Raw genomic sequence first — 144,179 nt, 5'->3', positions numbered from 1 at the left:
GTACCTGAATCCACTCATTTTGCTGCTACTGGCCTTATGACATTGATTTCATGGCTGAGGGATATTCCATCATACGTAAATACCACAATTTCTTGAACCATTTTAGTCTTTCCTGGGATATTTCAGGTGTACCCAAGTTGAGCTTCTTGTAAGCAGTGCAGCCCTAAATATTGAGGTGGCTCTGTCTTATTGATTTTCAGTTTTCCCAAGGTATATTCCCTACACTGCAAGTGCCCTTGTCTCTGTAGCTCTGTTGTTTACTTGTTTTAGGGAACACAATGCAGTCTTCCAGAGAGGCAGTTGGCAATTTACATTCCGCCCATCAGCATAACTAGGCTCCTTCTCCAGGGCCTGTCTTGTCTTTCTGGTTTTTACATATTTTGCGGATGTCCCTTTTGTCTGTTGGGAAGAGATACTGCTTTTTCGTGCAGATTTGCATTGCCCGCTTGTTTTCTTGGCCAAAAAGGGCTTATGCGTTTTCTCCTGAATATATTCAGGAGAAAACGCATATGCCCTGTATGGCCAAGTGCATCATTGTCGAAGTTGTGCCCCTCTTCCTGTGCTTTAAAGGCGATTCCAATGTACCTCTTGAAATTTGTTTCCTGCTATTCTGGCTCGCTTTCAAGTCTGCCTCGTTGCCTTCCCTCAACAGATTTTTGGATGATAGTTTTCCTTTATTACTCTGCCCATTTGTGAATTGCTGTGCCCCTGAGCTCCATTTCTCAACTCGTTTTTTGTGAGCTGACCGCAAGTCCAAAATTTTGGTTCAGGACCTATACTGGTTCCCGGCGGGTGGCTGAGACTTTGATTAATTCTTCTTCCTGCCGGGAAATTAGAGTGACATGTGCCCGTCCAAATGTCTCTCAGCTACTCTCTCATTGGTTCTCCATCATACCTTTCATCCTCTGCCAATTGGCAACATGTGAGAACCAGGAGGTTAAAGGGGCTGTCTCTCCAAGTTGGGAGATTGATAGTAAAGCAGTTGGAAATTCAAACTGGAGCACCAGGAGAGGGACTAATAGTTGAGTTTTAAAAACCTTTTGTATTCACAGTGTGTCCATTCTCTAGGTTTCCCATACATGTTATAGCTGTAGTAGTATTCCCTTAAACCTGGAGAGTTGGCATCATTGAAATGTGTGCCACACATTATTGCTTTAAATGGTCTGCATTTGCTCACCGAATCTCACCAATCCTCTCAGTCACAAGTGTCCTGACTTATGCCACATCCAGCTGTCATTGTAGATAGGGTCATTATAGATTTCATCAGAGCCCCTGAAGGAATTGTATAGAATTTCCCTATTTTTTTGTTTTGTTTTTGAAATTCCTTTTTATAGTCGGTTTGAGCTGATTCTCACTGCCATGTTTCTGCCAGTCTAGACACACTTGATTCCCTGATGGAGACATATCAATACATAGGTTTTAAGATTCTTACTAGTCAGATATATTCCTCTGCGGGAAATATGGGGTTTTGCGTACTTTTCACTGAGGAAGGTGTATGGATTGACTCTTCTGTAGTTGGTTTTTGGAACGGTACCTGTACTAATATCAAACTCTGGTTTTATGCATCACGCCACCTCTCCTTCCCTCTTAAGCAGGCATAAGTGTGTTTTCTAAATGTGAGACTCTGTTGTCTTTCCTAACTCAGTTCATGTGTAGCCATGTTTACAGGACCTTCATAAGTGATATCTTATGATAAGTTTCTTTTTCTCAGTGACTCATTTCACTTAGAATCATCGTACCTGAATCCACTCATTTTGCTGCTACTGGCCTTATGACTTTGATTTCATGGCTGAGGGACATTCCATCGTACGTAAGTACCACAATTTCTTGAACCATTTTTGTCTTTCCTGGGATATTTCAGGTGTACCCAAGTTGAGGTTCTTGTAAGCAGTGCAGCCCTAAATTTTGAGGTGGCTCTGTCTTATTGATTTTCAGTTTTCCCAAGGTATATTCCCTAGACTGGAAGTGCCCGTGTCTCTATAGCTCTGTTGTTTACTTGTTTTAGGGAACACAATGCAGTCCTCCAGAGAGGCAGTTGGCAATTTACATTCCGCCCATCATCATAACTAGGCTCCCTCTTCTCCAGGGCCTGTCTTGCCTTTCTGGTTTTTACATATTTTGCGCATGTCCCTTTTGTCTGGTGGGAAGTGATACTGCTTTGTAGTGCAGATTTGCATTGCCCGCTTGCTTGCTTGGCCAAAAAGGGCTTATGCGTCTTCTCCTGAATATATTCAGGAGAAAACGCGTAGGCCCTGTTTGGCCAAGTGCATCATTGTCGAAGTTGTGCCCCTCTTCCTGTGCTTTAAAGGTGATTCCAATGTACCTCTTGTAATGTGTTTCTTGCTACTCTGACTCGCTTTCAAGTCTGCCTCATTGCCTTCCCTCAACCGAATTTTGCACGAAGGTTTTCCTTTATTACTCTGCCCGTTTGTGAATTGCTGTGCCCCTGAGCTCCATTTTTCAACTCGTTTTTTGTGAGCTGACCGCAAGTCCAAAATTTTGGTTCAGGACCTATACTGGTTCCCGGTGGGTGGCTGAGACTTGGGTTAATTCTTCTTCCTGCCGGGAAATTAGAGTGACATGTGCCCATCCAAATGCCTAACAGCTACTCTCTCATTGATTCTCCCTCTTCCCTTTCATCCTCTGCCAAATTGGCAACCTGTGCGAACCAGGAGGTTAAAGGGGCTGTCTCTCCATGTTGGGAGATTGATAGTAAAGCAGTTGGAAAGTCAAACCGGAGCACCAGGAGAGGGACTATTATTTGAGTTTTAGAAACCTTTCGTATCACAGTGTGTCCTTTCTCTATGTTTTCCGTACATGTTATAGCTGTAGTAATATTCCCTTCAACCTGCAGAGTTGGGACTCTTGGAATGTGTGCCACGCATTATTGCTTTAAATGGTCTGCATTTGCTCACCGAATCTCACCAATCCTCTCAGTCCCAAGTGTCCAGCCTTATGCCACATCCAGCTGTCATTGTAGATAAGGTCATTCCGGGTTTCATCAGAGACCCTGAAGGAATTGTAAAGGATTTCCCTGATTTTTTGTTTTGTTTGTGAAATTCCTTTTTAGAATGGGTTTGAGCTGATTCTCACTGCCATGTTTATGCGAGTCTAGACACACTTGATTCCCTTACTTAGACATATCAATACATAGGTTTTAAGATTTTTACTTGTCAGATATTTTCCTCTGCGGGAAGTATGGGGTTTTGAGTCCCTATCCCTTAGGAAGTTGTAGGTCTTTTCTACTCTGTAGTTGGTTTTTGGAACGGTACATGTACTAATATCAAACTCTGGTTTTATGCATCACCCCACCACTCCTTCCCCCTTAAGCAGGAATAAGAGATTTTTCTCAATGTGAGACTCTGTTGTCTTTCCTAACTCAGTTCATGTGTAGCCATGTTTACAGGACCATCATAAGTGATATCTTATGATAAGTTTCTTTTTCTCTGTGTCTTATTTCACTTAGAATCATCGTACCTGAATCCACTCATTTTGCTGCTACTGGCCTTATGACATTGATTTCATGGCTGAGGGATATTCCATCATACGTAAATACCACAATTTCTTGAACCATTTTAGTCTTTCCTGGGATATTTCAGGTGTACCCAAGTTGAGGTTCTTGTAAGCAGTGCAGCCCTAAATTTTGTGTTGGCTCTGTCTTATTGACTTTCAGTTTTCCCAAGGTATATTCCCTAGACTGGAAGTGCCCTTGGCTCTGTATCTCTGTTGTTTACTTGTTTCAGGGAACACAATGCACTACTCCTGAGAGGCAGTTGGCAATTTACATTCTACCCATTAGCATAACTAGGCTCCCTCTTCTCCAGGGCCTGTCTTGCCTTTCTGGTTTTTACATATTTTGCAGATGTCCCTTTTGTCTGGTGGGAAGTGATACTGCTTTGTAGTGCAGATTTGCATTGCCCGCTTGCTTGCTTGGCCAAAAAGGGCTTATGCTTTTTCTCTTGAATATATTCAGGAGAATACACATATGCCCTGTTTGGCCAAGTGCATCATTGTCGAAGTTGTGCCCCTCTTCCTGTGCTTTAAAGGCGATTCCAATGTACCTCTTGAAATCTGTTCCCTGCTATTCTGGCTCGCTTTCAAGTCTGCCTCGTTGCCTTCTCTCAACAGGTTTTTGGACGAAGGTTTTCCTTTATTACTCTGCCCGTTTGTGAATTGCTGTGCCCCTGAGCTCCATTTCTCAACTCGTTTTTTGTGAGCTGACCGCAAGTCCAAAATTTTGGTTCAGGACCTATACTGGTTCCCGGCGGGTGGCTGAGACTTTGATTAATTCTTCTTCCTGCCGGGAAATTTGAGTGACATGTGCCCGTCCAAATGTCTAACAGCTACTCTCTCATTGGTTCTCCATCTTACCTTTCATCCTCTGCCAATTGGCAACATGTGAGAACCAGGAGGTTAAAGGGGCTGTCTCTCCAAGTTGGGAGATTGATAGTAAAGCAGTTGGAAATTCAAACCGGAGCACCAGGAGAGGGACAATTAGTTGAGTTTTAAAAACCTTTTGTATTCACAGTGTGTCCATTCTCTAGGTTTCCCATACATGTTATAGCTGTAGTAGTATCCCCTTCAACCTGGAGAGTTGGCACTTTTGGAATGTGTGCCACGCATTATTGCTTTAAAAGGTCTGCATTTGCTCACCGAATCTCACCAATCCTCTCAGTCACAAGTGTCCTGACTTATGCCACATCCAGCTGTCATTGTAGATAGGGTCATTATAGATTTCATCAGAGCCCCTGAAGGAATTGTATAGAATTTCCCTATTTTTTTGATTTGTTTTTGAAATTCCTTTTTATAGTGGGTTTGAGCTGATTCTCACTGCCATGTTTCTGCCAGTCTAGACACACTTGATTCCCTGATGGAGACATATCAATACATAGGTTTTAAGATTCTTACTAGTCAGACATATTCCTCTGCGGGAAATATGGGGTTTTGCGTACTTTTCACTGAGGAAGTTGTATGGATTGACTCTTCCGTAGTTGGTTTTTGGAACGGTACCTGTACTAATATCAAACTCTGGTTTTGTGCATCACGCCACCTCTCCTTCCCCCTTAAGCAGGCATAAGTGTGTTTACTAAATGTGAGACTCTGTTGTCTTTCCTAACTCAGTTCATGTGTAGCCATGTTTACAGGACCTTCATAAGTGATATCTTATGATAAGTTTCTTTTTCTCAGTGACTCATTTCACTTAGAATCATCGTACCTGAATCCACTCATTTTGCTGCTACTGGCCTTATGACTTTGATTTCATGGCTGAGGGACATTCCATCGTATGTAAGTACCACAATTTCTTGAACCATTTTTGTCTTTCCTGAGATATTTCAGGTGTACCCAAGTTGAGGTTCTTGTAAGCAGTGCAGCCCTAAATTTTGAGGTGGCTCTGTCTTATTGATTTTCAGTTTTCCCAAGGTATATTCCCTAGACTGGAAGTGCCCGTGTCTCTATAGCTCTGTTGTTTACTTGTTTTAGGGAACACAATGCAGTCCTCCAGAGAGGCAGTTGGCAATTTACATTCCGCCCATCATCATAACTAGGCTCCCTCTTCTCCAGGGCCTGTCTTGCCTTTCTGGTTTTTACATATTTTGCGCATGTCCCTTTTGTCTGGTGGGAAGTGATACTGCTTTGTAGTGCAGATTTGCATTGCCCGCTTGCTTGCTTGGCCAAAAAGGGCTTATGCGTCTTCTCCTGAATATATTCAGGAGAAAATGCGTAGGCCCTGTTTGGCCAAGTGCATCATTGTTGAAGTTGTGCCCCTCTTCCTGTGCTTTAAAGGTGATTCCAATATACCTCTTGTAATGTGTTTCCTGCTATTCTGGCTCGCTTTCAAGTCTGCCTCATTGCCTTCCCTCAACCGAATTTTGCACGATAGTTTTCCTTTATTACTCTGCCCGTTTGTGAATTGCTGTGCCCCTGAGCTCCATTTTTCAACTCGTTTTTTGTGAGCTGACCGCAAGTCCAAAATTTTGGTTCAGGACCTATACTGGTTCCCGGCGGGTGGCTGAGACTTGGGTTAATTCTTCTTCCTGCCGGGAAATTTGAGTGACATGTGCCCATCCAAATGCCTAACAGCTACTCTCTCATTGATTCTCCCTCTTCCCTTTCATCCTCTGCCAAATTGGCAACCTGTGCGAACCAGGAGGTTAAAGGGGCTGTCTCTCCATGTTGGGAGATTGATAGTAAAGCAGTTGGAAAGTCAAACCGGAGCACCAGGAGAGGGACTATTATTTGAGTTTTAGAAACCTTTCGTATCACAGTGTGTCCTTTCTCTATGTTTTCCGTACATGTTATAGCTGTAGTAATATTCCCTTCAACCTGCAGAGTTGGGACTCTTGGAATGTGTGCCACGCATTATTGCTTTAAATGGTCTGCATTTGCTCACCGAATCTCACCAATCCTCTCAGTCCCAAGTGTCCAGCCTTATGCCACATCCAGTTGTCATTGTAGATAAGGTCATTCCGGGTTTCATCAGAGACCCTGAAGGAATTGTAAAGGATTTCCCTGATTTTTTGTTTTGTTTGTGAAATTCCTTTTTAGAATGGGTTTGAGCTGATTCTCACTGCCATGTTTATGCGAGTCTAGACACACTTGATTCCCTTACTTAGACATATCAATACATAGGTTTTAAGATTTTTACTTGTCAGATATTTTCCTCTGCGGGAAGTATGGGGTTTTGAGTCCCTATCCCTTAGGAAGTTGTAGGTCTTTTCTACTCTGTAGTTGGTTTTTGGAACGGTACATGTACTAATATCAAACTCTGGTTTTATGCATCACCCCACCACTCCTTCCCCCTTAAGCAGGAATAAGAGATTTTTCTCAATGTGAGACTCTGTTGTCTTTCCTAACTCAGTTCATGTGTAGCCATGTTTACAGGACCATCATAAGTGATATCTTATGATAAGTTTCTTTTTCTCTGTGTCTTATTTCACTTAGAATCATCGTACCTGAATCCACTCATTTTGCTGCTACTGGCCTTATGACATTGATTTCATGGCTGAGGGATATTCCATCATACGTAAATACCACAATTTCTTGAACCATTTTAGTCTTTCCTGGGATATTTCAGGTGTACCCAAGTTGAGCTTCTTGTAAGCAGTGCAGCCCTAAATATTGAGGTGGCTCTGTCTTATTGATTTTCAGTTTTCCCAAGGTATATTCCCTACACTGCAAGTGCCCTTGTCTCTGTAGCTCTGTTGTTTACTTGTTTTAGGGAACACAATGCAGTCTTCCAGAGAGGCAGTTGGCAATTTACATTCCGCCCATCAGCATAACTAGGCTCCCTCTTCTCCAGGGCCTGTCTTGCCTTTCTGGTTTTTACATATTTTGCAGATGTCCCTTTTGTCTGGTGGGAAGTGATACTGCTTTGTAGTGCAGATTTGCATTGCCCGCTTGCTTGCTTGGCCAAAAAGGGCTTATGCTTTTTCTCTTGAATATATTCAGGAGAATACACATATGCCCTGTTTGGCCAAGTGCATCATTGTCGAAGTTGTGCCCCTCTTCCTGTGCTTTAAAGGCGATTCCCATGTACCTCTTGAAATCTGTTCCCTGCTATTCTGGCTCGCTTTCAAGTCTGCCTCGTTGCCTTCCCTCAACAGGTTTTTGGACGAAGGTTTTCCTTTATTACTCTGCCCGTTTGTGAATTGCTGTGCCCCTGAGCTCCATTTCTCAACTCGTTTTTTGTGAGCTGACCGCAAGTCCAAAATTTTGGTTCAGGACCTATACTGGTTCCCGGCGGGTGGCTGAGACTTTGATTAATTCTTCTTCCTGCCGGGAAATTTGAGTGACATGTGCCCGTCCAAATGTCTAACAGCTACTCTCTCATTGGTTCTCCATCTTACCTTTCATCCTCTGCCAATTGGCAACATGTGAGAACCAGGAGGTTAAAGGGGCTGTCTCTCCAAGTTGGGAGATTGATAGTAAAGCAGTTGGAAATTCAAACCGGAGCACCAGGAGAGGGACAATTAGTTGAGTTTTAAAAACCTTTTGTATTCACAGTGTGTCCATTCTCTAGGTTTCCCATACATGTTATAGCTGTAGTAGTATCCCCTTCAACCTGGAGAGTTGGCACTTTTGGAATGTGTGCCACGCATTATTGCTTTAAAAGGTCTGCATTTGCTCACCGAATCTCACCAATCCTCTCAGTCACAAGTGTCCTGACTTATGCCACATCCAGCTGTCATTGTAGATAGGGTCATTATAGATTTCATCAGAGCCCCTGAAGGAATTGTATAGAATTTCCCTATTTTTTTGATTTGTTTTTGAAATTCCTTTTTATAGTGGGTTTGAGCTGATTCTCACTGCCATGTTTCTGCCAGTCTAGACACACTTGATTCCCTGATGGAGACATATCAATACATAGGTTTTAAGATTCTTACTAGTCAGACATATTCCTCTGCGGGAAATATGGGGTTTTGCGTACTTTTCACTGAGGAAGTTGTATGGATTGACTCTTCCGTAGTTGGTTTTTGGAACGGTACCTGTACTAATATCAAACTCTGGTTTTGTGCATCACGCCACCTCTCCTTCCCCCTTAAGCAGGCATAAGTGTTTTTTCTAAATGTGAGACTCTGTTGTCTTTCCTAACTCAGTTCATGTGTAGCCATGTTTACAGGACCTTCATAAGTGATATCTTATGATAAGTTTCTTTTTCTCAGTGACTCATTTCACTTAGAATCATCGTACCTGAATCCACTCATTTTGCTGCTACTGGCCTTATGACTTTGATTTCATGGCTGAGGGACATTCCATCGTACGTAAGTACCACAATTTCTTGAACCATTTTTGTCTTTCCTGGGATATTTCAGGTGTACCCAAGTTGAGGTTCTTGTAAGCAGTGCAGCCCTAAATTTTGAGGTGGCTCTGTCTTATTGATTTTCAGTTTTCCCAAGGTATATTCCCTAGACTGGAAGTGCCCGTGTCTCTATAGCTCTGTTGTTTACTTGTTTTAGGGAACACAATGCAGTCCTCCAGAGAGGCAGTTGGCAATTTACATTCCGCCCATCATCATAACTAGGCTCCCTCTTCTCCAGGGCCTGTCTTGCCTTTCTGGTTTTTACATATTTTGCGCATGTCCCTTTTGTCTGGTGGGAAGTGATACTGCTTTGTAGTGCAGATTTGCATTGCCCGCTTGCTTGCTTGGCCAAAAAGGGCTTATGCGTCTTCTCCTGAATATATTCAGGAGAAAACGCGTAGGCCCTGTTTGGCCAAGTGCATCATTGTCGAAGTTGTGCCCCTCTTCCTGTGCTTTAAAGGTGATTCCAATGTACCTCTTGTAATGTGTTTCCTGCTATTCTGGCTCGCTTTCAAGTCTGCCTCATTGCCTTCCCTCAACCGAATTTTGCACGATAGTTTTCCTTTATTACTCTGCCCGTTTGTGAATTGCTGTGCCCCTGAGCTCCATTTTTCAACTCGTTTTTTGTGAGCTGACCGCAAGTCCAAAATTTTGGTTCAGGACCTATACTGGTTCCCGGTGGGTGGCTGAGACTTGGGTTAATTCTTCTTCCTGCCGGGAAATTAGAGTGACATGTGCCCATCCAAATGCCTAACAGCTACTCTCTCATTGATTCTCCCTCTTCCCTTTCATCCTCTGCCAAATTGGCAACCTGTGCGAACCAGGAGGTTAAAGGGGCTGTCTCTCCATGTTGGGAGATTGATAGTAAAGCGGTTGGAAAGTCAAACCGGAGCACCAGGAGAGGGACTATTATTTGAGTTTTAGAAACCTTTCGTATCACAGTGTGTCCTTTCTCTATGTTTTCCGTACATGTTATAGCTGTAGTAATATTCCCTTCAACCTGCAGGGTTGGGACTCTTGGAATGTGTGCCACGCATTATTGCTTTAAATGGTCTGCATTTGCTCACCGAATCTCACCAATCCTCTCAGTCCCAAGTGTCCAGCCTTATGCCACATCCAGCTGTCATTGTAGATAAGGTCATTCCGGGTTTCATCAGAGACCCTGAAGGAATTGTAAAGGATTTCCCTGATTTTTTGTTTTGTTTGTGAAATTCCTTTTTAGAATGGGTTTGAGCTGATTCTCACTGCCATGTTTATGCGAGTCTAGACACACTTGATTCCCTTACTTAGACATATCAATACATAGGTTTTAAGATTTTTACTTGTCAGATATTTTCCTCTGCGGGAAGTATGGGGTTTTGAGTCCCTATCCCTTAGGAAGTTGTAGGTCTTTTCTACTCTGTAGTTGGTTTTTGGAACGGTACATGTACTAATATCAAACTCTGGTTTTATGCATCACCCCACCACTCCTTCTCCCTTAAGCAGGAATAAGAGATTTTTCTCAATGTGAGACTCTGTTGTCTTTCCTAACTCAGTTCATGTGTAGCCATGTTTACAGGACCATCATAAGTGATATCTTATGATAAGTTTCTTTTTCTCTGTGTCTTATTTCACTTAGAATCATCGTACCTGAATCCACTCATTTTGCTGCTACTGGCCTTATGACATTGATTTCATGGCTGAGGGATATTCCATCATACGTAAATACCACAATTTCTTGAACCATTTTAGTCTTTCCTGGGATATTTCAGGTGTACCCAAGTTGAGCTTCTTGTAAGCAGTGCAGCCCTAAATATTGAGGTGGCTCTGTCTTATTGATTTTCAGTTTTCCCAAGGTATATTCCCTACACTGCAACTGCCCTTGTCTCTGTAGCTCTGTTGTTTACTTGTTTTAGGGAACACAATGCAGTCTTCCAGAGAGGCAGTTGGCAATTTACATTCCGCCCATCAGCATAACTAGGCTCCTTCTCCAGGGCCTGTCTTGTCTTTCTGGTTTTTACATATTTTGCGGATGTCCCTTTTGTCTGTTGGGAAGAGATACTGCTTTTTCGTGCAGATTTGCATTGCCCGCTTGTTTTCTTGGCCAAAAAGGGCTTATGCGTTTTCTCCTGAATATATTCAGGAGAAAACGCATATGCCCTGTATGGCCAAGTGCATCATTGTCGAAGTTGTGCCCCTCTTCCTGTGCTTTAAAGGCGATTCCAATGTACCTCTTGAAATTTGTTTCCTGCTATTCTGGCTCGCTTTCAAGTCTGCCTCGTTGCCTTCCCTCAACAGATTTTTGGACGATAGTTTTCCTTTATTACTCTGCCCGTTTGTGAATTGCTGTGCCCCTGAGCTCCATTTCTCAACTCGTTTTTTGTGAGCTGACCGCAAGTCCAAAATTTTGGTTCAGGACCTATACTGGTTCCCGGCGGGTGGCTGAGACTTTGATTAATTCTTCTTCCTGCCGGGAAATTAGAGTGACATGTGCCCGTCCAAATGTCTCTCAGCTACTCTCTCATTGGTTCTCCATCATACCTTTCATCCTCTGCCAATTGGCAACATGGGAGAACCAGGAGGTTAAAGGGGCTGTCTCTCCAAGTTGGGAGATTGATAGTAAAGCAGTTGGAAATTCAAACTGGAGCACCAGGAGAGGGACTATTAGTTGAGTTTTAAAAACCTTTTGTATTCACAGTGTGTCCATTCTCTAGGTTTCCCATACATGTTATAGCTGTAGTAGTATTCCCTTAAACCTGGAGAGTTGGCATCATTGAAATGTGTGCCAGGCATTATTGCTTTAAAGGGTCTTCATTTGCTCACCGAATCTCACCAATCCTCTCAATCCCAAGTGTCCAACATTATGCCACATCCAGCTGTCGTTGTAGAATGGGTCCTTCTAGGTTTCATTAGAGCCCCTGAAGGAATTGTAAAGAATTTCCCTGTTTTTTTGTTTTGTTTTTGAAATTCCTTTTTATAGTGGGTTTGAACTGATTCTCACTGCCATGTTTATGCCAGTCTAGACAAACTTGATTCCCTTACGGAGACATATCAATACATAGGTTTTAAGATTCTTATCAGTCAGATATATTCCTCTGCGGGAAATATGGGGTTTTGAGTCCCTTTCACTGAGGAAAGTGTAGGTCTTCTTTATTCCGTATTTGGTTTTTGGAACGGTACCTGTACTAATATCAAACTCTGGTTTTATGCATCACCCCACCTCTCCTCCCCACTTTATCAGGCATAAGAGTGTTTTCTAAATGTGAGACTCTGCTCTCTTTCCTATCTCAGTTCATGTGTATGCATGTTTACAGGACCTTCATAAGTGATATCTTATGATAAGTTTCTTTTTCTCTGTGACTTATTTCTCTTAGAATCATCTTACTTGAATCTTCTCATTTTGCTGCTTCTGGCCTTATGACGTTGATTTCATGGCTGAGGGATATTCCATCTTATGTAAGTACCACAATATCTTGAAACAATTTTGTCTTTCCTGGGATAATTAAGGTGTACCCAAATTGAGGTTCTTGTAAGCAGTGCAGCCCTAAATTTTGGGGTGGCACTGTCTTACTGATTTTCCGTTTTCCCAAGGTATATTCCCTAGGCTGGAAGTGCCCTTGGTTCTGTAGATCTGTTGTTTAATTGTTTTAGGGAACACAATGCACTCCTCCAGAGAGGCAGTTGGCAATTTACATCCTGCCCATCAGCATAACTAGGCTCCCTGTTCTCCAAGGCCTCTCTTGCCTTTCTGGTTTTTACACATTTTGCAGATGTCACTTTTGACCGCTGGGAACTGATACTTTTTGTACTGCAGAATTGCATTGCCCGCTTCCTTGCTTGGCCAAAAAGTGCATATGTATTTCCTCCTGAATATATTCCGGAGGAAACACATACACCCCTTTTGGGCAAGTTCTTCATTGTCGAAATTGTGCCCCTCTTCCTGTGCTTTAAAGGCGATTTCAATGTACTTCTTGAAATCTGTTTCCTGCTATTCTGGCTCGCTTTCAAGTCCGCCTCGTTGCCTTCCCTCAACAGATTTTTGGACGATTGTTGTCCTTTATTTCTCTGACAGTTTGTGCATTGTTGTGTCCTTAAGCTCCATTTCTCAACTCGTTTTTTTGTGAGCTGACCGCAAGTCCAAAATTTTGGTTCAGGACCTATACTGGTTCCCGAAGTGTGGCTGAGACTTTGGTTAATTCTTCTTCCTTCCGGGAAATTAGAGTGACATGTGACCGTCCAAATGCCTAACAGCTACTCTCTCATTGGTTCTCCCTCTTCCCTTTCATCCTCTGCCAAATTGGCAACCTGTGCCAACCAGGACGTTAAAGGGGCTGTCTTTCCAAGTTGGGAGATTGATAGTAAAGCAGTTGGAAAGTGAAACCGGAGCACCAGGAGAGGGAATATTAGTTGAGTTTTAGAAACCTTTCATATTCACAGTATGTCCATTCTCTAGGTTTCCCGTACGTGTTATAGCTGTAGTAATATTCCCTTCAACCTGGAGATTTGGGATCCTTGGAATGTGTGCCATGCATTATTGCTTTAAAGTGTCTGCATTTGCTCACGAAATCTCACCAATCCTCTCAGTCCCAAGTGTCCAGGCTTATGCCACATCCAGCTGTCCTTGTACAGAGGGCCATTCCAGGTTTCATCAGAGAACCTGTAGCAATTGTAAAGAATTTCCCTGTTTTTTTGTTTTGTTTTTGAAATTCCTTTTTATAGTGGGTTTGAGCTGATTCTCACTGCCATGTTTATGCCAGTCTAGTCCCACTTGATTCCCTTATGGAGACATATCAATACATAGGTTTTAAGATTCTTGCTAGTCAGATATATTCCTCTGCGTGAAATATGGGGTTTTGAGTCCCTTTCCCTGAGGAAGGTGTAGGTCTTGTCTATTCCATATTTGGTTTTTGGAAAGGTAGATGTACGAATATCAAACTCTGGTTTTATGCATCACCCCTCCTCTCCTTTCCCCTTAAGCAGGCATAAGATTGTTTTCTAAATGTGAGACTCTGTTCTCTTTCCTAACTCAGTTCATGTGTAGCCATGTTTACAGGACCTTCATAAGTGATATCTTATGATAAGTTTATTTTTCTCTGTGACTTATTTCACTTAGAATCATCATACCTGAATCCACTCATTTTGCTGCTTCTGGCCTTATGACGTTGAATTCATGGCTGAGGGATATTCCATCTTATGTAAGTACCACAATATCTTGAACCAATTTTGTCTTTCCTGGGATAATTAAGGTGTACCCAAGTTGAGGTTCTTGTAAGCAGTGCAGCCCTAAATTTTGGGGTGGCTCTGTCTTATTGATTTTCAGGTTTCCCAAGGTATATTCCCTATACAAGAAGTGCCCTTGGCTATGTAACTCTGTTGCTTAATTGTTTTAGGGTACACATTGCACTCCTCCAGAGAGGCGGTTGGCAATTTACATCCTGCCCAGCAGCATAACTAGGCTCCCTGTTCTCCAGGGCCTGTCTTGCCTTTCTGGGTTTTACACATTTTGCGGATGTCCCTTTTGACCGGTGGGAAGTGATACTTATTCGTAGTGCAGATTTGCATTGCCTACTTGCTTGCTGGGCAATAAAGGTTGTTTGCGTTTTCTCCTGAATATATATTGAAGAGAAAACGCATACGCCCTTTTTGGCCAACTGCATCATTGTCGCAGTTGTGCCCCTCTTCCTGTGTTTTAAAAGTGATTCCAATGTACCTCTTGAAATCTGTTTCCTGCTATTCTGGCTCGCTTTCAAGTCCACCTCGTTGCCTTCCCTCAACAGATTTTCGGACGATAGTTGTCCTTTATTACTCTGCCTGTTTGTGAATCGCTGTGCCCCTGAGATTCATTTTTCAACTCGTTTTTTGTGAGCTGACCGCAAGTCGAAAATTTTGGTTCAGGAACTATACTGGTTCCCGGCGTGAGGCTGAGACTTTCGTTAATTCTTCTTCCTGTCGGGAAACCAGAGTGACATGTGCCCGTCGAAATGCCTAACAGCTACTCTCTCATTGGTTCTCCCTTTTCCCTTTCATCCTCTTCCAAATTGGCAACCTCTGCGAACCAGGAGGTTAAAGGGGCTGTCTCTGCAAGTTGGGAGATTGATAATAAAGCAGTTGGAAATTCAAACCAGAGATCCAGGAGAGGGACTATTAGTAGAGTTTTAGAAACCTTTCGTATTCACAGTGTGTCCATTCTCTATGTTTCCCGTACATGTTATAGCTGTAGTAATATTCCCTTCAAACTGGAGAGTTGGGACCCTTGGAATGTTTGTCACGCATTATTGCTTTAAATGGTCTGCATTTGCTCACTGAATTTCACAAATCCTCTCAGGCCCAAGTGTCCAGCCTTATGCCACATCCAGCTGTCGTTGTAGATCGGGTCATTCTAGGTTTCTTCAGAGCCCCTGAAGGAATTGTAAAGAATTTCCGGGTTTTTTTTTGTTGTTTGTTTTTAAAATTCCTTTTTATATTGGTTTTGAGCTGATTCTCACTGCCATGTTACTGGCAGTCTAGACACACTTGATTCCCTTATGGAGACATATCAATATATAGGTTTTAAGATTATTACTAGTCAGATATATTCCTCTGCGGGAAATATGGGGTTTTGAGTCCCTTTCACTGAGGAAGGTGTAGGTCTTGTCTATTCCATATTTGGTTTTTGGAATGGTACCTGTACGAATATCAAACTCTAGTTTTATGCATCACCCCTCCTCTCCTTTCCCCTTAAGCAGGCATAAGAGTGTTTTCTAAATTAGAGGCACTTTTCTCTTTCCTAACTCTGTTCATGTGTAGCCATGTTTACAGGACCTTCATAAGTGATATCTTATGATAAGTTTCTTTTTCTCTGTGACTTATTTCACTTAGAATCATCGTACCTGAATCCACTCATTTTGCTGCTACTGGCCTTATGACATTGATTTCATGGCTGGGGGATAATCCATCGTATGTAAGTACCAAAATTTCTTGAACCAATTTTGTCTTTCCTGGCATATTTAAGGTGTACCCAAGTTGAGGTTCTTGAAAACAGTGCAGCCCTAAATTTTGGGTGGCTCTGTCTTATTGATTTTCAGTTTTCCCAAGGTATATTCCCTAGACTGGAAGTGCCCTTGGCTCTGTAGCTGTGTTTGTTACTTGTTTTAGGGAACACAGTGCATTCCTCCAGAGAGGCAGTTGGCAATTTACATCCTGCCCATCAGCATAACTAGGCTCCCTATTCTCCATTGCCTTTCTTGCCTTTCTGGCTTTTACACATTTTGCGGATGTCCCTTTTGACCGGTGGGAAATGATACTTGCTTGTAGTGCAGATTTGAATTGCCCCCTTGCTTGCTTGGCCAAACAGGGCCTATGCATTTTCTCCTGAATATATTCACGAGAAAACACATACACCCTTTTCGGCCAAGTGCATCATTGTCCAAGTTGTGCCCCTCTTCCTGTGCTTTAAAGGCGATTCCAATGTACCTCTTGAAATCTGTTTCCTGCTATACTGGCTCGCTTTCAAGTCCGCCTTGTTGCCTTCCGTCAACAGATATTTGTCGATTGTTGTCCTTTATTTCTCTGCCAGTTTGTGAATTGCTGTGGCCCTGAGCTCCATTTTTCAACTCGTTTTTTGTGACCGGACCGCATGTCCAAAATTTTGGTTCAGGACCTATACTGGTTCCCGGCGGGTGGCTGAGACTTTGGTTAATTCTCCTTCCTTCCGGGAAATTAGAGTGAAATGTGCCCGTCCAAATGCCTAACAGATACTCTCTCATTGGTTCTCCTTCTTCCCTTTCATCCTCTGCCAAATTGGCAACCTGTGCGAACCAGGAGGTTAAAGGGGCTGTCTTTCCAAGTTGGGAGATTGATATTAAAGCAGTTGGAAAGTCAAACCGGAACACCGGGAGAGGGATTATTAGTTGAGTTTTAGAAACCTTTCATATTCACATTGTGTCCATTCTCTAGGTTTCCAGTACATGTTATAGCTGTAGTAATATTCCCTTCAACCTGGAGAGTTGGGACCCTTGGAATGTGTGCCACATATTATTGCTTTAAATGGTCTGCATTTGCTCACCGAATCTCACCAATCATCTCAGTCCCAAGTGTCCAGGCTTATGCCACATACAGCTGTGGTTGTAGATAGGGTCATTCCAGGTTTCATCAGAGCCCCTGAAGGAATTGTAAAGAATTTCCCTGTTTTTTTGTTTTGTTTTTGAACTTCCTTTTTATAGGGGGTTTGAGCTGATTCTCACTGCCATGTTTATGGCAGTCAAGACACACTTCATTCCCTTATGGAGACATATCAATACATAGGTTTTAAGTTTCTTACTAGTCAGATATATACCTCTGCGGGAAATATGGGGTTTTGAGTCCATTTCACTGAGGAAAGTGTAGGTCTTGTCTATTCCGTAGCTGGTTTTTGGAACGGTACCTGTACTAATATCAAACTCTGGTTTATGCATCACCCCACCTCTCCTTCCCCCTTAAGCAGGCATAAGAGTGTTTTCTAAATGTGAGACTCTGTTCTCTTTCCTAACTCAGTTCATGTGTAGCCATGTTTACAGGACCTTCATAAGTGATATCTTATGATAAGTTTCTTTTTCTCTGTGACTTATTTCACTTAGAATCATCGTACCTGAATCCACTCAGTTTGAAGCTACTGGCCTTATGGCATTGATTTCATGGCTGAGGGTTATTACTTTGTATGTAAATAGCACAATTTTTTGAAACATTTTTGTCTTTCCTGGGATATTTAAGGTGTACCCAAGTTGAGGTTCTTGTAAACAGTGCCGCCCTAAATTTTGGGTGGCTCTGTCTTATTGATTTTCAGTTTTCCCAAGGCATATTCCCTAGACTGGAAGTGCCCTTGGCTCTGTAGCTCAGTTGTTTACTTGTTTTAGGGAACACAGTGCATTCCTCCAGAGAGGCAGTTGGCAATTTACATCCTGCCCATCAGCATAACTAGGCTCCCTATTCTCCATTGCCTTTCTTGCCTTTCTGGCTTTTACACATTTTGAGGATGTCCCTTTTGACCGGTGGGAAATGATACTTGTTTGTAGTGCAGATTTGAATTGCTCGCTTGCTTGCTTGGCCAAAAAGGGTGTATGCATTTTCTCCTGAGTATATTCACGAGAAAACGCATACACCCTTTTTGGCCAATTGCATCATTGTCGAAGTTGTGCCCCTCTTCCTGTGCTTTAAAGGCAATTCCAATGTACCTCTTGAAATCTGTTTCCTGCTATTCTGGATCGCTTTCAAGTCCGCCTCGTTGCCTTCCGTCAACAGATTATCGGACGAATGTTGTCCTTTATTACTCTGCAAGTTTTTGCATTGCTGTGCCCCTGAGCTCCATATTTCAACTCGTTTTTTGTGAGCTGACCGCAAGTCCAAAATTTTGGTTCAGAACCTATACTGGTTCCCGGCGGGTGTCTGAGACTTTGGTTAATTCTTCTTCCTGCCAGGAAATTAGAATGACATGTGCCCATCCAAATGCCTAACAGCTATTCTCTCATTGGTTCTCCCTCTTCCGTTTCATCCTCTCCCAAATTGGCCACCTGTGAGAACCAGGTGCTTAAAAGGGCTGTCTCTCCAAGTTGGGAGATTGATAGTAAAGCAGTTGGAAAGTCAAACCGGAGCAACAGGAGAGGGATTATTAGTTGAGTTTTAGAAACCTTTCGTATTCACAGTGTGTACATTCTCTAGGTTTCCCGTACATGTTATAGCTGTAGTAATATTCCCTTCATCCTGGAGAGTTGGGACCCTTCGAATGTGTGTCACGCATTATTGCTTTAAAGGGTCTGGATTGCTCACTGAATCTCACCAATCCTCTCAGTCCCAATTGTCCAACCTTATGCCACTTCCAGCTGTCGTTGTGGATAGGGTCATTCCAGGTTTCATCAGAGCCCCTGAAGGAATTGTAAAGAATTTCCCTGATTTTTGTTTTGTTTTTCAAATTCCTTTTTGTAGTTGGTTTGAACTGATTCTCACTGCCATGTTTATGCCAGTCTAGACAAACTTGATTCCCTTACGGAGACATATCAATACATAGATTTTAACATTCTTACCAGTCAGATAAATTCCTCTGCGGGAAATATGGCGTTTTGAGTCCCTTTCACTGAGGAAACAGTAGGTCTTGTCTACTCAGTATTTGGTTTTTGGAACGGTATCTGTACCAATATCTAACTCTGGTTTTATGCATCTCTCCACCTCTCCTTCCCCCTTAAGCAGGCACAAGAGTGTTTACTAAATGTGAGGCTCTGTTCTCTTTCCTAACTCAGTTCATGTGTAGCCATGTTTACAGGACCTTAATAAGTGATATCTTATGATAAGTTTTTTTTTGTCTGTGACTTACTTCACTTAGAATCATCGTACCTGAATCCACTCAGTTTGAAGCTACTGGCCTTATGACATTGATTTCATGGCTGAGGGTTATTACTTTGTATGTAAATAGCACAATTTTTTGAAACATTTTTGTCTTTCCTGGGATATTTAAGGTGTACCCAAGTTGAGGTTCTTGTAAGCAGTGCAGCCCTAAATTTTGGGGTGGCTCTATCTTATTGATTTTCAATTTTCCCAATGTATATTCCCTAGACTGGAAGTGCCCTTGGCTCTGTGGCTCTGTTGTTTACTTGTTTTAGGGAACACAGTGCATTCCTCCAGAGAGGCAGTTGGCAATTTACATCCTGCCCATCAGCGTAACTAGGCTCCCTATTCTCCATTGCCTTTCTTGCCTTTCTGGCTTTTACACATTTTGCGGATGTCCCTTTTGACCGGTGGGAAATGATACTTGTTTGTAGTGCAGATTTGAATTGCCCGCTTGCCTGCTTGGCCAAAAAGGGTGTATGCGTTTTCTCCTGAATATATTCACGAGAAAACGCATACACCCTTTTTGGCCAAGTGCATCATTGTCGAAGTTGTGCCCCTCTTCCTCTGCTTTAAAGGCGATTCCAATGTACCTCTTGAAATCTGTTTCCTGCTATTCTGGATCGCTTTCAAGTCCGCCTCGTTGCCTTCCGTCAACAGATTTTCGGACGATTGTTGTCCTTTATTACTCTGCAAGTTTTTGCATTGCTGTGCCCCTGAGCTCCATTTTTCAACTCGTTTTTTGTGAGCTGACCGCAAGTCCAAAATTTTGGTTCAGGAACTATACTGGTTCCCGGCGCGTGTCTGGACTTTGGTTAATTCTTCTTCCTGCCGGGAAATTAGAATGACATGTGCCCATCCAAGTGCCTAACGGCTATTCTCTCATTTGTTCTCCCTCTTCCGTTTCATCCTCTCCCAAATTGGCCACCTGTGAGAACCAGGTGCTTAAAAGGGCTGTCTCTCAAAGTTGGGAGATTGATAGTAAAGCAGTTGGAAAGTCAAACCTGAGCAAAAGGAGAGGGATTATTAGTTGAGTTTTAGAAACTTTTCGTATTCACAGTGTGTACATTCTCTAGGTTTCCCGTACATGTTATAGCTGTAGTAATATTCCCTTCATCCTGGAGAGTTGGGACACTTCGAATGTGTGCCACGCATTATTGCTTTAAAGGGTCTGGACTGCTCACTGAATCTCACCAATCCTCTCAGTCCCAAGTGTCCAACCTTATGCCACTTCCAGCTGTCGTTGTGGATAGGGTCATTCCAGGTTTCATCAGAGACCCTGAAGGAATTGTAAAGAATTTCCCTGATTTTTGTTTTGTTTTTGAAATTCCTTTTTATAGTGGGTTTGAACTGATTCTCACTGCCATGTTTATGCCAGTCTAGACAAACTTGATTCCCTTACGGAGACATATCAATACATAGATTTTAACATTCTTACCAGTCAGATATATTCCTCTGCGGGAAATATGGCGTTTTGAGTCCCTTTCACTGAGGAAAGTGTAGGTCTTGTCTATTCCGTATTTGGTTTTTGGAACGGTATCTGTACTAATATCTAACTCTGGTTTTATGCATCTCTCCACCTCTCCTTCCTCCTTAAGCAGGAACAAGAGTGTTTTCTAAATGTGAGGCTCTGTTCTCTTTCCTAACTCGGTTCACGTGTAGCCATGTTTATAGGACCTTCATAAGTGATATCTTATGATAAATTTCTTTTCCTCTGTGACTTATTTCACTTAGAATCATCGTACCTGAATCCACTCATTTTGCTGCTACAGGCCTCATGACATTGATTTCATGGCTGAGGGTTATTACATTATATGTAAATACCACAATTTTTTGAAACATTTTTGTCTTTCCTGGGATATTTAAGGTGTACTCAAGTTGAGGTTCTTGTAAGCAGTGCAGCCCTAAATATTGGGGTGGCTCTATCTTATTGATTTTCAGTTTTCCCAATGTATATTCCCTAGACTGGAAGTGCCCTTGGCTCTGTGGCTCTGTTGTTTACTTGTTTTAGGGAACACAGTGCATTCCTCCAGAGAGGCAGTTGGCAATTTACATCCTGCCCATCAGCATAACTAGGCTCCCTATTCTCCATTGCCTGTCTTGCCTTTCTGGCTTTTACACATTTTGCGGATGTCCCTTTTGACTGGTGGGAAATGATACTGGTTTGTAGTGCAGATTTGAATTGCCCGCTTGCTTGCATGGCCAAAAAGGGCCTATGCACTTTCTCCTGAATATATTCACGAGAAAACGCATACGCCCTTTTTAGCCAAGTGCATCATTGTCGAAGTTGTGCCCCTCTTCCTGTGCTTTAAAGGCGATTCCTATGTACCTCTTGAAATCTGTTTCCTGCTATTCTGGCTCGCTTTCAAGTCCGCCTCGTTGCCTTCCGTCAACAGATATTTGGACGATTGTTGTCCTTTATTTCTCTGCCAGTTTGTGAATTGCTGTGGCCCTGAGCTCCATTTTTCAACTCGTTTTTTTGTGAGCTGACCCCAAGTCCAAAATTTTGGTTCAGGACCAATACTGGTTCCCGGCGGGTGTCTGAGACTTTAGTTAATTCTTCTTACTTCCTGGAAGTTAGAATGACATGCGGCCGTCCAAATGCCTAACAGCTACTCTCTCATTGGTTCTCCCTCTTCCCTTTCATCCTCTCCCAAATTGGCCACCTGTGAGAACCAGGAGGTTAATGGGGCTGTCTTTCCAAGTTGGGTGATTGATAGTAAAGCAGTTGGAAAGTCAAACCGGAGCACCAGGAGAGGGATTATTAGTTGAGTTTTAGAAACCTTTCATATTCACATTGTGTCCATTCTCTAGGTTTCCAGTACATGTTATAGCTGTAGTAATATTCCCTTCAACCTGGAGAGTTGGGACCCTTGGAATGTGTGCCACATATTATTGCTTTAAATGGTCTGCATTTGCTCACTGAATCTCACCAATCATCTCAGTCCCAAGTGTCCAGTCTTATGCCACATCCAGCTGTGGTTGTAGATAGGGTCATTCCAGGTTTCATCAGAGCCCCTGAAGGAATTGTAAAGCATTTCCCTGTTTTTTTGTTTTGTTTTTGAACTTCCTTTTTATAGGGGGTTTGAGCTGATTCTCACTGCCATGTTTATGGCAGTCAAGACACACTTCATTCCCTTACGGAGACATATCAATACATAGGTTTTAAGTTTCTTACTAGTCAGATATATACCTCTGTGGGAAATATGGGGTTTTGAGTCCATTTCACTGAGGAAAGTGTAGGTCTTGTCTATTCCGTAGCTGGTTTTTGGAACGGTACCTGTACTAATATCAAACTCTGGTTTTATGCATCACCCCACCTCTCCTTCCCCCTTAAGCAGGCATAAGAGTGTTTTCTAAATGTGAGACTCTGTTCTCTTTCCTAACTCAGTTCATGTGTAGCCATGTTTACAGGACCTTCATAAGTGATATCTTATGATAAGTTTCTTTTTCTCTGTGACTTATTTCACTTAGAATCATCGTACCTGAATCCACTCAGTTTGAAGCTACTGGCCTTATGACATTGATTTCATGGCTGAGGGTTATTACTTTGTATGTAAATAGCAGAATTTTTTGAAACATTTTTGTCTTTCCTGGTATATTTAAGGTGTACCCAAGTTGAGGTTCTTGTAAACAGTGCCGCCCTAAATTTTGGGTGGCTCTGTCTTATTGATTTTCCGTTTTCCCAAGGTATATTCCCTAGACTGGAAGTGCCCTTGGCTCTGTAGCTCTGTTGTTTACTTGTTTTAGGGAACACAGTGCATTCCTCCAGAGAGGCAGTTGGCAATTTACATCCTGCCCATCAGCATAACTAGGCTCCCTATTCTCCATTGCCTTTCTTGCCTTTCTGGCTTTTTCACATTTTGAGGATGTCCCTTTTGACCGGTGGGAAATGATACTTGTTTGTAGTGCAGATTTGAATTGCCCGCTTGCTTGCTTGGCCAAAAAGGGAGTATGCATTTTCTCCTGAATATATTCACGAGAAAACGCATACACCCTTTTTGGCCAAGTGCATCATTGTCGAAGTTGTGCCCCTCTTCCTGTGCTTTAAAGGCAATTCCAATGTACCTCTTGAAATCTGTTTCCTGCTATTCTGGATCGCTTTCAAGTCCGCCTCGTTGCCTTCCGTCAACAGATTTTCAGACGAATGTTGTCCTTTATTACTCTGCAAGTTTTTGCATTGCTGTGCCCCTGAGCTCCATTTTTCAACTCGTTTTTTGTGAGCTGACCGCAAGTCCAAAATTTTGCTTCAGAACCTATACTGGTTCCCGGCGGGTGTCTGAGACTTTGGTTAATTCTTCTTCCTGCCGGGAAATTAGAATGACATGTGCCCGTCCAAATGCCTAACAGCTATTATCTCATTGGTTCTCCCTCTTCCCTTTCATCCTCTCCCAAATTGGCCACCTGTGAGAACCAGGTGCTTAAAAGGGCTGTCTCTCCAAGTTGGGAGATTGATAGTAAAGCAGTTGGAAAGTCAAACCGGAGCACCAGGAGAGGGCTTATTAGTTGAGTTTTAGAAACCTTTCGTATTCACAGTGTGTCCATTCTCTACGTCTCCCGTACCTGTTATTGCTGTAGTAATATTCCCTTCATCCTGGAGAGTTGGGACCCTTCGAATGTGTGCCACGCATTATTGCTTTAAAGGGTCTGGATTGCTCACTGAATCTCACCAATCATCTCAGTCCCAAGTGTCCAGGCTTATGCCACATCCAGCTGTGGTTGTAGATAGGGTCATTCCAGGTTTCATCAGAGCCCCTGAAGGAATTGTAAAGAATTTCCCTGTTTTTTTGTTTTGTTTTTGAACTTCCTTTTTATAGGGGGTTTGAGCTGATTCTCACTGCCATGTTTATGGCAGTCAAGACACACTTCATTCCCTTATGGAGATATATCAATACATAGGTTTTAAGTTTCTTACTAGTCAGATATATACCTCTGCGGGAAATATGGGGTTTTGAGTCCATTTCACTGAGGAAAGTGTAGGTCTTGTCTATTCCGTAGTTGGTTTTTGGAACGGTACCTGTACTAATATCAAACTCTGGTTTTATGCATCACCCCACCTCTCCTTCCCCCTTAAGCAGGCATAAGAGTGTTTTCTAAATGTGAGACTCTGTTCTCTTTCCTAACTCAGTTCATGTGTAGCCATGTTTACAGGACCTTAATAAGTGATATCTTATGATAAGTTTTTTTTTGTCTGTGACTTACTTCACTTAGAATCATCGTACCTGAATCCACTCAGTTTGAAGCTACTGGCCTTATGACATTGATTTCATGGCTGAGGGTTATTACTTTGTATGTAAATAGCACAATTTTTTGAAACATTTTTGTCTTTCCTGGGATATTTAAGGTGTACCCAAGTTGAGGTTCTTGTAAGCAGTGCAGCCCTAAATTTTGGGGTGGCTCTATCTTATTGATTTTCAATTTTCCCAATGTATATTCCCTAGACTGGAAGTGCCCTTGGCTCTGTGGCTCTGTTGTTTACTTGTTTTAGGGAACACAGTGCATTCCTCCAGAGAGGCAGTTGGCAATTTATATCCTGCCCATCAGCGTAACTAGGCTCCCTATTCTCCATTGCCTTTCTTGCCTTTCTGGCTTTTACACATTTTGCGGATGTCCCTTTTGACCGTTGGGAAATGATACTTGTTTGTAGTGCAGATTTGAATTGCCCGCTTGCTTGCTTGGCCAAAAAGGGCCTATGCATTTTCTCCTGAATATATTCACGAGAAAACGCATAGACCCTTTTTGGCCAAGTGCATCATTGACGAAGTTGTGCCCCTCTTCCTGTGCTTTAAAGGCCATTCCAATGTACCTCTTGAAATCTGTTTCCTGCTATTCTGGCTCGCTTTCAAGGCCGCCTCGTTGCCTTCCGTCAACAGATATTTGGACGATTGTTGTCCTTTATTTCTCTGCAAGTTTGTGAATTGCTGTGGCCCTGAGCTCCGTTTTTCAACTCGTTTTTTGTGAGCTGACCGCAAGTCCAAACTTTTTGTTCAGGACCTATACTGGTTCCTGGCGGGTGACTGAGACATTGGTTAATTCCCCTTCCTTCCGGGAAATTAGAGTGACATGTGCCCGTCCAAATGCCTAACAGCTACTCTCTCATTGGTTCTCCTTCTTCCCTTTCATCCTCTGCCAAATTGGCAACCTGTGCGAACCAAGAGGTTAAAGGGGCTGTCTTTCCAAGTTGGGAGATTGATAGTAAAGCAGTTGGAAAGTCAAACCGGAGCACCAGGAGAGGGATTATTAGTTGAGTTTTAGAAACCTTTCATATTCACATTGTGTCCATTCTCTAGGTTTCCCATACATGTTATAGCTGTAGTAATATTCCCTTCAACCTGGAGAGTTGGGACCCTTGGAATGTGTGCCACATATTATTTCTTCAAATGGGCTGCATTTGCTCACCGAATCTCACCAATCATCTCAGTCCCAAGTGTCCAGGCTTATGCCACATCCAGCTGTGGTTGTAGATAGGGTCATTCCAGGTTTCATCAGAGCCCCTGAAGGAATTGTAAAGCATTTCCCTGTTTTTTTGTTTTGTTTTTGAACTTCCTTTTTATAGGGGGTTTGAGCTGATTCTCACTGCCATGTTTATGGCAGTCAAGACACACTTCATTCCCTTACGGAGACATATCAATACATAGGTTTTAAGTTTCTTACTAGTCAGATATATACCTCTGCGGGAAATATGGGGTTTTGAGTCCATTTCACTGAGGAAAGTGTAGGTCTTGTCTATTCCGTAGCTGGTTTTTGGAACGGTACCTGTACTAATATCAAACTCTGGTTTTATGCATCACCCCACCTCTCCTTCCCCCTTAAGCAGGCATAAGAGTGTTTTCTAAATGTGAGACTCTGTTCTCTTTCCTAACTCAGTTCATGTGTAGCCATGTTTACAGGACCTTCATAAGTGATATCTTATGATAAGTTTCTTTTTCTCTGTGACTTATTTCACTTAGAATCATCGTACCTGAATCCACTCAGTTTGAAGCTACTGGCCTTATGACATTGATTTCATGGCTGAGGGTTATTACTTTGTATGTAAATAGCAGAATTTTTTGAAACATTTTTGTCTTTCCTGGTATATTTAAGGTGTACCCAAGTTGAGGTTCTTGTAAACAGTGCCGCCCTAAATTTTGGGTGGCTCTGTCTTATTGATTTTCCGTTTTCCCAAGGTATATTCCCTAGACTGGAAGTGCCCTTGGCTCTGTAGCTCTGTTGTTTACTTGTTTTAGGGAACACAGTGCATTCCTCCAGAGAGGCAGTTGGCAATTTACATCCTGCCCATCAGCATAACTAGGCTCCCTATTCTCCATTGCCTTTCTTGCCTTTCTGGCTTTTTCACATTTTGAGGATGTCCCTTTTGACCGGTGGGAAATGATACTTGTTTGTAGTGCAGATTTGAATTGCCCGCTTGCTTGCTTGGCCAAAAAGGGCGTATGCATTTTCTCCTGAATATATTCACGAGAAAACGCATACACCCTTTTTGGCCAAGTGCATCATTGTCGAAGTTGTGCCCCTCTTCCTGTGCTTTAAAGGCAATTCCAATGTACCTCTTGAAATCTGTTTCCTGCTATTCTGGATCGCTTTCAAGTCTGCCTCGTTGCCTTCCGTCAACAGATTTTCAGACGAATGTTGTCCTTTATTACTCTGCAAGTTTTTGCATTGCTGTGCCCCTGAGCTCCATTTTTCAACTCGTTTTTTGTGAGCTGACCGCAAGTCCAAAATTTTGCTTCAGAACCTATACTGGTTCCCGGCGGGTGTCTGAGACTTTGGTTAATTCTTCTTCCTGCCGGGAAATTAGAATGACATGTGCCCGTCCAAATGCCTAACAGCTATTATCTCATTGGTTCTCCCTCTTCCCTTTCATCCTCTCCCAAATTGGCCACCTGTGAGAACCAGGTGCTTAAAAGGGCTGTCTCTCCAAGTTGGGAGATTGATAGTAAAGCAGTTGGAAAGTCAAACCGGAGCACCAGGAGAGGGCTTATTAGTTGAGTTTTAGAAACCTTTCGTATTCACAGTGTGTCCATTCTCTACGTCTCCCGTACCTGTTATTGCTGTAGTAATATTCCCTTCATCCTGGAGAGTTGGGACCCTTCGAATGTGTGCCACGCATTATTGCTTTAAAGGGTCTGGATTGCTCACCGAATCTCACCAATCATCTCAGTCCCAAGTGTCCAGGCTTATGCCACATCCAGCTGTGGTTGTAGATAGGGTCATTCCAGGTTTCATCAGAGCCCCTGAAGGAATTGTAAAGCATTTCCCTGTTTTTTTGTTTTGTTTTTGAACTTCCTTTTTATAGGGGGTTTGAGCTGATTCTCACTGCCATGTTTATGGCAGTCAAGACACACTTCATTCCCTTACGGAGACATATCAATACATAGGTTTTAAGTTTCTTACTAGTCAGATATATACCTCTGCGGGAAATATGGGGTTTTGAGTCCATTTCACTGAGGAAAGTGTAGGTCTTGTCTATTCCGTAGCTGTTTTTTGGAACGGTACCTGTACTAATATCAAACTCTGGTTTTATGCATCACCCCACCTCTCCTTCCCCCTTAAGCAGGCATAAGAGTGTTTTCTAAATGTGAGACTCTGTTCTCTTTCCTAACTCAGTTCATGTGTAGCCATGTTTACAGGACCTTCATAAGTGATATCTTATGATAAGTTTCTTTTTCTCTGTGACTTATTTCACTTAGAATCATCGTACCTGAATCCACTCAGTTTGAAGCTACTGGCCTTATGACATTGATTTCATGGCTGAGGGTTATTACTTTGTATGTAAATAGCAGAATTTTTTGAAACATTTTTGTCTTTCCTGGTATATTTAAGGTGTACCCAAGTTGAGGTTCTTGTAAACAGTGCCGCCCTAAATTTTGGGTGGCTCTGTCTTATTGATTTTCCGTTTTCCCAAGGTATATTCCCTAGACTGGAAGTGCCCTTGGCTCTGTAGCTCTGTTGTTTACTTGTTTTAGGGAACACAGTGCATTCCTCCAGAGAGGCAGTTGGCAATTTACATCCTGCCCATCAGCATAACTAGGCTCCCTATTCTCCATTGCCTTTCTTGCCTTTCTGGCTTTTTCACATTTTGAGGATGTCCCTTTTGACCGGTGGGAAATGATACTTGTTTGTAGTGCAGATTTGAATTGCCCGCTTGCTTGCTTGGCCAAAAAGGGCGTATGCATTTTCTCCTGAATATATTCACGAGAAAACGCATACACCCTTTTTGGCCAAGTGCATCATTGTCGAAGTTGTGCCCCTCTTCCTGTGCTTTAAAGGCAATTCCAATGTACCTCTTGAAATCTGTTTCCTGCTATTCTGGATCGCTTTCAAGTCTGCCTCGTTGCCTTCCGTCAACAGATTTTCAGACGAATGTTGTCCTTTATTACTCTGCAAGTTTTTGCATTGCTGTGCCCCTGAGCTCCATTTTTCAACTCGTTTTTTGTGAGCTGACCGCAAGTCCAAAATTTTGGTTCAGAACCTATACTGGTTCCCGGCGGGTGTCTGAGACTTTGGTTAATTCTTCTTCCTGCCGGGAAATTAGAATGACATGTGCCCGTCCAAATGCCTAACAGCTATTATCTCATTGGTTCTCCCTCTTCCCTTTCATCCTCTCCCAAATTGGCCACCTGTGAGAACCAGGTGCTTAAAAGGGCTGTCTCTCCAAGTTGGGAGATTGATAGTAAAGCAGTTGGAAAGTCAAACCGGAGCACCAGGAGAGGGCTTATTAGTTGAGTTTTAGAAACCTTTCGTATTCACAGTGTGTCCATTCTCTACGTCTCCCGTACCTGTTATTGCTGTAGTAATATTCCCTTCATCCTGGAGAGTTGGGACCCTTCGAATGTGTGCCACGCATTATTGCTTTAAAGGGTCTGGATTGCTCACTGAATCTCACCAATCATCTCAGTCCCAAGTGTCCAGGCTTATGCCACATCCAGCTGTGGTTGTAGATAGGGTCATTCCAGGTTTCATCAGAGCCCCTGAAGGAATTGTAAAGAATTTCCCTGTTTTTTTGTTTTGTTTTTGAACTTCCTTTTTATAGGGGGTTTGAGCTGATTCTCACTGCCATGTTTATGGCAGTCAAGACACACTTCATTCCCTTATGGAGATATATCAATACATAGGTTTTAAGTTTCTTACTAGTCAGATATATACCTCTGCGGGAAATATGGGGTTTTGAGTCCATTTCACTGAGGAAAGTGTAGGTCTTGTCTATTCCGTAGTTGGTTTTTGGAACGGTACCTGTACTAATATCAAACTCTGGTTTTATGCATCACCCCACCTCTCCTTCCCCCTTAAGCAGGCATAAGAGTGTTTTCTAAATGTGAGACTCTGTTCTCTTTCCTAACTCAGTTCATGTGTAGCCATGTTTACAGGACCTTAATAAGTGATATCTTATGATAAGTTTTTTTTTGTCTGTGACTTACTTCACTTAGAATCATCGTACCTGAATCCACTCAGTTTGAAGCTACTGGCCTTATGACATTGATTTCATGGCTGAGGGTTATTACTTTGTATGTAAATAGCACAATTTTTTGAAACATTTTTGTCTTTCCTGGGATATTTAAGGTGTACCCAAGTTGAGGTTCTTGTAAGCAGTGCAGCCCTAAATTTTGGGGTGGCTCTATCTTATTGATTTTCAATTTTCCCAATGTATATTCCCTAGACTGGAAGTGCCCTTGGCTCTGTGGCTCTGTTGTTTACTTGTTTTAGGGAACACAGTGCATTCCTCCAGAGAGGCAGTTGGCAATTTATATCCTGCCCATCAGCGTAACTAGGCTCCCTATTCTCCATTGCCTTTCTTGCCTTTCTGGCTTTTACACATTTTGCGGATGTCCCTTTTGACCGTTGGGAAATGATACTTGTTTGTAGTGCAGATTTGAATTGCCCGCTTGCTTGCTTGGCCAAAAAGGGCCTATGCATTTTCTCCTGAATATATTCACGAGAAAACGCATAGACCCTTTTTGGCCAAGTGCATCATTGACGAAGTTGTGCCCCTCTTCCTGTGCTTTAAAGGCCATTCCAATGTACCTCTTGAAATCTGTTTCCTGCTATTCTGGCTCGCTTTCAAGGCCGCCTCGTTGCCTTCCGTCAACAGATATTTGGACGATTGTTGTCCTTTATTTCTCTGCAAGTTTGTGAATTGCTGTGGCCCTGAGCTCCGTTTTTCAACTCGTTTTTTGTGAGCTGACCGCAAGTCCAAACTTTTTGTTCAGGACCTATACTGGTTCCTGGCGGGTGACTGAGACATTGGTTAATTCCCCTTCCTTCCGGGAAATTAGAGTGACATGTGCCCGTCCAAATGCCTAACAGCTACTCTCTCATTGGTTCTCCTTCTTCCCTTTCATCCTCTGCCAAATTGGCAACCTGTGCGAACCAAGAGGTTAAAGGGGCTGTCTTTCCAAGTTGGGAGATTGATAGTAAAGCAGTTGGAAAGTCAAACCGGAGCACCAGGAGAGGGATTATTAGTTGAGTTTTAGAAACCTTTCATATTCACATTGTGTCCATTCTCTAGGTTTCCCATACATGTTATAGCTGTAGTAATATTCCCTTCAACCTGGAGAGTTGGGACCCTTGGAATGTGTGCCACATATTATTTCTTCAAATGGGCTGCATTTGCTCACCGAATCTCACCAATCATCTCAGTCCCAAGTGTCCAGGCTTATGCCACATCCAGCTGTGGTTGTAGATAGGGTCATTCCAGGTTTCATCAGAGCCCCTGAAGGAATTGTAAAGCATTTCCCTGTTTTTTTGTTTTGTTTTTGAACTTCCTTTTTATAGGGGGTTTGAGCTGATTCTCACTGCCATGTTTATGGCAGTCAAGACACACTTCATTCCCTTACGGAGACATATCAATACATAGGTTTTAAGTTTCTTACTAGTCAGATATATACCTCTGCGGGAAATATGGGGTTTTGAGTCCATTTCACTGAGGAAAGTGTAGGTCTTGTCTATTCCGTAGCTGGTTTTTGGAACGGTACCTGTACTAATATCAAACTCTGGTTTTATGCATCACCCCACCTCTCCTTCCCCCTTAAGCAGGCATAAGAGTGTTTTCTAAATGTGAGACTCTGTTCTCTTTCCTAACTCAGTTCATGTGTAGCCATGTTTACAGGACCTTCATAAGTGATATCTTATGATAAGTTTCTTTTTCTCTGTGACTTATTTCACTTAGAATCATCGTACCTGAATCCACTCAGTTTGAAGCTACTGGCCTTATGACATTGATTTCATGGCTGAGGGTTATTACTTTGTATGTAAATAGCAGAATTTTTTGAAACATTTTTGTCTTTCCTGGTATATTTAAGGTGTACCCAAGTTGAGGTTCTTGTAAACAGTGCCGCCCTAAATTTTGGGTGGCTCTGTCTTATTGATTTTCCGTTTTCCCAAGGTATATTCCCTAGACTGGAAGTGCCCTTGGCTCTGTAGCTCTGTTGTTTACTTGTTTTAGGGAACACAGTGCATTCCTCCAGAGAGGCAGTTGGCAATTTACATCCTGCCCATCAGCATAACTAGGCTCCCTATTCTCCATTGCCTTTCTTGCCTTTCTGGCTTTTTCACATTTTGAGGATGTCCCTTTTGACCGGTGGGAAATGATACTTGTTTGTAGTGCAGATTTGAATTGCCCGCTTGCTTGCTTGGCCAAAAAGGGCGTATGCATTTTCTCCTGAATATATTCACGAGAAAACGCATACACCCTTTTTGGCCAAGTGCATCATTGTCGAAGTTGTGCCCCTCTTCCTGTGCTTTAAAGGCAATTCCAATGTACCTCTTGAAATCTGTTTCCTGCTATTCTGGATCGCTTTCAAGTCTGCCTCGTTGCCTTCCGTCAACAGATTTTCAGACGAATGTTGTCCTTTATTACTCTGCAAGTTTTTGCATTGCTGTGCCCCTGAGCTCCATTTTTCAACTCGTTTTTTGTGAGCTGACCGCAAGTCCAAAATTTTGGTTCAGAACCTATACTGGTTCCCGGCGGGTGTCTGAGACTTTGGTTAATTCTTCTTCCTGCCGGGAAATTAGAATGACATGTGCCCGTCCAAATGCCTAACAGCTATTATCTCATTGGTTCTCCCTCTTCCCTTTCATCCTCTCCCAAATTGGCCACCTGTGAGAACCAGGTGCTTAAAAGGGCTGTCTCTCCAAGTTGGGAGATTGATAGTAAAGCAGTTGGAAAGTCAAACCGGAGCACCAGGAGAGGGCTTATTAGTTGAGTTTTAGAAACCTTTCGTATTCACAGTGTGTCCATTCTCTACGTCTCCCGTACCTGTTATTGCTGTAGTAATATTCCCTTCATCCTGGAGAGTTGGGACCCTTCGAATGTGTGCCACGCATTATTGCTTTAAAGGGTCTGGATTGCTCACTGAATCTCACCAATCATCTCAGTCCCAAGTGTCCAGGCTTATGCCACATCCAGCTGTGGTTGTAGATAGGGTCATTCCAGGTTTCATCAGAGCCCCTGAAGGAATTGTAAAGAATTTCCCTGTTTTTTTGTTTTGTTTTTGAACTTCCTTTTTATAGGGGGTTTGAGCTGATTCTCACTGCCATGTTTATGGCAGTCAAGACACACTTCATTCCCTTATGGAGATATATCAATACATAGGTTTTAAGTTTCTTACTAGTCAGATATATACCTCTGCGGGAAATATGGGGTTTTGAGTCCATTTCACTGAGGAAAGTGTAGGTCTTGTCTATTCCGTAGTTGGTTTTTGGAACGGTACCTGTACTAATATCAAACTCTGGTTTTATGCATCACCCCACCTCTCCTTCCCCCTTAAGCAGGCATAAGAGTGTTTTCTAAATGTGAGACTCTGTTCTCTTTCCTAACTCAGTTCATGTGTAGCCATGTTTACAGGACCTTAATAAGTGATATCTTATGATAAGTTTTTTTTTGTCTGTGACTTACTTCACTTAGAATCATCGTACCTGAATCCACTCAGTTTGAAGCTACTGGCCTTATGACATTGATTTCATGGCTGAGGGTTATTACTTTGTATGTAAATAGCACAATTTTTTGAAACATTTTTGTCTTTCCTGGGATATTTAAGGTGTACCCAAGTTGAGGTTCTTGTAAGCAGTGCAGCCCTAAATTTTGGGGTGGCTCTATCTTATTGATTTTCAATTTTCCCAATGTATATTCCCTAGACTGGAAGTGCCCTTGGCTCTGTGGCTCTGTTGTTTACTTGTTTTAGGGAACACAGTGCATTCCTCCAGAGAGGCAGTTGGCAATTTATATCCTGCCCATCAGCGTAACTAGGCTCCCTATTCTCCATTGCCTTTCTTGCCTTTCTGGCTTTTACACATTTTGCGGATGTCCCTTTTGACCGTTGGGAAATGATACTTGTTTGTAGTGCAGATTTGAATTGCCCGCTTGCTTGCTTGGCCAAAAAGGGCCTATGCATTTTCTCCTGAATATATTCACGAGAAAACGCATAGACCCTTTTTGGCCAAGTGCATCATTGACGAAGTTGTGCCCCTCTTCCTGTGCTTTAAAGGCCATTCCAATGTACCTCTTGAAATCTGTTTCCTGCTATTCTGGCTCGCTTTCAAGGCCGCCTCGTTGCCTTCCGTCAACAGATATTTGGACGATTGTTGTCCTTTATTTCTCTGCAAGTTTGTGAATTGCTGTGGCCCTGAGCTCCGTTTTTCAACTCGTTTTTTGTGAGCTGACCGCAAGTCCAAACTTTTTGTTCAGGACCTATACTGGTTCCTGGCGGGTGACTGAGACATTGGTTAATTCCCCTTCCTTCCGGGAAATTAGAGTGACATGTGCCCGTCCAAATGCCTAACAGCTACTCTCTCATTGGTTCTCCTTCTTCCCTTTCATCCTCTGCCAAATTGGCAACCTGTGCGAACCAAGAGGTTAAAGGGGCTGTCTTTCCAAGTTGGGAGATTGATAGTAAAGCAGTTGGAAAGTCAAACCGGAGCACCAGGAGAGGGATTATTAGTTGAGTTTTAGAAACCTTTCATATTCACATTGTGTCCATTCTCTAGGTTTCCCATACATGTTATAGCTGTAGTAATATTCCCTTCAACCTGGAGAGTTGGGACCCTTGGAATGTGTGCCACATATTATTTCTTCAAATGGGCTGCATTTGCTCACCGAATCTCACCAATCATCTCAGTCCCAAGTGTCCAGGCTTATGCCACATCCAGCTGTGGTTGTAGATAGGGTCATTCCAGGTTTCATCAGAGCCCCTGAAGGAATTGTAAAGCATTTCCCTGTTTTTTTGTTTTGTTTTTGAACTTCCTTTTTATAGGGGGTTTGAGCTGATTCTCACTGCCATGTTTATGGCAGTCAAGACACACTTCATTCCCTTACGGAGACATATCAATACATAGGTTTTAAGTTTCTTACTAGTCAGATATATACCTCTGCGGGAAATATGGGGTTTTGAGTCCATTTCACTGAGGAAAGTGTAGGTCTTGTCTATTCCGTAGCTGGTTTTTGGAACGGTACCTGTACTAATATCAAACTCTGGTTTTATGCATCACCCCACCTCTCCTTCCCCCTTAAGCAGGCATAAGAGTGTTTTCTAAATGTGAGACTCTGTTCTCTTTCCTAACTCAGTTCATGTGTAGCCATGTTTACAGGACCTTCATAAGTGATATCTTATGATAAGTTTCTTTTTCTCTGTGACTTATTTCACTTAGAATCATCGTACCTGAATCCACTCAGTTTGAAGCTACTGGCCTTATGACATTGATTTCATGGCTGAGGGTTATTACTTTGTATGTAAATAGCAGAATTTTTTGAAACATTTTTGTCTTTCCTGGTATATTTAAGGTGTACCCAAGTTGAGGTTCTTGTAAACAGTGCCGCCCTAAATTTTGGGTGGCTCTGTCTTATTGATTTTCCGTTTTCCCAAGGTATATTCCCTAGACTGGAAGTGCCCTTGGCTCTGTAGCTCTGTTGTTTACTTGTTTTAGGGAACACAGTGCATTCCTCCAGAGAGGCAGTTGGCAATTTACATCCTGCCCATCAGCATAACTAGGCTCCCTATTCTCCATTGCCTTTCTTGCCTTTCTGGCTTTTTCACATTTTGAGGATGTCCCTTTTGACCGGTGGGAAATGATACTTGTTTGTAGTGCAGATTTGAATTGCCCGCTTGCTTGCTTGGCCAAAAAGGGCGTATGCATTTTCTCCTGAATATATTCACGAGAAAACGCATACACCCTTTTTGGCCAAGTGCATCATTGTCGAAGTTGTGCCCCTCTTCCTGTGCTTTAAAGGCAATTCCAATGTACCTCTTGAAATCTGTTTCCTGCTATTCTGGTTCGCTTTCAAGTCCGCCTCGTTGCCTTCCGTCAACAGATTTTCAGACGAATGTTGTCCTTTATTACTCTGCAAGTTTTTGCATTGCTGTGCCCCTGAGCTCCATTTTTCAACTCGTTTTTTGTGAGCTGACCGCAAGTCCAAAATTTTGGTTCAGAACCTATACTGGTTCCCGGCGGGTGTCTGAGACTTTGGTTAATTCTTCTTCCTGCCGGGAAATTAGAATGACATGTGCCCGTCCAAATGCCTAACAGCTATTATCTCATTGGTTCTCCCTCTTCCCTTTCATCCTCTCCCAAATTGGCCACCTGTGACAACCAGGTGCTTAAAAGGGCTGTCTCTCCAAGTTGGGAGATTGATAGTAAAGCAGTTGGAAAGTCAAACCGGAGCACCAGGAGAGGGCTTATTAGTTGAGTTTTAGAAACCTTTCGTATTCACAGTGTGTCCATTCTCTACGTCTCCCGTACCTGTTATTGCTGTAGTAATATTCCCTTCATCCTGGAGAGTTGGGACCCTTCGAATGTGTGCCACGCATTATTGCTTTAAAGGGTCTGGATTGCTCACTGAATCTCACCAATCATCTCAGTCCCAAGTGTCCAGGCTTATGCCACATCCAGCTGTGGTTGTAGATAGGGTCATTCCAGGTTTCATCAGAGCCCCTGAAGGAATTGTAAAGAATTTCCCTGTTTTTTTGTTTTGTTTTTGAACTTCCTTTTTATAGGGGGTTTGAGCTGATTCTCACTGCCATGTTTATGGCAGTCAAGACACACTTCATTCCCTTATGGAGATATATCAATACATAGGTTTTAAGTTTCTTACTAGTCAGATATATACCTCTGCGGGAAATATGGGGTTTTGAGTCCATTTCACTGAGGAAAGTGTAGGTCTTGTCTATTCCGTAGTTGGTTTTTGGAACGGTACCTGTACTAATATCAAACTCTGGTTTTATGCATCACCCCACCTCTCCTTCCCCCTTAAGCAGGCATAAGAGTGTTTTCTAAATGTGAGACTCTGTTCTCTTTCCTAACTCAGTTCATGTGTAGCCATGTTTACAGGACCTTAATAAGTGATATCTTATGATAAGTTTTTTTTTGTCTGTGACTTACTTCACTTAGAATCATCGTACCTGAATCCACTCAGTTTGAAGCTACTGGCCTTATGACATTGATTTCATGGCTGAGGGTTATTACTTTGTATGTAAATAGCACAATTTTTTGAAACATTTTTGTCTTTCCTGGGATATTTAAGGTGTACCCAAGTTGAGGTTCTTGTAAGCAGTGCAGCCCTAAATTTTGGGGTGGCTCTATCTTATTGATTTTCAATTTTCCCAATGTATATTCCCTAGACTGGAAGTGCCCTTGGCTCTGTGGCTCTGTTGTTTACTTGTTTTAGGGAACACAGTGCATTCCTCCAGAGAGGCAGTTGGCAATTTATATCCTGCCCATCAGCGTAACTAGGCTCCCTATTCTCCATTGCCTTTCTTGCCTTTCTGGCTTTTACACATTTTGCGGATGTCCCTTTTGACCGTTGGGAAATGATACTTGTTTGTAGTGCAGATTTGAATTGCCCGCTTGCTTGCTTGGCCAAAAAGGGCCTATGCATTTTCTCCTGAATATATTCACGAGAAAACGCATAGACCCTTTTTGGCCAAGTGCATCATTGACGAAGTTGTGCCCCTCTTCCTGTGCTTTAAAGGCCATTCCAATGTACCTCTTGAAATCTGTTTCCTGCTATTCTGGCTCGCTTTCAAGGCCGCCTCGTTGCCTTCCGTCAACAGATATTTGGACGATTGTTGTCCTTTATTTCTCTGCAAGTTTGTGAATTGCTGTGGCCCTGAGCTCCGTTTTTCAACTCGTTTTTTGTGAGCTGACCGCAAGTCCAAACTTTTTGTTCAGGACCTATACTGGTTCCTGGCGGGTGACTGAGACATTGGTTAATTCCCCTTCCTTCCGGGAAATTAGAGTGACATGTGCCCGTCCAAATGCCTAACAGCTACTCTCTCATTGGTTCTCCTTCTTCCCTTTCATCCTCTGCCAAATTGGCAACCTGTGCGAACCAAGAGGTTAAAGGGGCTGTCTTTCCAAGTTGGGAGATTGATAGTAAAGCAGTTGGAAAGTCAAACCGGAGCACCAGGAGAGGGATTATTAGTTGAGTTTTAGAAACCTTTCATATTCACATTGTGTCCATTCTCTAGGTTTCCCATACATGTTATAGCTGTAGTAATATTCCCTTCAACCTGGAGAGTTGGGACCCTTGGAATGTGTGCCACATATTATTTCTTCAAATGGGCTGCATTTGCTCACCGAATCTCACCAATCATCTCAGTCCCAAGTGTCCAGGCTTATGCCACATCCAGCTGTGGTTGTAGATAGGGTCATTCCAGGTTTCATCAGAGCCCCTGAAGGAATTGTAAAGCATTTCCCTGTTTTTTTGTTTTGTTTTTGAACTTCCTTTTTATAGGGGGTTTGAGCTGATTCTCACTGCCATGTTTATGGCAGTCAAGACACACTTCATTCCCTTACGGAGACATATCAATACATAGGTTTTAAGTTTCTTACTAGTCAGATATATACCTCTGCGGGAAATATGGGGTTTTGAGTCCATTTCACTGAGGAAAGTGTAGGTCTTGTCTATTCCGTAGCTGGTTTTTGGAACGGTACCTGTACTAATATCAAACTCTGGTTTTATGCATCACCCCACCTCTCCTTCCCCCTTAAGCAGGCATAAGAGTGTTTTCTAAATGTGAGACTCTGTTCTCTTTCCTAACTCAGTTCATGTGTAGCCATGTTTACAGGACCTTCATAAGTGATATCTTATGATAAGTTTCTTTTTCTCTGTGACTTATTTCACTTAGAATCATCGTACCTGAATCCACTCAGTTTGAAGCTACTGGCCTTATGACATTGATTTCATGGCTGAGGGTTATTACTTTGTATGTAAATAGCAGAATTTTTTGAAACATTTTTGTCTTTCCTGGTATATTTAAGGTGTACCCAAGTTGAGGTTCTTGTAAACAGTGCCGCCCTAAATTTTGGGTGGCTCTGTCTTATTGATTTTCCGTTTTCCCAAGGTATATTCCCTAGACTGGAAGTGCCCTTGGCTCTGTAGCTCTGTTGTTTACTTGTTTTAGGGAACACAGTGCATTCCTCCAGAGAGGCAGTTGGCAATTTACATCCTGCCCATCAGCATAACTAGGCTCCCTATTCTCCATTGCCTTTCTTGCCTTTCTGGCTTTTTCACATTTTGAGGATGTCCCTTTTGACCGGTGGGAAATGATACTTGTTTGTAGTGCAGATTTGAATTGCCCGCTTGCTTGCTTGGCCAAAAAGGGCGTATGCATTTTCTCCTGAATATATTCACGAGAAAACGCATACACCCTTTTTGGCCAAGTGCATCATTGTCGAAGTTGTGCCCCTCTTCCTGTGCTTTAAAGGCAATTCCAATGTACCTCTTGAAATCTGTTTCCTGCTATTCTGGTTCGCTTTCAAGTCCGCCTCGTTGCCTTCCGTCAACAGATTTTCAGACGAATGTTGTCCTTTATTACTCTGCAAGTTTTTGCATTGCTGTGCCCCTGAGCTCCATTTTTCAACTCGTTTTTTGTGAGCTGACCGCAAGTCCAAAATTTTGGTTCAGAACCTATACTGGTTCCCGGCGGGTGTCTGAGACTTTGGTTAATTCTTCTTCCTGCCGGGAAATTAGAATGACATGTGCCCGTCCAAATGCCTAACAGCTATTATCTCATTGGTTCTCCCTCTTCCCTTTCATCCTCTCCCAAATTGGCCACCTGTGACAACCAGGTGCTTAAAAGGGCTGTCTCTCCAAGTTGGGAGATTGATAGTAAAGCAGTTGGAAAGTCAAACCGGAGCACCAGGAGAGGGCTTATTAGTTGAGTTTTAGAAACCTTTCGTATTCACAGTGTGTCCATTCTCTACGTCTCCCGTACCTGTTATTGCTGTAGTAATATTCCCTTCATCCTGGAGAGTTGGGACCCTTCGAATGTGTGCCACGCATTATTGCTTTAAAGGGTCTGGATTGCTCACTGAATCTCACCAATCATCTCAGTCCCAAGTGTCCAGGCTTATGCCACATCCAGCTGTGGTTGTAGATAGGGTCATTCCAGGTTTCATCAGAGCCCCTGAAGGAATTGTAAAGAATTTCCCTGTTTTTTTGTTTTGTTTTTGAACTTCCTTTTTATAGGGGGTTTGAGCTGATTCTCACTGCCATGTTTATGGCAGTCAAGACACACTTCATTCCCTTATGGAGATATATCAATACATAGGTTTTAAGTTTCTTACTAGTCAGATATATACCTCTGCGGGAAATATGGGGTTTTGAGTCCATTTCACTGAGGAAAGTGTAGGTCTTGTCTATTCCGTAGTTGGTTTTTGGAACGGTACCTGTACTAATATCAAACTCTGGTTTTATGCATCACCCCACCTCTCCTTCCCCCTTAAGCAGGCATAAGAGTGTTTTCTAAATGTGAGACTCTGTTCTCTTTCCTAACTCAGTTCATGTGTAGCCATGTTTACAGGACCTTAATAAGTGATATCTTATGATAAGTTTTTTTTTGTCTGTGACTTACTTCACTTAGAATCATCGTACCTGAATCCACTCAGTTTGAAGCTACTGGCCTTATGACATTGATTTCATGGCTGAGGGTTATTACTTTGTATGTAAATAGCACAATTTTTTGAAACATTTTTGTCTTTCCTGGGATATTTAAGGTGTACCCAAGTTGAGGTTCTTGTAAGCAGTGCAGCCCTAAATTTTGGGGTGGCTCTATCTTATTGATTTTCAATTTTCCCAATGTATATTCCCTAGACTGGAAGTGCCCTTGGCTCTGTGGCTCTGTTGTTTACTTGTTTTAGGGAACACAGTGCATTCCTCCAGAGAGGCAGTTGGCAATTTATATCCTGCCCATCAGCGTAACTAGGCTCCCTATTCTCCATTGCCTTTCTTGCCTTTCTGGCTTTTACACATTTTGCGGATGTCCCTTTTGACCGTTGGGAAATGATACTTGTTTGTAGTGCAGATTTGAATTGCCCGCTTGCTTGCTTGGCCAAAAAGGGCCTATGCATTTTCTCCTGAATATATTCACGAGAAAACGCATAGACCCTTTTTGGCCAAGTGCATCATTGACGAAGTTGTGCCCCTCTTCCTGTGCTTTAAAGGCCATTCCAATGTACCTCTTGAAATCTGTTTCCTGCTATTCTGGCTCGCTTTCAAGGCCGCCTCGTTGCCTTCCGTCAACAGATATTTGGACGATTGTTGTCCTTTATTTCTCTGCAAGTTTGTGAATTGCTGTGGCCCTGAGCTCCGTTTTTCAACTCGTTTTTTGTGAGCTGACCGCAAGTCCAAACTTTTTGTTCAGGACCTATACTGGTTCCTGGCGGGTGACTGAGACATTGGTTAATTCCCCTTCCTTCCGGGAAATTAGAGTGACATGTGCCCGTCCAAATGCCTAACAGCTACTCTCTCATTGGTTCTCCTTCTTCCCTTTCATCCTCTGCCAAATTGGCAACCTGTGCGAACCAAGAGGTTAAAGGGGCTGTCTTTCCAAGTTGGGAGATTGATAGTAAAGCAGTTGGAAAGTCAAACCGAAGCACCAGGAGAGGGATTATTAGTTGAGTTTTAGAAACCTTTCATATTCACATTGTGTCCATTCTCTAGGTTTCCCATACATGTTATAGCTGTAGTAATATTCCCTTCAACCTGGAGAGTTGGGACCCTTGGAATGTGTGCCACATATTATTTCTTCAAATGGGCTGCATTTGCTCACCGAATCTCACCAATCATCTCAGTCCCAAGTGTCCAGGCTTATGCCACATCCAGCTGTGGTTGTAGATAGGGTCATTCCAGGTTTCATCAGAGCCCCTGAAGGAATTGTAAAGCATTTCCCTGTTTTTTTTGTTTTGTTATTGAACTTCCTTTTTATAGGGGGTTTGAGCTGATTCTCACTGCCATGTTTATGGCAGTCAAGACACACTTCATTCCCTTATGGAGATATATCAATACATAGGTTTTAAGTTTCTTACTAGTCAGATATATACCTCTGTGGGAAATATGGGGTTTTGAGTCCATTTCACTGAGGAAAGTGTAGGTCTTGTCTATTCCGTAGCTGGTTTTTGGAACGGTACCTGTACTAATATCAAACTCTGGTTTTATGCATCACCCCACCTCTCCTTCCCCCTTAAGCAGGCATAAGAGTGTTTTCTAAATGTGAGACTCTGTTCTCTTTCCTAACTCAGTTCATGTGTAGCCATGTTTACAGGACCTTAATAAGTGATATCTTATGATAAGTTTTTTTTTTGTCTGTGACTTACTTCACTTAGAATCATCGTACCTGAATCCACTCAGTTTGAAGCTACTGGCCTTATGACATTGATTTCATGGCTGAGGGTTATTACTTTGTATGTAAATAGCACAATTTTTTGAAACATTTTTGTCTTTCCTGGGATATTTAAGGTGTACCCAAGTTGAGGTTCTTGTAAGCAGTGCAGCCCTAAATTTTGGGGTGGCTCTATCTTATTGATTTTCAATTTTCCCAATGTATATTCCCTAGACTGGAAGTGCCCTTGGCTCTGTGGCTCTGTTGTTTACTTGTTTTAGGGAACACAGTGCATTCCTCCAGAGAGGCAGTTGGCAATTTACATCCTGCCCATCAGCGTAACTAGGCTCCCTATTCTCCATTGCCTTTCTTGCCTTTCTGGCTTTTACACATTTTGCGGATGTCCCTTTTGACCGGTGGGAAATGATACTTGTTTGTAGTGCAGATTTGAATTGCCCGCTTGCTTGCTTGGCCAAAAAGGGCGTATGCGTTTTCTCCTGAATATATTCACGAGAAAACGCATACACCCTTTTTGGCCAAGTGCATCATTGTCGAAGTTGTGCCCCTCTTCCTGTGCTTTAAAGGCGATTCCAATGTAACTCTTGAAATCTGTTTCCTGCTATTCTGGATCGCTTTCAAGTCCGCCTCGTTGCCTTCCATCAACAGATTTTCAGACGATTGTTGTCCTTTATTACTCTGCAAGTTTTTGCATTGCTGTGCCCCTGAGCTCCATTTTTCAACTCTTTTTTTGTGAGCTGACCGCAAGTCCAAAATTTTGGTTCAGGAACTATACTGGTTCCCGGCGCGTGTCTGGACTTTGGTTAATTCTTCTTCCTGCCGGGAAATTAGAATAACATGTGCCCGTCCAAATGCCTAACGGCTATTCTCTCATTGGTTCTCCCTCTTCCGTTTCATCCTCTCCCAAATTGGCCACCTGTGAGAACCAGGTGCTTAAAAGGGCTGTCTCTCCAAGTTGGGAGATTGATAGTAAAGCAGTTGGAAAGTCAAACCTGAGCAACAGGAGAGGGATTATTAGTAGAGTTTTAGAAACCTTTCTTATTCACAGTGTGTCCATTCTCTATGTTTCCCGTACATGTTTTAGCTGTAGTAATATTCCCTTCAAACTGGAGAGTTGGGACCCTTGGAATGTTTGTCACGCATTATTGCTTTAAATGGTCTGCATTTGCTCACTGAATTTCGCAAATCCTCTCAGGCCCAAGTGTCCAGCCTTATGCCACATCCAGCTGTCGTTGTTGATCGGGTCATTCTGGGTTTCATCAGAGCCCCTGAAGGAATTGTAAAGATTTTCCGGTTTTTTTTTTTTGTTGTTGTTTGTTTTTAAAATTCCTTTTTATATTGGTTTTGTGCTGATTCTCACTGCCATGTTAATGGCAGTCTAGAAACACTTGATTCCCTTATGGAGACATATCAATATATAGGTTTTAAGATTATTACTAGTCAGATATATTCCTCTGTGGGAAATATGGGGTTTTGAGTCCCTTTCACTGAGGAAGGTGTAGGTCTTGTCTATTCCATATTTGGTTTTTGGAATGGTACCTGTACGAATATCAAACTCTAGTTTTATGCATCACCCCTCCTCTCCTTTCCCCTTAAGCAGGCATAAGAGTGTTTTCTAAATTAGAGGCACTTTTCTCTTTCCTAAATCTGTTCATGTGTAGCCATGTTTACAGGACCTTCATAAGTGATATCTTATGATAAGTTTCTTTTTCTCTGTGACTTATTTCACTTAGAATCATCGTACCTGAATCCACTCATTTTGCTGCTACTGGCCTTATGACATTGATTTCACGGCTGAGGGATAATCCATCGTACGTAAGTACGAAAATTTCTTGAACCAATTTTGTCTTTCCTGGCATATATAAGGTGTACCCAAGTTGAGGTTCCTGTAAACAGTGCAGCCCTAAATTTTGGGTGGCTCTGTCTTATTGATTTTCAGTTTTCCCAAGGTATATTCCCTAGACTGGATGTGCTCTTGGCTCTGTGGCTCTGTTTGTTACTTGTTTTAGGGAACACAGTGCATTCCTCCAGAAAGGCAGTTGGCAATTTACATCCTGCCCATCAGCATAACTAGGCCCCCTATTCTCCATTGCCTTTCTTGCCTTTCTGGCTTTTACACATTTTGCGGATGTCCCTTTTAACCGGTGGGAAATGATACTTGTTTGTAGTGCAGATTTGAATTGCCCGCTTGCTTGCTTCGCCAAACAGGGCCTATGCATTTTCTCCTGAATATATTCACGAGAAAACTCATACACCCTTTTTGGCCAAGTGCATCATTGTCCAAGTTGTGCCTCTCTTCCTGTGCTTTAAAGGCGATTCCAATGTACCTCTTGAAATCTGTTTCCTGCTATTCTGGCTCGCTTTCAAGTCCGCCTCGTTGCCTTCCGTCAACAGATATTTGGACGATTGTTGTCCTTTATTTCTCTGCCAGTTTGTGAATTGCTGTGGCCCTGAGCTCCATTTTTCAACTCGTATTTTGTGAGCTGACCGCATGTCCAAAATTTTGGTTCAGGACCTATACTGGTTCCCGGCGAGTGGCTGAGACTTTGGTTAATTCTCCTTCCTTCCGGGGAATTAGAGTGACATGTGCAAGTCCAAATGCCTAACAGCTACTCTGTCATTGGTTCTCCTTCTTCCCTTTCATCCTCTGCCAAATTGGCAACCTGTGCGAACCAGGAGGTTAAAGGGGCTGTCTTTCCAAGTTGGGAGATTCATAGTAAAGCAGTTGGAAAGTCAAACCGGAACACCAGGAGAGGGATTATTAGTTGAGTTTTAGAAACCTTTCATATTCACATTGCGTCCATTCTCTAGGTTTCCAGTACATGTTATAGCTGTAGTAATATTCCCTTCAACCTGGAGAGTTGGGACCCTTGGAATGTGTGCCACATATTATTGCTTTAAATGGTCTGAATTTGCTCACCGAATCTCACCAATCATCTCAGTCCCAAGTGTCCAGGCTTATGCCACATCCAGCTGTCGTTGTAGATAGGGTCATTCCAGGTTTCATCAGAGCCCCTGAAGGAATTGTAAAGAATTTCCTTGTTTTTTTGTTTTGTTTTTTAACTTCCTTTTAATAGGGGGTTTGAGCTGATTCTCACTGCCATGTTTATGGCAGTCAAGACACACTTCATTCCCTTACGGAGACATACCAATACATAGGTTTTAAGTTTCTTACTAGTCAGATATATACCTCTGCGGGAAATATGGGGTTTTGAGTCCATTTCTCTGAGGAAAGTGTAGGTCTTGTCTATTCCGTAGCTGGTTTTTGGAACGGTACCTGTACTAATATCAAACTCTGGTTTTATGCATCACCCCACCTCTCCTTCCCCCTGAAGCAGGCATAAGAGTGCTTTCTAAATGTGATACTCTGTTCTCTTTCCTAACTCATTTCATGTGTAGCAATGTTTACAGAACCTTCATAAGTGATATCTTATGATTAGTTTCTTTTTCTCTGTGACTTATTTCACTTAGAATCATCGTACCTGAATCCACTTAGTTTGAAGCTACTGGCCTTATGACATTGATTTCATGGCTGAGGGTTATTACTTTGTATGTAAATAGCACAATTTTTTGAAACATTTTTGTCTTTCCTGGGATATTTAAGGTGTACCAAGTTGAGGTTCTTGTAAGCAGTGCAGCCCTAAATTTTGGGGTGGCTCTGTCTTATTGATTTTCCGTTTTCCCAAGGTATATCCCCTAAACTGGAATTGCCCTTGGCTCTGTAGCTCTGTTGTTTACTTGTTTTAGGGAACACAGTGCATTCCTCCAGAGAGGCAGTTGGCAATTTACATCCTGCCCATCAGCGTAACTAGGCTCCCTATTCTCCATTGCCTTTCTTGCCTTTCTGGCTTTTACACATTTTGCGGATGTCCCTTTTGACCGTTGGGAAATGATACTTGTTTGTAGTTCAGATTTGAATTGCCCTCTTGCTTGCTTGTTTGGCCAAAAAGGGCGTATGCATTTTCTCCTGAATATATTCACGAGAAAACGCATACACCCTTTTTGGCCAAGTGCATCATTGTCGAAGTTGTGCCCCTCTTCCTGTGCTTTAAAGGCGATTCCAATGTACCTCTTGAAATCTGTTTCCTGCTATTCTGGATCGCTTTCAAGTCCGCCTCGTTGCCTTCCGTCAACAGATTTTCGGACGATTGTTGTCCTTTATTACTCTGCCAGTTTGTGAATTGCTGTGGCCCTGAGCTCCATTTTTCAACTCGTTTTTTGTGAGCTGACCGCAAGTCCAAAATGTTGGTTCAGGTCCTATACTGGTTCCCGGCGGGTGTCTGAGACTTTGGTTAATTCTTCTTCCTGCCTGGAAATTAGAATGACATGCGGCCGTCCAAATGCCTAACAGCTACTCTCTCATTGGTTCTCCCTCTTCCCTTTCATCCTCTCCCAAATTGGCCACCTGTGAGAACCAGGAGGTTAAAGGGGCTGTCTTTCCAAGTTGGGAGATTGATAGTAAAGCAGTTGGAAAGTCAAACCGGAGCACCAGGAGAGGGATTATTAGTTGAGTTTTAGAAACCTTTCATATTCACATTGTGTCCATTCTCTAGGTTTCCAGTACATGTTATAGCTGTAGTAATATTCCCTTCAACCTGGAGTGTTGGGACCCTTGGAATGTTTGCCACATATTATTTCTTTAAATGGGCTGCATTTGCTCACCGAATCTCACCAATCATCTCAGTCCCAAGTGTCCAGGCTTATGTCACATCCAGCTGTGGTTGTAGATAGGGTCATTTCAGGTTTCATCAGAGCCCCTGAAGGAATTGTAAAGAATTTCCCTGTTTTTTTGTTTTGTTTTTGAACTTCCTTTTTATAGGGGGTTTGAGCTGATTCTCACTGCCATGTTTATGGCAGTCAAGACACACTTCATTCCCTTATGGAGACATATCAATACATAGGTTTTAAGTTTCTTACTAGTCAGATATATACCTCTGCGGGAAACGTGGGGTTTTATGTCCATTTCACTGAGGAAAGTGTAGGTCTTGTCTATTCTGTAGTTGGTTTTTGGAACGGTACCTGTACTAATATCAAACTCTGGTTTTATGCATCACGCCACCTATCCTTCCCCTTAAGCAGGCATAAGAGTGTTTTCTAAATGTGAGACTCTGTTCTCTTTCCTCACTCAGTTCATGTGTAGCCATGTTTACAGGACCTTTATAAGTGATATCTTATGATAAGTTTCTTTTTCTCTGTGACTTATTTCACTTAGAATCATCGTACCTGAATCCACTGAGTTTGAAGCTACTGGCCTTATGACATTGATTTCATGGCTGACTTATATTCCATCGTACGTAAGTAACACAATTTCTTGAAACATTTTTGTCTTTCCTGGGATATTTAAGGTGTACCCAAGTTGAGGTTCTTGTAAGCAGTGTAGCCCTAAATTTTGGGGTGGCTCTGTCTTATTGATTTTCCGTTTTCCCAAGGTATATCCCCTAAACTGGAATTGCCCTTTGCTCTGTAGCTCTGTTGTTTCCTTGTTTTAGGGAACACATTGCACTCCTCCAGAGAGGCAGTTTGCAATTTACATCCTTTCCATCAGCATAACTAGGCTCCCTGTTCTCCAGGGCCTCTCTTGCCTTTCTGGTTTTTACACATTTTGCCGATGTCCCTTTTGTCCGGTGGTATGTGATACTTCATTGTAGTGCAGATTTGCATTGGCTGCTTGCTTGCTTGGCCAAAAAGCACGTATGCGTTTTCTCCTGAATATATTCAGGAGAAAACTCATACACCCTTTTGGGCCAAGTGCCTCATTGTCGAAGTTGTGCCCCTCTTCCTGTGCTTTAAAGGCAATTCCAATGTACCTCTTGAAATCTGTTTCCTGCTACTCTGGCTCGCTTTCAAGTCCGCCTCGTTACCTTCCCTCAACAGATATTTGGACGATTGTTGTCCTTTATTTCTCTGCCAGTTTGTGAATTGCTGTGGCCCTGAGCTCCATTTTTCAACTAGTTTTTTGTGAGCTGACCGCAAATCCAAAATTTTGGTTCAGGACCTATACTGGTTCCCAGCGGGTGTCTGAGACATTGGTTAATTCTTCTTCCTGCCAGGAAATTAGAGGGACATGCGGCCGTCGAAATGCCTAACAGCTACTCGCTCATTGGTTCTCCCTCTTCCCTTTCATCCTCTACAAATTTGGCCACCTGTGAGAACAAGGAGGTTAAAGGGGCTGTCTCTCCAAGTTGGGAGATTGATAGTAAAACAGTTGGAAAGTCAAACTGGAGCACCAGGATTGGGATTATTAGTTGAGTTTTAGAAACCTTTCGTATTCACAGTGTGTACATTCTCTATGTTTCCCGTACATGTTATAGCTCTAGTAATATTCCCTTCATCCTGGAGATTTGGGACACTTCGAATGTGTGCAACGCATTATTGCTTTAAAGGGTCTGGATTGCTCACTGAATCTCACCAATCCTCTCAGTCCCAAGTGTCCAACCTTATGCCACATCCAGCTGTCATTGTGGATAGGGTCATTCCAGGTTTCATCAGAGCCCCTGAAGGAATTGTAAAGAATTTCCCTGATTTTTGTTTTGTTTTTGAAATTCCTTTTTATAGTGGGTTTGAACTGATTCTCACTGCCATGTTTATGCCAGTCTAGAAAACCTTGATTCCCTTACGGAGACATATCAATACATAGGTTTTAAGATTCTTACCAGTCAGATATATTCCTCTGCGGGAAATATGGCGTTTTGAGTCCCTTTCACTGAGGAAAGTGTAGGTCTTGTCTATTCCGTATTTGGTTTTGGGAACGGTATCTGTACTAATATCTAACTCTGGTTTTATGCATCTCTCCACCTCTCATTCCCCCTTAAGCAGGCACAAGAGTGTTTTCTAAATGTGAGGCTCTGTTCTCTTTCCTAACTCAGTTCATGTGTAGCCATGTTTAGAGGACCTTCATAAGTGATATCTTATGATAAATTTCTTTTTCTCTGTGACTTATTTCACTTAGAATCATCGTACCTGAATCCACTCCTTTTGCTTCTACTGGCCTCATGACATTGATTTCATGGCTGAGGGTTATTACATTGTATGTAAATACCACAATATTTTGAAACATTTTTGTTTTTCCTGGGATTTTAAGGTGTACCCAAGTTGAGGTTCTTGTAAACAGTGCAGCCCTAAATTTTGGGTGGCTCTGTCTTATTGATTTTCAGTTTTCCCAAGGTATATTTCCTAGACTGGAATTGCCCTTGGCTCTGTTGCTCTGTTGTTTAATTGTTTTAGGGAACACATTGCACTCCTCCAGGGAGGCGGTTGGCAATTTACATCCTGCCCATCAGCATAACTAGGCTCCCTCTTCTCCAGCGCTTGTCTTGCCTTTCTGCTTTTTACACATTTTGCGGATGTCCCTTTTGACCGCTGGGAAGTGATACTTCTTTTTACTGCAGAATTTCATTCCCCGCTTGCTTGCTTGGCCAAAAAGGGCTTATGCATTTCCTCCTGATGATATTCAGGAGGAAACGCATAAGCCCTTTTTGGGCAAGTGCATCATGGTCGAAATTGTGCCCCTATTCCTGTGCTTTAAAGGCGATTCCAATGTACCTCTTGAAATCTGTTTCCTGCTTTTCTGGCTCGCTTTCAAGCCTGCCTCGTTGCCTTCCCTCAACAGATTTTTGCACGCTAGTTGCCCTTTATTACTCTGCCAATTTGTGAATTGCTGTGCTCCTGAGCTCCAATTTTCAACTCGTTTTTTGTGAGCTTACCGCAAGTCCAAAATTTACTTCAGGATATATACTGGTTCCCGGCGGGTGGCTAAGACTCTGGTTAATTCTTCTTTCTGCCGGTAAATTAGAGTGACATGTGCCACTCCAAATGCCTAACAACTAGTCTCTCATTGGTTCTCCATCTTTCCTTTCATCCTCTGCCTAATTTGCAACCTGTGAGAACCAGGAGTTTAAAGGGGCTGTCCCTCCAATTTGGGAGATTGATAGTAAAGCAGTTGGAAATGCAAACCAGAGCAACAGGAGAGGGAATTTAGTTGCGTTTTAAAATCCTTTCGTTTTCACAGTGTGTCCTTTCTCTATGTTTCCCGTACATGTTATAGCTGTAGTAATATTCCCTTCAACCTGGAGAGTTGGGATCCTTGGAATGTGTGCCACACATTATTGCTTTAAATGGTGTGCATTTGCTGACCCAATCTCACCAGTCCTCTCACCCCAAGTGTCCAGCCTTATGCCACATCCAGCTGTCATTGTAGATAGGGTAATTCCATGTTTCATCAGAGCCCCTGAAGGAAATGTAAAGATCATCCCTGTTTTTTTGTTTTGTTTTTGAAATTCCTTTTTATAGTGGGTTTGAGCTGATTCTCACTGCCATGATTATGCCAGTCTAGACACACTTGACTCCCTTACGGACACATATCAATACATAGGTTTTAAGATTCTTACTAGTCAGATATATTCCTCTGTGGGAAATAAGGGGTTTTGAGTCCCTTTCACTGAGGAAGGTGTAGGTCTTGTCTCTTCCATATTTGGTTTTTGGAAAGGTAGCTGTATGAATATCAAACGCTGGTTTTATGCATCACACCTCCTCTCCTTTCCCGTTAAGCAGGCATAAGAGTGTTTTCTAAATGTGAGACTCTGTTCTCTTTCCTATCTCTGTTCATGTGTAGCCATGTTTACAGGACCTTCATAAGTGATATCTTATAATAAGTTTCTTTTTCTCTTTGACTAAATTCACTTAAAATCTTCGTACCTGAATCCACCCATTTTGTTGCTACTGGCCTTTTGACATTGATTTCATGGCTGAGGGATATTCCATCTTACGTAAGTACCACAATTTCTTGAACCAATTTTGTCTTTCGTGGGATATTTAAGGTTTACCCAAGTTGTGGTTCTTGTAAGCAGTGCAGCCCTAAATATTGGGGTGGCTCTGTCTTTTTGATTTTCAGTTTTCCCATGGTATATTCCCTAGACTGGAAGTGCCCTTGGCTCTGTAGCTCTTGTGTTTACCTGTTTTAGGGAACACAATGCACTCCTCCAGAGAGGGAATTGGCAATTTACATCCCTCACATCAGCATAACAAGGCTCCCTGTTCTCCAGAGCCTGTCTTGCCTTTCTGCTTTTTACACATTTTGCGGATGTCCCTTTTGACCGGTGGGAAGTGATACTTCTTTGTAGTGCAGATTTGCATTGCCCGCTTGCTTGCTTGGCCAAAAAGGGCGTATGCGTTTTCTCCTGAATATATTCAGGAGAAAACGCATACGCCCTTTTTGGCCAAGTGCATCATTGTCGAAGTTGTGCCCCTCTTCCTGTGCTTTGAAGGTGATTCCAATGTACCTCTTGAAATTTTTTTCCTGCTATTCCTGCTCGCTTTCAAGTCCACCTCGTTGCCTTCCCTCAACAGATTTTTGGACGATAGTTGCCCTTCAGTACTCTGCCTGTTTGTGAATTGTTGTGTCCCAGAGCTCCATTTTTCAACTCATTTTTTGTGAGCTGACCACAAGTCCAAAATTTTGGTTCAGGACCTATACAGGTTCCCAGTGTGTGGCTGAGAATTTGATTAATAATTCTTCCTGCTGGGAAATTAGAGTGACATGAGCCCGTCCAAATGCCTAACAGCTATTCTCTCATTGGTTCTCCATCTTCCCTTTCATCCTCTGCCAAACTGGCAACCTGTGAGTACCAGGAGGCTAAAGGGTCTGTCTCTGCAAGTTGGGAGATTGATAATAAAGCAATTGGAAATTCAAACCGGAGCACCAGGAGAGGTCCTATTATTTGAGTTTTTGAAACCTTTCGTATTCACAGTGTGTCCATTCTCTAGGTTTCCCGTACATGTTATAGCTGTAGTAATATTCCCTTCAACCTGGAGAGTTGGGACCCCTGGAATGTGTGCCACGCATTATTCTTTTAAATGGTCTCCATTTGCTCACCGAAACTCACCAATCCTCTCAGTCCCAAGTGTCCAGCCTTATGCCACATCCAGCTGTCGTTGTATATATGGTCATTCCAGGTTTCATCAGAGCCCCTGAAGGAATTGTAAAGAATTTCCCTGTTTTTTTGTTTTGTTTTTGAAATTCCTTTTTATAGTGGGTTTGTACTTATTCTGACTGTCATGTTTATGCCAGTCTAGACAAACTTGATTCCCTTACGGAGACATATCAATACATAGGTTTTAAGTTTGTTACCAGTCAGATATATTCCTGTGTGGAAAATATGCGGTTTTGAGTCCCTTTCAATGAGGAAGGTGTAGGTCTTGTCTATTCCCTACTTGGTTTTTGGAACAGTATCTGTACTAATATCAAACTCTGGTATTATGCATCACCCCACCTCTCCTTCCACCTTAAGCAGGCATAAGAGTGTTTTCTAAATGTGAGACTCTGTTCTCTTTCCTAAGTCAGTTCATGTGTAGCCATGTTTACAGGACCTTCATAAGTGATATCTTATGATAAGTTTCTTTTTCTCTGTGACTTATTTCACTTAGAATCATCGTACCTGAATCCACTCATTTTGCTGCTACTGGCCTCATGACATTGATTTCATGGCTGGGTGATATTCCATCATCTGTAAGTAATACTATTTCTTAAACCATTTTTGTCTTTCCTGGGATATTTAAGGTGTACCCAAGTTGAGGTTCTTGTAAGCAGTGCAGCCCTAACTTTGGGGTGGTTCTGTCTTATTGATTTTCAGTTTTCCCAAGGTATATTCCCTAGACTCGAAGTGCCCTTGGCTCTGTAGCTCTGTTGTTTACTTGTTTTAGGGAACACAATGCACTCCTCCAGAGAGGCAGTTGGCAATTTACATCCCGCCCGTCAGCATAACAAGGCTCCCTGTTTTCCAGGGCCTGTCTTGCCTTTCTGGTTTTTACACATTTTGCGGATGTCCATTTTGACCGGTGGGAAGTGATACTTCTTTGTAGTGCAGATTTGCATTGCCCGCTGTCTTGCTAGGCCAAAAAGGGCGTATGCGTTTTCTCCTGAATATATTCAGGAGAAAACGCGTACTCCCTTTGTGTCCAAGTGCATCATTTTCGATGTTGTGCCCCTCTTCCTGTGCTTTGAAGGTGATTCCAATTTACCTCTTGAAATCTGTTTCCTGCTATTTCGGCTCACGTTCAATTCCGCCTCGTTGCCTTCCCTCAACAGATTTTTGGACGATAGTTGCCCTTTAGTACTCTGCCAGTTTGTGAATTGCTGTGCCCCTGAGCTCCATTTTTCAACTTATTTTTTGTGAGGTGACCACAAGTCCAAAATTTTGGTTCAGGACCTATACAGGTTCCCAGTGGGTGGCTGAGAATTTGATTTATTCTTCTTCCTGCCGGGAAATTAGAGTGACATGTGCCCGTCCAAATGCCTAACAGCTATTCTCTCATTGGTTCTCCATCTTCCCTTTCATCCTCTGCCAAACTGGCAACCTGTGAGTACCAGGAGGTTAAAGGGGCTGTCTCTGCAAGTTGGGAGATTGATAATAAAGCAATTGGAAATTCAAACCGGAGCACCAGGAGAGGGACTATTAGTTGAGTTTTAGAAACCTTTTGTATTCACAGTGTGTCCATTCTCTAGGTTTCCCGTACATATTATAGCTGTAGTAATATTCCCTTCAACCAGGAGAGTTGGGACCCTTGGAATGCGTGCCACACATTATTGTTTTAAATGGTCTGCATTTGCTCACCAAAACTCACCAATCCTCTCAGTCCCAAGTGTCCAGCCTTATGCCACATCCAGCTGTCTTTGTATATATGGTCATTTCAGGTTTCATCAGAGCCCCTGAAGGAATTGTAAAGAATTTCCCTGTTTTTTTGTTTTGTTTTTGAATTTCCTTTTTATAGTGGTTTTGAGCTGATTCTCACTGCCATGTTTAAGCCAGCGTAGACACACTTGATTCCCTTACGGAGACATATCAATACATAGCTTTTAAGAATCTTACTAGTCTGATATATTCCTCTGCGGAAAATATGCGATTTTGAGTCCCTTTCAATGAGGAAGGTGTAGGTCTTCTCTATTCCGTACGTGGTTTTTGGAACAGTATCTGTACTAATATCAAACTCTGGTTTTATGCATCATCCCACCTCTCCTTGCCCCTTAAGCAGGCATAAGAGTGTTTTCTAAAGGTGAGACACTGTTCTCTTTCGTAACTCAGTTCATGTGTAGCCATGTTTACAGGACCTTCATAAGTGATATCTTATGATAAGTTTCTTTTTCTCTGTGACTTATTTCACTTAGAATCATCGTACCTGAATCCACTCATTTTGCTGCTACTGCCCTCATGACATTGATTTCATGGCTGGGGGATATTCCATCGTCTGTAATTAATAAAATTTCTTAAACCATTTTTGTCTTTCCTGGGATATTTAAGGTGTACCCAAGTTGAGGTTATTGTAAGCAGTGCAGCCTTAATTTTGGGTTGGCTCTCTCTTATTGATTTTCTGTTTTCCCAAGGTATATTCACTAGACTGGAAGTGCCCTTGGCTCTGTAGCTCTGTTGTTTACTTGTTTTAGGGAACACAATGCACTCCTCCAGAGAGGCAGTTGGCCATTTACATCATGCCCATCAGCATAACTAGGTTCCCTGTTCTCCAGGGCCGGTCTTGCCTTTCTGGATTTTACACATTTTGCGGATGTCCCTTTTGACCGGTGGGCAGTGATACTTCTTTGTAGTGCAGATTTGCATTGCCCGCTTTCCTGCATGGCCAAAATGGCCGTATGCGTTTTCTCCTGAATATATTGAGGAGAAAAAGCATACGCCCTTTTTAACCAAGAGCATCATTGTCGAAGTTGTGCCCCTCTTCCTGCGCTTTAAAGGCGATTCCAATGTACCTCTTGAAATCTGTTTCCTGCTTTCTGGCCGAAATTCAGGTCCGCCTGTTTTACTTCTCTCAACAGATTTTTGGACGATAGTTGTCCTTTATTACTCTGCCAGTTTGTGAATTGCTGTGCCCCTGAGCTCCATTTTTCAACTCGTTTTTTGTGAGCTGACCGCAAGTCCAAAATTTTGGTTCAGGACCTATACTGGTTCCCGGTGGGTGGCTGAGACTTTTGTTAATTCTTCTTCCTGACGGGAAATTAGAGTGACATGGGCCCATCCATATGCCTAACAGCTACTCTCTCATTCGTTCACCCTATTCCCTTTCATCCTCTGCCAAATTGTCAACCTGTGCGAACCAGGAGGTTAAAGGTGCTGTCTCTCCAAGTCGGGAGATTGATAGTAAAGCAGTTGGAAAGTCAAACCAGAGCAAAAGGAGAGGGACTCTTTGTTGAGTTTTAGAAGACTTTTGTATTCACAATGTGTCTGTTCTCTTCCTTTCCCGTACATGTTATAGCTGTAATAATATTCACTTCAACGTGGAGAGTTGGGACCCTTGGAATGTGTGCCACGCATTATTGCTTTAAGTGGTCTGCATTTGCTCACCGAATATCACAAATCCTCTCAGTCCCAAGTGTCTTTCCTTATGCCACATCCAACTGTCGTTGTAGATGGGGTCATTCCAGGTTTCATCAGAGCACCAGAAGGAATTGTAAAGAATTTCCCTGTTTTTTCGATTTGTTTTTGAAATTCCTTTTTATAGTGGGTTTGAGCTGATTCTCACTGCCATGTTTCTGCCAGTCTAGACACACTTGATTCCCTGATGGAGACGTATCAATACATAGGTTTTAAGATTCTTACTAGTCAGATATATTTCTCCGTGGGAAATATGGGGTTTTCAGTCCCTTTCAATTAGGAAGGTGTAGGGATTGTCTCTTCCGTAGTTAGTTTTTGGAACGGTACCTGTACTAATATCAAACTCTTGTTTTATGCATCACGCCACCTCTCCTTCCCCCTTAAGCAGGCATAAGAGTGTTTTCTAAATGTGAGACTCTGTTCTCTTTCCTAACTCAGTTCATGTGTAGCCATGTTTACAAGACCTTCATAAGTGATATCTTATGATAAGTTTCTTTTTCTCTGTGACTTATTTCACTTAGAATCATCGTACCTGAATCCACTCTTTTTGCTGCTACTGGCCTTATGATATTGATTTCATGGATGAGGGATATTCCATCGTACGTAAGTACCACAATTTCTTGAACCATTTTTGTCTTTTCTGAGATATTTCAGGTGTACCCAAGTTGATGTTCATGTAAGCAGTGCAGCCCTAAATTTTGAGGTGGCTGTGTCTTATTGATTTTCAGTTTTCCCAAGGTATATTCCCTAGACTGGAAGTGCCCTTGGCTCTGTAGCTCTGTTGTTTACTTGTTTTAGGGAACACAATGCAATCCTCCAGAGAGGGAGTTTTCAATTTACATCCCGCCTATCAGCATAAGTAGGCTCCCTCTTCTCCAGGGCCAGTCTTGCCTTTCTGGTTTTTACACATTTTTTGCATGTCCCTTTTGACGGGTGGGAAGTGATACTTCTTTTTAGTGCAGATTGGCATTGCCCGCTTGCTTGCTTGGCCAAAAACAGCATATGCGTTTTCTCCTGAATATATTCAGGAGAAAACGCATACACCCTTTTTGGCCAAGTGCATCATTGTCGAAGTTGTGCCCCTCTTCCTGTGCTTTTTTTTTTTTTTTTGTGGTACGCGGGCCTCTCACTGCTGCGGCCTCTCCCGTTGCGGAGCACAGGCTCCGGACGCGCAGGCCCAGCAGCCACGGCCCACGGGCCCAGCCGCTCCGCGGCATATGGGATCCCCCCAGACCGGGGCACGAACCCGCATCCCCTGCATCGGCAGGCGGACTCCCAACCACTGAGCTACCAGGGAGGCACTTCCTGTGCTTTAAAGATGATCCCAATGTACCTCTTGTAATCTGTTTCCTGATATTCTGCCTCGCATTCAAGTCCGCCTGGTTGCCTTCCCTCAACAGATTTTTGGACGATTGTTGTCCTTTATTACTCTGCCAGTTTGTGTATTGCTGTGCCCTGAGATCGATTTTTCAACTCGTTTTTTTGTGAGCTGACCGCAAGTCCAAAATTTTTGTTCAGTACCTATACTGGTTCCCGGTGGGTGGCTGAGACTTTGGTTAATTCTTCTTCCTGCCGGGAAATTAGAATGACATGTGCCCGTCCAAATGCGTAACAGCTACTCTGTCATTGGTTCTCACTCTTCCCTTTCATCCTCTGCCAATTTGGCATCCTTTGCGAACCAGGAGGTTAAAGGGGCTGTCTCTCCAAGTTGGGAGATTGATAGTAAAGCAGTTGGAAAATCAGACCGGAGCACCAGGAGAGGGAATATTAGTTGAATTTTAGAAACCTTTCATATTCACAGTGTGTCCATTCTCTATGTTTCCCATACATTTTACAGCTGTAGTAATATTCCCTTCATCCTGGAGAGTTGGGACAAGTGGAATGTGTGCCACGCATTATTGCTTTAAATGGTCTGTATTTGCTCACCAAATCTCACCAAACCTCTCAGTCCCAAGTGTCCTGCCTTATGCCACATCCAGCTGTCTTTGTAGATAGGGTCATTCCAGGTTTCATCAGAGCCCCTGAAGGAATTGTAAAGAATTTCCCTGTTTGAGCTGATTATCACTGCCATGATTCTGCCAGTGTAGACACACTTATTTCCCTGATGGAGACATATCAATACATAGGTTTTAAGTTTCTTACTAGTCAGATATATTCCTCTGTGGGAAATATGCGGTTTTGAGACCCTTTCACTGAGGAAGGTGTATGGCTTGTCTCTTCCGTAGTTGGATTTTGGAATGGTACATGTACTAATATCAAACTCTGGTTTTAGGCATCACCCCACCTCTCCTTCCCCCTTAAGCAGGGATAAGTGTGTTTTCTAAATGTGAGACCCTCTTCTCTTTCCTAACTCAGTTCATGTGTAGCCATGTTTACAGGAACTTCATAAGTGATATCTGATGATAAGTTTCTTTTTCTTGGTGACTTATTTCACTTAGAAACATCGTACCTAAATCCACTCATTTTGCTGCTACTGGCCTTATGACATTGATTTCATGGCTGAGGGATATTCCATCGTACGTAATATCCCAATTTCTTGAGCAATTTTTGTCTTTCCTGGGATATTTCAGGTGTACCCAAGTTGAGGTTCTTGTAAGCAGTGCATCCCTAAATTTTGGGGTGGCTCTGTCTTATTGATTTTCAGTTTTCGCAAGGTATATTCCCTAGACTGAATGTGCACTTGGCTCTGTAGATCTGTTGTTTACTTGTTTTAGGGAACACAGTGCACTCCTCCAGAGAGGCAGTTGGCAATTTACATCCCACCCATCAGCATAACTAGGCTCCCTGTTCTCCAGGGCCTGTCTTGCCTTTCTGGTTTCTATACATTTTGCGGATGTCCCTTTTGACTGGTGGGAAGTGATACTCCTTTGTAGTGCAGATTTGCATTGCCGCTTGCTTGCTTGGCCAAAAAGGGTGTATGCGTTTTCTCCTGAATATATTCAGGAGAAAACGCATACGCCCTTTTGGCCAAGTGCATCACTGTTGAAGTTTTGCCCCTCTTCCTGTGCTTTACAGGCGATTCCAATGTACCTCTTGATATCTGTTTCCTGCTCTTCAGGCTCACTTTCAAGTCCACCTCATTGCCTTCCATCAACAGATTTTTGGACTATAGTTTTCCTTTATTACTCTGCCAGATTGTGAATTGCTGTGCCCCAGACCTCCATTTTTCTACTAGTTTTTTTGAGCTGACCGCAAGTCCAAAATTTTGGTTCAGGACCTATACTGTTTCCCCCCGAGTGGCTGAGACTTTGGTTAATTCTTTTTCCTGACAGGAAATTGGAGTGACTTGTGCCCGTCCAAATGCCTAACACCTACTCTCTCATTGGTTCTCCCTCTTCCCTTTCATCCTCTGCAAAATTGGCAACCTCTGCGAACCAGGAGATTAAAGGGGCTGTCTCTCCAAGTTGGGAGATTGGTAGTAAAGCTTTTGGAAAGTCAAAGCGGAGCACCAAGAGAGGGACTATTAGTTGAGCTTTAGAGAACTTTCGTATTCACAGTGTGTCCATTCTCTATGTTTCCCATACATGTTATAGCTGTAGTAATATTCCCTTCAACCTGGAGAGTTGGGACCCATGGAATGGGTGCAACACATTATTGCTTTAAAGGGTCTCCATTTGGTCACCCAATCTCATCAATCCTCTCAGACCCAAGTGTCAAGCCTTATGCCACGTCCAGCTTTCATTGTAGATAGGGTCATTTCAGGTTTCATCAGAGCGCCTGAAGGAATTATAAAGAATTTCCTTGTTTTTTTGTTTTGGTTTTGAAATTCCTTTTTATACTGGGTTAGAGCTGATTCTCACTGCCATGTTTATGCCAGTCTAGACACACATGATTCACTTACGGACACATATCAATACATACGTTTTAAGATTCTTACTAGTCAGATATATTCCTGTGTGGGAAGTATGGGGTTTTGAGTACCTTTCACTGAGGAAGGTGTAGGTCTTGTATATTACGTATTTTTTTTTGGAATGTTACCGGAACTAATATCAATCTCCGGTTTTGTGCATCACCCCACATCCCCTTCCCCCTTAAGCAGGCATAAGAGTGCTTTCTAATTGTGAGACTCTGTTCTCTTTCCTAAGTCAGTTCATGAGCGGCCATGTTTACAGGACATTCATAAGTGATATCTTATGATAAGTTTCTTTTTCTCTGTGACTTATGTCACTTAGAATCATCGTACCTGAATCCACTCATTTGGCTGCTACTGGCCTTATGACTTTGATTTCATGGCTGAGGGATATTCCATCGTACGTAAGTACCACAATTTCTTTAACCATCTTTGTCTTTCCTCGGATATTTAAGGTGTACCCAAGATGAGGTTCTTGTAAGCAGTGCAGCCGTATATTATGGGGTAGCTCTGTCTTATTGATTTTCAGTTTTCCCAAGGTATATTCCCTAGACTGGAAGTGCCCTTGGCTCTGTAGCTCTGTTGTTTACTTGTTTTAGGGAACACAATGCACTCCTCCAGAGAGGCAATTGGCAATTTACATCCTGCCCATCAGCATAACTAGGCTCCCTGTTCTCCAGGTCCGGTCTTGCCTTTCTGGATTTTACAAATTTTGCGGATGTCCCTTTTGACTTGTGGGCATTGATACTTCTTTGTAGTGCAGATTTGCATTGCCCGCTTTCTTGCTTGGCCAAAATGGGAGTATGCGTTTTCTCCTGAATATATTCAGGAGAAAACGCATACGCCCTTTTTAACCAAGAGCATCACTATCGAACTTGTGCCACTCTTCCTGTGCTTTAAAGGTGATTCCAATATACCTCTTGAAATCTGGTTCCTGCTTTCTGGCCGAAATTCAAGTCCGCCTGTTTTCCTTCCCTCAACAGATTTTTGGACGATAGTTGTCCTTTATTACTCTGCCAGTTTGTGAATTGCTGTGCCCCTGAGCTCCGTTTTTCAACTCGTTTTTTGTGAGCTGACCGCAAGTCCAAATTTGTGGTTCAGGAACTATACTGGTTGCTGGCGGCTGGCTGATACTTTGGTTAATTCTGCTTCCTGCTGGGAAATTAGAGTGACATGTGCCCGTCCAAATGCCTAACAGCTACTCTCTCATTGGTTCTCCCTATTCCCTTTCATCCTCTGCCAAATTGGCAACCTGTGCGAACCAGGAGGTTAAAGGGGCTGTCTCTCCAAGTTGGGAGGTTGATAGAAAGCAGTTGGAAAGTCCAACCAGAGCAGCAGGAGAGGGACTATTAGTTGAGTTTTAGAAGCCTTTCGTATTCACAGTGTGTCCATTCTCTAGGTTTCCCATACATGTTATAGCTGTAATAATATTCACTTCAACCTGGAGAGTTGGGACCCTTGGAATGTGTGCCACGCATTATTCCTTTAAATGGTCTGCATTTGCTCACCGAATATCACCAATCCTCTCAGTCCCAAGTGTCTTTCCTTATGCCACATCCAACTGTCGTTGTAGATAGGGTCATTCCAGGTTTCATCAGTGCCCCAGAAGGAATTGTAAAGAATTTTCCTGTTTTTTTGATTTGTTTTTGAAATTCCTTTTTATAGTGGGTTTGAGCTGATTCTCACTGCCATGTTTCTGCCAGTCTAGACACACTTGATTCCCTGATGGAGACATATCAATTCATAGGTTTTAAGATTTTTACTACTCAGATATTTTCCTCTGCTGGAAATATGGAATTTTGAGTCCCTTTCACTTAGTAAGTTGTAGGTCTTTTCTACTCCATAGTTGGTTTTTGGAACGGTACCTGTACTAATATCAAACTCTGGTTTTATGCATCACGCCACCTCTCCTTCCCCCTTAAGCAGGCATAAGAGTGTTTTCTAAATGTGAGGCTCTGTTGACTTTCCTAACTCAGGTCATGTGTAGCCATGTTTACAGGACCTTCATAAGTGATATCTTATGATAAGTTTCTTTTTCTCTGTGACTCATTTCACTTAGAATCATCGTACCTGAATCCACTCATTTTGCTGCTACTGGCCTTATTACTTTGATTTCATGGCTGAGGGATAATCCATCCTACGTAAGTACCACAATTTCTTGAACCATTTTTGTCTTTCCTGGGATATTTCAGTTGTACCCAAGTTGAGCTTCTTGTAAGCAGTGAAGCCCTAAATATTGAGGTGGCTCTGTCTTATTGACTTTCAGTTTTCCCAAGGATTATTCCCTAGACTGGAAGTGCCCTTGGCTCTGTATCTCTGTTGTTTACTTGTTTCAGGGAACACAATGCACTACTCCAGAGAGGCAGTTGGCAATTTACATTCCGCCCATTAGCATAACTAGGCTCCCTCTTCTCCAGGGCCTGTCTTGCCTTTCTGGTTTTTACATATTTTGCGCATGTCCCTTTTGTCTGGTGGGAAGTGATACTGCTTTGTAGTGCAGATTTGCATTGCCCGCTTGCTTGCTTGGCCAAAAAGGGCTTATGCTTTTTCTCCTGAATATATTCAGGAGAATACGCATATGCCCTGTTTGGCCAAGTGCATCATTGTCGAAGTTGTGCCCCTCTTCCTGTGCTTTAAAGGCGATTCCCATGTACCTCTTGAAATCTGTTTCCTGCTATCCTGGCTCGCTTTCAAGTCTGCCTTGTTGCCTTCCCTCAACAGATTTTTGGACGATAGTTTTCCTTTATTACTCTGCCCGTTTGTGAATTGCTGTGTCCCTGAGCTCCATTTCTCAACTCGTTTTTTGTGAGCTGACCGCAAGTCCAAAATTTTGGTTCAGGACCTATACTGGTTCCCGGCGGGTGGCTGAGACTTTGATTAATTCTTCTTCCTGCCGGGAAATTTGAGTGACATGTGCCCGTCCAAATGTCTAACAGCTACTCTCTCATTGGTTCTCCATCTTACCTTTCATCCTCTGCCAATTGGCAACATGTGAGAACCAGGAGGTTAAAGGGGCTGTCTCTCCAAGTTGGGAGATTGATAGTAAAGCAGTTGGAAATTCAAACCGGAGCACCAGGAGAGGGACAATTAGTTGAGTTTTAAAAACCTTTTGTATTCACAGTGTGTCCATTCTCTAGGTTTCCCATACATGTTATAGCTGTAGTAGTATTCCCTTCAACATGGAGAGTTGGCACTTTTGGAATGTGTGCCACGCATTATTGCTTTAAATGGTCTGCATTTGCTCACCGAATCTCACCAATCCTCTCAGTCACAAGTGTCCTCACTTATGCCACATCCAGCTGTCATTGTAGATAGGGTCATTATAGATTTCATCAGAGCCCCTGAAGGAATTGTATAGAATTTCCCTATTTTTTTGTTTTGTTTTTGAAATTACTTTTTATAGTGGATTTGAGCTGATTATCACTGCCATGTTTCTGCCAGTCTAGACACACTTGATTCCCTGATGGAGACATATCAATTCATAGGTTTTAAGATTCTTACTAGTCAGATATATTCCTCTGCGGGAAATATGGGGTTTTGCGTACTTTTCACTGAGGAAGGTGTATGGATTGACTCTTCCGTAGTCTGTTTTTGGAACGGTACCTGTACTAATATCAAACTCTGGTTTTATGCATCACACCACCTCTCCTTCCCCCTTAAGCAGGCATAAGAGTGTTTTCTAAATGTGAGACTCTGTTGTCTTTCCTAACTCAGTTCATGTGTAGCCATGTTTACAGGACCTTCATAAGTGATATCTTATGATAAGTTTCTTTTTCTCTGTGACTCATTTCACTTAGAATCATCGTACCTGAATCCACTCATTTTGCTGCTACTGGCCTTATGACTTTGATTTCATGGCTGAGGGACATTCCATCGTACGTAAGTACCACAGTTTCTTGAACCATTTTTGTCTTTCCTGGGATATTTCAGGTGTACCCAAGTTGAGGTTCTTGTAAGCAGTGAAGCCCTAAATATTGAGGTGGCTCTGTCTTATTGATTTTCAGTTTTCCCAAGGTATATTCCCTAGACTGGAAGTGCCCGTGTCTCTATAGCTCTGTTGTTTACTTGTTTTAGGGAACACAATGCACTCCTCCAGAGAGGCAGTTGGCAATTTACATTCCGCCCATCATCATAAGTAGGCTCCCTCTTCTCCAGGGCCTGTCTTGCCTTTCTGGTTTTTACATATTTTGCGCATGTCCCTTTTGTCTGGTGGGAAGTGATACTGCTTTGTAGTGCAGATTTGCATTGCCCGTTTGCTTGCTTGGCCAAAAAGGGCTTATGCGTTTTCTCCTGAATATATTCTGGAAAAAACACATACGCCCTGTTTGGCCAAGTGCATCATTGTCGAAGTTGTGCCCCTCTTCCTGTGCTTTAAAGGCGATTCCAATCAACCTCTTGAAATCTGTTTCCTGCTATTCTGGCTCGCTTTCAAGTCTGCCTCATTGCCTTCCCTCAACCGAATTTTGGACGATAGTTTTCCTTTATTACTCTGCCCGTTTGTGAATTGCTGTGCCCCTGAGCTCCATTTTTCAACTCGTTTTTGTGAGCTGACCGCAAGTCCAAAATTTTGGTTCAGGACCTACACTGGTTCCCGGCGGGTGGCTGAGACTTGGGTTAATTCTTCTTCCTGCCGGGAAATTAGAGTGACATGTGCCCGTCCAAATGCTTAACAGCTACTCTCTCATTGATTCTCCCTCTTCCCTTCCATCCTCTGCCAAATTGGCAACCTGTGCGAACCAGGAGGTTAAAGGGGCTGTCTCTCCATGTTGGGAGATTGATAGTAAAGCAGTTGGAAATTCAAACCGGAGCACCAGGAGAGGGACTATTAGTGGAGTTTTAGAAACCTTTCGTATCACAGTGTGTCCTTTCTCTATGTTTTCCGTACATGTTATAGCTGTAGTAATATTCCCTTCAACCTGGAGAGTTGGGACCCTTGGAATGTGTCCCATGCATTATTGCTTTAAATGGTCTGCATTTGCTCACCGAATCTCACCAATCCTCTCAGTCCCAAGTGTCCAGCCTTATGCCACGTCCAGCTGTAGTTGTAGATAGGGTCATTCCGGGTTTCATCAGAGACCCTGAAGGAATTGTAAAGGATTTCCGTGATTTTTTGTTTTGTTTGTGAAATTCCTTTTTAGAATGGGTTTGTGCTTATTCTCACTGCCATGTATATGCGTGTCTAGACACACTTGATTTCCTTACGGTGACATATCAATACATAGGTTTTAAGATTTTTACTATTCAGATATTTTCGTCTGCGGGAAATATGGGATTTTGTGTCCCTTTCACTTAGGAAGTTGTAGGTCTTTTCTACTCCGTAGTTGGTTTTTGGAACGGTACATGTACTAATATCAAACTCTGGTTTTATGCATCACCCCACCTCTCCTTCCCCCTTAAGCAGGCATAAGAGTTTTTTCTCAATGTGAGAGCATGTTGTCCTTCCTAACTCACTTCATGTGTAGCCATGTTTATAGGACTTTCATAAGTGATATCTTATGATAAGTTTCTTTTTCTCTGTGACTTATTTCACTTAGAATCATCGTACCTGAATCCACTTATTTTGCTTCTACTGGCCTTATGACATTGATTTCATGGCTGAGGGATATTCCATCGTACGTAAATACCACAATTTCTTAAACCATTTTTGTCTTTCCTGGGATATTTCAGGTGTACCCAAGTTGAGGTTCTTGTAAGCAGTGCAGCCCTAAATTTTGGGGTGTCTCTGTCTTATTGACTTTCAGTTTTACAAGGTATATTCCGTAGACTGGAAGTGCCCTTGGCTCTGTAGCTCAGTTGTTTACTTGTTTTAGGGAACACAATGCACTCCTCCAGAGAGGCAGTTGGCAATTTACATCCCGCCCATCAGCATAACTAGGCTCCTTTTTCTCCAGGGCCTGTGTTGCCTTTCTAGTTTCTACACATTTTGCGGATGTCCCTTTTGACCGGTGGGAAGTGATACTGCTTTGTAGTGCAGATTTGCATTGCCAGATTGCTTGCTCGGCCAAAAAGGACGTATGCGTTTTTTCCTGAATATATTCAGGAGAAAACGCATACTCACTTTTTGGCCCATTGCATCATTGACGAAGTTGTGACCATCTTCCTGTGCTTTAAAGGCGATTCCAATGTACCTCTTGAAATCTGTTTCCTGCTATTCTGGCTCCATTTCAAGTCCGCCTCGTTGCCTTCCCTCAACAGATTTTAGGACGATAGTTTTCCTTTATTACTCTGCCCGTTTGTGAATTGCTGTGCCCCAGAGCTCCATTTTTCAATTCGTTTTTTGTGAGCTGACCGCAAGTCCAAAATTTTGTTTCAGGACCTATACTGGTTACAGGCGGATTACTCAGACATTGAATAATTCTTATTCCTGCCGGGAAATTAGAGGGACAAGTGCCCGTCCACATGTCTAACAGCTACTCTCTCATTGGTTCTCCATCTTACATTTCATCCTCTGCCATTTGGCAACATATGAGAACCAGGAGGTTAAAGGGCCTGTCTCTCCAAGTTGGGAGATTGATAGTAAAGCAGTTGGAAATTCAAACCGGAGCACCAGGAGAGGCAATATTAGTTGAGTTTTAAAAACCTTTTGTATTCACATTGTGTCCATTCTCTAGGTTTCCCGTACATGTTATAGCTGTAGTAGTATTCCCTTCAATTGGAGAGTTGGGACCATTGGAATGTGTGCCACACATTATTGCTTTAAATGGTCTGGATTTACTCACCGAATCTCACCAATCCTCTCAGTCCCAAGTGTCCAGACTTATGCCACATCCAGCTGTCATTGTAGATAGGGTCATTATAGATTTCATCAGAGCCCCTGAAGGTATTGTAAAGAATTTCCCTGTTTTTTGGTTTTGTTTTTGAAATTTCTTTTTAGAATGGGTTTGAGCTGATTCTTACTGCCATGTTTATGCGAGTCTAGACACATTTGATTCCCTTACGGTGACATATCAGTACATAGGTATTAAGATTTTTACCAGTCAGATATTTTCCTCTGCGGGAAATATGGGATTTTGAGTCCCTTTCACTTAGGAAGTTGTAGGTCTTTTCTACTACATAGTTGGTTTTTGGAACGGTACCTGTACTAATATCAAACTCTGGTTTTATGCATCATGCCACCTCTCCTTCCCCCTTAAGCAGGCATAAGAGTGTTTTCTAAATGTGAGGCTCTGTTGACTTTCCTAACTCAGTTCATGTGTAGCCATGTTTACAGGACCTTCATAAGTGATATCTTATGATAAGTTTCTTTTTCTCTGTGACTTATTTCACTTAGAATCATCGTACCTGAATCCACTCATTTAGCTGCTACTGGCCTTATGACTTTGATTTCATGGCTGAGGGATATTCCACCGTACGTAAGTACCACAATTTCTTGAAACATTTTTGTCTTTCCTGGGATATTTCAGGTGTACACAAGTTGAAGTTCTTGTAAGCAGTGCAGCACTAAATATTGAGGTGGCTCTGTCTTATTGATTTTCAGTTTTCCCAAGGTATATTCCCTACACTGCAAGTGCCCTTGTCTCTGTAGCTCTGTTGTTTACTTGTTTTAGGGAACACAATGCAGTCTTCCAGAGAGGCAGTTGGCAATTTACATTCCGCCCATCAGCATAACTAGGCTCCGTCTTCTCCAGGGCCTGTCTTGTCTTTCTGGTTTTTACATATTTTGCGGATGTCCCTTTTGTCTGGTGGGAAGTGATACTGCTTTGTAGTGCAGATTTGCATTGCCCGCTTGCTTGCTTGGCCAAAAAGGGCTTATGCGTTTTCTCCTGAATATATTCAGGAGAAAACGCATATGCCCTGTATGGCCAAGTGCATCATTGTCGAAGTTGTGCCCCTCTTCCTGTGCTTTAAAGGCGATTCCAATGTACCTCTTAAAATTTGTTTCCTGCTATTCTGGCTCGCTTTCAAGTCTGCCTCGTTGCCTTCCCTCAACAGATTTTTGGACGATAGTTTTCCTTTATTACTCTGCCCGTTTGTGAATTGCTGTGCCCCTGAGCTCCATTTCTCAACTCGTTTTTTGTGAGCTGACCGCAAGTCCAAAATTTAGGTTCAGGACATATACTGGTTCCCGGGGGTGGCTGAGACTTTGATAAATTCTTCTTCCTGCCGGGAAATTAGAGTGACATGTGCCCGTCCAAATGTCTCTCAGCTACTCTCTCATTGGTTCTCCATCTTACCTTTCATCCTCTGCCAATTGGCAACATGTGAGAACCAGGAGGTTAAAGGGGCTGTCTCTCCAAGTTGGGAGATTGATAGTAAAGCAGTTGGGATTTCAAACCGGAGCACCAGGAGAGGAACTATTAGTTGAGTTTTTAAAACCTATTGTATTCACAGTGTGTCCATTCTCTAGGTTTCCCATACATGTTATAGCTGTAGTAGTATTCCCTTCAACCTGGAGAGTTGGCACCATTGAAATGTGTGCCACGCATTATTGCTTTAAATGGTCTGCATTTTATCACCCAATCTCACCAATCCTCTCAGTCACAAGTGTCCTGACTTATGCCACATCTAGCTGTCATTGCAGATAGGGTCATTATAGATTTCATCAGAGCCCCTGAAGGAATTGTATAGAATTTCCCTATTTTTTTGTTTTGTTTTTGAAATTCCTTTTTATAGTGTGTTTGAGCTGATTCTCACTGCCATGTTTCTGCCAGTCTAGACACACTTGATTCCCTGATGGAGACATATCAATACATAGGTTTTAAGATTCTTACTAGTCAGATATATTCCTCTGCGGGAAATATGGGGTTTTGCATACTTTTCACTGAGGAAGGTGTAGGGATTGACTCATCCGTATTTGGTTTTTGGAACGGTACCTGTACTAATATCAAACTCTGGTTTTATGCATCACGCCACCTATCCTTCCCCTTAAGCAGGCATAAGAGTGTTTTCTAAATGTGAGACTCTGTTGTCTTTCCTAACTCAGTTCGTGTGTAGCCATGTTTACAGGACCTTCATAAGTGATATCTTATGATAAGTTTCTTTTTCTCTGTGACTCATTTCACTTAGAATCATCGTACCTGAATCCACTCATTTTGCTGCTACTGGCCTTATGACTTTGATTTCATGGCTGAGGGACATTCCATCGTACGTAAGTACCACAATTTCTTGAAACATTTTTGTCTTTCCTGGGATATTTCTGGTGTACCCAAGTTGAGATTCTTGTAAGCAGTGCAGCCCTAAATTTTATGGTGGCTCTGTCTTATTGATTTTCAGTTTTCCCAAGGTATATTCCCTAGACTGGAAGTGCACGTGTCTCTATAGCTCTGTTTTTTACTTGTTTTAGGGAACACAATGCAGTCCTCCAGAGAGGCAGTTGGCAATTTACATTCCGCCCATCATCATAACTAGGCTCCCTCTTCTCCAGGGCCTGTCTTGCCTTTCTGGTTTTTACATATTTTGCGCATGTCCCTTTTGTCTGGTGGGAAGTGATACTGCTTTGTAGTGCAGATTTGCATTGCCCGCTTGCTTGCTTGGCCAAACAGGGCTTATGCGTCTTCTCCTGAATATATTCAGGAGAAAACGCGTAGGCCCTGTTTGGCCAAGTGCATCATTGTCGAAGTTGTGCCCCTCTTCCTGTGCTTTAAAGGTGATTCCAATGTACCTCTTGTAATGTGTTTCCTGCTATTCTGGCTCGCTTTCAAGTCTGCCTCATTGCCTTCCCTCAACCGAATTTTGCACGATAGTTTTCCTTTATTACTCTGCCCGTTTGTGAATTGCTGTGCCCCTGAGCTCCATTTTTCAACTCGTTTTTTGTGAGCTGACCGCAAGTCCAAAATTTTGGTTCAGGACCTATACTGGTTCCCGGCGGGTGGCTGAGACTTGGGTTAATTCTTCTTCCTGCCGGGAAATTAGAGTGACATGTGCCCATCCAAATGCCTAACAGCTACTCTCTCATTGATTCTCCCTCTTCCCTTTCATCCTCTGCCAAATTGGCAACCTGTGCGAACCAGGAGGTTAAAGGGGCTGTCTCTCCATGTTGGGAGATTGATAGTAAAGCAGTTGGAAAGTCAAACCGGAGCACCAGGAGAGGGACTATTATTTGAGTTTTAGAAACCTTTCGTATCACAGTGTGTCCTTTCTCTATGTTTTCCGTACATGTTATAGCTGTAGTAATATTCCCTTCAACCTGCAGAGTTGGGACTCTTGGAATGTGTGCCACGCATTATTGCTTTAAATGGTCTGCATTTGCTCACCGAATCTCACCAATCCTCTCAGTCCCAAGTGTCCAGCCTTATGCCACATCCAGCTGTCATTGTAGATAAGGTCATTCCGGGTTTCATCAGAGACCCTGAAGGAATTGTAAAGGATTTCCCTGATTTTTTGTTTTGTTTGTGAAATTCCTTTTTAGAATGGGTTTGAGCTGATTCTCACTGCCATGTTTATGCGAGTCTAGACACACTTGATTCCCTTACTTAGACATATCAATACATAGGTTTTAAGATTTTTACTTGTCAGATATTTTCCTCTGCGGGAAGTATGGGGTTTTGAGTCCCTATCCCTTAGGAAGTTGTAGGTCTTTTCTACTCTGTAGTTGGTTTTTGGAACGGTACATGTACTAATATCAAACTCTGGTTTTATGCATCACCCCACCACTCCTTCCCCCTTAAGCAGGAATAAGAGATTTTTCTCAATGTGAGACTCTGTTGTCTTTCCTAACTCAGTTCATGTGTAGCCATGTTTACAGGACCATCATAAGTGATATCTTATGATAAGTTTCTTTTTCTCTGTGTCTTATTTCACTTAGAATCATCGTACCTGAATCCACTCATTTTGCTGCTACTGGCCTTATGACATTGATTTCATGGCTGAGGGATATTCCATCATACGTAAATACCACAATTTCTTGAACCATTTTAGTCTTTCCTGGGATATTTCAGGTGTACCCAAGTTGAGGTTCTTGTAAGCAGTGCAGCCCTAAATTTTGTGTTGGCTCTGTCTTATTGACTTTCAGTTTTCCCAAGGTATATTCCCTAGACTGGAAGTGCCCTTGGCTCTGTATCTCTGTTGTTTACTTGTTTCAGGGAACACAATGCACTACTCCTGAGAGGCAGTTGGCAATTTACATTCCGCCCATCAGCATAACTAGGCTCCTTCTCCAGGGCCTGTCTTGTCTTTCTGGTTTTTACATATTTTGTGGATGTCCCTTTTGTCTGTTGGGAAGTGATACTGCTTTTTCCTGCAGATTTGCATTGCCCGCTTGTTTTCTTGGCCAAAAAGGGCTTATGCGTTTTCTCCTGAATATATTCAGGAGAAAATGCATATGCCCTGTATGGCCAAGTGCATCATTGTCGAAGTTGTGCCCCTCTTCCTGTGCTTTAAAGGCGATTCCAATGTACCTCTTGAAATTTGTTTCCTGCTATTCTGGCTCGCTTTCAAGTCTGCCTCGTTGCCTTCCCTCAACAGGTTTTTGGACGATAGTTTTCCTTTATTACTCTGCCCGTTTGTGAATTGCTGTGCCCCTGAGCTCCATTTCTCAACTCGTTTTTTGTGAGCTGACCGCAAGTCCAAAATTTTGGTTCAGGACCTATACTGGTTCCCGGCGGGTGGCTGAGACTTTGATTAATTCTTCTTCCTGCCGGGAAATTAGAGTGACATGTGCCCGTCCAAATGTCTCTCAGCTACTCTCTCATTGGTTCTCCATCATACCTTTCCTCCTCTGCCAATTGGCAACATGTGAGAACCAGGAGGTTAAAGGGGCTGTCTCTCCAAGTTGGGAGATTGATAGTAAAGCAGTTGGAAATTCAAACTGGAGCACCAGGAGAGGGACTATTAGTTGAGTTTTAAAAACCTTTTGTATTCACAGTGTGTCCATTCTCTAGGTTTCCCATACATGTTATAGCTGTAGTAGTATTCCCTTCAACATGGAGAGTTGGCATCATTGAAATGTGTGCCACACATTATTGCTTTAAATGGTCTGCATTTGCTCACCGAATCTCACCAATCCTCTCAGTCACAAGTGTCCTGACTTATGCCACATCCAGCTGTCATTGTAGATAGGGTCATTATAGATTTCATCAGAGCCCCTGAAGGAATTGTATAGAATTTCCCTATTTTTTTGTTTTGTTTTTGAAATTCCTTTTTATAGTCGGTTTGAGCTGATTCTCACTGCCATGTTTCTGCCAGTCTAGACACACTTGATTCCCTGATGGAGACATATCAATACATAGGTTTTAAGATTCTTACTAGTCAGATATATTCCTCTGCGGGAAATATGGGGTTTTGCGTACTTTTCACTGAGGAAGGTGTATGGATTGACTCTTCCGTAGTTGGTTTTTGGAACGGTACCTGTACTAATATCAAACTCTGGTTTTATGCATCACGCCACCTCTCCTTCCCTCTTAAGCAGGCATAAGTGTGTTTTCTAAATGTGAGACTCTGGTGTCTTTCCTAACTCAGTTCATGTGTAGCCATGTTTACAGGACCTTCATAAGTGATATCTTATGATAAGTTTCTTTTTCTCAGTGACTCATTTCACTTAGAATCATCGTACCTGAATCCACTCATTTTGCTGCTACTGGCCTTATGACTTTGATTTCATGGCTGAGGGACATTCCATCGTACGTAAGTACCACAATTTCTTGAACCATTTTTGTCTTTCCTGGGATATTTCAGGTGTACCCAAGTTGAGGTTCTTGTAAGCAGTGCAGCCCTAAATTTTGAGGTGGCTCTGTCTTATTGATTTTCAGTTTTCCCAAGGTATATTCCCTAGACTGGAAGTGCCCGTGTCTCTATAGCTCTGTTGTTTACTTGTTTTAGGGAACACAATGCAGTCCTCCAGAGAGGCAGTTGGCAATTTACATTCCGCCCATCATCATAACTAGGCTCCCTCTTCTCCAGGGCCTGTCTTGCCTTTCTGGTTTTTACATATTTTGCGCATGTCCCTTTTGTCTGGTGGGAAGTGATACTGCTTTGTAGTGCAGATTTGCATTGCCCGCTTGCTTGCTTGGCCAAAAAGGGCTTATGCGTCTTCTCCTGAATATATTCAGGAGAAAACACGTAGGCCCTGTTTGGCCAAGTGCATCATTGTCGATGTTGTGCCCCTCTTCCTGTGCTTTAAAGGTGATTCCAATGTACCTCTTGTAACGTGTTTCCTGCTACTCTGGCTTGCTTTCAAGTCTGCCTCATTGCCTTCCCTCAACCGAATTTTGCACGAAGGTTTTCCTTTATTACTATGCCCGTTTGTGAATTGCTGTGCCCCTGAGCTCCATTTTTCAACTCGTTTTTTGTGAGCTGACCGCAAGTCCAAAATTTTGGTTCAGGACCTATACTGGTTCCCGGCGGGTGGCTGAGACTTGGGTTAATTCTTCTTCCTGCCGGGAAATTAGAGTGACATGTGCCCATCCAAATGCCTAACAGCTACTCTCTCATTGATTCTCCCTCTTCCCTTTCATCCTCTGCCAAATTGGCAACCTGTGCGAACCAGGAGGTTAAAGGGGCTGTCTCTCCATGTTGGGAGATTGATAGTAAAGCGGTTGGAAATTCAAACCGGAGCACCAGGAGAGGGACAATTAGTTGAGTTTTAAAAAACTTTTGTATTCACAGTGTGTCCATTCTCTAGGTTTCCCATACATGTTATAGCTGTAGTAGTATCCCCTTCAACCTGGAGAGTTGGCACTTTTGGAATGTGTGCCACGCATTGTTGCTTTAAATGGTCTGCATTTGCTCACCGAATCTCACCAATCCTCTCAGTCACAAGTGTCCTGACTTATGCCACATCCAGCTGTCATTGTACATAGGGTCATTATAGATTTCATCAGAGCCCCTGAAGGAATTGTATAGAATTTCCCTATTTTTTTGTTTTGTTTTTGAAATTCCTTTTTATAGTGGGTTTGAGCTGATTCTCACTGCCATGTTTCTGCCAGTCTAGACACACTTGATTCCCTGATGGAGACATATCAATACATAGGTTTTAGATTCTTACTAGTCAGATATATTCCTCTGCGGGAAATATGGGGTTTTGCGTACTTTTCACTGAGGAAGGTGTATGGATTGACTCTTCCGTAGTTGGTTTTTGGAACGGTACCTGTACTAATATCAAACTCTGGTTTTGTGCATCACGCCACCTCTCCTTCCCCCTTAAGCAGGCATAAGTGTGTTTTCTAAATGTGAGACTCTGTTGTCTTTCCTAACTCAGTTCATGTGTAGCCATGTTTACAGGACCTTCATAAGTGATATCTTATGATAAGTTTCTTTTTCTCAGTGACTCATTTCACTTAGAATCATCGTACCTGAATCCACTCATTTTGCTGCTACTGGCCTTATGACTTTGATTTCATGGCTGAGGGACATTCCATCGTACGTAAGTACCACAATTTCTTGAACCATTTTTGTCTTTCCTGGGATATTTCTGGTGTACCCAAGTTGAGATTCTTGTAAGCAGTGCAGCCCTAAATTTTGTGGTGGCTCTGTCTTATTGATTTTCCGTTTTCCCAAGGTATATTCCCTAGACTGGAAGTTCCCGTGTCTCTATAGCTCTGTTGTTTACTTGTTTTAGGGAACACAATGCACTCCTCCAGAGAGGCAGTTGGCAATTTACATTCTGCCCATCATCATAACTAGGCTCCCTCTTCTCCAGGGCCTGTCTTGCCTTTCTGGTTTTTACATATTTTGCGGATGTCCCTTTTTTCTGGTGGGAAGTGATACTGCTTTGTAGTGCAGATTTGCATTGCCCCCTTGCTTGCTTCGCCAAAAAGGGCTTATGCGTTTTCTCCTGAATATATTCAGGAGAAAACACATACGCCCTGTTTGGAAAAGTGCATCATTGTCGAAGTTGTGCCCCTCTTCCTGTGCTTTAAAGGCGATTCCAATGTACCTCTTGAAATCTGTTTCCTGCTATTCTGGCTCGCTTTCAAGTCTGCCTCATTGCCTTCCCTCAACCGAATTTTGGACGATAGTTTTCATTTATTACTCTGCCCGTTTGTGAATTGCTGTGCCCCTGAGCTCCATTTTTCAACTCGTTTTTTGTGAGCTGACCGCAAGTCCAAAATTTTGGTTCCGGACCTATACTGGTTCCCGGCGGGTGGCTGAGACTTGGGTTAATTCTTCTTCCTGCCGGGAAATTTGAGTGACATGTGCCCATCCAAATGCCTAACAGCTACTCTCTCATTGATTCTCCCTCTTCCCTTTCATCCTCTGCCAAATAGGCAACCTGTGCGAACCAGGAGGTTAAAGGGGCTGTCTCTCCATGTTGGGAGATTGATAGTAAAGCAGTTGGAAAGTCAAACCGGAGAACCAGGAGAGGGACTATTAGTTGAGTTTTAGAAACCTTTCATATTCACAGTGTGTCCTTTCTCTATGTTTTCCGTACATGTTATAGCTGTAGTAATATTCCCTTCTACCTGCAGAGTTGGGACTCTTGGAATGTGTGCCACGCATTATTGCTTTAAATGGTCTGCATTTGCTCACCGAATCTCACCAATCCTCTCAGTCCCAAGTGTCCAGCCTTATGCCACATCCAGCTGTCATTGTAGATAAGGTCATTCTGGGTTTCATCAGAGACCCTGAAGGAATTGTAAAGGATTTCCCTGATTTTTTGTTTTGTTTTGAAATTTCTTTTTAGAATGGGTTTGAGCTGATTCTTACTGCCATGTTTATGCGAGTCTAGACACACTTGATTCCCTTAAGGTGACATATCAATACATAGGTTTTAAGATTTTTACTAGTCAGATATTTTCCTCTGCTGGAAATATGGAATTTTGAGTCCCTTTCACTTAGTAAGTTGTAGGTCTTTTCTACTCCATAGTTGGTTTTTGGAACGGTACCTGTACTAATATCAAACTCTGGTTTTATGCATCACGCCACCTCTCCTTCCCCCTTAAGCAGGCATAAGAGTGTTTTCTAAATGTGAGGCTCTGTTGACTTTCCTAACTCAGGTCATGTGTAGCCATGTTTACAGGACCTTCATAAGTGATATCTTATGATAAGTTTCTTTTTCTCTGTGACTCATTTCACTTAGAATCATCGTACCTGAATCCACTCATTTTGCTGCTACTGGCCTTATGACTTTGATTTCATGGCTGAGGGATATTCCATCGTACGTAAGTACCACAATTTCTTGAACCATTTTTGTCTTTCCTGGGATATTTCAGGTGTACCCAAGTTGAGCTTCTTGTAAGCAGTGCAGCCCTAAATATTGAGGTGGATCTGTCTTATTGATTTTCAGTTTTTCCAAGGTATATTCCCTACACTGCAAGTGCCCTTGTCTCTGTAGCTCTGTTGTTTACTTGTTTTAGGGAACACAATGCAGTCTTCCAGAGAGGCAGTTGGCAATTTACATTCCGCCCATCAGCATAACTAGGCTCCTTCTCCAGGGCCTGTCTTGTCTTTCTGGTTTTTACATATTTTGCGGATGTCCCTTTTGTCTGTTGGGAAGTGATACTGCTTTTTCGTGCAGATTTGCATTGCCCGCTTGCTTGCTTGGCCAAAAAGGGCTTATGCTTTTTCTCCTGAATATATTCAGGAGAGTACGCATATGCCCTGCTTGGCCAAGTGCATCATTGTCGAAGTTGTGCCCCTCTTCCTGTGCTTTAAAGGCGATTCCCATGTACCTCTTGAAATCTGTTTCCTGCTATTCTGGCTCGCTTTCAAGTCTGCCTTGTTGCCTTCCCTCAACAGATTTTTGGACGATAGTTTTCTTTTATTACTCTGCCCGTTTGTGAATTGCTGTGCCCCTGAGCTCCATTTCTCAACTCGTTATTTGTGAGCTGACCGCAAGTCCAAAATTTTGGTTCAGGACCTATACTGGTTCCCGGCGGGTGGCTGAGACTTTGATTAATTCTTCTTCCTGCCGGGAAATTAGAGTGACATGTGCCCGTCCAAATGTCTCTCAGCTACTCTCATTGGTTCTCCATCATACCTTTCCTCCTCTGCCAATTGGCAACATGAGAGAACCAGGAGGTTAAAGGGGCTGTCTCTCCAAGTTGGGAGATTGATAGTAAAGCAGTTGGAAATTTAAACTGGAGCACCAGGAGAGGGACTATTAGTTGAGTTTTAAAAACCTTTTGTATTCACAGTGTGTCCATTCTCTACGTTTCCCATACATGTTATAGCTGTAGTAGTATTCCCTTCAACATGGAGAGTTGGCACTTTTGGAATGTGTGCCACGCATTATTGCTTTAAATGGTCTGCATTTGCTCACCGAATCTCACCAATCCTCTCAGTCACAAGTGTCCTGACTTATGCCACATCCAGCTGTCATTGTACATAGGGTCATTATAGATTTCATCAGAGCCCCTGAAGGAATTGTATAGAATTTCCCTATTTTTTTGTTTTGTTTTTGAAATTCCTTTTTATAGTCGGTTTGAGCTGATTCTCACTGCCATGTTTCTGCCAGTCTAGACACACTTGATTCCCTGATGGAGACATATCAATACATATGTTTTAAGATTCTTACTAGTCAGATATATTCCTCTGCGGGAAATATGGGGTTTTGCGTACTTTTCACTGAGGAAGGTGTATGGATTGACTCTTCCGTAGTTGGTTTTTGGAACGGTACCTGTACTAATATCAAACTCTGGTTTTATGCATCACGCCACCTCTCCTTACCTCTTAAGCAGGCATAAGTGTGTTTTCTAAATGTGAGACTCTGTTGTCTTTCCTAACTCAGTTCATGTGTAGCCATGTTTACAGGACCTTCATAAGTGATATCTTATGATAAGTTTCTTTTTCTCAGTGACTCATTTCACTTAGAATCATCGTACCTGAATCCACTCATTTTGCTGCTACTGGCCTTATGACTTTGATTTCATGGCTGAGGGACATTCCATCGTACGTAAGTACCACAATTTCTTGAACCATTTTTGTCTTTCCTGGGATATTTCAGGTGTACCCAAGTTGAGGTTCTTGTAAGCAGTGCAGCCCTAAATTTTGAGGTGGCTCTGACTTATTGATTTTCAGTTTTCCCAAGGTATATTCCCTACACTGCTAGTGCCCTTGTCTCTGTAGCTCTGTTGTTTACTTGTTTTAGGGAACACAATGCAGTCCTCCAGAGAGGCAGTTGGCAATTTACATTCCGCCCATCATCATAACTAGGCTCCCTCTTCTCCAGGGCCTGTCTTGCCTTTCTGGTTTTTACATATTTTGTGCATGTCCCTTTTGTCTGGTGGGAAGTGATACTGCTTTGTAGTGCAGATTTGCATTGCCCGCTTGCTTGCTTGGCCAAACAGGGCTTATGCGTCTTCTCCTGAATATATTCAGGAGAAAACGCGTAGGCCCTGTTTGGCCAAGTGCATCATTGTCGAAGTTGTGCCCCTCTTCCTGTGCTTTAAAGGTGATTCCAATGTACCTCTTGTAATGTGTTTCCTGCTACTCTGGCTCGCTTTCAAGTCTGCCTCATTGCCTTCCCTCAACCGAATTTTGCACGAAGGTTTTCCTTTATTACTCTGCCCGTTTGTGAATTGCTGTGCCCCTGAGCTCCATTTCTCAACTCGTTTTTTGTGAGCTGACCGCAAGTCCAAAATTTTGGTTCAGGACCTATACTGGTTCCCGGTGGGTGGCTGAGACTTGGGTTAATTCTTCTTCCTGCCGGGAAATTAGAGTGACATGTGCCCATCCAAATACCTAACAGCTACTCTCTCATTGATTCTCCCTCTTCCCTTTCATCCTCTGCCAAATTGGCAACCTGTGCGAACCAGGAGGTTAAAGGGGCTGTCTCTCCATGTTGGGAGATTGATAGTAAAGCAGTTGGAAAGTCAAACCGGAGCACCAGGAGAGGGACTATTATTTGAGTTTTAGAAACCTTTCGTATCACAGTGTGTCCTTTCTCTATGTTTTCCGTACATGTTATAGCTGTAGTAATATTCCCTTCAACCTGCAGAGTTGGGACTCTTGGAATGTGTGCCACGCATTATTGCTTTAAATGGTCTGCATTTGCTCACCGAATCTCACCAATCCTCTCAGTCCCAAGTGTCCAGCCTTATGCCACATCCAGCTGTCATTGTAGATAAGGTCATTCCGGGTTTCATCAGAGACCCTGAAGGAATTGTAAAGGATTTCCCTGATTTTTTGTTTTGTTTGTGAAATTCCTTTTTAGAATGGGTTTGAGCTGATTCTCACTGCCATGTTTATGCGAGTCTAGACACACTTGATTCCCTTACTTAGACATATCAATACATAGGTTTTAAGATTTTTACTTGTCAGATATTTTCCTCTGCGGGAAGTATGGGGTTTTGAGTCCCTATCCCTTAGGAAGTTGTAGGTCTTTTCTACTCTGTAGTTGGTTTTTGGAACGGTACATGTACTAATATCAAACTCTGGTTTTATGCATCACCCCACCACTCCTTCCCCCTTAAGCAGGAAAAAGAGATTTTTCTCAATGTGAGACTCTGTTGTCTTTCCTAACTCAGTTCATGTGTAGCCATGTTTACAGGACCATCATAAGTGATATCTTATGATAAGTTTCTTTTTCTCTGTGTCTTATTTCACTTAGAATCATCGTACCTGAATCCACTCATTTTGCTGCTACTGGCCTTATGACATTGATTTCATGGCTGAGGGATATTCCATCATACGTAAATACCACAATTTCTTGAACCATTTTAGTCTTTCCTGGGATATTTCAGGTGTACCCAAGTTGAGCTTCTTGTAAGCAGTGCAGCCCTAAATATTGAGGTGGCTCTGTCTTATTGATTTTCAGTTTTCCCAAGGTATATTCCCTACACTGCAAGTGCCCTTGTCTCTGTAGCTCTGTTGTTTACTTGTTTTAGGGAACACAATGCAGTCTTCCAGAGAGGCAGTTGGCAATTTACATTCCGCCCATCAGCATAACTAGGCTCCTTCTCCAGGGCCTGTCTTGTCTTTCTGGTTTTTACATATTTTGCGGATGTCCCTTTTGTCTGTTGGGAAGTGATACTGCTTTTTCCTGCAGATTTGCATTGCCCGCTTGTTTTCTTGGCCAAAAAGGGCTTATGCGTTTTCTCCTGAATATATTCAGGAGAAAATGCATATGCCCTGTATGGCCAAGTGCATCATTGTCGAAGTTGTGCCCCTCTTCCTGTGCTTTAAAGGCGATTCCAATGTACCTCTTGAAATTTGTTTCCTGCTATTCTGGCTCGCTTTCAAGTCTGCCTCGTTGCCTTCCCTCAACAGATTTTTGGACGATAGTTTTCCTTTATTACTCTGCCCGTTTGTGAATTGCTGTGCCCCTGAGCTCCATTTCTCAACTCGTTTTTTGTGAGCTGACCGCAAGTCCAAAATTTTGGTTCAGGACCTATACTGGTTCCCGGCGGGTGGCTGAGACTTTGATTAATTCTTCTTCCTGCCGGGAAATTAGAGTGACATGTGCCCGTCCAAATGTCTCTCAGCTACTCTCTCATTGGTTCTCCATCATACCTTTCCTCCTCTGCCAATTGGCAACATGTGAGAACCAGGAGGTTAAAGGGGCTGTCTCTCCAAGTTGGGAGATTGATAGTAAAGCAGTTGGAAATTCAAACTGGAGCACCAGGAGAGGGACTATTAGTTGAGTTTTAAAAACCTTTTGTATTCACAGTGTGTCCATTCTCTAGGTTTCCCATACATGTTATAGCTGTAGTAGTATTCCCTTCAACATGGAGAGTTGGCATCATTGAAATGTGTGCCACACATTATTGCTTTAAATGGTCTGCATTTGCTCACCGAATCTCACCAATCCTCTCAGTCACAAGTGTCCTGACTTATGCCACATCCAGCTGTCATTGTAGATAGGGTCATTATAGATTTCATCAGAGCCCCTGAAGGAATTGTATAGAATTTCCCTATTTTTTTGTTTTGTTTTTGAAATTCCTTTTTATAGTCGGTTTGAGCTGATTCTCACTGCCATGTTTCTGCCAGTCTAGACACACTTGATTCCCTGATGGAGACATATCAATACATAGGTTTTAAGATTCTTACTAGTCAGATATATTCCTCTGCGGGAAATATGGGGTTTTGCGTACTTTTCACTGAGGAAGGTGTATGGATTGACTCTTCCGTAGTTGGTTTTTGGAACGGTACCTGTACTAATATCAAACTCTGGTTTTATGCATCACGCCACCTCTCCTTCCCTCTTAAGCAGGCATAAGTGTGTTTTCTAAATGTGAGACTCTGGTGTCTTTCCTAACTCAGTTCATGTGTAGCCATGTTTACAGGACCTTCATAAGTGATATCTTATGATAAGTTTCTTTTTCTCAGTGACTCATTTCACTTAGAATCATCGTACCTGAATCCACTCATTTTGCTGCTACTGGCCTTATGACTTTGATTTCATGGCTGAGGGACATTCCATCGTACGTAAGTACCACAATTTCTTGAACCATTTTTGTCTTTCCTGGGATATTTCAGGTGTACCCAAGTTGAGGTTCTTGTAAGCAGTGCAGCCCTAAATTTTGAGGTGGCTCTGTCTTATTGATTTTCAGTTTTCCCAAGGTATATTCCCTAGACTGGAAGTGCCCGTGTCTCTATAGCTCTGTTGTTTACTTGTTTTAGGGAACACAATGCAGTCCTCCAGAGAGGCAGTTGGCAATTTACATTCCGCCCATCATCATAACTAGGCTCCCTCTTCTCCAGGGCCTGTCTTGCCTTTCTGGTTTTTACATATTTTGCGCATGTCCCTTTTGTCTGGTGGGAAGTGATACTGCTTTGTAGTGCAGATTTGCATTGCCCGCTTGCTTGCTTGGCCAAAAAGGGCTTATGCGTCTTCTCCTGAATATATTCAGGAGAAAACACGTAGGCCCTGTTTGGCCAAGTGCATCATTGTCGATGTTGTGCCCCTCTTCCTGTGCTTTAAAGGTGATTCCAATGTACCTCTTGTAACGTGTTTCCTGCTACTCTGGCTTGCTTTCAAGTCTGCCTCATTGCCTTCCCTCAACCGAATTTTGCACGAAGGTTTTCCTTTATTACTATGCCCGTTTGTGAATTGCTGTGCCCCTGAGCTCCATTTTTCAACTCGTTTTTTGTGAGCTGACCGCAAGTCCAAAATTTTGGTTCAGGACCTATACTGGTTCCCGGCGGGTGGCTGAGACTTGGGTTAATTCTTCTTCCTGCCGGGAAATTAGAGTGACATGTGCCCATCCAAATGCCTAACAGCTACTCTCTCATTGATTCTCCCTCTTCCCTTTCATCCTCTGCCAAATTGGCAACCTGTGCGAACCAGGAGGTTAAAGGGGCTGTCTCTCCATGTTGGGAGATTGATAGTAAAGCAGTTGGAAATTCAAACCGGAGCACCAGGAGAGGGACAATTAGTTGAGTTTTAAAAAACTTTTGTATTCACAGTGTGTCCATTCTCTAGGTTTCCCATACATGTTATAGCTGTAGTAGTATCCCCTTCAACCTGGAGAGTTGGCACTTTTGGAATGTGTGCCACGCATTATTGCTTTAAATGGTCTGCATTTGCTCACCGAATCTCACCAATCCTCTCAGTCACAAGTGTCCTGACTTATGCCACATCCAGCTGTCATTGTACATAGGGTCATTATAGATTTCATCAGAGCCCCTGAAGGAATTGTATAGAATTTCCCTATTTTTTTGTTTTGTTTTTGAAATTCCTTTTTATAGTGGGTTTGAGCTGATTCTCACTGCCATGTTTCTGCCAGTCTAGACACACTTGATTCCCTGATGGAGACATATCAATACATAGGTTTTAGATTCTTACTAGTCAGATATATTCCTCTGCGGGAAATATGGGGTTTTGCGTACTTTTCACTGAGGAAGGTGTATGGATTGACTCTTCCGTAGTTGGTTTTTGGAACGGTACCTGTACTAATATCAAACTCTGGTTTTGTGCATCACGCCACCTCTCCTTCCCCCTTAAGCAGGCATAAGTGTGTTTTCTAAATGTGAGACTCTGTTGTCTTTCCTAACTCAGTTCATGTGTAGCCATGTTTACAGGACCTTCATAAGTGATATCTTATGATAAGTTTCTTTTTCTCAGTGACTCATTTCACTTAGAATCATCGTACCTGAATCCACTCATTTTGCTGCTACTGGCCTTATGACTTTGATTTCATGGCTGAGGGACATTCCATCGTACGTAAGTACCACAATTTCTTGAACCATTTTTGTCTTTCCTGGGATATTTCTGGTGTACCCAAGTTGAGATTCTTGTAAGCAGTGCAGCCCTAAATTTTGTGGTGGCTCTGTCTTATTGATTTTCCGTTTTCCCAAGGTATATTCCCTAGACTGGAAGTTCCCGTGTCTCTATAGCTCTGTTGTTTACTTGTTTTAGGGAACACAATGCACTCCTCCAGAGAGGCAGTTGGCAATTTACATTCCGCCCATCATCATAACTAGGCTCCCTCTTCTCCAGGGCCTGTCTTGCCTTTCTGGTTTTTACATATTTTGCGGATGTCCCTTTTTTCTGGTGGGAAGTGATACTGCTTTGTAGTGCAGATTTGCATTGCCCCCTTGCTTGCTTCGCCAAAAAGGGCTTATGCGTTTTCTCCTGAATATATTCAGGAGAAAACACATACGCCCTGTTTGGAAAAGTGCATCATTGTCGAAGTTGTGCCCCTCTTCCTGTGCTTTAAAGGCGATTCCAATGTACCTCTTGAAATCTGTTTCCTGCTATTCTGGCTCGCTTTCAAGTCTGCCTCATTGCCTTCCCTCAACCGAATTTTGGATGATAGTTTTCATTTATTACTCTGCCCGTTTGTGAATTGCTGTGCCCCTGAGCTCCATTTTTCAACTCGTTTTTTGTGAGCTGACCGCAAGTCCAAAATTTTGGTTCCGGACCTATACTGGTTCCCGGCGGGTGGCTGAGACTTGGGTTAATTCTTCTTCCTGCCGGGAAATTAGAGTGACATGTGCCCATCCAAATGCCTAACAGCTACTCTCTCATTGATTCTCCCTCTTCCCTTTCATCCTCTGCCAAATAGGCAACCTGTGCGAACCAGGAGGTTAAAGGGGCTGTCTCTCCATGTTGGGAGATTGATAGTAAAGCAGTTGGAAAGTCAAACCGGAGAACCAGGAGAGGGACTATTAGTTGAGTTTTAGAAACCTTTCATATTCACAGTGTGTCCTTTCTCTATGTTTTCCGTACATGTTATAGCTGTAGTAATATTCCCTTCTACCTGCAGAGTTGGGACTCTTGGAATGTGTGCCACGCATTATTGCTTTAAATGGTCTGCATTTGCTCACCGAATCTCACCAATCCTCTCAGTCCCAAGTGTCCAGCCTTATGCCACATCCAGCTGTCATTGTAGATAAGGTCATTCTGGGTTTCATCAGAGACCCTGAAGGAATTGTAAAGGATTTCCCTGATTTTTTGTTTTGTTTTGAAATTTCTTTTTAGAATGGGTTTGAGCTGATTCTTACTGCCATGTTTATGCGAGTCTAGACACACTTGATTCCCTTACGGTGACATATCAATACATAGGTTTTAAGATTTTTACTAGTCAGATATTTTCCTCTGCTGGAAATATGGAATTTTGAGTCCCTTTCACTTAGTAAGTTGTAGGTCTTTTCTACTCCATAGTTGGTTTTTGGAACGGTACCTGTACTAATATCAAACTCTGGTTTTATGCATCACGCCACCTCTCCTTCACCCTTAAGCAGGCATAAGAGTGTTTTCTAAATGTGAGGCTCTGTTGACTTTCCTAACTCAGGTCATGTGTAGCCATGTTTACAGGACCTTCATAAGTGATATCTTATGATAAGTTTCTTTTTCTCAGTGACTCATTTCACTTAGAATCATCGTACCTGAATCCACTCATTTTGCTGCTACTGGCCTTATGACTTTGATTTCATGGCTGAGGGACATTCCATCGTACGTAAGTACCACAATTTCTTGAACCATTTTTGTCTTTCCTGGGATATTTCAGGTGTACCCAAGTTGAGGTTCTTGTAAGCAGTGCAGCCCTAAATTTTGAGGTGGCTCTGTCTTATTGATTTTCAGTTTTCCCAAGGTATATTCCCTAGACTGGAAGTGCCCGTGTCTCTATAGCTCTGTTGTTTACTTGTTTTAGGGAACACAATGCAGTCCTCCAGAGAGGCAGTTGGCAATTTACATTCCGCCCATCATCATAACTAGGCTCCCTCTATCCAGGGCCTGTCTTGCCTTTCTGGTTTTTACATATTTTGTGCATGTCCCTTTTGTCTTGTTGGAAGTGATACTGCTTTGTAGTGCAGATTTGCATTGCCCGCTTGCTTGCTTGGCCAAAAAGGGCTTATGCGTCTTCTCCTGAATATATTCAGGAGAAAACGCGTAGGCCCTGTTTGGCCAAGTGCATCATTGTCGAAGTTGTGCCCCTCTTCCTGTGCTTTAAAAGTGATTCCAATGTACCTCTTGTAATGTGTTTCCTGCTATTCTGGCTCGCTTTCAAGTCTGCCTCATTGCCTTCCCTCAACCGAATTTTGCACGATAGTTTTCCTTTATTACTCTGCCCGTTTGTGAATTGCTGTGCCCCTGAGCTCCATTTTTCAACTCGTTTTTTGTGAGCTGACCGCAAGTCCAAAATTTTGGTTCAGGACCTATACTGGTTCCCGGCGGGTGGCTGAGACTTGGGTTAATTCTTCTTCCTGCCGGGAAATTAGAGTGACATGTGCCCATCCAAATGCCTAACAGCTACTCTCTCATTGATTCTCCCTCTTCCCTTTCATCCTCTGCCAAATTGGCAACCTGTGCGAACCAGGAGGTTAAAGGGGCTGTCTCTCCATGTTGGGAGATTGATAGTAAAGCAGTTGGAAAGTCAAACCGGAGCACCAGGAGAGGGACTATTATTTGAGTTTTAGAAACCTTTCGTATCACAGTGTGTCCTTTCTCTATGTTTTCCGTACATGTTATAGCTGTAGTAATATTCCCTTCAACCTGCAGAGTTGGGACTCTTGGAATGTGTGCCACGCATTATTGCTTTAAATGGTCTGCATTTGCTCACCGAATCTCACCAATCCTCTCAGTCCCAAGTGTCCAGCCTTATGCCACATCCAGCTGTCATTGTAGATAAGGTCATTCCGGGTTTCATCAGAGACCCTGAAGGAATTGTAAAGGATTTCCCTGATTTTTTGTTTTGTTTGTGAAATTCCTTTTTAGAATGGGTTTGAGCTGATTCTCACTGCCATGTTTATGCGAGTCTAGACACACTTGATTCCCTTACTTAGACATATCAATACATAGGTTTTAAGATTTTTACTTGTCAGATATTTTCCTCTGCGGGAAGTATGGGGTTTTGAGTCCCTATCCCTTAGGAAGTTGTAGGTCTTTTCTACTCTGTAGTTGGTTTTTGGAACGGTACATGTACTAATATCAAACTCTGGTTTTATGCATCACCCCACCACTCCTTCCCCCTTAAGCAGGAATAAGAGATTTTTCTCAATGTGAGACTCTGTTGTCTTTCCTAACTCAGTTCATGTGTAGCCATGTTTACAGGACCATCATAAGTGATATCTTATGATAAGTTTCTTTTTCTCTGTGTCTTATTTCACTTAGAATCATCGTACCTGAATCCACTCATTTTGCTGCTACTGGCCTTATGACATTGATTTCATGGCTGAGGGATATTCCATCATACGTAAATACCACAATTTCTTGAACCATTTTAGTCTTTCCTGGGATATTTCAGGTGTACCCAAGTTGAGGTTCTTGTAAGCAGTGCAGCCCTAAATTTTGTGTTGGCTCTGTCTTATTGACTTTCAGTTTTCCCAAGGTATATTCCCTAGACTGGAAGTGCCCTTGGCTCTGTATCTCTGTTGTTTACTTGTTTCAGGGAACACAATGCACTACTCCTGAGAGGCAGTTGGCAATTTACATTCTACCCATTAGCATAACTAGGCTCCCTCTTCTCCAGGGCCTGTCTTGCCTTTCTGGTTTTTACATATTTTGCAGATGTCCCTTTTGTCTGGTGGGAAGTGATACTGCTTTGTAGTGCAGATTTGCATTGCCCGCTTGCTTGCTTGGCCAAAAAGGGCTTATGCTTTTTCTCTTGAATATATTCAGGAGAATACACATATGCCCTGTTTGGCCAAGTGCATCATTGTCGAAGTTGTGCCCCTCTTCCTGTGCTTTAAAGGCGATTCCCATGTACCTCTTGAAATCTGTTCCCTGCTATTCTGGCTCGCTTTCAAGTCTGCCTCGTTGCCTTCTCTCAACAGGTTTTTGGACGAAGGTTTTCCTTTATTACTCTGCCCGTTTGTGAATTGCTGTGCCCCTGAGCTCCATTTCTCAACTCGTTTTTTGTGAGCTGACCGCAAGTCCAAAATTTTGGTTCAGGACCTATACTGGTTCCCGGCGGGTGGCTGAGACTTTGATTAATTCTTCTTCCTGCCGGGAAATTTGAGTGACATGTGCCCGTCCAAATGTCTAACAGCTACTCTCTCATTGGTTCTCCATCTTACCTTTCATCCTCTGCCAATTGGCAACATGTGAGAACCAGGAGGTTAAAGGGGCTGTCTCTCCAAGTTGGGAGATTGATAGTAAAGCAGTTGGAAATTCAAACCGGAGCACCAGGAGAGGGACAATTAGTTGAGTTTTAAAAACCTTTTGTATTCACAGTGTGTCCATTCTCTAGGTTTCCCATACATGTTATAGCTGTAGTAGTATCCCCTTCAACCTGGAGAGTTGGCACTTTTGGAATGTGTGCCACGCATTATTGCTTTAAAAGGTCTGCATTTGCTCACCGAATCTCACCAATCCTCTCAGTCACAAGTGTCCTGACTTATGCCACATCCAGCTGTCATTGTAGATAGGGTCATTATAGATTTCATCAGAGCCCCTGAAGGAATTGTATAGAATTTCCGTATTTTTTTGATTTGTTTTTGAAATTCCTTTTTATAGTGGGTTTGAGCTGATTCTCACTGCCATGTTTCTGCCAGTCTAGACACACTTGATTCCCTGATGGAGACATATCAATACATAGGTTTTAAGATTCTTACTAGTCAGATATATTCCTCTGCGGGAAATATGGGGTTTTGCGTACTTTTCACTGAGGAAGTTGTATGGATTGACTCTTCCGTAGTTGGTTTTTGGAACGGTACCTGTACTAATATCAAACTCTGGTTTTGTGCATCACGCCACCTCTCCTTCCCCCTTAAGCAGGCATAAGTGTGTTTACTAAATGTGAGACTCTGTTGTCTTTCCTAACTCAGTTCATGTGTAGCCATGTTTACAGGACCTTCATAAGTGATATCTTATGATAAGTTTCTTTTTCTCAGTGACTCATTTCACTTAGAATCATCGTACCTGAATCCACTCATTTTGCTGCTACTGGCCTTATGACTTTGATTTCATGGCTGAGGGACATTCCATCGTATGTAAGTACCACAATTTCTTGAACCATTTTTGTCTTTCCTGGGATATTTCAGGTGTACCCAAGTTGAGGTTCTTGTAAGCAGTGCAGCCCTAAATTTTGAGGTGGCTCTGTCTTATTGATTTTCAGTTTTCCCAAGGTATATTCCCTAGACTGGAAGTGCCCGTGTCTCTATAGCTCTGTTGTTTACTTGTTTTAGGGAACACAATGCAGTCCTCCAGAGAGGCAGTTGGCAATTTACATTCCGCCCATCATCATAACTAGGCTCCCTCTTCTCCAGGGCCTGTCTTGCCTTTCTGGTTTTTACATATTTTGCGCATGTCCCTTTTGTCTGGTGGGAAGTGATACTGCTTTGTAGTGCAGATTTGCATTGCCCGCTTGCTTGCTTGGCCAAAAAGGGCTTATGCGTCTTCTCCTGAATATATTCAGGAGAAAATGCGTAGGCCCTGTTTGGCCAAGTGCATCATTGTTGAAGTTGTGCCCCTCTTCCTGTGCTTTAAAGGTGATTCCAATATACCTCTTGTAATGTGTTTCCTGCTATTCTGGCTCGCTTTCAAGTCTGCCTCATTGCCTTCCCTCAACCGAATTTTGCACGATAGTTTTCCTTTATTACTCTGCCCGTTTGTGAATTGCTGTGCCCCTGAGCTCCATTTTTCAACTCGTTTTTTGTGAGCTGACCGCAAGTCCAAAATTTTGGTTCAGGACCTATACTGGTTCCCGGCGGGTGGCTGAGACTTGGGTTAATTCTTCTTCCTGCCGGGAAATTTGAGTGACATGTGCCCATCCAAATGCCTAACAGCTACTCTCTCATTGATTCTCCCTCTTCCCTTTCATCCTCTGCCAAATTGGCAACCTGTGCGAACCAGGAGGTTAAAGGGGCTGTCTCTCCATGTTGGGAGATTGATAGTAAAGCAGTTGGAAAGTCAAACCGGAGCACCAGGAGAGGGACTATTATTTGAGTTTTAGAAACCTTTCGTATCACAGTGTGTCCTTTCTCTATGTTTTCCGTACATGTTATAGCTGTAGTAATATTCCCTTCAACCTGCAGAGTTGGGACTCTTGGAATGTGTGCCACGCATTATTGCTTTAAATGGTCTGCATTTGCTCACCGAATCTCACCAATCCTCTCAGTCCCAAGTGTCCAGCCTTATGCCACATCCAGTTGTCATTGTAGATAAGGTCATTCCGGGTTTCATCAGAGACCCTGAAGGAATTGTAAAGGATTTCCCTGATTTTTTGTTTTGTTTGTGAAATTCCTTTTTAGAATGGGTTTGAGCTGATTCTCACTGCCATGTTTATGCGAGTCTAGACACACTTGATTCCCTTACTTAGACATATCAATACATAGGTTTTAAGATTTTTACTTGTCAGATATTTTCCTCTGCGGGAAGTATGGGGTTTTGAGTCCCTATCCCTTAGGAAGTTGTAGGTCTTTTCTACTCTGTAGTTGGTTTTTGGAACGGTACATGTACTAATATCAAACTCTGGTTTTATGCATCACCCCACCACTCCTTCCCCCTTAAGCAGGAATAAGAGATTTTTCTCAATGTGAGACTCTGTTGTCTTTCCTAACTCAGTTCATGTGTAGCCATGTTTACAGGACCATCATAAGTGATATCTTATGATAAGTTTCTTTTTCTCTGTGTCTTATTTCACTTAGAATCATCGTACCTGAATCCACTCATTTTGCTGCTACTGGCCTTATGACATTGATTTCATGGCTGAGGGATATTCCATCATACGTAAATACCACAATTTCTTGAACCATTTTAGTCTTTCCTGGGATATTTCAGGTGTACCCAAGTTGAGCTTCTTGTAAGCAGTGCAGCCCTAAATATTGAGGTGGCTCTGTCTTATTGATTTTCAGTTTTCCCAAGGTATATTCCCTACACTGCAAGTGCCCTTGTCTCTGTAGCTCTGTTGTTTACTTGTTTTAGGGAACACAATGCAGTCTTCCAGAGAGGCAGTTGGCAATTTACATTCCGCCCATCAGCATAACTAGGCTCCCTCTTCTCCAGGGCCTGTCTTGCCTTTCTGGTTTTTACATATTTTGCAGATGTCCCTTTTGTCTGGTGGGAAGTGATACTGCTTTGTAGTGCAGATTTGCATTGCCCGCTTGCTTGCTTGGCCAAAAAGGGCTTATGCTTTTTCTCTTGAATATATTCAGGAGAATACACATATGCCCTGTTTGGCCAAGTGCATCATTGTCGAAGTTGTGCCCCTCTTCCTGTGCTTTAAAGGCGATTCCCATGTACCTCTTGAAATCTGTTCCCTGCTATTCTGGCTCGCTTTCAAGTCTGCCTCGTTGCCTTCCCTCAACAGGTTTTTGGACGAAGGTTTTCCTTTATTACTCTGCCCGTTTGTGAATTGCTGTGCCCCTGAGCTCCATTTCTCAACTCGTTTTTTGTGAGCTGACCGCAAGTCCAAAATTTTGGTTCAGGACCTATACTGGTTCCCGGCGGGTGGCTGAGACTTTGATTAATTCTTCTTCCTGCCGGGAAATTTGAGTGACATGTGCCCGTCCAAATGTCTAACAGCTACTCTCTCATTGGTTCTCCATCTTACCTTTCATCCTCTGCCAATTGGCAACATGTGAGAACCAGGAGGTTAAAGGGGCTGTCTCTCCAAGTTGGGAGATTGATAGTAAAGCAGTTGGAAATTCAAACCGGAGCACCAGGAGAGGGACAATTAGTTGAGTTTTAAAAACCTTTTGTATTCACAGTGTGTCCATTCTCTAGGTTTCCCATACATGTTATAGCTGTAGTAGTATCCCCTTCAACCTGGAGAGTTGGCACTTTTGGAATGTGTGCCACGCATTATTGCTTTAAAAGGTCTGCATTTGCTCACCGAATCTCACCAATCCTCTCAGTCACAAGTGTCCTGACTTATGCCACATCCAGCTGTCATTGTAGATAGGGTCATTATAGATTTCATCAGAGCCCCTGAAGGAATTGTATAGAATTTCCCTATTTTTTTGATTTGTTTTTGAAATTCCTTTTTATAGTGGGTTTGAGCTGATTCTCACTGCCATGTTTCTGCCAGTCTAGACACACTTGATTCCCTGATGGAGACATATCAATACATAGGTTTTAAGATTCTTACTAGTCAGATATATTCCTCTGCGGGAAATATGGGGTTTTGCGTACTTTTCACTGAGGAAGTTGTATGGATTGACTCTTCCGTAGTTGGTTTTTGGAACGGTACCTGTACTAATATCAAACTCTGGTTTTGTGCATCACGCCACCTCTCCTTCCCCCTTAAGCAGGCATAAGTGTTTTTTCTAAATGTGAGACTCTGTTGTCTTTCCTAACTCAGTTCATGTGTAGCCATGTTTACAGGACCTTCATAAGTGATATCTTATGATAAGTTTCTTTTTCTCAGTGACTCATTTCACTTAGAATCATCGTACCTGAATCCACTCATTTTGCTGCTACTGGCCTTATGACTTTGATTTCATGGCTGAGGGACATTCCATCGTACGTAAGTACCACAATTTCTTGAACCATTTTTGTCTTTCCTGGGATATTTCAGGTGTACCCAAGTTGAGGTTCTTGTAAGCAGTGCAGCCCTAAATTTTGAGGTGGCTCTGTCTTATTGATTTTCAGTTTTCCCAAGGTATATTCCCTAGACTGGAAGTGCCCGTGTCTCTATAGCTCTGTTGTTTACTTGTTTTAGGGAACACAATGCAGTCCTCCAGAGAGGCAGTTGGCAATTTACATTCCGCCCATCATCATAACTAGGCTCCCTCTTCTCCAGGGCCTGTCTTGCCTTTCTGGTTTTTACATATTTTGCGCATGTCCCTTTTGTCTGGTGGGAAGTGATACTGCTTTGTAGTGCAGATTTGCATTGCCCGCTTGCTTGCTTGGCCAAAAAGGGCTTATGCGTCTTCTCCTGAATATATTCAGGAGAAAACGCGTAGGCCCTGTTTGGCCAAGTGCATCATTGTCGAAGTTGTGCCCCTCTTCCTGTGCTTTAAAGGTGATTCCAATGTACCTCTTGTAATGTGTTTCCTGCTATTCTGGCTCGCTTTCAAGTCTGCCTCATTGCCTTCCCTCAACCGAATTTTGCACGATAGTTTTCCTTTATTACTCTGCCCGTTTGTGAATTGCTGTGCCCCTGAGCTCCATTTTTCAACTCGTTTTTTGTGAGCTGACCGCAAGTCCAAAATTTTGGTTCAGGACCTATACTGGTTCCCGGTGGGTGGCTGAGACTTGGGTTAATTCTTCTTCCTGCCGGGAAATTAGAGTGACATGTGCCCATCCAAATGCCTAACAGCTACTCTCTCATTGATTCTCCCTCTTCCCTTTCATCCTCTGCCAAATTGGCAACCTGTGCGAACCAGGAGGTTAAAGGGGCTGTCTCTCCATGTTGGGAGATTGATAGTAAAGCGGTTGGAAAGTCAAACCGGAGCACCAGGAGAGGGACTATTATTTGAGTTTTAGAAACCTTTCGTATCACAGTGTGTCCTTTCTCTATGTTTTCCGTACATGTTATAGCTGTAGTAATATTCCCTTCAACCTGCAGGGTTGGGACTCTTGGAATGTGTGCCACGCATTATTGCTTTAAATGGTCTGCATTTGCTCACCGAATCTCACCAATCCTCTCAGTCCCAAGTGTCCAGCCTTATGCCACATCCAGCTGTCATTGTAGATAAGGTCATTCCGGGTTTCATCAGAGACCCTGAAGGAATTGTAAAGGATTTCCCTGATTTTTTGTTTTGTTTGTGAAATTCCTTTTTAGAATGGGTTTGAGCTGATTCTCACTGCCATGTTTATGCGAGTCTAGACACACTTGATTCCCTTACTTAGACATATCAATACATAGGTTTTAAGATTTTTACTTGTCAGATATTTTCCTCTGCGGGAAGTATGGGGTTTTGAGTCCCTATCCCTTAGGAAGTTGTAGGTCTTTTCTACTCTGTAGTTGGTTTTTGGAACGGTACATGTACTAATATCAAACTCTGGTTTTATGCATCACCCCACCACTCCTTCTCCCTTAAGCAGGAATAAGAGATTTTTCTCAATGTGAGACTCTGTTGTCTTTCCTAACTCAGTTCATGTGTAGCCATGTTTACAGGACCATCATAAGTGATATCTTATGATAAGTTTCTTTTTCTCTGTGTCTTATTTCACTTAGAATCATCGTACCTGAATCCACTCATTTTGCTGCTACTGGCCTTATGACATTGATTTCATGGCTGAGGGATATTCCATCATACGTAAATACCACAATTTCTTGAACCATTTTAGTCTTTCCTGGGATATTTCAGGTGTACCCAAGTTGAGCTTCTTGTAAGCAGTGCAGCCCTAAATATTGAGGTGGCTCTGTCTTATTGATTTTCAGTTTTCCCAAGGTATATTCCCTACACTGCAACTGCCCTTGTCTCTGTAGCTCTGTTGTTTACTTGTTTTAGGGAACACAATGCAGTCTTCCAGAGAGGCAGTTGGCAATTTACATTCCGCCCATCAGCATAACTAGGCTCCTTCTCCAGGGCCTGTCTTGTCTTTCTGGTTTTTACATATTTTGCGGATGTCCCTTTTGTCTGTTGGGAAGAGATACTGCTTTTTCGTGCAGATTTGCATTGCCCGCTTGTTTTCTTGGCCAAAAAGGGCTTATGCGTTTTCTCCTGAATATATTCAGGAGAAAACGCATATGCCCTGTATGGCCAAGTGCATCATTGTCGAAGTTGTGCCCCTCTTCCTGTGCTTTAAAGGCGATTCCAATGTACCTCTTGAAATTTGTTTCCTGCTATTCTGGCTCGCTTTCAAGTCTGCCTCGTTGCCTTCCCTCAACAGATTTTTGGACGATAGTTTTCCTTTATTACTCTGCCCGTTTGTGAATTGCTGTGCCCCTGAGCTCCATTTCTCAACTCGTTTTTTGTGAGCTGACCGCAAGTCCAAAATTTTGGTTCAGGACCTATACTGGTTCCCGGCGGGTGGCTGAGACTTTGATTAATTCTTCTTCCTGCCGGGAAATTAGAGTGACATGTGCCCGTCCAAATGTCTCTCAGCTACTCTCTCATTGGTTCTCCATCATACCTTTCATCCTCTGCCAATTGGCAACATGGGAGAACCAGGAGGTTAAAGGGGCTGTCTCTCCAAGTTGGGAGATTGATAGTAAAGCAGTTGGAAATTCAAACTGGAGCACCAGGAGAGGGACTATTAGTTGAGTTTTAAAAACCTTTTGTATTCACAGTGTGTCCATTCTCTAGGTTTCCCATACATGTTATAGCTGTAGTAGTATTCCCTTAAACCTGGAGAGTTGGCATCATTGAAATGTGTGCCACACATTATTGCTTTAAATGGTCTGCATTTGCTCACCGAATCTCACCAATCCTCTCAGTCACAAGTGTCCTGACTTATGCCACATCCAGCTGTCATTGTAGATAGGGTCATTATAGATTTCATCAGAGCCCCTGAAGGAATTGTATAGAATTTCCCTATTTTTTTGTTTTGTTTTTGAAATTCCTTTTTATAGTCGGTTTGAGCTGATTCTCACTGCCATGTTTCTGCCAGTCTAGACACACTTGATTCCCTGATGGAGACATATCAATACATAGGTTTTAAGATTCTTACTAGTCAGATATATTCCTCTGTGGGAAATATGGGGTTTTGCGTACTTTTCACTGAGGAAGGTGTATGGATTGACTCTTCCGTAGTTGGTTTTTGGAACGGTACCTGTACTAATATCAAACTCTGGTTTTATGCATCACGCCACCTCTCCTTCCCTCTTAAGCAGGCATAAGTGTGTTTTCTAAATGTGAGACTCTGTTGTCTTTCCTAACTCAGTTCATGTGTAGCCATGTTTACAGGACCTTCATAAGTGATATCTTATGATAAGTTTATTTTTCTCAGTGACTCATTTCACTTAGAATCATCGTACCTGAATCCACTCATTTTGCTGCTACTGGCCTTATGACTTTGATTTCATGGCTGAGGGACATTCCATCGTACGTAAGTACCACAATTTCTTGAACCATTTTTGTCTTTCCTGGGATATTTCAGGTGTACCCAAGTTGAGGTTCTTGTAAGCAGTGCAGCCCTAAATTTTGAGGTGGCTCTGTCTTATTGATTTTCAGTTTTCCCAAGGTATATTCCCTACACTGCAAGTGCCCTTGTCTCTGTAGCTCTGTTGTTTACTTGTTTTAGGGAACACAATGCAGTCTTCCAGAGAGGCAGTTGGCAATTTACATTCCGCCCATCAGCATAACTAGGCTCCTTCTCCACGGCCTGTCTTGTCTTTCTGGTTTTTACATATTTTGCGGATGTCCCTTTTGTCTGTTGGGAAGAGATACTGCTTTTTCGTGCAGATTTGCATTGCCCGCTTGTTTTCTTGGCCAAAAAGGGCTTATGCGTTTTCTCCTGAATATATTCAGGAGAAAACGCATATGCCCTGTATGGCCAAGTGCATCATTGTCGAAGTTGTGCCCCTCTTCCTGTGCTTTAAAGGCGATTCCAATGTACCTCTTGAAATTTGTTTCCTGCTATTCTGGCTCGCTTTCAAGTCTGCCTCGTTGCCTTCCCTCAACAGATTTTTGGACGATAGTTTTCCTTTATTACTCTGCCCGTTTGTGAATTGCTGTGCCCCTGAGCTCCATTTCTCAACTCGTTTTTTGTGAGCTGACCGCAAGTCCAAAATTTTGGTTCAGGACCTATACTGGTTCCCGGCGGGTGGCTGAGACTTTGATTAATTCTTCTTCCTGCCGGGAAATTAGAGTGACATGTGCCCGTCCAAATATCTCTCAGCTACTCTCTCATTGGTTCTCCATCATACCTTTCATCCTCTGCCAATTGGCAACATGGGAGAACCAGGAGGTTAAAGGGGCTGTCTCTCCAAGTTGGGAGATTGATAGTAAAGCAGTTGGAAATTCAAACTGGAGCACCAGGAGAGGGACTATTAGTTGAGTTTTAAAAACCTTTTGTATTCACAGTGTGTCCATTCTCTAGGTTTCCCATACATGTTATAGCTGTAGTAGTATTCCCTTAAACCTGGAGAGTTGGCATCATTGAAATGTGTGCCACACATTATTGCTTTAAATGGTCTGCATTTGCTCACCGAATCTCACCAATCCTCTCAGTCACAAGTGTCCTGACTTATGCCACATCCAGCTGTCATTGTAGATAGGGTCATTATAGATTTCATCAGAGCCCCTGAAGGAATTGTATAGAATTTCCCTATTTTTTTGTTTTGTTTTTGAAATTCCTTTTTATAGTCGGTTTGAGCTGATTCTCACTGCCATGTTTCTGCCAGTCTAGACACACTTGATTCCCTGATGGAGACATATCAATACATAGGTTTTAAGATTCTTACTAGTCAGATATATTCCTCTGTGGGAAATATGGGGTTTTGCGTACTTTTCACTGAGGAAGGTGTATGGATTGACTCTTCCGTAGTTGGTTTTTGGAACGGTACCTGTACTAATATCAAACTCTGGTTTTATGCATCACGCCACCTCTCCTTCCCTCTTAAGCAGGCATAAGTGTGTTTTCTAAATGTGAGACTCTGTTGTCTTTCCTAACTCAGTTCATGTGTAGCCATGTTTACAGGACCTTCATAAGTGATATCTTATGATAAGTTTATTTTTCTCAGTGACTCATTTCACTTAGAATCATCGTACCTGAATCCACTCATTTTGCTGCTACTGGCCTTATGACTTTGATTTCATGGCTGAGGGACATTCCATCGTACGTAAGTACCACAATTTCTTGAACCATTTTTGTCTTTCCTGGGATATTTCAGGTGTACCCAAGTTGAGGTTCTTGTAAGCAGTGCAGCCCTAAATTTTGAGGTGGCTCTGTCTTATTGATTTTCAGTTTTCCCAAGGTATATTCCCTACACTGCAAGTGCCCTTGTCTCTGTAGCTCTGTTGTTTACTTGTTTTAGGGAACACAATGCAGTCTTCCAGAGAGGCAGTTGGCAATTTACATTCCGCCCATCAGCATAACTAGGCTCCTTCTCCACGGCCTGTCTTGTCTTTCTGGTTTTTACATATTTTGCGGATGTCCCTTTTGTCTGTTGGGAAGAGATACTGCTTTTTCGTGCAGATTTGCATTGCCCGCTTGTTTTCTTGGCCAAAAAGGGCTTATGCGTTTTCTCCTGAATATATTCAGGAGAAAACGCATATGCCCTGTATGGCCAAGTGCATCATTGTCGAAGTTGTGCCCCTCTTCCTGTGCTTTAAAGGCGATTCCAATGTACCTCTTGAAATTTGTTTCCTGCTATTCTGGCTCGCTTTCAAGTCTGCCTCGTTGCCTTCCCTCAACAGATTTTTGGACGATAGTTTTCCTTTATTACTCTGCCCGTTTGTGAATTGCTGTGCCCCTGAGCTCCATTTCTCAACTCGTTTTTTGTGAGCTGACCGCAAGTCCAAAATTTTGGTTCAGGACCTATACTGGTTCCCGGCGGGTGGCTGAGACTTTGATTAATTCTTCTTCCTGCCGGGAAATTAGAGTGACATGTGCCCGTCCAAATGTCTCTCAGCTACTCTCTCATTGGTTCTCCATCATACCTTTCATCCTCTGCCAATTGGCAACATGGGAGAACCAGGAGGTTAAAGGGGCTGTCTCTCCAAGTTGGGAGATTGATAGTAAAGCAGTTGGAAATTCAAACTGGAGCACCAGGAGAGGGACTATTAGTTGAGTTTTAAAAACCTTTTGTATTCACAGTGTGTCCATTCTCTAGGTTTCCCATACATGTTATAGCTGTAGTAGTATTCCCTTAAACCTGGAGAGTTGGCATCATTGAAATGTGTGCCACATATTATTGCTTTAAATGGTCTGCATTTGCTCACCGAATCTCACCAATCCTCTCAGTCACAAGTGTCCTGACTTATGCCACATCCAGCTGTCATTGTAGATAGGGTCATTATAGATTTCATCAGAGCCCCTGAAGGAATTGTATAGAATTTCCCTATTTTTTTGTTTTGTTTTTGAAATTCCTTTTTATAGTCGGTTTGAGCTGATTCTCACTGCCATGTTTCTGCCAGTCTAGACACACTTGATTCCCTGATGGAGACATATCAATACATAGGTTTTAAGATTCTTACTAGTCAGATATATTCCTCTGTGGGAAATATGGGGTTTTGCGTACTTTTCACTGAGGAAGGTGTATGGATTGACTCTTCCGTAGTTGGTTTTTGGAACGGTACCTGTACTAATATCAAACTCTGGTTTTATGCATCACGCCACCTCTCCTTCCCTCTTAAGCAGGCATAAGTGTGTTTTCTAAATGTGAGACTCTGTTGTCTTTCCTAACTCAGTTCATGTGTAGCCATGTTTACAGGACCTTCATAAGTGATATCTTATGATAAGTTTCTTTTTCTCAGTGACTCATTTCACTTAGAATCATCGTACCTGAATCCACTCATTTTGCTGCTACTGGCCTTATGACTTTGATTTCATGGCTGAGGGACATTCCATCGTACGTAAGTACCACAATTTCTTGAACCATTTTTGTCTTTCCTGGGATATTTCAGGTGTACCCAAGTTGAGGTTCTTGTAAGCAGTGCAGCCCTAAATTTTGAGGTGGCTCTGTCTTATTGATTTTCAGTTTTCCCAAGGTATATTCCCTAGACTGGAAGTGCCCGTGTCTCTATAGCTCTGTTGTTTACTTGTTTTAGGGAACACAATGCAGTCCTCCAGAGAGGCAGTTGGCAATTTACATTCCGCCCATCATCATAACTAGGCTCCCTCTTCTCCAGGGCCTGTCTTGCCTTTCTGGTTTTTACATATTTTGCGCATGTCCCTTTTGTCTGGTGGGAAGTGATACTGCTTTGTAGTGCAGATTTGCATTGCCCGCTTGCTTGCTTGGCCAAAAAGGGCTTATGCGTCTTCTCCTGAATATATTCAGGAGAAAACGCGTAGGCCCTGTTTGGCCAAGTGCATCATTGTCGAAGTTGTGCCCCTCTTCCTGTGCTTTAAAGGTGATTCCAATGTACCTCTTGTAATGTGTTTCCTGCTACTCTGGCTCGCTTTCAAGTCTGCCTCATTGCCTTCCCTCAACCGAATTTTGCACGAAGGTTTTCCTTTATTACTCTGCCCGTTTGTGAATTGCTGTGCCCCTGAGCTCCATTTTTCAACTCGTTTTTTGTGAGCTGACCGCAAGTCCAAAATTTTGGTTCAGGACCTATACTGGTTCCCAGTGGGTGGCTGAGACTTGGGTTAATTCTTCTTCCTGCCGGGAAATTAGAGTGACATGTGCCCATCCAAATGCCTAACAGCTACTCTCTCATTGATTCTCCCTCTTCCCTTTCATCCTCTGCCAAATTGGCAACCTGTGCGAACCAGGAGGTTAAAGGGGCTGTCTCTCCATGTTGGGAGATTGATAGTAAAGCAGTTGGAAAGTCAAACCGGAGCACCAGGAGAGGGACTATTATTTGAGTTTTAGAAACCTTTCGTATCACAGTGTGTCCTTTCTCTATGTTTTCCGTACATGTTATAGCTGTAGTAATATTCCCTTCAATCTGCAGAGTTGGGACTCTTGGAATGTGTGCCACGCATTATTGCTTTAAATGGTCTGCATTTGCTCACCGAATCTCACCAATCCTCTCAGTCCCAAGTGTCCAGCCTTATGCCACATCCAGCTGTCATTGTAGATAAGGTCATTCCGGGTTTCATCAGAGACCCTGAAGGAATTGTAAAGGATTTCCCTGATTTTTTGTTTTGTTTGTGAAATTCCTTTTTAGAATGGGTTTGAGCTGATTCTCACTGCCATGTTTATGCGAGTCTAGACACACTTGATTCCCTTACTTAGACATATCAATACATAGGTTTTAAGATTTTTACTTGTCAGATATTTTCCTCTGCGGGAAGTATGGGGTTTTGAGTCCCTATCCCTTAGGAAGTTGTAGGTCTTTTCTACTCTGTAGTTGGTTTTTGGAACGGTACATGTACTAATATCAAACTCTGGTTTTATGCATCACCCCACCACTCCTTCCCCCTTAAGCAGGAATAAGAGATTTTTCTCAATGTGAGACTCTGTTGTCTTTCCTAACTCAGTTCATGTGTAGCCATGTTTACAGGACCATCATAAGTGATATCTTATGATAAGTTTCTTTTTCTCTGTGTCTTATTTCACTTAGAATCATCGTACCTGAATCCACTCATTTTGCTGCTACTGGCCTTATGACATTGATTTCATGGCTGAGGGATATTCCATCATACGTAAATACCACAATTTCTTGAACCATTTTAGTCTTTCCTGGGATATTTCAGGTGTACCCAAGTTGAGCTTCTTGTAAGCAGTGCAGCCCTAAATATTGAGGTGGCTCTGTCTTATTGATTTTCAGTTTTCCCAAGGTATATTCCCTACACTGCAAGTGCCCTTGTCTCTGTAGCTCTGTTGTTTACTTGTTTTAGGGAACACAATGCAGTCTTCCAGAGAGGCAGTTGGCAATTTACATTCCGCCCATCAGCATAACTAGGCTCCTTCTCCAGGGCCTGTCTTGTCTTTCTGGTTTTTACATATTTTGCGGATGTCCCTTTTGTCTGTTGGGAAGAGACACTGCTTTTTCGTGCAGATTTGCATTGCCCGCTTGTTTTCTTGGCCAAAAAGGGCTTATGCGTTTTCTCCTGAATATATTCAGGAGAAAACGCATATGCCCTGTATGGCCAAGTGCATCATTGTCGAAGTTGTGCCCCTCTTCCTGTGCTTTAAAAGCGATTCCAATGTACCTCTTGAAATTTGTTTCCTGCTCTTCTGGCTCGCTTTCAAGTCTGCCTCGTTGCCTTCCCTCAACAGATTTTTGGACGATAGTTTTCCTTTATTACTCTGCCCGTTTGTGAATTGCTGTGCCCCTGAGCTCCATTTCTCAACTCGTTTTTTGTGAGCTGACCGCAAGTCCAAAATTTTGGTTCAGGACCTATACTGGTTCCCGGCGGGTGGCTGAGACTTTGATTAATTCTTCTTCCTGCCGGGAAATTAGAGTGACATGTGCCCGTCCAAATGTCTCTCAGCTACTCTCTCATTGGTTCTCCATCATACCTTTCATCCTCTGCCAATTGGCAATATGGGAGAACCAGGAGGTTAAAGGGGCTGTCTCTCCAAGTTGGGAGATTGATAGTAAAGCAGTTGAAAATTCAAACTGGAGCACCAGGAGAGGGACTATTAGTTGAGTTTTAAAAACCTTTTGTATTCACAGTGTGTCCATTCTCTAGGTTTCCCATACATGTTATAGCTGTAGTAGTATTCCCTTAAACCTGGAGAGTTGGCATCATTGAAATGTGTGCCACACATTATTGCTTTAAATGGTCTGCATTTGCTCACCGAATCTCACCAATCCTCTCAGTCACAAGTGTCCTGACTTATGCCACATCCAGCTGTCATTGTAGATAGAGTCATTATAGATTTCATCAGAGCCCCTGAAGGAATTGTATAGAATTTCCCTATTTTTTTGTTTTGTTTTTGAAATTCCTTTTTATAGTCGGTTTGAGCTGATTCTCACTGCCATGTTTCTGCCAGTCTAGACACACTTGATTCCCTGATGGAGACATATCAATACATAGGTTTTAAGATTCTTACTAGTCAGATATATTCCTCTGTGGGAAATATGAGGTTTTGCGTACTTTTCACTGAGGAAGGTGTATGGATTGACTCTTCCGTAGTTGGTTTTTGGAACGGTACCTGTACTAATATCAAACTCTGGTTTTATGCATCACGCCACCTCTCCTTCCCTCTTAAGCAGGCATAAGTGTGTTTTCTAAATGTGAGACTCTGTTGTCTTTCCTAACTCAGTTCATGTGTAGCCATGTTTACAGGACCTTCATAAGTGATATCTTATGATAAGTTTCTTTTTCTCAGTGACTCATTTCACTTAGAATCATCGTACCTGAATCCACTCATTTTGCTGCTACTGGCCTTATGACTTTGATTTCATGGCTGAGGGACATTCCATCGTACGTAAGTACCACAATTTCTTGAACCATTTTTGTCTTTCCTGGGATATTTCAGGTGTACCCAAGTTGAGGTTCTTGTAAGCAGTGCAGCCCTAAATTTTGAGGTGGCTCTGTCTTATTGATTTTCAGTTTTCCCAAGGTATATTCCCTAGACTGGAAGTGCCCGTGTCTCTATAGCTCTGTTGTTTACTTGTTTTAGGGAACACAATGCAGTCCTCCAGAGAGGCAGTTGGCAATTTACATTCCGCCCATCATCATAACTAGGCTCCCTCTTCTCCAGGGCCTGTCTTGCCTTTCTGGTTTTTACATATTTTGCGCATGTCCCTTTTGTCTGGTGGGAAGTGATACTGCTTTGTAGTGCAGATTTGCATTGCCCGCTTGCTTGCTTGGCCAAAAAGGGCTTATGCGTCTTCTCCTGAATATATTCAGGAGAAAACGCGTAGGCCCTGTTTGGCCAAGTGCATCATTGTCGAAGTTGTGCCCCTCTTCCTGTGCTTTAAAGGTGATTCCAATGTACCTCTTGTAATGTGTTTCCTGCTACTCTGGCTCGCTTTCAAGTCTGCCTCATTGCCTTCCCTCAACCGAATTTTGCACGAAGGTTTTCCTTTATTACTCTGCCCGTTTGTGAATTGCTGTGCCCCTGAGCTCCATTTTTCAACTCGTTTTTTGTGAGCTGACCGCAAGTCCAAAATTTTGGTTCAGGACCTATACTGGTTCCCAGTGGGTGGCTGAGACTTGGGTTAATTCTTCTTCCTGCCGGGAAATTAGAGTGACATGTGCCCATCCAAATGCCTAACAGCTACTCTCTCATTGATTCTCCCTCTTCCCTTTCATCCTCTGCCAAATTGGCAACCTGTGCGAACCAGGAGGTTAAAGGGGCTGTCTCTCCATGTTGGGAGATTGATAGTAAAGCAGTTGGAAAGTCAAACCGGAGCACCAGGAGAGGGACTATTATTTGAGTTTTAGAAACCTTTCGTATCACAGTGTGTCCTTTCTCTATGTTTTCCGTACATGTTATAGCTGTAGTAATATTCCCTTCAATCTGCAGAGTTGGGACTCTTGGAATGTGTGCCACGCATTATTGCTTTAAATGGTCTGCATTTGCTCACCGAATCTCACCAATCCTCTCAGTCCCAAGTGTCCAGCCTTATGCCACATCCAGCTGTCATTGTAGATAAGGTCATTCCGGGTTTCATCAGAGACCCTGAAGGAATTGTAAAGGATTTCCCTGATTTTTTGTTTTGTTTGTGAAATTCCTTTTTAGAATGGGTTTGAGCTGATTCTCACTGCCATGTTTATGCGAGTCTAGACACACTTGATTCCCTTACTTAGACATATCAATACATAGGTTTTAAGATTTTTACTTGTCAGATATTTTCCTCTGCGGGAAGTATGGGGTTTTGAGTCCCTATCCCTTAGGAAGTTGTAGGTCTTTTCTACTCTGTAGTTGGTTTTTGGAACGGTACATGTACTAATATCAAACTCTGGTTTTATGCATCACCCCACCACTCCTTCCCCCTTAAGCAGGAATAAGAGATTTTTCTCAATGTGAGACTCTGTTGTCTTTCCTAACTCAGTTCATGTGTAGCCATGTTTACAGGACCATCATAAGTGATATCTTATGATAAGTTTCTTTTTCTCTGTGTCTTATTTCACTTAGAATCATCGTACCTGAATCCACTCATTTTGCTGCTACTGGCCTTATGACATTGATTTCATGGCTGAGGGATATTCCATCATACGTAAATACCACAATTTCTTGAACCATTTTAGTCTTTCCTGGGATATTTCAGGTGTACCCAAGTTGAGCTTCTTGTAAGCAGTGCAGCCCTAAATATTGAGGTGGCTCTGTCTTATTGATTTTCAGTTTTCCCAAGGTATATTCCCTACACTGCAAGTGCCCTTGTCTCTGTAGCTCTGTTGTTTACTTGTTTTAGGGAACACAATGCAGTCTTCCAGAGAGGCAGTTGGCAATTTACATTCCGCCCATCAGCATAACTAGGCTCCTTCTCCAGGGCCTGTCTTGTCTTTCTGGTTTTTACATATTTTGCGGATGTCCCTTTTGTCTGTTGGGAAGAGACACTGCTTTTTCGTGCAGATTTGCATTGCCCGCTTGTTTTCTTGGCCAAAAAGGGCTTATGCGTTTTCTCCTGAATATATTCAGGAGAAAACGCATATGCCCTGTATGGCCAAGTGCATCATTGTCGAAGTTGTGCCCCTCTTCCTGTGCTTTAAAAGCGATTCCAATGTACCTCTTGAAATTTGTTTCCTGCTCTTCTGGCTCGCTTTCAAGTCTGCCTCGTTGCCTTCCCTCAACAGATTTTTGGACGATAGTTTTCCTTTATTACTCTGCCCGTTTGTGAATTGCTGTGCCCCTGAGCTCCATTTCTCAACTCGTTTTTTGTGAGCTGACCGCAAGTCCAAAATTTTGGTTCAGGACCTATACTGGTTCCCGGCGGGTGGCTGAGACTTTGATTAATTCTTCTTCCTGCCGGGAAATTAGAGTGACATGTGCCCGTCCAAATGTCTCTCAGCTACTCTCTCATTGGTTCTCCATCATACCTTTCATCCTCTGCCAATTGGCAATATGGGAGAACCAGGAGGTTAAAGGGGCTGTCTCTCCAAGTTGGGAGATTGATAGTAAAGCAGTTGAAAATTCAAACTGGAGCACCAGGAGAGGGACTATTAGTTGAGTTTTAAAAACCTTTTGTATTCACAGTGTGTCCATTCTCTAGGTTTCCCATACATGTTATAGCTGTAGTAGTATTCCCTTAAACCTGGAGAGTTGGCATCATTGAAATGTGTGCCACACATTATTGCTTTAAATGGTCTGCATTTGCTCACCGAATCTCACCAATCCTCTCAGTCACAAGTGTCCTGACTTATGCCACATCCAGCTGTCATTGTAGATAGAGTCATTATAGATTTCATCAGAGCCCCTGAAGGAATTGTATAGAATTTCCCTATTTTTTTGTTTTGTTTTTGAAATTCCTTTTTATAGTCGGTTTGAGCTGATTCTCACTGCCATGTTTCTGCCAGTCTAGACACACTTGATTCCCTGATGGAGACATATCAATACATAGGTTTTAAGATTCTTACTAGTCAGATATATTCCTCTGTGGGAAATATGAGGTTTTGCGTACTTTTCACTGAGGAAGGTGTATGGATTGACTCTTCCGTAGTTGGTTTTTGGAACGGTACCTGTACTAATATCAAACTCTGGTTTTATGCATCACGCCACCTCTCCTTCCCTCTTAAGCAGGCATAAGTGTGTTTTCTAAATGTGAGACTCTGTTGTCTTTCCTAACTCAGTTCATGTGTAGCCATGTTTACAGGACCTTCATAAGTGATATCTTATGATAAGTTTCTTTTTCTCAGTGACTCATTTCACTTAGAATCATCGTACCTGAATCCACTCATTTTGCTGCTACTGGCCTTATGACTTTGATTTCATGGCTGAGGGACATTCCATCGTACGTAAGTACCACAATTTCTTGAACCATTTTTGTCTTTCCTGGGATATTTCAGGTGTACCCAAGTTGAGGTTCTTGTAAGCAGTGCAGCCCTAAATTTTGAGGTGGCTCTGTCTTATTGATTTTCAGTTTTCCCAAGGTATATTCCCTAGACTGGAAGTGCCCGTGTCTCTATAGCTCTGTTGTTTACTTGTTTTAGGGAACACAATGCAGTCCTCCAGAGAGGCAGTTGGCAATTTACATTCCGCCCATCATCATAACTAGGCTCCCTCTTCTCCAGGGCCTGTCTTGCCTTTCTGGTTTTTACATATTTTGCGCATGTCCCTTTTGTCTGGTGGGAAGTGATACTGCTTTGTAGTGCAGATTTGCATTGCCCGCTTGCTTGCTTGGCCAAAAAGGGCTTATGCGTCTTCTCCTGAATATATTCAGGAGAAAACGCGTAGGCCCTGTTTGGCCAAGTGCATCATTGTCGAAGTTGTGCCCCTCTTCCTGTGCTTTAAAAGTGATTCCAATGTACCTCTTGTAATGTGTTTCCTGCTATTCTGGCTCGCTTTCAAGTCTGCCTCATTGCCTTCCCTCAACCGAATTTTGCACGATAGTTTTCCTTTATTACTCTGCCCGTTTGTGAATTGCTGTGCCCCTGAGCTCCATTTTTCAACTCGTTTTTTGTGAGCTGACCGCAAGTCCAAAATTTTGGTTCAGGACCTATACTGGTTCCCGGTGGGTGGCTGAGACTTGGGTTAATTCTTCTTCCTGCCGGGAAATTAGAGTGACATGTGCCCATCCAAATGCCTAACAGCTACTCTCTCATTGATTCTCCCTCTTCCCTTTCATCCTCTGCCAAATTGGCAACCTGTGCGAACCAGGAGGTTAAAGGGGCTGTCTCTCCATGTTGGGAGATTGATAGTAAAGCGGTTGGAAAGTCAAACCGGAGCACCAGGAGAGGGACTATTATTTGAGTTTTAGAAACCTTTCGTATCACAGTGTGTCCTTTCTCTATGTTTTCCGTACATGTTATAGCTGTAGTAATATTCCCTTCAATCTGCAGAGTTGGGACTCTTGGAATGTGTGCCACGCATTATTGCTTTAAATGGTCTGCATTTGCTCACCGAATCTCACCAATCCTCTCAGTCCCAAGTGTCCAGCCTTATGCCACATCCAGCTGTCATTGTAGATAAGGTCATTCCGGGTTTCATCAGAGACCCTGAAGGAATTGTAAAGGATTTCCCTGATTTTTTGTTTTGTTTGTGAAATTCCTTTTTAGAATGGGTTTGAGCTGATTCTCACTGCCATGTTTATGCGAGTCTAGACACACTTGATTCCCTTACTTAGACATATCAATACATAGGTTTTAAGATTTTTACTTGTCAGATATTTTCCTCTGCGGGAAGTATGGGGTTTTGAGTCCCTATCCCTTAGGAAGTTGTAGGTCTTTTCTACTCTGTAGTTGGTTTTTGGAACGGTACATGTACTAATATCAAACTCTGGTTTTATGCATCACCCCACCACTCCTTCCCCCTTAAGCAGGAATAAGAGATTTTTCTCAATGTGAGACTCTGTTGTCTTTCCTAACTCAGTTCATGTGTAGCCATGTTTACAGGACCATCATAAGTGATATCTTATGATAAGTTTCTTTTTCTCTGTGTCTTATTTCACTTAGAATCATCGTACCTGAATCCACTCATTTTGCTGCTACTGGCCTTATGACATTGATTTCATGGCTGAGGGATATTCCATCATACGTAAATACCACAATTTCTTGAACCATTTTAGTCTTTCCTGGGATATTTCAGGTGTACCCAAGTTGAGGTTCTTGTAAGCAGTGCAGCCCTAAATTTTGTGTTGGCTCTGTCTTATTGACTTTCAGTTTTCCCAAGGTATATTCCCTAGACTGGAAGTGCCCTTGGCTCTGTATCTCTGTTGTTTACTTGTTTCAGGGAACACAATGCACTACTCCTGAGAGGCAGTTGGCAATTTACATTCTGCCCATTAGCATAACTAGGCTCCCTCTTCTCCAGGGCCTGTCTTGCCTTTCTGGTTTTTACATATTTTGCAGATGTCCCTTTTGTCTGGTGGGAAGTGATACTGCTTTGTAGTGCAGATTTGCATTGCCCGCTTGCTTGCTTGGCCAAAAAGGGCTTATGCTTTTTCTCCTGAATATATTCAGGAGAATACACATATGCCCTGTTTGGCCAAGTGCATCATTGTCGAAGTTGTGCCCCTCTTCCTGTGCTTTAAAGGCGATTCCCATGTACCTCTTGAAATCTGTTCCCTGCTATTCTGGCTCGCTTTCAAGTCTGCCTCGTTGCCTTCCCTCAACAGGTTTTTGGACGAAGGTTTTCCTTTATTACTCTGCCCGTTTGTGAATTGCTGTGCCCCTGAGCTCCATTTCTCAACTCGTTTTTTGTGAGCTGACCGCAAGTCCAAAATTTTGGTTCAGGACCTATACTGGTTCCCGGCGGGTGGCTGAGACTTTGGTTAATTCTTCTTCCTGCCGGGAAATTAGAGTGACATGTGCCCGTCCAAATGTCTAACAGCTACTCTCTCATTGGTTCTCCATCTTACCTTTCATCCTCTGCCAATTGGCAACATGTGAGAACCAGGAGGTTAAAGGGGCTGTCTCTCCAAGTTGGGAGATTGATAGTAAAGCAGTTGGAAATTCAAACCGGAGCACCAGGAGAGGGACAATTAGTTGAGTTTTAAAAACCTTTTGTATTCACAGTGTGTCCATTCTCTAGGTTTCCCATACATGTTATAGCTGTAGTAGTATCCCCTTCAACCTGGAGAGTTGGCACTTTTGGAATGTGTGCCACGCATTATTGCTTTAAATGGTCTGCATTTGCTCACCGAATCTCACCAATCCTCTCAGTCACAAGTGTCCTGACTTATGCCACATCCAGCTGTCATTGTAGATAGGGTCATTATAGATTTCATCACAGCCCCTGAAGGAATTGTATAGAATTTCCCTATTTTTTTGTTTTGTTTTTGAAATTCCTTTTTATAGTCGGTTTGAGCTGATTCTCACTGCCATGTTTCTGCCAGTCTAGACACACTTGATTCCCTGATGGAGACATATCAATACATAGGTTTTAAGATTCTTACTAGTCAGATATATTCCTCTGCGGGAAATATGGGGTTTTGCGTACTTTTCACTGAGGAAGGTGTATGGATTGACTCTTCCGTAGTTGGTTTTTGGAACGGTACCTGTACTAATATCAAACTCTGGTTTTATGCATCACGCCACCTCTCCTTCCCCCTTAAGCAGGCATAAGTGTGTTTTCTAAATGTGAGACTCTGTTGTCTTTCCTAACTCAGTTCATGTGTAGCCATGTTTACAGGACCTTCATAAGTGATATCTTATGATAAGTTTCTTTTTCTCAGTGACTCATTTCACTTAGAATCATCGTACCTGAATCCACTCATTTTGCTGCTACTGGCCTTATGACTTTGATTTCATGGCTGAGGGACATTCCATCATACGTAAGTACCACAATTTCTTGAACCATTTTTGTCTTTCCTGGGATATTTCAGGTGTACCCAAGTTGAGGTTCTTGTAAGCAGTGCAGCCCTAAATTTTGAGGTGGCTCTGTCTTATTGATTTTCAGTTTTCCCAAGGTATATTCCCTAGACTGGAAGTGCACGTGTCTCTATAGCTCTGTTGTTTACTTGTTTTAGGGAACACAATGCAGTCCTCCAGAGAGGCAGTTGGCAATTTACATTCCGCCCATCATCATAACTAGGCTCCCTCTTCTCCAGGGCCTGTCTTGCCTTTCTGGTTTTTACATATTTTGCGCATGTCCCTTTTGTCTGGTGGGAAGTGATACTGCTTTGTAGTGCAGATTTGCATTGCCCGCTTGCTTGCTTGGCCAAACAGGGCTTATGCGTCTTCTCCTGAATATATTCAGGAGAAAACGCGTAGGCCCTGTTTGGCCAAGTGCATCATTGTCGAAGTTGTGCCCCTCTTCCTGTGCTTTAAAGGTGATTCCAATGTACCTCTTGTAATGTGTTTCCTGCTATTCTGGCTCGCTTTCAAGTCTGCCTCATTGCCTTCCCTCAACCGAATTTTGCACGATAGTTTTCCTTTATTACTCTGCCCGTTTGTGAATTGCTGTGCCCCTGAGCTCCATTTTTCAACTCGTTTTTTGTGAGCTGACCGCAAGTCCAAAATTTTGGTTCAGGACCTATACTGGTTCCCGGCGGGTGGCTGAGACTTGGGTTAATTCTTCTTCCTGCCGGGAAATTAGAGTGACATGTGCCCATCCAAATGCCTAACAGCTACTCTCTCATTGATTCTCCCTCTTCCCTTTCATCCTCTGCCAAATTGGCAACCTGTGCGAACCAGGAGGTTAAAGGGGCTGTCTCTCCATGTTGGGAGATTGATAGTAAAGCAGTTGGAAAGTCAAACCGGAGCACCAGGAGAGGGACTATTATTTGAGTTTTAGAAACCTTTCGTATCACAGTGTGTCCTTTCTCTATGTTTTCCGTACATGTTATAGCTGTAGTAATATTCCCTTCAACCTGCAGAGTTGGGACTCTTGGAATGTGTGCCACGCATTATTGCTTTAAATGGTCTGCATTTGCTCACCGAATCTCACCAATCCTCTCAGTCCCAAGTGTCCAGCCTTATGCCACATCCAGCTGTCATTGTAGATAAGGTCATTCCGGGTTTCATCAGAGACCCTGAAGGAATTGTAAAGGATTTCCCTGATTTTTTGTTTTGTTTGTGAAATTCCTTTTTAGAATGGGTTTGAGCTGATTCTCACTGCCATGTTTATGCGAGTCTAGACACACTTGATTCCCTTACTTAGACATATCAATACATAGGTTTTAAGATTTTTACTTGTCAGATATTTTCCTCTGCGGGAAGTATGGGGTTTTGAGTCCCTATCCCTTAGGAAGTTGTAGGTCTTTTCTACTCTGTAGTTGGTTTTTGGAACGGTACATGTACTAATATCAAACTCTGGTTTTATGCATCACCCCACCACTCCTTCCCCCTTAAGCAGGAATAAGAGATTTTTCTCAATGTGAGACTCTGTTGTCTTTCCTAACTCAGTTCATGTGTAGCCATGTTTACAGGACCATCATAAGTGATATCTTATGATAAGTTTCTTTTTATCTGTGTCTTATTTCACTTAGAATCATCGTACCTGAATCCACTCATTTTGCTGCTACTGGCCTTATGACATTGATTTCATGGCTGAGGGATATTCCATCATACGTAAATACCACAATTTCTTGAACCATTTTAGTCTTTCCTGGGATATTTCAGGTGTACCCAAGTTGAGGTTCTTGTAAGCAGTGCAGCCCTAAATTTTGTGTTGGCTCTGTCTTATTGACTTTCAGTTTTCCCAAGGTATATTCCCTAGACTGGAAGTGCCCTTGGCTCTGTATCTCTGTTGTTTACTTGTTTCAGGGAACACAATGCACTACTCCTGAGAGGCAGTTGGCAATTTACATTCTGCCCATTAGCATAACTAGGCTCCCTCTTCTCCAGGGCCTGTCTTGCCTTTCTGGTTTTTACATATTTTGCAGATGTCCCTTTTGTCTGGTGGGAAGTGATACTGCTTTGTAGTGCAGATTTGCATTGCCCGCTTGCTTGCTTGGCCAAAAAGGGCTTATGCTTTTTCTCCTGAATATATTCAGGAGAATACACATATGCCCTGTTTGGCCAAGTGCATCATTGTCGAAGTTGTGCCCCTCTTCCTGTGCTTTAAAGGCGATTCCCATGTACCTCTTGAAATCTGTTCCCTGCTATTCTGGCTCGCTTTCAAGTCTGCCTCGTTGCCTTCCCTCAACAGGTTTTTGGACGAAGGTTTTCCTTTATTACTCTGCCCGTTTGTGAATTGCTGTGCCCCTGAGCTCCATTTCTCAACTCGTTTTTTGTGAGCTGACCGCAAGTCCAAAATTTTGGTTCAGGACCTATACTGGTTCCCGGCGGGTGGCTGAGACTTTGGTTAATTCTTCTTCCTGCCGGGAAATTAGAGTGACATGTGCCCGTCCAAATGTCTAACAGCTACTCTCTCATTGGTTCTCCATCTTACCTTTCATCCTCTGCCAATTGGCAACATGTGAGAACCAGGAGGTTAAAGGGGCTGTCTCTCCAAGTTGGGAGATTGATAGTAAAGCAGTTGGAAATTCAAACCGGAGCACCAGGAGAGGGACAATTAGTTGAGTTTTAAAAACCTTTTGTATTCACAGTGTGTCCATTCTCTAGGTTTCCCATACATGTTATAGCTGTAGTAGTATCCCCTTCAACCTGGAGAGTTGGCACTTTTGGAATGTGTGCCACGCATTATTGCTTTAAATGGTCTGCATTTGCTCACCGAATCTCACCAATCCTCTCAGTCACAAGTGTCCTGACTTATGCCACATCCAGCTGTCATTGTAGATAGGGTCATTATAGATTTCATCACAGCCCCTGAAGGAATTGTATAGAATTTCCCTATTTTTTTGTTTTGTTTTTGAAATTCCTTTTTATAGTCGGTTTGAGCTGATTCTCACTGCCATGTTTCTGCCAGTCTAGACACACTTGATTCCCTGATGGAGACATATCAATACATAGGTTTTAAGATTCTTACTAGTCAGATATATTCCTCTGCGGGAAATATGGGGTTTTGCGTACTTTTCACTGAGGAAGGTGTATGGATTGACTCTTCCGTAGTTGGTTTTTGGAACAGTACCTGTACTAATATCAAACTCTGGTTTTATGCATCACGCCACCTCTCCTTCCCCCTTAAGCAGGCATAAGTGTGTTTTCTAAATGTGAGACTCTGTTGTCTTTCCTAACTCAGTTCATGTGTAGCCATGTTTACAGGACCTTCATAAGTGATATCTTATGATAAGTTTCTTTTTCTCAGTGACTCATTTCACTTAGAATCATCGTACCTGAATCCACTCATTTTGCTGCTACTGGCCTTATGACTTTGATTTCATGGCTGAGGGACATTCCATCGTACGTAAGTACCACAATTTCTTGAACCATTTTTGTCTTTCCTGGGATATTTCAGGTGTACCCAAGTTGAGGTTCTTGTAAGCAGTGCAGCCCTAAATTTTGAGGTGGCTCTGTCTTATTGATTTTCAGTTTTCCCAAGGTATATTCCCTAGACTGGAAGTGCACGTGTCTCTATAGCTCTGTTGTTTACTTGTTTTAGGGAACACAATGCAGTCCTCCAGAGAGGCAGTTGGCAATTTACATTCCGCCCATCATCATAACTAGGCTCCCTCTTCTCCAGGGCCTGTCTTGCCTTTCTGGTTTTTACATATTTTGCGCATGTCCCTTTTGTCTGGTGGGAAGTGATACTGCTTTGTAGTGCAGATTTGCATTGCCCGCTTGCTTGCTTGGCCAAACAGGGCTTATGCGTCTTCTCCTGAATATATTCAGGAGAAAACGCGTAGGCCCTGTTTGGCCAAGTGCATCATTGTCGAAGTTGTGCCCCTCTTCCTGTGCTTTAAAGGTGATTCCAATGTACCTCTTGTAATGTGTTTCCTGCTATTCTGGCTCGCTTTCAAGTCTGCCTCATTGCCTTCCCTCAACCGAATTTTGCACGATAGTTTTCCTTTATTACTCTGCCCGTTTGTGAATTGCTGTGCCCCTGAGCTCCATTTTTCAACTCGTTTTTTGTGAGCTGACCGCAAGTCCAAAATTTTGGTTCAGGACCTATACTGGTTCCCGGCGGGTGGCTGAGACTTGGGTTAATTCTTCTTCCTGCCGGGAAATTAGAGTGACATGTGCCCATCCAAATGCCTAACAGCTACTCTCTCATTGATTCTCCCTCTTCCCTTTCATCCTCTGCCAAATTGGCAACCTGTGCGAACCAGGAGGTTAAAGGGGCTGTCTCTCCATGTTGGGAGATTGATAGTAAAGCAGTTGGAAAGTCAAACCGGAGCACCAGGAGAGGGACTATTATTTGAGTTTTAGAAACCTTTCGTATCACAGTGTGTCCTTTCTCTATGTTTTCCGTACATGTTATAGCTGTAGTAATATTCCCTTCAACCTGCAGAGTTGGGACTCTTGGAATGTGTGCCACGCATTATTGCTTTAAATGGTCTGCATTTGCTCACCGAATCTCACCAATCCTCTCAGTCCCAAGTGTCCAGCCTTATGCCACATCCAGCTGTCATTGTAGATAAGGTCATTCCGGGTTTCATCAGAGACCCTGAAGGAATTGTAAAGGATTTCCCTGATTTTTTGTTTTGTTTGTGAAATTCCTTTTTAGAATGGGTTTGAGCTGATTCTCACTGCCATGTTTATGCGAGTCTAGACACACTTGATTCCCTTACTTAGACATATCAATACATAGGTTTTAAGATTTTTACTTGTCAGATATTTTCCTCTGCGGGAAGTATGGGGTTTTGAGTCCCTATCCCTTAGGAAGTTGTAGGTCTTTTCTACTCTGTAGTTGGTTTTTGGAACGGTACATGTACTAATATCACACTCTGGTTTTATGCATCACCCCACCACTCCTTCCCCCTTAAGCAGGAATAAGAGATTTTTCTCAATGTGAGACTCTGTTGTCTTTCCTAACTCAGTTCATGTGTAGCCATGTTTACAGGACCATCATAAGTGATATCTTATGATAAGTTTCTTTTTCTCTGTGTCTTATTTCACTTAGAATCATCGTACCTGAATCCACTCATTTTGCTGCTACTGGCCTTATGACATTGATTTCATGGCTGAGGGATATTCCATCATACGTAAATACCACAATTTCTTGAACCATTTTAGTCTTTCCTGGGATATTTCAGGTGTACCCAAGTTGAGGTTCTTGTAAGCAGTGCAGCCCTAAATTTTGTGTTGGCTCTGTCTTATTGACTTTCAGTTTTCCCAAGGTATATTCCCTAGACTGGAAGTGCCCTTGGCTCTGTATCTCTGTTGTTTACTTGTTTCAGGGAACACAATGCACTACTCCTGAGAGGCAGTTGGCAATTTACATTCTGCCCATTAGCATAACTAGGCTCCCTCTTCTCCAGGGCCTGTCTTGCCTTTCTGGTTTTTACATATTTTGCAGATGTCCCTTTTGTCTGGTGGGAAGTGATACTGCTTTGTTGTGCAGATTTGCATTGCCCGCTTGCTTGCTTGGCCAAAAAGGGCTTATGCTTTTTCTCCTGAATATATTCAGGAGAATACACATATGCCCTGTTTGGCCAAGTGCATCATTGTCGAAGTTGTGCCCCTCTTCCTGTGCTTTAAAGGCGATTCCCATGTACCTCTTGAAATCTGTTCCCTGCTATTCTGGCTCGCTTTCAAGTCTGCCTCGTTGCCTTCCCTCAACAGGTTTTTGGACGAAGGTTTTCCTTTATTACTCTGCCCGTTTGTGAATTGCTGTGCCCCTGAGCTCCATTTCTCAACTCGTTTTTTGTGAGCTGACCGCAAGTCCAAAATTTTGGTTCAGGACCTATACTGGTTCCCGGCGGGTGGCTGAGACTTTGGTTAATTCTTCTTCCTGCCGGGAAATTAGAGTGACATGTGCCCGTCCAAATGTCTAACAGCTACTCTCTCATTGGTTCTCCATCTTACCTTTCATCCTCTGCCAATTGGCAACATGTGAGAACCAGGAGGTTAAAGGGGCTGTCTCTCCAAGTTGGGAGATTGATAGTAAAGCAGTTGGAAATTCAAACCGGAGCACCAGGAGAGGGACAATTAGTTGAGTTTTAAAAACCTTTTGTATTCACAGTGTGTCCATTCTCTAGGTTTCCCATACATGTTATAGCTGTAGTAGTATCCCCTTCAACCTGGAGAGTTGGCACTTTTGGAATGTGTGCCACGCATTATTGCTTTAAATGGTCTGCATTTGCTCACCGAATCTCACCAATCCTCTCAGTCACAAGTGTCCTGACTTATGCCACATCCAGCTGTCATTGTAGATAGGGTCATTATAGATTTCATCACAGCCCCTGAAGGAATTGTATAGAATTTCCCTATTTTTTTGTTTTGTTTTTGAAATTCCTTTTTATAGTCGGTTTGAGCTGATTCTCACTGCCATGTTTCTGCCAGTCTAGACACACTTGATTCCCTGATGGAGACATATCAATACATAGGTTTTAAGATTCTTACTAGTCAGATATATTCCTCTGCGGGAAATATGGGGTTTTGCGTACTTTTCACTGAGGAAGGTGTATGGATTGACTCTTCCGTAGTTGGTTTTTGGAACGGTACCTGTACTAATATCAAACTCTGGTTTTATGCATCACGCCACCTCTCCTTCCCCCTTAAGCAGGCATAAGTGTGTTTTCTAAATGTGAGACTCTGTTGTCTTTCCTAACTCAGTTCATGTGTAGCCATGTTTACAGGACCTTCATAAGTGATATCTTATGATAAGTTTCTTTTTCTCAGTGACTCATTTCACTTAGAATCATCGTACCTGAATCCACTCATTTTGCTGCTACTGGCCTTATGACTTTGATTTCATGGCTGAGGGACATTCCATCGTACGTAAGTACCACAATTTCTTGAACCATTTTTGTCTTTCCTGGGATATTTCAGGTGTACCCAAGTTGAGGTTCTTGTAAGCAGTGCAGCCCTAAATTTTGAGGTGGCTCTGTCTTATTGATTTTCAGTTTTCCCAAGGTATATTCCCTAGACTGGAAGTGCACGTGTCTCTATAGCTCTGTTGTTTACTTGTTTTAGGGAACACAATGCAGTCCTCCAGAGAGGCAGTTGGCAATTTACATTCCGCCCATCATCATAACTAGGCTCCCTCTTCTCCAGGGCCTGTCTTGCCTTTCTGGTTTTTACATATTTTGCGCATGTCCCTTTTGTCTGGTGGGAAGTGATACTGCTTTGTAGTGCAGATTTGCATTGCCCGCTTGCTTGCTTGGCCAAACAGGGCTTATGCGTCTTCTCCTGAATATATTCAGGAGAAAACGCGTAGGCCCTGTTTGGCCAAGTGCATCATTGTCGAAGTTGTGCCCCTCTTCCTGTGCTTTAAAGGTGATTCCAATGTACCTCTTGTAATGTGTTTCCTGCTATTCTGGCTCGCTTTCAAGTCTGCCTCATTGCCTTCCCTCAACCGAATTTTGCACGATAGTTTTCCTTTATTACTCTGCCCGTTTGTGAATTGCTGTGCCCCTGAGCTCCATTTTTCAACTCGTTTTTTGTGAGCTGACCGCAAGTCCAAAATTTTGGTTCAGGACCTATACTGGTTCCCGGCGGGTGGCTGAGACTTGGGTTAATTCTTCTTCCTGCCGGGAAATTAGAGTGACATGTGCCCATCCAAATGCCTAACAGCTACTCTCTCATTGATTCTCCCTCTTCCCTTTCATCCTCTGCCAAATTGGCAACCTGTGCGAACCAGGAGGTTAAAGGGGCTGTCTCTCCATGTTGGGAGATTGATAGTAAAGCAGTTGGAAAGTCAAACCGGAGCACCAGGAGAGGGACTATTATTTGAGTTTTAGAAACCTTTCGTATCACAGTGTGTCCTTTCTCTATGTTTTCCGTACATGTTATAGCTGTAGTAATATTCCCTTCAACCTGCAGAGTTGGGACTCTTGGAATGTATGCCACGCATTATTGCTTTAAATGGTCTGCATTTGCTCACCGAATCTCACCAATCCTCTCAGTCCCAAGTGTCCAGCCTTATGCCACATCCAGCTGTCATTGTAGATAAGGTCATTCCGGGTTTCATCAGAGACCCTGAAGGAATTGTAAAGGATTTCCCTGATTTTTTGTTTTGTTTGTGAAATTCCTTTTTAGAATGGGTTTGAGCTGATTCTCACTGCCATGTTTATGCGAGTCTAGACACACTTGATTCCCTTACTTAGACATATCAATACATAGGTTTTAAGATTTTTACTTGTCAGATATTTTCCTCTGCGGGAAGTATGGGGTTTTGAGTCCCTATCCCTTAGGAAGTTGTAGGTCTTTTCTACTCTGTAGTTGGTTTTTGGAACGGTACATGTACTAATATCAAACTCTGGTTTTATGCATCACCCCACCACTCCTTCCCCCTTAAGCAGGAATAAGAGATTTTTCTCAATGTGAGACTCTGTTGTCTTTCCTAACTCAGTTCATGTGTAGCCATGTTTACAGGACCATCATAAGTGATATCTTATGATAAGTTTCTTTTTCTCTGTGTCTTATTTCACTTAGAATCATCGTACCTGAATCCACTCATTTTGCTGCTACTGGCCTTATGACATTGATTTCATGGCTGAGGGATATTCCATCATACGTAAATACCACAATTTCTTGAACCATTTTAGTCTTTCCTGGGATATTTCAGGTGTACCCAAGTTGAGGTTCTTGTAAGCAGTGCAGCCCTAAATTTTGTGTTGGCTCTGTCTTATTGACTTTCAGTTTTCCCAAGGTATATTCCCTAGACTGGAAGTGCCCTTGGCTCTGTATCTCTGTTGTTTACTTGTTTCAGGGAACACAATGCACTACTCCTGAGAGGCAGTTGGCAATTTACATTCTGCCCATTAGCATAACTAGGCTCCCTCTTCTCCAGGGCCTGTCTTGCCTTTCTGGTTTTTACATATTTTGCAGATGTCCCTTTTGTCTGGTGGGAAGTGATACTGCTTTGTAGTGCAGATTTGCATTGCCCGCTTGCTTGCTTGGCCAAAAAGGGCTTATGCTTTTTCTCCTGAATATATTCAGGAGAATACACATATGCCCTGTTTGGCCAAGTGCATCATTGTCGAAGTTGTGCCCCTCTTCCTGTGCTTTAAAGGCGATTCCCATGTACCTCTTGAAATCTGTTCCCTGCTATTCTGGCTCGCTTTCAAGTCTGCCTCGTTGCCTTCCCTCAACAGGTTTTTGGACGAAGGTTTTCCTTTATTACTCTGCCCGTTTGTGAATTGCTGTGCCCCTGAGCTCCATTTCTCAACTCGTTTTTTGTGAGCTGACCGCAAGTCCAAAATTTTGGTTCAGGACCTATACTGGTTCCCGGCGGGTGGCTGAGACTTTGGTTAATTCTTCTTCCTGCCGGGAAATTAGAGTGACATGTGCCCGTCCAAATGTCTAACAGCTACTCTCTCATTGGTTCTCCATCTTACCTTTCATCCTCTGCCAATTGGCAACATGTGAGAACCAGGAGGTTAAAGGGGCTGTCTCTCCAAGTTGGGAGATTGATAGTAAAGCAGTTGGAAATTCAAACCGGAGCACCAGGAGAGGGACAATTAGTTGAGTTTTAAAAACCTTTTGTATTCACAGTGTGTCCATTCTCTAGGTTTCCCATACATGTTATAGCTGTAGTAGTATCCCCTTCAACCTGGAGAGTTGGCACTTTTGGAATGTGTGCCACGCATTATTGCTTTAAATGGTCTGCATTTGCTCACCGAATCTCACCAATCCTCTCAGTCACAAGTGTCCTGACTTATGCCACATCCAGCTGTCATTGTAGATAGGGTCATTATAGATTTCATCACAGCCCCTGAAGGAATTGTATAGAATTTCCCTATTTTTTTGTTTTGTTTTTGAAATTCCTTTTTATAGTCGGTTTGAGCTGATTCTCACTGCCATGTTTCTGCCAGTCTAGACACACTTGATTCCCTGATGGAGACATATCAATACATAGGTTTTAAGATTCTTACTAGTCAGATATATTCCTCTGCGGGAAATATGGGGTTTTGCGTACTTTTCACTGAGGAAGGTGTATGGATTGACTCTTCCGTAGTTGGTTTTTGGAACGGTACCTGTACTAATATCAAACTCTGGTTTTATGCATCACGCCACCTCTCCTTCCCCCTTAAGCAGGCATAAGTGTGTTTTCTAAATGTGAGACTCTGTTGTCTTTCCTAACTCAGTTCATGTGTAGCCATGTTTACAGGACCTTCATAAGTGATATCTTATGATAAGTTTCTTTTTCTCAGTGACTCATTTCACTTAGAATCATCGTACCTGAATCCACTCATTTTGCTGCTACTGGCCTTATGACTTTGATTTCATGGCTGAGGGACATTCCATCGTACGTAAGTACCACAATTTCTTGAACCATTTTTGTCTTTCCTGGGATATTTCAGGTGTACCCAAGTTGAGGTTCTTGTAAGCAGTGCAGCCCTAAATTTTGAGGTGGCTCTGTCTTATTGATTTTCAGTTTTCCCAAGGTATATTCCCTAGACTGGAAGTGCACGTGTCTCTATAGCTCTGTTGTTTACTTGTTTTAGGGAACACAATGCAGTCCTCCAGAGAGGCAGTTGGCAATTTACATTCCGCCCATCATCATAACTAGGCTCCCTCTTCTCCAGGGCCTGTCTTGCCTTTCTGGTTTTTACATATTTTGCGCATGTCCCTTTTGTCTGGTGGGAAGTGATACTGCTTTGTAGTGCAGATTTGCATTGCCCGCTTGCTTGCTTGGCCAAACAGGGCTTATGCGTCTTCTCCTGAATATATTCAGGAGAAAACGCGTAGGCCCTGTTTGGCCAAGTGCATCATTGTCGAAGTTGTGCCCCTCTTCCTGTGCTTTAAAGGTGATTCCAATGTACCTCTTGTAATGTGTTTCCTGCTATTCTGGCTCGCTTTCAAGTCTGCCTCATTGCCTTCCCTCAACCGAATTTTGCACGATAGTTTTCCTTTATTACTCTGCCCGTTTGTGAATTGCTGTGCCCCTGAGCTCCATTTTTCAACTCGTTTTTTGTGAGCTGACCGCAAGTCCAAAATTTTGGTTCAGGACCTATACTGGTTCCCGGCGGGTGGCTGAGACTTGGGTTAATTCTTCTTCCTGCCGGGAAATTAGAGTGACATGTGCCCATCCAAATGCCTAACAGCTACTCTCTCATTGATTCTCCCTCTTCCCTTTCATCCTCTGCCAAATTGGCAACCTGTGCGAACCAGGAGGTTAAAGGGGCTGTCTCTCCATGTTGGGAGATTGATAGTAAAGCAGTTGGAAAGTCAAACCGGAGCACCAGGAGAGGGACTATTATTTGAGTTTTAGAAACCTTTCGTATCACAGTGTGTCCTTTCTCTATGTTTTCCGTACATGTTATAGCTGTAGTAATATTCCCTTCAACCTGCAGAGTTGGGACTCTTGGAATGTGTGCCACGCATTATTGCTTTAAATGGTCTGCATTTGCTCACCGAATCTCACCAATCCTCTCAGTCCCAAGTGTCCAGCCTTATGCCACATCCAGCTGTCATTGTAGATAAGGTCATTCCGGGTTTCATCAGAGACCCTGAAGGAATTGTAAAGGATTTCCCTGATTTTTTGTTTTGTTTGTGAAATTCCTTTTTAGAATGGGTTTGAGCTGATTCTCACTGCCATGTTTATGCGAGTCTAGACACACTTGATTCCCTTACTTAGACATATCAATACATAGGTTTTAAGATTTTTACTTGTCAGATATTTTCCTCTGCGGGAAGTATGGGGTTTTGAGTCCCTATCCCTTAGGAAGTTGTAGGTCTTTTCTACTCTGTAGTTGGTTTTTGGAACGGTACATGTACTAATATCAAACTCTGGTTTTATGCATCACCCCACCACTCCTTCCCCCTTAAGCAGGAATAAGAGATTTTTCTCAATGTGAGACTCTGTTGTCTTTCCTAACTCAGTTCATGTGTAGCCATGTTTACAGGACCATCATAAGTGATATCTTATGATAAGTTTCTTTTTCTCTGTGTCTTATTTCACTTAGAATCATCGTACCTGAATCCACTCATTTTGCTGCTACTGGCCTTATGACATTGATTTCATGGCTGAGGGATATTCCATCATACGTAAATACCACAATTTCTTGAACCATTTTAGTCTTTCCTGGGATATTTCAGGTGTACCCAAGTTGAGGTTCTTGTAAGCAGTGCAGCCCTAAATTTTGTGTTGGCTCTGTCTTATTGACTTTCAGTTTTCCCAAGGTATATTCCCTAGACTGGAAGTGCCCTTGGCTCTGTATCTCTGTTGTTTACTTGTTTCAGGGAACACAATGCACTACTCCTGAGAGGCAGTTGGCAATTTACATTCTGCCCATTAGCATAACTAGGCTCCCTCTTCTCCAGGGCCTGTCTTGCCTTTCTGGTTTTTACATATTTTGCAGATGTCCCTTTTGTCTGGTGGGAAGTGATACTGCTTTGTAGTGCAGATTTGCATTGCCCGCTTGCTTGCTTGGCCAAAAAGGGCTTATGCTTTTTCTCCTGAATATATTCAGGAGAATACACATATGCCCTGTTTGGCCAAGTGCATCATTGTCGAAGTTGTGCCCCTCTTCCTGTGCTTTAAAGGCGATTCCCATGTACCTCTTGAAATCTGTTCCCTGCTATTCTGGCTCGCTTTCAAGTCTGCCTCGTTGCCTTCCCTCAACAGGTTTTTGGACGAAGGTTTTCCTTTATTACTCTGCCCGTTTGTGAATTGCTGTGCCCCTGAGCTCCATTTCTCAACTCGTTTTTTGTGAGCTGACCGCAAGTCCAAAATTTTGGTTCAGGACCTATACTGGTTCCCGGCGGGTGGCTGAGACTTTGGTTAATTCTTCTTCCTGCCGGGAAATTAGAGTGACATGTGCCCGTCCAAATGTCTAACAGCTACTCTCTCATTGGTTCTCCATCTTACCTTTCATCCTCTGCCAATTGGCAACATGTGAGAACCAGGAGGTTAAAGGGGCTGTCTCTCCAAGTTGGGAGATTGATAGTAAAGCAGTTGGAAATTCAAACCGGAGCACCAGGAGAGGGACAATTAGTTGAGTTTTAAAAACCTTTTGTATTCACAGTGTGTCCATTCTCTAGGTTTCCCATACATGTTATAGCTGTAGTAGTATCCCCTTCAACCTGGAGAGTTGGCACTTTTGGAATGTGTGCCACGCATTATTGCTTTAAATGGTCTGCATTTGCTCACCGAATCTCACCAATCCTCTCAGTCACAAGTGTCCTGACTTATGCCACATCCAGCTGTCATTGTAGATAGGGTCATTATAGATTTCATCACAGCCCCTGAAGGAATTGTATAGAATTTCCCTATTTTTTTGTTTTGTTTTTGAAATTCCTTTTTATAGTCGGTTTGAGCTGATTCTCACTGCCATGTTTCTGCCAGTCTAGACACACTTGATTCCCTGATGGAGACATATCAATACATAGGTTTTAAGATTCTTACTAGTCAGATATATTCCTCTGCGGGAAATATGGGGTTTTGCGTACTTTTCACTGAGGAAGGTGTATGGATTGACTCTTCCGTAGTTGGTTTTTGGAACGGTACCTGTACTAATATCAAACTCTGGTTTTATGCATCACGCCACCTCTCCTTCCCCCTTAAGCAGGCATAAGTGTGTTTTCTAAATGTGAGACTCTGTTGTCTTTCCTAACTCAGTTCATGTGTAGCCATGTTTACAGGACCTTCATAAGTGATATCTTATGATAAGTTTCTTTTTCTCAGTGACTCATTTCACTTAGAATCATCGTACCTGAATCCACTCATTTTGCTGCTACTGGCCTTATGACTTTGATTTCATGGCTGAGGGACATTCCATCGTACGTAAGTACCACAATTTCTTGAACCATTTTTGTCTTTCCTGGGATATTTCAGGTGTACCCAAGTTGAGGTTCTTGTAAGCAGTGCAGCCCTAAATTTTGAGGTGGCTCTGTCTTATTGATTTTCAGTTTTCCCAAGGTATATTCCCTAGACTGGAAGTGCACGTGTCTCTATAGCTCTGTTGTTTACTTGTTTTAGGGAACACAATGCAGTCCTCCAGAGAGGCAGTTGGCAATTTACATTCCGCCCATCATCATAACTAGGCTCCCTCTTCTCCAGGGCCTGTCTTGCCTTTCTGGTTTTTACATATTTTGCGCATGTCCCTTTTGTCTGGTGGGAAGTGATACTGCTTTGTAGTGCAGATTTGCATTGCCCGCTTGCTTGCTTGGCCAAACAGGGCTTATGCGTCTTCTCCTGAATATATTCAGGAGAAAACGCGTAGGCCCTGTTTGGCCAAGTGCATCATTGTCGAAGTTGTGCCCCTCTTCCTGTGCTTTAAAGGTGATTCCAATGTACCTCTTGTAATGTGTTTCCTGCTATTCTGGCTCGCTTTCAAGTCTGCCTCATTGCCTTCCCTCAACCGAATTTTGCACGATAGTTTTCCTTTATTACTCTGCCCGTTTGTGAATTGCTGTGCCCCTGAGCTCCATTTTTCAACTCGTTTTTTGTGAGCTGACCGCAAGTCCAAAATTTTGGTTCAGGACCTATACTGGTTCCCGGCGGGTGGCTGAGACTTGGGTTAATTCTTCTTCCTGCCGGGAAATTAGAGTGACATGTGCCCATCCAAATGCCTAACAGCTACTCTCTCATTGATTCTCCCTCTTCCCTTTCATCCTCTGCCAAATTGGCAACCTGTGCGAACCAGGAGGTTAAAGGGGCTGTCTCTCCATGTTGGGAGATTGATAGTAAAGCAGTTGGAAAGTCAAACCGGAGCACCAGGAGAGGGACTATTATTTGAGTTTTAGAAACCTTTCGTATCACAGTGTGTCCTTTCTCTATGTTTTCCGTACATGTTATAGCTGTAGTAATATTCCCTTCAACCTGCAGAGTTGGGACTCTTGGAATGTGTGCCACGCATTATTGCTTTAAATGGTCTGCATTTGCTCACCGAATCTCACCAATCCTCTCAGTCCCAAGTGTCCAGCCTTATGCCACATCCAGCTGTCATTGTAGATAAGGTCATTCCGGGTTTCATCAGAGACCCTGAAGGAATTGTAAAGGATTTCCCTGATTTTTTGTTTTGTTTGTGAAATTCCTTTTTAGAATGGGTTTGAGCTGATTCTCACTGCCATGTTTATGCGAGTCTAGACACACTTGATTCCCTTACTTAGACATATCAATACATAGGTTTTAAGATTTTTACTTGTCAGATATTTTCCTCTGCGGGAAGTATGGGGTTTTGAGTCCCTATCCCTTAGGAAGTTGTAGGTCTTTTCTACTCTGTAGTTGGTTTTTGGAACGGTACATGTACTAATATCAAACTCTGGTTTTATGCATCACCCCACCACTCCTTCCCCCTTAAGCAGGAATAAGAGATTTTTCTCAATGTGAGACTCTGTTGTCTTTCCTAACTCAGTTCATGTGTAGCCATGTTTACAGGACCATCATAAGTGATATCTTATGATAAGTTTCTTTTTCTCTGTGTCTTATTTCACTTAGAATCATCGTACCTGAATCCACTCATTTTGCTGCTACTGGCCTTATGACATTGATTTCATGGCTGAGGGATATTCCATCATACGTAAATACCACAATTTCTTGAACCATTTTAGTCTTTCCTGGGATATTTCAGGTGTACCCAAGTTGAGGTTCTTGTAAGCAGTGCAGCCCTAAATTTTGTGTTGGCTCTGTCTTATTGACTTTCAGTTTTCCCAAGGTATATTCCCTAGACTGGAAGTGCCCTTGGCTCTGTATCTCTGTTGTTTACTTGTTTCAGGGAACACAATGCACTACTCCTGAGAGGCAGTTGGCAATTTACATTCTGCCCATTAGCATAACTAGGCTCCCTCTTCTCCAGGGCCTGTCTTGCCTTTCTGGTTTTTACATATTTTGCAGATGTCCCTTTTGTCTGGTGGGAAGTGATACTGCTTTGTAGTGCAGATTTGCATTGCCCGCTTGCTTGCTTGGCCAAAAAGGGCTTATGCTTTTTCTCCTGAATATATTCAGGAGAATACACATATGCCCTGTTTGGCCAAGTGCATCATTGTCGAAGTTGTGCCCCTCTTCCTGTGCTTTAAAGGCGATTCCCATGTACCTCTTGAAATCTGTTCCCTGCTATTCTGGCTCGCTTTCAAGTCTGCCTCGTTGCCTTCCCTCAACAGGTTTTTGGACGAAGGTTTTCCTTTATTACTCTGCCCGTTTGTGAATTGCTGTGCCCCTGAGCTCCATTTCTCAACTCGTTTTTTGTGAGCTGACCGCAAGTCCAAAATTTTGGTTCAGGACCTATACTGGTTCCCGGCGGGTGGCTGAGACTTTGGTTAATTCTTCTTCCTGCCGGGAAATTAGAGTGACATGTGCCCGTCCAAATGTCTAACAGCTACTCTCTCATTGGTTCTCCATCTTACCTTTCATCCTCTGCCAATTGGCAACATGTGAGAACCAGGAGGTTAAAGGGGCTGTCTCTCCAAGTTGGGAGATTGATAGTAAAGCAGTTGGAAATTCAAACCGGAGCACCAGGAGAGGGACAATTAGTTGAGTTTTAAAAACCTTTTGTATTCACAGTGTGTCCATTCTCTAGGTTTCCCATACATGTTATAGCTGTAGTAGTATCCCCTTCAACCTGGAGAGTTGGCACTTTTGGAATGTGTGCCACGCATTATTGCTTTAAATGGTCTGCATTTGCTCACCGAATCTCACCAATCCTCTCAGTCACAAGTGTCCTGACTTATGCCACATCCAGCTGTCATTGTAGATAGGGTCATTATAGATTTCATCACAGCCCCTGAAGGAATTGTATAGAATTTCCCTATTTTTTTGTTTTGTTTTTGAAATTCCTTTTTATAGTCGGTTTGAGCTGATTCTCACTGCCATGTTTCTGCCAGTCTAGACACACTTGATTCCCTGATGGAGACATATCAATACATAGGTTTTAAGATTCTTACTAGTCAGATATATTCCTCTGCGGGAAATATGGGGTTTTGCGTACTTTTCACTGAGGAAGGTGTATGGATTGACTCTTCCGTAGTTGGTTTTTGGAACGGTACCTGTACTAATATCAAACTCTGGTTTTATGCATCACGCCACCTCTCCTTCCCCCTTAAGCAGGCATAAGTGTGTTTTCTAAATGTGAGACTCTGTTGTCTTTCCTAACTCAGTTCATGTGTAGCCATGTTTACAGGACCTTCATAAGTGATATCTTATGATAAGTTTCTTTTTCTCAGTGACTCATTTCACTTAGAATCATCGTACCTGAATCCACTCATTTTGCTGCTACTGGCCTTATGACTTTGATTTCATGGCTGAGGGACATTCCATCGTACGTAAGTACCACAATTTCTTGAACCATTTTTGTCTTTCCTGGGATATTTCAGGTGTACCCAAGTTGAGGTTCTTGTAAGCAGTGCAGCCCTAAATTTTGAGGTGGCTCTGTCTTATTGATTTTCAGTTTTCCCAAGGTATATTCCCTAGACTGGAAGTGCACGTGTCTCTATAGCTCTGTTGTTTACTTGTTTTAGGGAACACAATGCAGTCCTCCAGAGAGGCAGTTGGCAATTTACATTCCGCCCATCATCATAACTAGGCTCCCTCTTCTCCAGGGCCTGTCTTGCCTTTCTGGTTTTTACATATTTTGCGCATGTCCCTTTTGTCTGGTGGGAAGTGATACTGCTTTGTAGTGCAGATTTGCATTGCCCGCTTGCTTGCTTGGCCAAACAGGGCTTATGCGTCTTCTCCTGAATATATTCAGGAGAAAACGCGTAGGCCCTGTTTGGCCAAGTGCATCATTGTCGAAGTTGTGCCCCTCTTCCTGTGCTTTAAAGGTGATTCCAATGCACCTCTTGTAATGTGTTTCCTGCTATTCTGGCTCGCTTTCAAGTCTGCCTCATTGCCTTCCCTCAACCGAATTTTGCACGATAGTTTTCCTTTATTACTCTGCCCGTTTGTGAATTGCTGTGCCCCTGAGCTCCATTTTTCAACTCGTTTTTTGTGAGCTGACCGCAAGTCCAAAATTTTGGTTCAGGACCTATACTGGTTCCCGGCGGGTGGCTGAGACTTGGGTTAATTCTTCTTCCTGCCGGGAAATTAGAGTGACATGTGCCCATCCAAATGCCTAACAGCTACTCTCTCATTGATTCTCCCTCTTCCCTTTCATCCTCTGCCAAATTGGCAACCTGTGCGAACCAGGAGGTTAAAGGGGCTGTCTCTCCATGTTGGGAGATTGATAGTAAAGCAGTTGGAAAGTCAAACCGGAGCACCAGGAGAGGGACTATTATTTGAGTTTTAGAAACCTTTCGTATCACAGTGTGTCCTTTCTCTATGTTTTCCGTACATGTTATAGCTGTAGTAATATTCCCTTCAACCTGCAGAGTTGGGACTCTTGGAATGTGTGCCACGCATTATTGCTTTAAATGGTCTGCATTTGCTCACCGAATCTCACCAATCCTCTCAGTCCCAAGTGTCCAGCCTTATGCCACATCCAGCTGTCATTGTAGATAAGGTCATTCCGGGTTTCATCAGAGACCCTGAAGGAATTGTAAAGGATTTCCCTGATTTTTTGTTTTGTTTGTGAAATTCCTTTTTAGAATGGGTTTGAGCTGATTCTCACTGCCATGTTTATGCGAGTCTAGACACACTTGATTCCCTTACTTAGACATATCAATACATAGGTTTTAAGATTTTTACTTGTCAGATATTTTCCTCTGCGGGAAGTATGGGGTTTTGAGTCCCTATCCCTTAGGAAGTTGTAGGTCTTTTCTACTCTGTAGTTGGTTTTTGGAACGGTACATGTACTAATATCAAACTCTGGTTTTATGCATCACCCCACCACTCCTTCCCCCTTAAGCAGGAATAAGAGATTTTTCTCAATGTGAGACTCTGTTGTCTTTCCTAACTCAGTTCATGTGTAGCCATGTTTACAGGACCATCATAAGTGATATCTTATGATAAGTTTCTTTTTCTCTGTGTCTTATTTCACTTAGAATCATCGTACCTGAATCCACTCATTTTGCTGCTACTGGCCTTATGACATTGATTTCATGGCTGAGGGATATTCCATCATACGTAAATACCACAATTTCTTGAACCATTTTAGTCTTTCCTGGGATATTTCAGGTGTACCCAAGTTGAGGTTCTTGTAAGCAGTGCAGCCCTAAATTTTGTGTTGGCTCTGTCTTATTGACTTTCAGTTTTCCCAAGGTATATTCCCTAGACTGGAAGTGCCCTTGGCTCTGTATCTCTGTTGTTTACTTGTTTCAGGGAACACAATGCACTACTCCTGAAAGGCAGTTGGCAATTTACATTCTGCCCATTAGCATAACTAGGCTCCCTCTTCTCCAGGGCCTGTCTTGCCTTTCTGGTTTTTACATATTTTGCAGATGTCCCTTTTGTCTGGTGGGAAGTGATACTGCTTTGTAGTGCAGATTTGCATTGCCCGCTTGCTTGCTTGGCCAAAAAGGGCTTATGCTTTTTCTCCTGAATATATTCAGGAGAATACACATATGCCCTGTTTGGCCAAGTGCATCATTGTCGAAGTTGTGCCCCTCTTCCTGTGCTTTAAAGGCGATTCCCATGTACCTCTTGAAATCTGTTCCCTGCTATTCTGGCTCGCTTTCAAGTCTGCCTCGTTGCCTTCCCTCAACAGGTTTTTGGACGAAGGTTTTCCTTTATTACTCTGCCCGTTTGTGAATTGCTGTGCCCCTGAGCTCCATTTCTCAACTCGTTTTTTGTGAGCTGACCGCAAGTCCAAAATTTTGGTTCAGGACCTATACTGGTTCCCGGCGGGTGGCTGAGACTTTGGTTAATTCTTCTTCCTGCCGGGAAATTAGAGTGACATGTGCCCGTCCAAATGTCTAACAGCTACTCTCTCATTGGTTCTCCATCTTACCTTTCATCCTCTGCCAATTGGCAACATGTGAGAACCAGGAGGTTAAAGGGGCTGTCTCTCCAAGTTGGGAGATTGATAGTAAAGCAGTTGGAAATTCAAACCGGAGCACCAGGAGAGGGACAATTAGTTGAGTTTTAAAAACCTTTTGTATTCACAGTGTGTCCATTCTCTAGGTTTCCCATACATGTTATAGCTGTAGTAGTATCCCCTTCAACCTGGAGAGTTGGCACTTTTGGAATGTGTGCCACGCATTATTGCTTTAAATGGTCTGCATTTGCTCACCGAATCTCACCAATCCTCTCAGTCACAAGTGTCCTGACTTATGCCACATCCAGCTGTCATTGTAGATAGGGTCATTATAGATTTCATCACAGCCCCTGAAGGAATTGTATAGAATTTCCCTATTTTTTTGTTTTGTTTTTGAAATTCCTTTTTATAGTCGGTTTGAGCTGATTCTCACTGCCATGTTTCTGCCAGTCTAGACACACTTGATTCCCTGATGGAGACATATCAATACATAGGTTTTAAGATTCTTACTAGTCAGATATATTCCTCTGCGGGAAATATGGGGTTTTGCGTACTTTTCACTGAGGAAGGTGTATGGATTGACTCTTCCGTAGTTGGTTTTTGGAACGGTACCTGTACTAATATCAAACTCTGGTTTTATGCATCACGCCACCTCTCCTTCCCCCTTAAGCAGGCATAAGTGTGTTTTCTAAATGTGAGACTCTGTTGTCTTTCCTAACTCAGTTCATGTGTAGCCATGTTTACAGGACCTTCATAAGTGATATCTTATGATAAGTTTCTTTTTCTCAGTGACTCATTTCACTTAGAATCATCGTACCTGAATCCACTCATTTTGCTGCTACTGGCCTTATGACTTTGATTTCATGGCTGAGGGACATTCCATCGTACGTAAGTACCACAATTTCTTGAACCATTTTTGTCTTTCCTGGGATATTTCAGGTGTACCCAAGTTGAGGTTCTTGTAAGCAGTGCAGCCCTAAATTTTGAGGTGGCTCTGTCTTATTGATTTTCAGTTTTCCCAAGGTATATTCCCTAGACTGGAAGTGCACGTGTCTCTATAGCTCTGTTGTTTACTTGTTTTAGGGAACACAATGCAGTCCTCCAGAGAGGCAGTTGGCAATTTACATTCCGCCCATCATCATAACTAGGCTCCCTCTTCTCCAGGGCCTGTCTTGCCTTTCTGGTTTTTACATATTTTGCGCATGTCCCTTTTGTCTGGTGGGAAGTGATACTGCTTTGTAGTGCAGATTTGCATTGCCCGCTTGCTTGCTTGGCCAAACAGGGCTTATGCGTCTTCTCCTGAATATATTCAGGAGAAAACGCGTAGGCCCTGTTTGGCCAAGTGCATCATTGTCGAAGTTGTGCCCCTCTTCCTGTGCTTTAAAGGTGATTCCAATGCACCTCTTGTAATGTGTTTCCTGCTATTCTGGCTCGCTTTCAAGTCTGCCTCATTGCCTTCCCTCAACCGAATTTTGCACGATAGTTTTCCTTTATTACTCTGCCCGTTTGTGAATTGCTGTGCCCCTGAGCTCCATTTTTCAACTCGTTTTTTGTGAGCTGACCGCAAGTCCAAAATTTTGGTTCAGGACCTATACTGGTTCCCGGCGGGTGGCTGAGACTTGGGTTAATTCTTCTTCCTGCCGGGAAATTAGAGTGACATGTGCCCATCCAAATGCCTAACAGCTACTCTCTCATTGATTCTCCCTCTTCCCTTTCATCCTCTGCCAAATTGGCAACCTGTGCGAACCAGGAGGTTAAAGGGGCTGTCTCTCCATGTTGGGAGATTGATAGTAAAGCAGTTGGAAAGTCAAACCGGAGCACCAGGAGAGGGACTATTATTTGAGTTTTAGAAACCTTTCGTATCACAGTGTGTCCTTTCTCTATGTTTTCCGTACATGTTATAGCTGTAGTAATATTCCCTTCAACCTGCAGAGTTGGGACTCTTGGAATGTGTGCCACGCATTATTGCTTTAAATGGTCTGCATTTGCTCACCGAATCTCACCAATCCTCTCAGTCCCAAGTGTCCAGCCTTATGCCACATCCAGCTGTCATTGTAGATAAGGTCATTCCGGGTTTCATCAGAGACCCTGAAGGAATTGTAAAGGATTTCCCTGATTTTTTGTTTTGTTTGTGAAATTCCTTTTTAGAATGGGTTTGAGCTGATTCTCACTGCCATGTTTATGCGAGTCTAGACACACTTGATTCCCTTACTTAGACATATCAATACATAGGTTTTAAGATTTTTACTTGTCAGATATTTTCCTCTGCGGGAAGTATGGGGTTTTGAGTCCCTATCCCTTAGGAAGTTGTAGGTCTTTTCTACTCTGTAGTTGGTTTTTGGAACGGTACATGTACTAATATCAAACTCTGGTTTTATGCATCACCCCACCACTCCTTCCCCCTTAAGCAGGAATAAGAGATTTTTCTCAATGTGAGACTCTGTTGTCTTTCCTAACTCAGTTCATGTGTAGCCATGTTTACAGGACCATCATAAGTGATATCTTATGATAAGTTTCTTTTTCTCTGTGTCTTATTTCACTTAGAATCATCGTACCTGAATCCACTCATTTTGCTGCTACTGGCCTTATGACATTGATTTCATGGCTGAGGGATATTCCATCATACGTAAATACCACAATTTCTTGAACCATTTTAGTCTTTCCTGGGATATTTCAGGTGTACCCAAGTTGAGGTTCTTGTAAGCAGTGCAGCCCTAAATTTTGTGTTGGCTCTGTCTTATTGACTTTCAGTTTTCCCAAGGTATATTCCCTAGACTGGAAGTGCCCTTGGCTCTGTATCTCTGTTGTTTACTTGTTTCAGGGAACACAATGCACTACTCCTGAGAGGCAGTTGGCAATTTACATTCTGCCCATTAGCATAACTAGGCTCCCTCTTCTCCAGGGCCTGTCTTGCCTTTCTGGTTTTTACATATTTTGCAGATGTCCCTTTTGTCTGGTGGGAAGTGATACTGCTTTGTAGTGCAGATTTGCATTGCCCGCTTGCTTGCTTGGCCAAAAAGGGCTTATGCTTTTTCTCCTGAATATATTCAGGAGAATACACATATGCCCTGTTTGGCCAAGTGCATCATTGTCGAAGTTGTGCCCCTCTTCCTGTGCTTTAAAGGCGATTCCCATGTACCTCTTGAAATCTGTTCCCTGCTATTCTGGCTCGCTTTCAAGTCTGCCTCGTTGCCTTCCCTCAACAGGTTTTTGGACGAAGGTTTTCCTTTATTACTCTGCCCGTTTGTGAATTGCTGTGCCCCTGAGCTCCATTTCTCAACTCGTTTTTTGTGAGCTGACCGCAAGTCCAAAATTTTGGTTCAGGACCTATACTGGTTCCCGGCGGGTGGCTGAGACTTTGGTTAATTCTTCTTCCTGCCGGGAAATTAGAGTGACATGTGCCCGTCCAAATGTCTAACAGCTACTCTCTCATTGGTTCTCCATCTTACCTTTCATCCTCTGCCAATTGGCAACATGTGAGAACCAGGAGGTTAAAGGGGCTGTCTCTCCAAGTTGGGAGATTGATAGTAAAGCAGTTGGAAATTCAAACCGGAGCACCAGGAGAGGGACAATTAGTTGAGTTTTAAAAACCTTTTGTATTCACAGTGTGTCCATTCTCTAGGTTTCCCATACATGTTATAGCTGTAGTAGTATCCCCTTCAACCTGGAGAGTTGGCACTTTTGGAATGTGTGCCACGCATTATTGCTTTAAATGGTCTGCATTTGCTCACCGAATCTCACCAATCCTCTCAGTCACAAGTGTCCTGACTTATGCCACATCCAGCTGTCATTGTAGATAGGGTCATTATAGATTTCATCACAGCCCCTGAAGGAATTGTATAGAATTTCCCTATTTTTTTGTTTTGTTTTTGAAATTCCTTTTTATAGTCGGTTTGAGCTGATTCTCACTGCCATGTTTCTGCCAGTCTAGACACACTTGATTCCCTGATGGAGACATATCAATACATAGGTTTTAAGATTCTTACTAGTCAGATATATTCCTCTGCGGGAAATATGGGGTTTTGCGTACTTTTCACTGAGGAAGGTGTATGGATTGACTCTTCCATAGTTGGTTTTTGGAACGGTACCTGTACTAATATCAAACTCTGGTTTTATGCATCACGCCACCTCTCCTTCCCCCTTAAGCAGGCATAAGTGTGTTTTCTAAATGTGAGACTCTGTTGTCTTTCCTAACTCAGTTCATGTGTAGCCATGTTTACAGGACCTTCATAAGTGATATCTTATGATAAGTTTCTTTTTCTCAGTGACTCATTTCACTTAGAATCATCGTACCTGAATCCACTCATTTTGCTGCTACTGGCCTTATGACTTTGATTTCATGGCTGAGGGACATTCCATCGTACGTAAGTACCACAATTTCTTGAACCATTTTTGTCTTTCCTGGGATATTTCAGGTGTACCCAAGTTGAGGTTCTTGTAAGCAGTGCAGCCCTAAATTTTGAGGTGGCTCTGTCTTATTGATTTTCAGTTTTCCCAAGGTATATTCCCTAGACTGGAAGTGCACGTGTCTCTATAGCTCTGTTGTTTACTTGTTTTAGGGAACACAATGCAGTCCTCCAGAGAGGCAGTTGGCAATTTACATTCCGCCCATCATCATAACTAGGCTCCCTCTTCTCCAGGGCCTGTCTTGCCTTTCTGGTTTTTACATATTTTGCGCATGTCCCTTTTGTCTGGTGGGAAGTGATACTGCTTTGTAGTGCAGATTTGCATTGCCCGCTTGCTTGCTTGGCCAAACAGGGCTTATGCGTCTTCTCCTGAATATATTCAGGAGAAAACGCGTAGGCCCTGTTTGGCCAAGTGCATCATTGTCGAAGTTGTGCCCCTCTTCCTGTGCTTTAAAGGTGATTCCAATGTACCTCTTGTAATGTGTTTCCTGCTATTCTGGCTCGCTTTCAAGTCTGCCTCATTGCCTTCCCTCAACCGAATTTTGCACGATAGTTTTCCTTTATTACTCTGCCCGTTTGTGAATTGCTGTGCCCCTGAGCTCCATTTTTCAACTCGTTTTTTGTGAGCTGACCGCAAGTCCAAAATTTTGGTTCAGGACCTATACTGGTTCCCGGCGGGTGGCTGAGACTTGGGTTAATTCTTCTTCCTGCCGGGAAATTAGAGTGACATGTGCCCATCCAAATGCCTAACAGCTACTCTCTCATTGATTCTCCCTCTTCCCTTTCATCCTCTGCCAAATTGGCAACCTGTGCGAACCAGGAGGTTAAAGGGGCTGTCTCTCCATGTTGGGAGATTGATAGTAAAGCAGTTGGAAAGTCAAACCGGAGCACCAGGAGAGGGACTATTATTTGAGTTTTAGAAACCTTTCGTATCACAGTGTGTCCTTTCTCTATGTTTTCCGTACATGTTATAGCTGTAGTAATATTCCCTTCAACCTGCAGAGTTGGGACTCTTGGAATGTGTGCCACGCATTATTGCTTTAAATGGTCTGCATTTGCTCACCGAATCTCACCAATCCTCTCAGTCCCAAGTGTCCAGCCTTATGCCACATCCAGCTGTCATTGTAGATAAGGTCATTCCGGGTTTCATCAGAGACCCTGAAGGAATTGTAAAGGATTTCCCTGATTTTTTGTTTTGTTTGTGAAATTCCTTTTTAGAATGGGTTTGAGCTGATTCTCACTGCCATGTTTATGCGAGTCTAGACACACTTGATTCCCTTACTTAGACATATCAATACATAGGTTTTAAGATTTTTACTTGTCAGATATTTTCCTCTGCGGGAAGTATGGGGTTTTGAGTCCCTATCCCTTAGGAAGTTGTAGGTCTTTTCTACTCTGTAGTTGGTTTTTGGAACGGTACATGTACTAATATCAAACTCTGGTTTTATGCATCACCCCACCACTCCTTCCCCCTTAAGCAGGAATAAGAGATTTTTCTCAATGTGAGACTCTGTTGTCTTTCCTAACTCAGTTCATGTGTAGCCATGTTTACAGGACCATCATAAGTGATATCTTATGATAAGTTTCTTTTTCTCTGTGTCTTATTTCACTTAGAATCATCGTACCTGAATCCACTCATTTTGCTGCTACTGGCCTTATGACATTGATTTCATGGCTGAGGGATATTCCATCATACGTAAATACCACAATTTCTTGAACCATTTTAGTCTTTCCTGGGATATTTCAGGTGTACCCAAGTTGAGGTTCTTGTAAGCAGTGCAGCCCTAAATTTTGTGTTGGCTCTGTCTTATTGACTTTCAGTTTTCCCAAGGTATATTCCCTAGACTGGAAGTGCCCTTGGCTCTGTATCTCTGTTGTTTACTTGTTTCAGGGAACACAATGCACTACTCCTGAGAGGCAGTTGGCAATTTACATTCTGCCCATTAGCATAACTAGGCTCCCTCTTCTCCAGGGCCTGTCTTGCCTTTCTGGTTTTTACATATTTTGCAGATGTCCCTTTTGTCTGGTGGGAAGTGATACTGCTTTGTAGTGCAGATTTGCATTGCCCGCTTGCTTGCTTGGCCAAAAAGGGCTTATGCTTTTTCTCCTGAATATATTCAGGAGAATACACATATGCCCTGTTTGGCCAAGTGCATCATTGTCGAAGTTGTGCCCCTCTTCCTGTGCTTTAAAGGCGATTCCCATGTACCTCTTGAAATCTGTTCCCTGCTATTCTGGCTCGCTTTCAAGTCTGCCTCGTTGCCTTCCCTCAACAGGTTTTTGGACGAAGGTTTTCCTTTATTACTCTGCCCGTTTGTGAATTGCTGTGCCCCTGAGCTCCATTTCTCAACTCGTTTTTTGTGAGCTGACCGCAAGTCCAAAATTTTGGTTCAGGACCTATACTGGTTCCCGGCGGGTGGCTGAGACTTTGGTTAATTCTTCTTCCTGCCGGGAAATTAGAGTGACATGTGCCCGTCCAAATGTCTAACAGCTACTCTCTCATTGGTTCTCCATCTTACCTTTCATCCTCTGCCAATTGGCAACATGTGAGAACCAGGAGGTTAAAGGGGCTGTCTCTCCAAGTTGGGAGATTGATAGTAAAGCAGTTGGAAATTCAAACCGGAGCACCAGGAGAGGGACAATTAGTTGAGTTTTAAAAACCTTTTGTATTCACAGTGTGTCCATTCTCTAGGTTTCCCATACATGTTATAGCTGTAGTAGTATCCCCTTCAACCTGGAGAGTTGGCACTTTTGGAATGTGTGCCACGCATTATTGCTTTAAATGGTCTGCATTTGCTCACCGAATCTCACCAATCCTCTCAGTCACAAGTGTCCTGACTTATGCCACATCCAGCTGTCATTGTAGATAGGGTCATTATAGATTTCATCACAGCCCCTGAAGGAATTGTATAGAATTTCCCTATTTTTTTGTTTTGTTTTTGAAATTCCTTTTTATAGTCGGTTTGAGCTGATTCTCACTGCCATGTTTCTGCCAGTCTAGACACACTTGATTCCCTGATGGAGACATATCAATACATAGGTTTTAAGATTCTTACTAGTCAGATATATTCCTCTGCGGGAAATATGGGGTTTTGCGTACTTTTCACTGAGGAAGGTGTATGGATTGACTCTTCCGTAGTTGGTTTTTGGAACGGTACCTGTACTAATATCAAACTCTGGTTTTATGCATCACGCCACCTCTCCTTCCCCCTTAAGCAGGCATAAGTGTGTTTTCTAAATGTGAGACTCTGTTGTCTTTCCTAACTCAGTTCATGTGTAGCCATGTTTACAGGACCTTCATAAGTGATATCTTATGATAAGTTTCTTTTTCTCAGTGACTCATTTCACTTAGAATCATCGTACCTGAATCCACTCATTTTGCTGCTACTGGCCTTATGACTTTGATTTCATGGCTGAGGGACATTCCATCGTACGTAAGTACCACAATTTCTTGAACCATTTTTGTCTTTCCTGGGATATTTCAGGTGTACCCAAGTTGAGGTTCTTGTAAGCAGTGCAGCCCTAAATTTTGAGGTGGCTCTGTCTTATTGATTTTCAGTTTTCCCAAGGTATATTCCCTAGACTGGAAGTGCACGTGTCTCTATAGCTCTGTTGTTTACTTGTTTTAGGGAACACAATGCAGTCCTCCAGAGAGGCAGTTGGCAATTTACATTCCGCCCATCATCATAACTAGGCTCCCTCTTCTCCAGGGCCTGTCTTGCCTTTCTGGTTTTTACATATTTTGCGCATGTCCCTTTTGTCTGGTGGGAAGTGATACTGCTTTGTAGTGCAGATTTGCATTGCCCGCTTGCTTGCTTGGCCAAACAGGGCTTATGCGTCTTCTCCTGAATATATTCAGGAGAAAACGCGTAGGCCCTGTTTGGCCAAGTGCATCATTGTCGAAGTTGTGCCCCTCTTCCTGTGCTTTAAAGGTGATTCCAATGTACCTCTTGTAATGTGTTTCCTGCTATTCTGGCTCGCTTTCAAGTCTGCCTCATTGCCTTCCCTCAACCGAATTTTGCACGATAGTTTTCCTTTATTACTCTGCCCGTTTGTGAATTGCTGTGCCCCTGAGCTCCATTTTTCAACTCGTTTTTTGTGAGCTGACCGCAAGTCCAAAATTTTGGTTCAGGACCTATACTGGTTCCCGGCGGGTGGCTGAGACTTGGGTTAATTCTTCTTCCTGCCGGGAAATTAGAGTGACATGTGCCCATCCAAATGCCTAACAGCTACTCTCTCATTGATTCTCCCTCTTCCCTTTCATCCTCTGCCAAATTGGCAACCTGTGCGAACCAGGAGGTTAAAGGGGCTGTCTCTCCATGTTGGGAGATTGATAGTAAAGCAGTTGGAAAGTCAAACCGGAGCACCAGGAGAGGGACTATTATTTGAGTTTTAGAAACCTTTCGTATCACAGTGTGTCCTTTCTCTATGTTTTCCGTACATGTTATAGCTGTAGTAATATTCCCTTCAACCTGCAGAGTTGGGACTCTTGGAATGTGTGCCACGCATTATTGCTTTAAATGGTCTGCATTTGCTCACCGAATCTCACCAATCCTCTCAGTCCCAAGTGTCCAGCCTTATGCCACATCCAGCTGTCATTGTAGATAAGGTCATTCCGGGTTTCATCAGAGACCCTGAAGGAATTGTAAAGGATTTCCCTGATTTTTTGTTTTGTTTGTGAAATTCCTTTTTAGAATGGGTTTGAGCTGATTCTCACTGCCATGTTTATGCGAGTCTAGACACACTTGATTCCCTTACTTAGACATATCAATACATAGGTTTTAAGATTTTTACTTGTCAGATATTTTCCTCTGCGGGAAGTATGGGGTTTTGAGTCCCTATCCCTTAGGAAGTTGTAGGTCTTTTCTACTCTGTAGTTGGTTTTTGGAACGGTACATGTACTAATATCAAACTCTGGTTTTATGCATCACCCCACCACTCCTTCCCCCTTAAGCAGGAATAAGAGATTTTTCTCAATGTGAGACTCTGTTGTCTTTCCTAACTCAGTTCATGTGTAGCCATGTTTACAGGACCATCATAAGTGATATCTTATGATAAGTTTCTTTTTCTCTGTGTCTTATTTCACTTAGAATCATCGTACCTGAATCCACTCATTTTGCTGCTACTGGCCTTATGACATTGATTTCATGGCTGAGGGATATTCCATCATACGTAAATACCACAATTTCTTGAACCATTTTAGTCTTTCCTGGGATATTTCAGGTGTACCCAAGTTGAGGTTCTTGTAAGCAGTGCAGCCCTTAATTTTGTATTGGCTCTGTCTTATTGACTTTCAGTTTTCCCAAGGTATATTCCCTAGACTGGAAGTGCCCTTGGCTCTGTATCTCTGTTGTTTACTTGTTTCAGGGAACACAATGCACTACTCCTGAGGGGCAGTTGGCAATTTACATTCTGCCCATTAGCATAACTAGGCTCCCACTTCTCCAGGGCCTGTATTGCCTTTCTGGTTTTTACATATTTTGCGCATGTCCCTTTTGTCTGGTGGGAAGTGATACTGCTTTGTAGTGCAGATTTGCATGGCCCGCTTGCTTGCTTGGCCAAAAAGGGCTTATGCTTTTTCTCCTGAATATATTCAGGAGAATACAGATATGCCCTGTTTGGCCAAGTGCATCATTGTCAAAGTTGTGCCCCTCTTCCTGTGCTTTAAAGGCGATTCCCATGTACCTCTTGAAATCTGTTTCCTGCTATTCTGGCTCGCTTTCAAGTCTGCCTCGTTGCCTTCCCTCAACAGATTTTTGGACGAAGGTTTTCCTTTATTACTCTGCCCGTTTGTGAATTGCTGTGCCCCTGATCTCCATTTCTCAACTCGTTTTTTGTGAGCTGACCGCAAGTCCAAAATTTTGGTTCAGGACCTATACTGGTTCCCGGCGGGTGGCTGAGACTTTGATTAATTCTTCTTCCTGCCAGGAAATTAGAGTGACATGTGCCCGTCCAAATGTCTAACAGCTTCTCTCTCATTGGTTCTCCATCTTACCTTTCATCCTCTGCCAATTGGCAACATGTGAGAACCAGGAGGTTAAAGGGGCTGTCTCTCCAAGTTGGGAGATTGATAGTAAAGCAGTTGGAAATTCAAACCGGAGCACCAGGAGAGGGACAATTAGTTGAGTTTTAAAAACCTTTTGTATTCACAGTGTGTCCATTCTCTAGGTTTCCCATACATGTTATAGCTGTAGTAGTATCCCCTTCAACCTGGAGAGTTGGCACTTTTGGAATGTGTGCCACGCATTATTGCTTTAAATGGTCTGCATTTGCTCACCGAATCTCACCAATCCTCTCAGTCACAAGTGTCCTGACTTATGCCACATCCAGCTGTCATTGTAGATAGGGTCATTATAGATTTCATCAGAGCCCCTGAAGGAATTGTATAGAATTTCCCTATTTTTTTGTTTTGTTTTTGAAATTCCTTTTTATAGTCGGTTTGAGCTGATTCTCACTGCCATGTTTCTGCCAGTCTAGACACACTTGATTCCCTGATGGAGACATATCAATACATAGGTTTTAAGATTCTTACTAGTCAGATGTATTCCTCTGCGGGAAATATGGGGTTTTGCGTACTTTTCACTGAGGAAGGTGTATGGATTGACTCTTCCGTAGTTGGTTTTTGGAACGGTACCTGTACTAATATCAAACTCTGGTTTTATGCATCACGCCACCTCTCCTTCCCCCTTAAGCAGGCATAAGTGTGTTTTCTAAATGTGAGACTCTGTTGTCTTTCCTAACTCAGTTCATGTGTAGCCATGTTTACAGGACCTTCATAAGTGATATCTTATGATAAGTTTCTTTTTCTCAGTGACTCATTTCACTTAGAATCATCGTACCTGAATCCACTCATTTTGCTGCTACTGGCCTTATGACTTTGATTTCATGGCTGAGGGACATTCCATCGTACGTAAGTACCACAATTTCTTGAACCATTTTTGTCTTTCCTGGGATATTTCAGGTGTACCCAAGTTGAGGTTCTTGTAAGCAGTGCAGCCCTAAATTTTGAGGTGGCTCTGTCTTATTGATTTTCAGTTTTCCCAAGGTATATTCCCTAGACTGGAAGTGCCCGTGTCTCTATAGCTCTGTTGTTTACTTGTTTTAGGGAACACAATGCAGTCCTCCAGAGAGGCAGTTGGCAATTTACATTCCGCCCATCATCATAACTAGGCTCCCTCTTCTCCAGGGCCTGTCTTGCCTTTCTGGTTTTTACATATTTTGCGCATGTCCCTTTTGTCTGGTGGGAAGTGATACTGCTTTGTAGTGCAGATTTGCATTGCCCGCTTGCTTGCTTGGCCAAACAGGGCTTATGCGTCTTCTCCTGAATATATTCAGGAGAAAACGCGTAGGCCCTGTTTGGCCAAGTGCATCATTGTCGAAGTTGTGCCCCTCTTCCTGTGCTTTAAAGGTGATTCCAATGTACCTCTTGTAATGTGTTTCCTGCTATTCTGGCTCGCTTTCAAGTCTGCCTCATTGCCTTCCCTCAACCGAATTTTGCACGATAGTTTTCCTTTATTACTCTGCCCGTTTGTGAATTGCTGTGCCCCTGAGCTCCATTTTTCAACTCGTTTTTTGTGAGCTGACCGCAAGTCCAAAATTTTGGTTCAGGACCTATACTGGTTCCCGGCGGGTGGCTGAGACTTGGGTTAATTCTTCTTCCTGCCGGGAAATTAGAGTGACATGTGCCCATCCAAATGCCTAACAGCTACTCTCTCATTGATTCTCCCTCTTCCCTTTCATCCTCTGCCAAATTGGCAACCTGTGCGAACCAGGAGGTTAAAGGGGCTGTCTCTCCATGTTGGGAGATTGATAGTAAAGCAGTTGGAAAGTCAAACCGGAGCACCAGGAGAGGGACTATTATTTGAGTTTTAGAAACCTTTCGTATCACAGTGTGTCCTTTCTCTATGTTTTCCGTACATGTTATAGCTGTAGTAATATTCCCTTCAACCTGCAGAGTTGGGACTCTTGGAATGTGTGCCACGCATTATTGCTTTAAATGGTCTGCATTTGCTCACCGAATCTCACCAATCCTCTCAGTCCCAAGTGTCCAGCCTTATGCCACATCCAGCTGTCATTGTAGATAAGGTCATTCCGGGTTTCATCAGAGACCCTGAAGGAATTGTAAAGGATTTCCCTGATTTTTTGTTTTGTTTGTGAAATTCCTTTTTAGAATGGGTTTGAGCTGATTCTCACTGCCATGTTTATGCGAGTCTAGACACACTTGATTCCCTTACTTAGACATATCAATACATAGGTTTTAAGATTTTTACTTGTCAGATATTTTCCTCTGCGGGAAGTATGGGGTTTTGAGTCCCTATCCCTTAGGAAGTTGTAGGTCTTTTCTACTCTGTAGTTGGTTTTTGGAACGGTACATGTACTAATATCAAACTCTGGTTTTATGCATCACCCCACCACTCCTTCCCCCTTAAGCAGGAATAAGAGATTTTTCTCAATGTGAGACTCTGTTGTCTTTCCTAACTCAGTTCATGTGTAGCCATGTTTACAGGACCATCATAAGTGATATCTTATGATAAGTTTCTTTTTCTCTGTGTCTTATTTCACTTAGAATCATCGTACCTGAATCCACTCATTTTGCTGCTACTGGCCTTATGACATTGATTTCATGGCTGAGGGATATTCCATCATACGTAAATACCACAATTTCTTGAACCATTTTAGTCTTTCCTGGGATATTTCAGGTGTACCCAAGTTGAGGTTCTTGTAAGCAGTGCAGCCCTAAATTTTGTGTTGGCTCTGTCTTATTGACTTTCAGTTTTCCCAAGGTATATTCCCTAGACTGGAAGTGCCCTTGGCTCTGTATCTCTGTTGTTTACTTGTTTCAGGGAACACAATGCACTACTCCTGAGAGGCAGTTGGCAATTTACATTCTGCCCATTAGCATAACTAGGCTCCCTCTTCTCCAGGGCCTGTCTTGCCTTTCTGGTTTTTACATATTTTGCAGATGTCCCTTTTGTCTGGTGGGAAGTGATACTGCTTTGTAGTGCAGATTTGCATTGCCCGCTTGCTTGCTTGGCCAAAAAGGGCTTATGCTTTTTCTCCTGAATATATTCAGGAGAATACACATATGCCCTGTTTGGCCAAGTGCATCATTGTCGAAGTTGTGCCCCTCTTCCTGTGCTTTAAAGGCGATTCCCATGTACCTCTTGAAATCTGTTCCCTGCTATTCTGGCTCGCTTTCAAGTCTGCCTCGTTGCCTTCCCTCAACAGGTTTTTGGACGAAGGTTTTCCTTTATTACTCTGCCCGTTTGTGAATTGCTGTGCCCCTGAGCTCCATTTCTCAACTCGTTTTTTGTGAGCTGACCGCAAGTCCAAAATTTTGGTTCAGGACCTATACTGGTTCCCGGCGGGTGGCTGAGACTTTGGTTAATTCTTCTTCCTGCCGGGAAATTAGAGTGACATGTGCCCGTCCAAATGTCTAACAGCTACTCTCTCATTGGTTCTCCATCTTACCTTTCATCCTCTGCCAATTGGCAACATGTGAGAACCAGGAGGTTAAAGGGGCTGTCTCTCCAAGTTGGGAGATTGATAGTAAAGCAGTTGGAAATTCAAACCGGAGCACCAGGAGAGGGACAATTAGTTGAGTTTTAAAAACCTTTTGTATTCACAGTGTGTCCATTCTCTAGGTTTCCCATACATGTTATAGCTGTAGTAGTATCCCCTTCAACCTGGAGAGTTGGCACTTTTGGAATGTGTGCCACGCATTATTGCTTTAAATGGTCTGCATTTGCTCACCGAATCTCACCAATCCTCTCAGTCACAAGTGTCCTGACTTATGCCACATCCAGCTGTCATTGTAGATAGGGTCATTATAGATTTCATCACAGCCCCTGAAGGAATTGTATAGAATTTCCCTATTTTTTTGTTTTGTTTTTGAAATTCCTTTTTATAGTCGGTTTGAGCTGATTCTCACTGCCATGTTTCTGCCAGTCTAGACACACTTGATTCCCTGATGGAGACATATCAATACATAGGTTTTAAGATTCTTACTAGTCAGATATATTCCTCTGCGGGAAATATGGGGTTTTGCGTACTTTTCACTGAGGAAGGTGTATGGATTGACTCTTCCATAGTTGGTTTTTGGAACGGTACCTGTACTAATATCAAACTCTGGTTTTATGCATCACGCCACCTCTCCTTCCCCCTTAAGCAGGCATAAGTGTGTTTTCTAAATGTGAGACTCTGTTGTCTTTCCTAACTCAGTTCATGTGTAGCCATGTTTACAGGACCTTCATAAGTGATATCTTATGATAAGTTTCTTTTTCTCAGTGACTCATTTCACTTAGAATCATCGTACCTGAATCCACTCATTTTGCTGCTACTGGCCTTATGACTTTGATTTCATGGCTGAGGGACATTCCATCGTACGTAAGTACCACAATTTCTTGAACCATTTTTGTCTTTCCTGGGATATTTCAGGTGTACCCAAGTTGAGGTTCTTGTAAGCAGTGCAGCCCTAAATTTTGAGGTGGCTCTGTCTTATTGATTTTCAGTTTTCCCAAGGTATATTCCCTAGACTGGAAGTGCACGTGTCTCTATAGCTCTGTTGTTTACTTGTTTTAGGGAACACAATGCAGTCCTCCAGAGAGGCAGTTGGCAATTTACATTCCGCCCATCATCATAACTAGGCTCCCTCTTCTCCAGGGCCTGTCTTGCCTTTCTGGTTTTTACATATTTTGCGCATGTCCCTTTTGTCTGGTGGGAAGTGATACTGCTTTGTAGTGCAGATTTGCATTGCCCGCTTGCTTGCTTGGCCAAACAGGGCTTATGCGTCTTCTCCTGAATATATTCAGGAGAAAACGCGTAGGCCCTGTTTGGCCAAGTGCATCATTGTCGAAGTTGTGCCCCTCTTCCTGTGCTTTAAAGGTGATTCCAATGTACCTCTTGTAATGTGTTTCCTGCTATTCTGGCTCGCTTTCAAGTCTGCCTCATTGCCTTCCCTCAACCGAATTTTGCACGATAGTTTTCCTTTATTACTCTGCCCGTTTGTGAATTGCTGTGCCCCTGAGCTCCATTTTTCAACTCGTTTTTTGTGAGCTGACCGCAAGTCCAAAATTTTGGTTCAGGACCTATACTGGTTCCCGGCGGGTGGCTGAGACTTGGGTTAATTCTTCTTCCTGCCGGGAAATTAGAGTGACATGTGCCCATCCAAATGCCTAACAGCTACTCTCTCATTGATTCTCCCTCTTCCCTTTCATCCTCTGCCAAATTGGCAACCTGTGCGAACCAGGAGGTTAAAGGGGCTGTCTCTCCATGTTGGGAGATTGATAGTAAAGCAGTTGGAAAGTCAAACCGGAGCACCAGGAGAGGGACTATTATTTGAGTTTTAGAAACCTTTCGTATCACAGTGTGTCCTTTCTCTATGTTTTCCGTACATGTTATAGCTGTAGTAATATTCCCTTCAACCTGCAGAGTTGGGACTCTTGGAATGTGTGCCACGCATTATTGCTTTAAATGGTCTGCATTTGCTCACCGAATCTCACCAATCCTCTCAGTCCCAAGTGTCCAGCCTTATGCCACATCCAGCTGTCATTGTAGATAAGGTCATTCCGGGTTTCATCAGAGACCCTGAAGGAATTGTAAAGGATTTCCCTGATTTTTTGTTTTGTTTGTGAAATTCCTTTTTAGAATGGGTTTGAGCTGATTCTCACTGCCATGTTTATGCGAGTCTAGACACACTTGATTCCCTTACTTAGACATATCAATACATAGGTTTTAAGATTTTTACTTGTCAGATATTTTCCTCTGCGGGAAGTATGGGGTTTTGAGTCCCTATCCCTTAGGAAGTTGTAGGTCTTTTCTACTCTG

Source organism: Hyperoodon ampullatus, assembly GCF_949752795.1.
Source record: "Hyperoodon ampullatus genome assembly, chromosome: X".
NCBI classification, from domain to species: domain Eukaryota; kingdom Metazoa; phylum Chordata; class Mammalia; order Artiodactyla; family Ziphiidae; genus Hyperoodon; species Hyperoodon ampullatus.
This window is presented reverse-complemented; position numbering follows the sequence as displayed.